Below are 144,179 nucleotides of genomic sequence, written 5' to 3'. Positions count from 1 at the left end.
GCCAATTATCCTTGGGGTTACAGTCTTCCTGGCTCATGCCCAACAGGAAAATGTGAGAATATTAGTTGCAGCATTCTCATTAAAAATCCTGCAATTTACTTTTTCGGACCAGGTTAGGTCATGAGTTTATTTGAACCAATCATTGTGGTCATAAAATATGATGAATTGATTGGCTTAGGCCTGGGACTACCCCCTAGGGCCAGGAGAGAGCCTCACCTCACCCCAACAATGAGAACTGAGCATGGGGGAGAGAAGCATCACTAGTCAGGAATTATCCAGTGAAGAACAAATGTCCACTCTGTGTTTCTGGCCACCTTCATGTGAAGTGGCCAAGAGAATAGTTACTAACACTACAATGTTGGTAGGATTCTTATGACTCTCTTTAACATACCTGAGCTACCTTTTCTGCGTTGGTGGCTATGATTTTTGTCATAAAGATTTTTAAAAGTTATTTCATTTTTCAGAAATTCCATATAGTTTCATGTATAGCACCTTGAGTTCCAGTTATTCCAGAACAAAATTTAAAAATAACAATACATTAGCACACATAAAGTTTTGTAAATCATACAGACCTGCTAAGTCAACTGTTGATAGATCTACAGTGGGAGACTGAATATACAAACAGGCATTAGCCAGGCTGTGTATAAAAATAGAACTCTGGCCCACAGTGTGCAGCAATCAGTCCAGGAAACTAACTCATTATCTGCAATAACCAGCATGGAAGCCAGTCTGCTGTAAGTCAGATTTGTACGAAGTAAGACCACCATCTCTAGCAATTGATTCTGGAAGCCAAATAATAACCTTTGTAACAATTGGCCCCAAATGGCCAGGATTTGATTAGTAACAGAGAGCTTCATAGTTTTTGTTCTTGCTCCCAACTCGGGACCAACCAGAGAAAGCCAAATTTGAACCCTTAACCAATCACGTGGGATGTCCCACTTTTAGTTAGTCTGCCTACAGCTTCCCCATGCCAACAACCTCCAGTCGGGGCATACCTAAAGGTTTTTTTTTTTTTTTTCCCTCAACTATAAAGCTTTCCCATTCTTCTGCCTGCCTGTGAATCTTTGCCAAAATGCAAGTGATGGTGGCTGACTCCTTCGATATATTATAGCAAGTCCTGAATAAAGAGCCTTTGTTTGTTCTCTTATTGATGGTCTTTACTTCCATAAGTTACTTGAGAAGCCACCTAATCAATTAAAGCATATATCCTATAGTCTTTTGTATGCCTTCAAAGAAATCTGTAATTCTGTTCACTAAAATGGTATTTTTCAGTTACATAGTAGCAGATATTTAAAAAATATTAATTCTGGCAGAGTCCTCATATTGGTATCTCTATTTTACAAATAAAGTGACCTAAAACCGCTAAATTGAGTTACTTACAATGAATAAAAGGCAGAGTTAGAATTTGAATTTGACAGTTTTGTTTCACAACTGATCTTTAAACAAACAGATAATAGAAACTATAGGAGAAAAATAGAGCTAAAATTACATTTCTTTTTTATGTCAATTTCTGAAGAGAGAAAAGATTGAAGTTTATAAAATGAAGAAATATATCTATACTATGGATATCCTCTGATATTTGAAAGGCAACATTAAGGCAAATGAAATAAATTGCTATTTTGTTTGGATGACATAAAACATATTTCTTAGTTGCTGTGTTCTTTGCACTGGTAAAGGATAATAGGAAAGTGGAAGAATTGTGTGGTTAAGCAAAAATCAGAGGTCTACCTACTTACTTCCCAGGACTGATTATATCCATCTTAGCAATCATGGACAAGCCACTTTACCTCTCTGGACCTCAATTTCCTCATCTTCTAAAATGAGGTTTGTAACCTCTATCTGCCAGACTATTGCAGGGATTAAATGAGGTAACATGTGAGAATATCCTCAGTAACTGGCATTTAATACATACTGGTTCCTTTTTCCTCTCTGTTTAGGGTGTTGTCACTATCAGAATCATAGCTGTACATAGACGGCATAGTATCATCATTACTGATTTGCCAGTCATTGTCTCTCCAGATTGGATTTCTCCAGGATAGGAATGGAAACTTAGTATCTCTGTAAAATTAGTGCCTGCTTGGACATAAACACTCTGCAAATGATCACTAATGTAGGTAATCTTGGACTTCAGGAAGTACGTACTCCACAAGAAAAGAATAATGTGTGTGATATGATAAAGGAGTGACATAAGACAGCAAAAACTAAAGTGATAAAATGGAAGGCACTGAGTAAATGAACAAAAAAGAGTAGGTGATGTTGGGAAAAACATCATTGGAGATGGATGAGCCTTGAGGTAGACATTAGCAAGGGAGAGGATTTTGCTGCTAAAAAAAGGTACAAAATGTAGTGCAAGAGGAATGTGTAAAGGCATAGAGGTAGAAATAGACATGAATGTCTTGGAGGGATGCTGAAAATATAAGCTTAACTAGAAGAAAATTCATCTGACACTGAAAAGAAAAAGAAGATTGAATAGCTATGGTCACTAATGTAGATAATCTTGGACTTCAGGAAGTATGTACTCCACAAGAAAAGAATAACGCATGTGACGTAATAAAGGAATGACATGAGCCATTAAAAATGAAAGTGATAAAATGTGAGGCACTGTGTTTATGTCCTATCAGGCACTAGTGATACAGAGATAACCAAGTTTCCATTCCTATCCTGGAGAAATTCAATCTGGAGAGAGAATGACCGGCAAATCAATAATGATGATACTATGCCATCAATGTACAGCTATGATTCTATTTAATCTGTTAAATCGGTCTTGAGTTTGTCAACAGGTACATCTGAGTACCTAATAATTGCCTATGCTTGCAACAGCCTACATCCTCTGCTAAACAAACAAAAGAAAGTCATTAACATAAAAACAGACTATTCAAAGAGTAGAGCCAGAGTCCTTACAAGGGCTCCCAAAGCCCTGCTGATCTGATCCTCCATGGTGCTGCCCTACTGCCTCTCCTTCCACTATCCTCCTGGCCTGCTCCACTCCACTCACGCTGGCCTCCTGTTTCTGGAACATTCTAGGCAACGACCCACAGTAGAGTCTTTGCCCTGCTGTTCCCTCTGCCTGGAATGCTCTTTCTTTCTGGCATTTCCTTCACATCCTTCAGGTTTGTGCTCCTTTCTCACCTCCAGGAGGTTGGCTTGATCTCCACCTTTAAAACAGCAGCACCTCCACCCACCCTACTCTCTTTATTCCTTCCTACCTTGCTCTACATTTTCTTCTTCTCAGAGCACCAATCACCTCCTCACCTACCATAGATGTACTTATTTGTCATGCTTGTTTTTTTATATCACCACTCTGGTGTAAGCTTCATGAGTGAAAAGTCTTAGTTTTGTTCACTGAGGTATACCGAGTACCTGGCACAGAGTAGGCCTCAACAAGCAATCATTCACTGAATACATGAAGAAATAGAAAATATTCAGTTTTACCAAATGTAAACAAGAATGAGGTTCCAGATTCAAGTAAACCCTCTATCTAGAAGTCAGTTTTAGGATTATTGATATTTTAGCATTTTAATTTAAGATCCTGACCATTTTACTACTCAGACCTATACAGAATCTGGACTTGTATTTTTTTCACTCATTTACTCCACTGAAAGTCACTTGAACTTTATAGAAGTTGGAGAAAAAAAGAGAAAATAATAGATGGAGGGCCACAGATTTCACACTGACATTAGCTGCAGCCAAGGAGACAAATGCACAACAGAAAGCCCTCAATCAATGAACTTGGTTTCAAATGTGTATTAAGAAAGCCTGAAGTCTTAATTCCTTTTCTCAGAAATGTAGAAAGGTCAGGAACCTTGGTGACAGAATTTTGTTTGATGTTTCAGCTGAGGTTTCCAAGTGTTTTTCAGATATTTAAATGTGGATAAAAAGGTCAAACGTCTTGAACTAAAAGTTATGACTAGGCTTTAAAACTTGGTGCGTTAAACAGTTACACAAACTAAATCATTCATCAGGGAGCAAGAGTAACTTAGAAACAAAAGCTATGACACTTATACATTGTCAGCACAAATGGTGATTTGGCAATCAGCTTAATTCTGGGCAAGAAAACTTCTTTTCCCAATGGGGATAATGGTTCTAAGTATAATGAGAATCTTGTGCCAAATGGAAGAAAATAATTTAATCATACACTAAAAATTCAAAGAGAAGTTTCTTATTAGGATGAATAATATTATTTACCCATGGTACTCCAATCATGTGTCTTTGGTACTTTAGACAGGAATTAAAAATTGAAACACATCTTTAACTTTTGTTTTTTACTTCTTAATACACTGTATTATATTAATCCATCATCAGAGTTTATAAACTTTTCTTTTTTTTTTTTTTTTTTCTGTGAGACGGAGTCTCGCTCTGTCCCCCAGGCTGGAGTGCAGTGGCGCGATCTCAGCTCACTGCAAGCTCTGCCTCCCAGGTTCACGCCATTCTCCTGCCTCAGCCTCCCGAGTAGCTGGGACTACAGGCGTCTGCCACAATGCCCAGCTAATTTTTTTGTATCTTCAGTAGAGACAGGGTTTCACTGTGTTAGCCAGGATGGTCTTGATCTCCTGACCTCGTGATCCGCCCGCCTTGGCTTCCCAAAGTGCTGGCATTACAGGCGTGAGCCACCGTGCCTGGTACTGTCTATAAAGATATTATGAACCAGAAAATGGCCCTTCTCCAGATACCAAATCTACCAGTGCCCTGATCTTGACCTTTCCAGCCTCCTGAACTGTGAGAAATAAATTTCTGTTGTTTATAAGTGCTATGGTTTGTCCCCACCAAAAGTCATGTTGGAAGTTTAATTGCCAGTGTGGCAGTGTTGGGAGGTAAAGCCTAGTGGGAGGTGTTTGGGTTATCTGGGTAGATTCCTCATGAATAGATTAATGCCTATTAATATTTGAAGTAAGTGACTGAGTTCTCACTCTCTCGGGAATGGATCTGTTCTCTCAAGAATGAGTTGTTATGAAGTGACTTGTTTAGTCTCTCTTTGCACATTCCACTTGCCTTTCTGCTTACCCACCATGTCTTGATACAGCACAGCACATGGCCATCACCAAAAGCTGAGCAGAGGCTAGCACCATGCACTTGAACTTTCCAGCCACCACAGTCATGAGATAAAAAAACCTGTTTTTTTCAAATAAATTACTCAGCCTCAGGTATTCTGTTATAACAACACAAAATGGACTAAGACAATAAGCCACTCAGTTTATGGCATCTTGTGATAGCAGCCTGAACAGACTAAGACAATGACTGACCCCCAGTAAAAACCCTGAACCCAAGACTTAGTTGAGTTGCTTGTTTGACAACACTTCATATTTGTTGTCGCCTATTGTTGCTGGGAGAATTAAGTGTGTCTTTGTGCAACTCCACTGGGAGGGGACACCTAGAAGCTTGTGCCTGGTGTTTCTTGAAATTTGCCCTATGTCTTTTTTCCCCTTGTTGATTTTATCTGTATCTTCTAACTGTAATAAACCATAATTATGAGTATATTAGTTTTTTTGACTCTTGATACAGATGCATATGCACGCAAACCAACAAATTATTTTTTAAAAAGTAATCGCATACTTAGATTTCAAATATCTTTTCAGTCAAATTTATGTTTATTACATTATAAACTATTTTCATCATCTACTATTAGCTTAATGCCATAGTTTTCCTCTAATTTATGGGACAGTCAGGAGATCAAAGAGTGAAAACATTAGAAAGTGACATCTGCTTTGGGCATTATCCTCAAAAGTACAACCAGCTGGGACATATCCAAGTCCTCAATAGGCCATGCTCTGTTCCATACAGGCAGCCTCTTTAGGATAATGGGGCAATGCCAATGGCTCATATCAACCCTGTTAATATGAAGTGAGTTTCTTGGTTGGTGAAAATGTTTTGTAGAAGGAAATGAGGGTTATAATGTATTCAATGAGTCAATGAAAAGAGTTTATGGCAAAGGCATCAGGTGTCAAAGGTGGGTAGGGAAAGCAAATCCAAATTCAGAATAATTATCTATTCCCATAAGGACAAACTGCTCTGCCATCTATGATGAAAAAAGGGTAAAATGATCAACTTGTCAGCTGAAATCTGTCATTTCCCACCCAGTCTTATGCCGTAGCTACTTTGGGCTCTTTGTGGTTCCCCACATGTATCACACTATTTCACATCTCTTGGTCTTTGTGCATACTCTCCTCTGTGCCTGGAATACCTTTCCATTGCTTCTCCACATGGGTAACTGCTACTCGGATATTATGTAGTTGTTTTTTTTTTTAACTGTCATGCTTAGCAGAGCGGAAACACAGTGAATGTTTTTGATTTAAAATGGAAGATGATATTACCAAAAGAGAATAGAGTGAGAATAAAACCTGATGAAAAACCTTGGAGAATACTTAAATTTAGGCCATATGATATATAATTCTCTATCCAAGGCCTAAATATATATAATGATATATTATATATCATTACATATAATCAATATATAATTATATATAATATATATCATTATACTATTATATATAACATACATTATCTATAATAAAATAGATTATATCAATTATATATATTATGTTATGTATAATATATAATACATATAGTATACTATTATATATCATTATAAACTCTATATCTCCAATACTGTAACTATATTTGGCTATATATATGATGTGAAGTCAAAGAAGTGAGAGTCTCAGGAAGGAGAGTTGATTGACTATCAGATATTGCAGAGAAGTCAGGGGACCTAACTGGATCTCATTCTCCAGGCTCCTCATTGGACTTTATTCTCAGACTGACTGTCTCCATAGGATGGTTACTTCCAATTCAATGTTTATATCGTCCTGTTTAAGAATTCCAGTGAAAAAAACAGCATCTGTTTCCCAATAACTTCTTCAAGAGACCTAAGTCTAACACTCACTGACTCTGACGAACCAGTCACTGCCCAGAGGGACACGGTGCTCTGCTGGGCCAATCCTGATTCAAGTGGCCAACCCAGAGCTATTGGGATGGGGTAAGCCCCGTCTGAATTTCTTCAGTGAATTTTCCCTAAAGAAAGTGCAGGTGGGCCAAGTCTGGTGGCTCATGCCTGTAATCTCAGTACTTTGGGAGGCTGAGTGGGGAAGATCATTTGAGCCTAGGAATTCAAGACCAGCCTGGGCAAATAGGAAAACCCGATCTCTACAAGAAAATAAATAATAAATAAATTGGTCGGGCATGGTGGTGCAAACCTGTAGTTCCAGCTCTTTGGGAGGCTGAAGTGGGAGGATCACTTGGGCCTGGGAGTTTGAGGCTTCAGTGAGCCATGAGGGTGCCACTGCACTCCAGCCTGGGTGACAGAACAAGAACCTGTCTTGAAAAAATTTTTTAAATGAATTTAAAGAAAAGAAAGTGCAGGTGCTGTCACTAGAGGAAGGTGAATGAGTGTTAGGCAAAAACAGTAGAAATCTACGCTAGCAGTACTTGAAGTGGCATAGTTCTCAGTGTAATTAGTAAAATACTCTACCAACATGTAGATCATAAGAGGAACTACAGAAAGGAAAATTATTTTTAAAAATTCTGTACACATTTGAATCTATCTCCCTCTTTTGGTGTGGAATGGCAAAATGAGTTAAGTCAGCCCTTTCTGAATTGTGGATGGTGGAGAGCAGTCAGTGCCTCTGGAGTGACTGGAGGAGACCTGTGTGAATGCTTACCTAGAGTTCTGTTTTTGAGGCAACAAATTCAGGACCTATGTGTGTGTATGTATGTGTGTGTATATGTTTTCCATACTATCCCTTAAAATTGGCTACAATATATATTTCAAAGTCATAGAAATTAAATTCACCATTTTTTCATTCATTAGTTATATTTTTATTTAAGCTTGAAATACTGGTTAGGAGAAGAGGGTACAACAAAACCATATTTGTATCTATCTTATTATTGCCCATATCTGGCTATATCCATGATACATTACTTCAAATAATAAAATCTGGCCAGAGCACTTCCTATTAGTAAATCCAGCTCCTCATATCAGCATCACAAAGGTATTCTACTATCAATGTAATATGGATTTTAGTGGAGTAAGGGACTACAATTCTGCACTTATCATCTAGCTGAGACTGGTCATTTTACAAATGAATAAACTGAAGGTCAGAGAAGTGAGTAACTTGCTCAAGATCTATCAATGTCAGAGCCAGGTCTACAGCAGGAAGACTGGGACTAGAATTGTGCTTTTGTTATTATATCCCAACGCTCAGTGCGCTCAGATCCTAATGGAAACATCCATAAACATTTAAATACATGTTGCATTTTGATATATCTGGCCCAGTCAAGAATTCTGATCTTTATTTGAGTCTGTCTCAAAATTTGAAGGGTGAGATACTTAGTACACAGGAACTCATCTTAAATCATCCTCCTCCTCTTCTACTGTTTAGCCTGAAATTCCTAGGAGCTTATCAGTCTTTTATTCAAGATCTCTGTCTCTCTCTGTGTGTGTCTCTCTCTCTTGTTTTCTCTCTCTCTCTCTCTCTGATCCTGAACCTTCACCATCCATTATCTTACTCTCTCAGTTATTTGTTTATTCCATGCTACCTTTACATGACACATTCTCGTGCCACTCACAACTATCTAGGGATTATTGTTCTTTCTTCTGCTTTGACTTTTTTATTTTTTAAAGAGAATCCATGTAGATGTTGTACCTGTTTTCCTCTAAGAGCAAGGATGGGTAGAGAAAGTACCAGGAGAAGCTAAAAAGGGCAGTGTGAGGGAAGGCGTACATCTGTGGAGGTGTATAGTAATGATACTGAAGAGCATATCCTTACTATATTTCAAATCTGGGCTTGCTCTCTCAATAAGCAGGACTGCAGCTCACCCTTGCTCAGGACATCTTGGTTCTCATAAGAAACGATTGTGTGGATTTGCCACCAGTCAAGAAGGAATGCTCCAGTTAAACAAGGTTTGGCTCCACCATTAGGTTGCCTTTGGTTCCTATATCAAACTCTTCTCCAATCTGCAGTTGCTAAAGTGGCAGAGTTGCTTTGCTTGAAGCTGGAGGCATATCTCATGCCAGCTTGTGAGCGGGGATAAAACATAGTTTAGTAGACTCTCCTTAAAAAGTGGCTGAACATCCTGCAGGCCCTTAAGTCTTCATGGACTTTTGTAACGTAACAAGCACACTCCTCCTTCCTTACCCTACAGGTTGTACAACAAACTTAACTATCAATAAATATTCAAAACTACAGTGCATACCCAGTATGGTTCCAGGTGTAGCTAAGGTAATGGTTTCTGTCCTGTTCTAGTTGGCTACTCTTCTTGTATTGAACTGGCTTATTGATTTTTTTTTCTGTGTCCCACACTGTTCAGGTTCTCTATAGTCTGTGTGTTACAGATCATCACTTCATACCAGAGCTGTTATTGTCAGTTCCAGAGCATGGGAAGTCTTTCTATCAGTATTTGCTTCTCTATCAGCTGTGTTTCTCCCTGACAACACGTTCAGCAAAATGCCTGCTGTAGCTGCTTGTTTTCCTAGGAGTGGGGTTTTTATATCTGTGCAGTGTTTTCTGCTCCCTACCTTGTCTCCCTGTACTCTATACCCTCTCTGCTCCAGGACAGTGCTATGGGAAGCACTTTGCAACTCATTCTCCATTTCTGAGAGAAAGGAATAAATAGAATTAGACCAAAACAAATTCCTCCACTGTGCAGAATGTTTGGAGTTTAAGATGCTTTGTGGAGTCTCAGGGTTTTATTGTTTAACCACTTCATACCCATCTTAAAAGTAGATGATAGTTATGGCAAACATGGAATATGCATGTGTCTTCCTAGTTCGTCAAAACAAATGACCTTTTTGTATCACAGGATGATGATATGATTTTTCTCTTTTGATCTATTAATAAATTTTCTACTATCAAATTAACCTTGCATTTCTGAAATTAATTTACTAGGTCATTCTCTAACATTTAAAAATATTTAAAGTAATTAAGTGTATCTTTTGTTTAGGAGTTTTGAGTCAGTTCTTTTAAGGGCGATTGTTCTGAAGTTTGTGCTTCCTTTGTTAGATGGATGCTGACTTCATATAAAGAATAGAGACAGTTTCTTTCTTTATCTATGTTCTGGACCAGTTTATATAGCATAGAAACAATTTGTTCCTGGAAAGTTTGAAATAATTCATCTGTAAAACCATCTGGGTCCTGCACATTTTTGAGGAGTAGTTCTGTGACAACTTTATTTTTTCCATGAAAATTGATTTATTTAGGTTTTCTACCTCTTCAAGGGCCAATTTTGGTAATTTATATTTTCTTAAACTACTGTTCATTTCTTTAAGATTTTATTAATATAGAGTTGTGCAAAGTATTTTCTTGGAGTTCTTTTAACAGTCTCTTGGTTCCCTTTTCATTTCTAAGTTTGTGTATAGGGCACTTCTGACAGCATAATTGGTTCTTGTACAATAGTTAGAAGTCAAGTCATGCTTAGGCAAATTCTTTTTTTCCTATTTATACAATCTTACAAATTAGAGTTCTGATTCTGTTCATACTATAAAAATATCAATGTTAATCACAGAAGCAAATGCAAGGAAAATACAAAATATACTTGTTAACTAGAAGAAAATATTTATAAATACATAAAACAAATATTTAGAATAAAATATAGATTTCAAATATTTCAAAGACTCCATTTGAAGGATTTTTCTCTGTGGAATTACACTAGATAAGCTTTTTCAAAATGAATTTAGAAGGTTTGGATTGAGGTTTTTCTTTTTTTAACTTTTTTTCTTTTGCTTGAAAAATACCTTGAGGCACACAGAGGTACTCTTCGTTAATCCAGTGAAGATCTGTCTTGAAAATTTCTATTGCACAAAGTTATTGCATGGTAAATTCCAGAGGATGGGTTTATTTTCATGATAATTCTATATGGCTGACCACAGGATGACTAGGTAGAGGTGAATCTAGAGACAGAGGCAGGGAGCAGAGAACAATGTGTCATGGATATTATGTACCATATATAGAATTCAGGGCCAGATCTTGTAGATCGTGGGAGGCTATTGAAGAGTTTTAACCATTTGTGTATTAGGTTGGTGCAAAAGGAATCATGGTTTTGCAATTACTTTTGCACCAATCCATTTTGCACTTCATAAATACAACTCTGACAGCAATGTGAGGCAAAGATTAGAAGGAAGAAAGCATGAAGGCAGGGAAACCAGTTATAACAGAAGGGAAATAAGTTAGAGGTCAGAAGGGTCAGATCCAAGTAATATTTAAAAGGCAAAAGGGCAAGACTTAGAGATCAGTTGCATGTGAGGAGTAAGGGGAGAAGAAATGTTTAGATTGGTTTACAGATCACCCATGGCCTGAATAATTGAATGAATTATGGTAACAATTCAATTACTTAAGGTAATTCAGAGAGGCCCCTCCATTTTAGGATTATGTTCTCAATTTTTTTTTAATCTAAAACTGCCACTCCCCCTCCCTAGTGGGTTTCAACTGGAGTACAAAGTAATGCCTAGTGCCTGCACTTGCATTCTCAGCTGAGAGACTCTTACCCCAGTGACCTCTTCTGCCTTCCCAGACATCTTCTCTGTATACTGAGTTTGTCAGATGGTTACCAACATGGCATTGCCAGATGACTCGCTTTTCCATTTTTTTGAGTACTCTGTAGACTCCCAGTAAATGTTTATAATGTTAGTGAATGCAATCCGCAGTTGTCCTGGGCAATTTAAAGAATTAAAATTATCGTGTATGTGCTCCTTAGAAAATCATTTTCTGATTTAGAATTTCTTTACATACCAATCTGTACTCAAAAAGTATTTTCACAGTCTTGATGAAAGCAGGTGAAATTCTGGATAGAACGCTTTGAGGAAGGAGATGCTTTACTGTTTTTTCCATAATCCCTCTCTAATCACCAATCCCAAAATACTTCCAGCCTTTTTCTCCCTTTGTCTTAGTCTGTTTTTTGCAAGACTTGGTAATTATAATGAAGAGAAATTTATTGGCTGACAGCTCTGGAGGCTGAGAAGTCCAATATCAAGGTGCTAGCATCTGGTGAGGGCCTTCTTGCTGTGTCATCTTGTGGTGGAAGGAGGAAGGGCCAAGAGAGGACCGAAGTCATCCTGTGATAACCGCACCAGTCTCATACATAAGGGTGGAGTCCTCATGGCCTAATCACCTCTTAAAAGTCCCACCTCTTAATACTGTTACAATGGCAATTAAATTTCAACATGAGTTTTGGAGGGGACAAAATTCAAACCACAGTACACTTGAATGCTTTTGGTCATGCTACTGTCTTTGTTAGGAAATCCTAGAAATCGTACCTATTTTTTTTAAGCTCAGTTCAATATGCCAACTCCTTTAAAAAGCTTGTCCTAGTGGCAATCTTGTTTTATTTTATTCTCCCATAGAATTTTATTCATGATACTTTTAAACCCTCTTCTTGTGGGTTATTTGTACACATGGATTATGTCCTTGGCTTGATAGTGAGGTCTTTGTTAGTCTTTATTTATCCTACAACATTTAGCATAGTGCCTTTCACATAATAAATCATCAAAACAAATTTGTTGAGTTAAATTTGAGTTAAATTTCTAACTGAAAAGGAATGGTAAAATATTATAATTAGGTTATAATATTATAACAAGGTTTATATGTTATATATTATGATAAGCTTTAGGTATTTTAAACTGATGAGAGGCCTTGACTTGAGACTAGGGGTGTGTGTTCATGTATATGTGTGTGTGTGTGCGTGCACATGTGTATTTCATACGATATATATTGATGTGTCATTTCCTTCAGCATTTCTATAAAGTATTGTTCCCAGTATTTGGACTTAACTTTGTGTATAAATTTGAAAAGGGTCTGAAGGGCCTACCTGGGAAAAACCAAGGAATTTGAGTGATGGCAAGTTAAGACACACATCTAGTGTTTTAACAAACACTAGATAGTAACTGGATAGTAACTGGAAGTTTATACTAATTATTCAGGTCTGATTACAAATTAATAAACCCTTACAGCAGCTAAATGTGAAAATTTGAACATCAAGTGATAGCAAATATTATAAGAAAGAGCAAGAAAGAAATTTCAATACTTTACTATAGTTTTTAATTTTAAAAATGTATTAGCATTTTGCTATCTCAAAAGAATTGCTAGATATATGGAATAGTGTCTATTTTGGAAGTGAGATAAACCACATAAAATAATTATTTACAACAAGTACACATTTATGAATCATATCTCACTAACAATATAATATACATCTTCCATTCAATTATATTAATATCAATTATTTGATATTTGAGATTTTTTTTCAGTTTCAGCATTCCAACTAACATAACCATCTCTTTCCATAAACAGAGATCTGTGCTAATTCTGCACTAATTCCTAAGATGATTAATTGATATATTGGATGAAATGCTTTAAAAAATCTGAACCTTGATTGGTGCTTGAAGTAACAAGTCCCAAGCCACAGGTTAATCAAGAAAACTATACATTGGTCTTCATTAACATATCAAGAATCAGCCCACCAATAACAGAATCACTGAACATGTACATTTACTGTGGAAAATTCAATTACACTTAACTCAGCTTGAAAATATCAGTGTCTTAATAATCTCTGTTTGATATAGACTAGAACCTTTCCTGTGGAGAGAGCATAGTTCTTTTGCACATTTTCTTTGATTAACCACATTTAAGAGCAGATACCATTATCCACACTTGACAAAATATCTAGAAGGTGAAGTAATTCAGCCAAGGTCACACTGCCAGAGAGAGACCTAAATCAGCTCTAGACATCTTGGCTGCAATTAACACTCTCCTGAATCCAGAAATAAGTAGGAAAACATATATTTCTATGCTTGGACAGTTCCAAGTTATTGTAAGGTCCCAGATGATGCTGTCACCAGCCTCTGCTTCCCTCCTAATGCTAATGAAGGGTGAAAAGTGATGGAGGAGACATCTGACAGGAGTTTTCCTGGAAAAGGATATAGATGAGAACCTGAGACATGGCTATGTTTCCCAGTATTGTGAGCTGTGGATGGGCAACAAACATTCTATAGTATGGTTTAAGTTTGCTATAATGTGGTCATTCATGAGTGTGGAGTGAGTTACAAAGCACCCAAGGCAATACGTGTCCCTTTGAATATGCTGGAGAACAACAGTTGCCATGGATGTGTTCTGGGGAGCCCCTGGTGCTGGTTAACGATAAAACAAGAGGTAGGAGAAGTTTGAAGGTAAGGTGAAGTTGGTAGAGTTGTCCTAGGCTCTTGGTATAATCCTTCCTCAGATTTAATTTTGGTGCCTGGTTGATACTTTTATCTTACATAGAGGATGCCAGATAATGGGGAAAAGAAAAGGAAAGAAAAGAAAAAAGGAAAGAAGAACATGGAATAGAAGCTATGGTTGGTATTAGAACTGGATTAGAAAATAAAAGGCACATCTACTTACATTTCTCTATCATATGGCACTGGAAGTGAAACCTATTTGTCACCGAGGACTAGATGCTGTTTAGAAATCATTCTTAGTTGTATCATTATTTTATTGCACTTAAGTAAAGAGCTTTTGAAAATTATAGAACAATAAAATTTATTCCCCACATGCCTTATTCTCATTAATTGCCCTCTGTGAATGCACAGAAGTGTGGCTGTTTTTTTCAAACAGGTAACTTAAGGCAAGTAAAGTGTTGACAGCAACAGGTAAAAGAGCAAGATGTCCTCTATTTAGATATAAAAACATCAAAGCTCAAAGAGAACGTGAACTTACTGATTCAACGTGTTTTCAGAAGATGAAGGTCTGTTAGAGTCCTGAAGAAAACAAGGCTGAGAAAACTTTGCCCATAAATCAGCAATTACTGGTAGTTAGTCAGTATTACAGATATGATAAAGTGCCAGAGCCCACTAATGATATGAGAACATTAAGTCTTTGGTCACAAAGTCACAGCAAGTCCTTGCTCAGATTTACTTTGGAGCTGTCTGGACTTGGAGCTGTTGCTATGAATAATAAATCTGATGTTTTTCTTATGCCCTCATTTCTGTGGCATTGTGCTGCACTCACACTTGGTGAAAACAAAGGCAGGCCGAAATGCAACAGCAGCTGGAGACGTGACGTTACTGGTTTAGAATTTTTACATATAGAAAGTTAAACTGATGAAGCTCATGTATTCTTGGTAATGCCAAAATTCTGTCTCCCAAATTCTGCTGATATTGGTTACTGGGTTGCTCAACTACTTGCAAGAAGGGCCAAGTATTTAGTCTTCTGAAATGAAAGGAATGCCCACTTGTGCCATCACCCCCTAGGTTTTTATCTTGCACCTGCCTTTACAGTAAAATGGAAACAGAAGACGGGATACCTCTCCCCATTCCCAAGGAAGTCCAAAAACTGTCCAAATGAGTCAACACGGATGTTTAACAAGATTCTATCCATTTGCTTTGCCCATGTCTCCAGCTAAAGTTAAGGAATTGCTTTGTAATTTTAGTACCTGTTCATGGTCAGTCTTCGTAGTTCAGATAAAATATTCTGCAAGTGGAATGGCCTACAACTTTCTACTCAGGGTGTAGTTCTGGGTTCGGTGACATCTGTATCACCTGGGAGCTTGTTATTAATTCAGAACTCAGGCCCCACCCAGAATCAAAATCCGCATTTTAACATGATCTCCAGAAGATTCATAAGCACATTAAAGTCTGAGAAGCAGTGGCCTATAGGACTTTTGTTACTTTACTGCAAATGGTATTTATCAGGCATTTTATGTAAAAGAATGCCTGCTTAGATACCTATGATGGCAGTTGGAGGCACAGACAAATTGGAATAGAATATCATACCAAACACAATTTATGTGTAAGATCTAACTTTTAGTTTAAGTAAACATAAATTCTTATTAGTGAGTGAATAAAATACTAATACTGTTATTGTCAAAAAATGGCCTCTCCTACCCTCAAAATGCTACCTTCAAAGAAAGTAGCTCAAAACTCTACTCTTCTGAGTTTCAAATACTTGTGTTAGTCCCCTAAAGAGTTTTTTTTTTTAAGTAATTGCATTAGGATTCCCTTCTAGCTGCACTAGTGGCTATGGAAGAATATTCATTTTTAGGGAAATAGAACATACAAATATGAAATTAGCTCAAGACCTCTCATCCTATAAAATGGCCCAACACTATATGAATAGCAATCTACTTAGTAAATAGTAAAGTGCTTGGTTCCATAATGGATCCATCACACTGACCATCGTTAAATCTTGTCTGATCCAGCTCCAATTTGTTTATACTGCCCTGGTAGCCACAGGCATTCTCAAAGGGCAAGATGCCGGGAGCCAGGCGGAAGGAAAAATGCTGCCTGTAGCCCTTCCTGGATTATCACCCTTTTGTAATCCTAGTGGCTTGCTTTGTGAGTCATCTGTTTTGGAGGAAAAGACCCCTACTCTAAAGCAATCAAATTTCTTACCATTAAAGGCTGAAATGATAAGCAAGAAAAAAATAGTATGAGAATGATGTATAATAAGGAGCTTTATCCTTGGTCACATTTTATTTTATTATTATACTTGAAGTTCTGGGATACATGTGCAGAACGTGCAGGTTTGTTACATAGGTATACATATACCATGGTGGTTTGCTGCAACCATCAACCCGTCATTTGCATTAGCTATTTCTCCTAATGCTATCCCCCCCAACCCCCCCACCCCCTGACAGGCCCCATGATGTTCCCCTCCCTGTGTCCAGGTGTTCTTATTGTTCAACTCCCACTTATGGGTGAGAATATGTGGTGTTAGTTTTCTGTTCCTGTGTTAATTTGCTGCGAATGATGGTTTCCAGCTTCACCCATGTCCCTGCAAAGGACATGAACTCATCCTTTTTTATGGCTGCATAGTATTCCATGGTGTACATGTGCCACATTTTCTTTATCCAGTCTATCATTGATGGGCATTTGGGTTGGTTCCAAGTCTTTGCTATTGTGAATAGTGCTGCAATAAACATACATGTGCATGTGGTCTTTTTAGTAGAATGATTTATAATCCTTTGGTTATGTACCCAGTAATGGGATTGCTGGGTCAAATGGTATTTCTGGTTCTAGATCCTTGAGGAATCGCCACACTGTCTTCCACAATGTTTGAACTAATTTACACTCCCACCAACAGTGTAGAAGTGTTCCTATTTCTCCACATCCTCTCCAGCATCTGTTGTTTCCTGACTTTTTAATGATCGTCATTCTAACTGGCATGAGATGGCATCTCATTGTGGTTTTGATTTGCAATTCTCTAATGCTTGGTCACATTTTTGATCAGCACATTAAAGAGGCAAAGGCATTTGCACCTCAAAATTCTAGAGACCTTCTACCAACGTATAACCAGAAGAAGAAAAGGGAAAGCATATTTTAAAAATCATTTTCTTTATTTCTTTTTAAATGACTCTGAAACAGAGGAATTTTTCCCAACAAGGCACTGAAGAATCTGACCAAGAAACCCCTTAACAGTTATAGTATCACAAAGGATGATATTTAAAGATGCGCTTTTAGGGAGCCTCTTATCAGATTACCTTTTTTCTTTCACAAATTATTCAGGAGAGATACAGGGCTGCCAGAAGAAGGAAATGCATTATTGAAGGGTACTGGGTTTGGGGAAAACTTTATAATAAAGTCTCATTAATTATTATAATTATTTAATTTTGAAATACACAAATTATTCTTGAGTCATTTGTATTTACTATGTACATTATATTACTTAAATATTAAGTATAAGGGGAAATATATTTATGGCTCAATAACAAAAACAGGATACACTTTTGTATGTTTCAAAGGAGATGGGTAACCCAGGAAAGCATTATCTTCCATTTTTTTGTTTTAAATTCACAGGTTGTGTTAACATGGGGAAGGAACATTAACAGTTGTGCAAGGGCATGTATAAAATGTATATAAAAAATCCATGTATACAAAAAATCCAGAGTTTATCTGGATAATCCAGCCCCCTCAAGTCTTCCACGGAGGGCAAAATAATTGCAAGACGTTGAAGACCTTGAATTATATGGAACATTCATATTGAAACTCTCAGATAATCACTTGTTGCTTTTGAGTTACCTCTATGGACAGAAAATCCTTGTTTTTCTATAGATTACCATGTCACTGTCTGAAGAGACCACAGGCACCTGCCTAATATAGATACACAGGAGCTCTTCCAAAAGCATCTCCACTTAAAAAAGGAAAAAGTAGGGAGGAAAGGAATTGTGGCCTCAGTTGAGCTTACCCAAGGCCCTGGCCGTAAGCTTCATTTTCCTAGCTGTTGGTAGGTGTAAAGTTACCTCAGGAAGAGGGCTCTTTGGTCCTTTGTCTCTAGGTAGTATTTCTCCCGCATTACTCCTGACCACTGACAATCTTGATTAATGCTAAGTTTTTGAGTATATAGGCCAGGCTACAGAAAAAGGGACAAATCAAATCAAAACAGCATAAACAGAACAAATTAGAGAGGCTTTTGTTTTTTAAATATATTTCAAGATATTGCTTGTAGGCCTATGTAAATTCAGTTTTAAGTTTTATCATATTATTTTAAATAATCTTGTAATTGGTATTCACTTATTAAGGATATTAGAAATTGTTCAGTGGAAGCTGCAAGTTAAGAGACCTACATTCAAGTCTTCGCTTTGCAAGCAACTTGTCACAAATCTTTGGGTAAGTCATCCAGTCTTTCTAGGCTTTTCTTTCCTCTGGTGACAATTAAAAGGGTTAGACTAGAATGAACTTGAAGGTTCTATTCTGACATTTTGTGTTGGAAAGGCTCAATTACTGATCTTCCACGTGTTTTAATAAATATTAATAAAACTCACACATTTGCATACTACCTTGTAGCTCACAAAGTACTTTCATATATATGATCTCTTTTAAATCTCTCCAGTACCTGTGAGTTAGGAACGTTTCATAAAAACGAGAAAACTCAGAGAAGTCGCAACTTATCTAGGATCACAGAACTACTAAAATGGCAGAGCTGGATAGCAGGTCTTCCTACTTCCAAGTTCAATTTTTCCTTCTATTATATTCAGCTAATTCATGGTTATGGTAATATGGGAGCATATTTAGTTAAGTTTATTGAAATGTAAAGAAATATGATATCATTAAAAAAACCCAAATTTCTGGATTTAAAGTCACAGAACTAGATTTCATTGACAGCTCTGTCACTCTGATTTGGGGAATTCGCTTTGTCTCTCGAAGCCTCAGTTTTCTCGTCTATAAAAAAAAAGCATTTGGACTCCATGGATTTGGGCTTCTTATTTGAAATTCTAGTTTTCGGGCCAGGGGTGGTGGCTCACCCCTGTAATCCCAGCACTTTGGGAGGCCCAGGCAGGCAGATTACTTGACGCCAGGAGTTTGAGACCTGCCTGGCCAACATGGTGAAACCCCGTCTCTACTGAAAAAACAAAAATTAGTGAAGTGTGGTAGTGCACGGCTGTAATCCCAGCTACACGGGAGGCTGAGGGATGAGAATGGCTTGAACCCAGGAGGTAGTGGCTGCAGTGAGCCGAGATCACGCCACTGCACTCCAGCCTGGGCAACAGAGCAAGACTCTGTCTCAAAAATAAATAAATAAATAGGTTGAGTGTGGTGGCTCATGCCTGTAATTCCCGCACTTTGAGAGGCAGAGGCGGGTGGATCACTTGAGGTCAGGAGTTTGAGACCAGCCTGGCCAACATGGTGAAACCCTGTCTCTACTAAAAATACAAATAATTAGCTGAGTGTGGTGGTACACGCCTATAACCCCAGCTACTTGGGAGGCTGAGACAGGAGAATCACTGGAACCTGGGAGGCGGAGGTTGCAGTAAGCTGAGATCATGCCATCGCACTCTAGCCTGGGAGACAAAGTAAGCCTTCATCTCAAAAAATAAATACATAAATAAATAAAATAAATAAATAACAAAATAAAATAAGTAAATACAATAAAATTATGGTTTTCTTCTTAAAAACTATGACTATTTCTAGATTAATAAATATTAAGTGAAACCTTTTTATGGACGATAAGAGGTTAAAGAAAAAAGTAGACTCCAAAATTAGTCCTACTGGCTACTATTCATGCTCCTTGGCCACTGGGATATTAAAAATCTTGAACTAATATGATTGACTGAACTCTACTTTCCAGCAAACTAGTTAACCTAAGATTTCACAGAAGGATAAATTATTTTAGCGGAGTTATGTAGAAAACGTATGGAGTTGCATTTTCTGAGAGGCCTTGACTTGAGAGAAGAACTTTCTTAGAAACCAATGATAGAAAACCAAAGGGAACTTATTGTGAAGACATTTTTGGCCCTCTGCAATGTTCTGATTCTCTACCCTCTGACATTGTCATGCATACTTACAGTCGTGAAAGTTAATAATTGGTAGACATTTTATTTTAAGATAAAGAAAAATTACTTGAAAATAGTAAAGGGGATGATGGTGAGTGTTTCAAGAGTTAGGAACAAAGAAGAATTTTGAACCTGCTGCTTTTTTTTGCCCGCCTCCCCATTTGAGTAGAACATTGCAACTTTTGAAGCTCACATAGAATAGATCATAATCAGCTTGCTGAGTTGGTGACTTTATGCACAATTAAGCCTTGTTGGGACTTTCTTTATTTGTGATAGTGCTGTTACAGCGTGGGATGCTATTCATTTCCAAAGAACATTCCATTTAATAACGAGGCATTAGTTCACCCATTAAATCAGGGCCATCACTAACTGATAAGCATCGCCCTTTTTTTTTTTTTTTTTGGTCTCACTTGGCTTGCCTGCCCAGCAAACAAAGCATGGCAGCAACATGGCCCTTGAGATGTGAAGTTGGAGGAAGAGTAGATTGAGCAATGATGACCAAAATTCCATCTAGTCACAGAAATCTAACATTCCCCTAGCCTTTTCCTTTCTTTAAATAAGAACTTTTTATTTCTAAGCAGTACTTAAAACGCCATTACAAACAAAGCTAAACAAAAAAACTAAATAAATAATAGCACCAACTTCCACATCTCTTTTTTTTTTCTTTTTTTTTTTTTTTTTGAGACGGAGTCTCGCTGTCGCCCAGGCTGGAGTGCAGTGGCGCAATCTCGGCTCACTGCAAGCTCCGCCTCCCGGGTTCACGCCATTCTCCTGCCTCAGCCTCTCCGAGTAGCTGGGACTACAGGCGCCCGCCAACACGCCCGGCTAATTTTTTTGTAGTTTTAGTAGAGACGGGGTTTCACCGTGGTCTCGATCTCCTGACCTCGTGATCCGCCCGCCTCGGCCTCCCAAAGTGCTGGGATTACAAGCGTGAGCCACCGCGCCCAGCCAACTTCCACATCTCTTAAACACTGAAGAGATGAAAATGTATGGAGGGAAATGCAACAGATAGGCACCCAAAAGATAAGAACAAGAATGTTAATAGCAGCATTGCTTACAATAATCACAACTAAAAACAGCTCAATGTCTATCAAGAGTAGAATAGATAAATAAATTATGGTATATTTATAATATAATAGAAAGTCAAGAAACTATCACTACACTTGACAACATGAATAACCCTCACAAAGCTAATGTTGTGAGAAAGAAGTCAGACTCAAAAGTGTGTAATGTATGATCCCATCTACCTAAAGGACAAAGCTTAGGAAAATTAATCTCTGGTGTTAGAATTCAGGTTACCTTTGGGCAGGAGTAAGGAGAAGAGATTTAGGAGAGAATCTGGGAGGTTTCTGAGTACTGGTGATTATCTACTTTTTTATCTGAATGGTGAATACAAGGGTGTGTACACTCATCTTTTGTGTTCTTTTCTGAATATACTTTATACTTAAATAAAAACTTATTTAGAAGTTATCTAGGATTAAGAAACCACTGTTAGACTGAATTTGAGCATTGAGTTGATGCTTATCAAATCAATGAAGTCTCACCAGCAACCATAAACAGATCAGTCTTATTTACTTATTATATTAATTTATTTTTTAATCTAGTTTTAATTTTACAATAGATTTAGATTTACAGAAGAGTGGCAGTGAATAGACTGACATTTACAGAAGAATTGCAATGACAATACAGAGAGTTCCATATATCACTCATCTAGTTTCCCCTTATTGTTAAGAGTTCATGTTATAATAGTATGTTTATTACAACTAAGAAACCAGCATTGGTGTGTTATTATTAAATAAATTCTACTCTTCATTCTAATTTCACTAGTTTTTCTACTAACGTCCTTTTTCTGTTCCAGGATCTCATTCAAAATATCATATTAGATTTTTTGAAAAGATAAGTAAAATCAACAAACCGTTAGCCAGACTAAGAAAAAATAAGAAATGACCCAAATAAACGAAATCAGAGATCAAAAAGGAGAGATTACAACTGATACCAGAGGAATATAAAGATCATAAGAAACTATTAGGAACAATGATATGCCAACAAATTTGGTAACCCAGACGAAATGGATAAATTTCTGGACACATACAACCTACCAATACTGAATCATAAAGCTATAGAAAATGTGAACAGATCAGTAACAAGTGGCAGATTGAATTAGTATAAAAGGTCTCCTATTAAAGAAAAGCCCAGGGCATGATGGCTTCAGTTCTACCAAACATTTAAATAACAAATTGTAATTCTTCTCAAACTCTTCCAAAAAATTGAAGAGGAGGAAATACTGCCAAGGTCATTCTATGGGGCAGGCATTACCCTGATAGCAAAATCAGGCAAGGACACAACAAAAAAGAAAGCTTATAGGCCAGTATCCCTGATGAATATAAATGCAAAAATCTTCAACAAAAGAGATCACTAACCATGGTCAAGAAGGATTCATGGCAGACATGCAAGAATGATTCAACATAAAGCAAATTAATAAATGTGATACATCACTTTAACAGAATGAAGGACAAAAACCACATTGATCATTTCAATAGATACAGAAAAATATTTGACACAATTCATTATTTTTCTCTGATAAAAGCTCAATGAATTAGGTATAAAAGGAATGTACTTCAATACAATAAAGGCCATATATGACAAGCCCCCAACAGCTAATCTACTGAATAGACAAAAGTTGAATGCTTTTCCTCTAAGAACCGGAATAAGACAAGGATGCCCACTTTCTCACTTCTATTCAACATAGTACGGCAGTCCTAGCCAGAGCAGTTAGGTAAGAAAAAAAATAAGGCATCCATATTGTATAGAAGTTAAATGGTCCTTGTTTGCAGATGACATGACCTTATATATAGAAAAACCTAAAGACTTTACTAAAAAAACTATTACAACTAATAAATTTAGTAAGTTTGCAGGATATAAAATCAACATACAAAAATCAGTAGCATTTCTGTACACAAAAAGCACACTATTTGAAAAAGACATCAAGAAAACAATTCCACTTACAATGGCTACAAAAACAATCCATAAAATAAAATACTTAGGAATAAATTTAACCAAGGAAGTGGAAGATCTGTACACTCAAATAATAAAATCTTGATGAAAGAAATTAGAGAAGATGCAAAAAATGGAAAGATATTCTGTGTTTATGGATTGGAGGAATAGTTAAAATGCCCATACCTACCCAAAGCAATCTACATATTCAAAGCAATCTCTAACAATATATCAATGATGTTCTTCCCAGAAATAGAAAAAAAAATCCTAAAATTTGTATAGAATCACAGAAAATACTGGATAGAGAAAACAATGTTGAGCAAAAAGAACAAAGCTGAAGTCATCACAATACCTCACTTCAAAATATATTACAAAGCTGTATCAATCAAAACAGCATGGTAGTGGCATAAAAACAGACACATTAACCAATGGAACAGAATATAGAGGCCAGAAATAAAGTCACACATCTATGGTCAATTGCTATGTTTTACAAAAGGTGCCAAGAACACACAATGGAGAAAGGACAGTCTGTTCAATAGTGTTGGCAAAAACTAATGTCCACATGCAGAAAAATGAAATTAGAACCTTATCTCTCACCATATAGAAAAGTCAAAACAAAATGGATTAAAGCCTTAAATTTAAGACCCAAAACTATGAAAGTTCTAGAAGAAAGCATAGGGAAAAGTCTCCATGACGTAAGTCTGGGCAAGATCTTATCTTTTTGGTTAAGATCTGAAACACATAGGCAACAAAAGTGAAAATAGACAAATGGGATAACATTGAGCTAAAAACCTTCTGCATAGCAAAGGAAACAATCAAGTGAAGAGACAACCCACAGAATGGGAGAAAATATTTGCAAACTATTTATTTAACAAGGGATTAATAATCAGAATATTTTATATAAGGAGCTCAAACAACTCAATAGGAAAGCAAAAACAAAAACAAAAATAATCCAATTAAAAAATGGGCAAAAGATCTGAACAGGCATTTCTCAAAAGAATACATACAAATGGCCAACAGGTATATGAAAAAATGCTCCGTATCACTAATCATCAGATAAATGCAAATCAAAACAATGAGATATCTCACCCCAGTGAGAATGGCTTTTATCGAAAAAAAAAAAAAAAAAAAAAAGGAACAAGAGATACTGGTGAGAATGTGGAGAAAGGGGAACCCGTGTGCACTGTTGGCGGGAATGAATATTACTAGAGCCACTGTGAAAAACTGTCTGAAGATTCTTCAAAAAAACTAAAAATAGAACTACTATACGATCCAGCAATTCTACTATTGGGTATAGATCCAACAGAAAGAAAATAAATATATCGAAGAGATATCTGCACTTCTATGTTTATTGCAGCACTATTTACAATAGCCAAGATTTAGAATTGACCTAAGTGTCCACGCAACAGATGAATGGGTAAAGAAAATGGGGTACATATACACAACGGAATATTATTCAGTCATAAAACCCTCCACAAAATCCTTTTATTTGCAACAAACATGGATAGAACTGGAGGTCATTATGATGAGTGAAATAAGCCAAGCACAGAAAGACAAATAATGCATATTCTCACTCATATGTGGGAGTTCAGAAAGTGGATCTCAGAGACTGAGAAGTATTGGGGGGGGTGGGCCGTGGGGGAGCAAGGGGAGGTAAACATACACTTAGAAGAAACATACACTTAGAAGAAATAAGACCCAGTGTTCCATAGATCAGTAGGGTGACTACAGTTAACATTAATCAATAGTACATGTCAAAATAGCTAGAAGAGAACAATTTGAATGTTCCTAGCACAAAGAAAAGATAAATATTTAAGGGGATGAGTAACCCAGTTATGCTGATTTGATTACAGAAATGAATCAAATTATCACGTATACCATGAAAATATGTACAGCTATTATGCATCAAAAAGTTGAAGAAAATAAAAATTTTAATTTTTTGTACACAATATATACTGCATATCATATATTGATTCTGTTCATATATAAGTAAATATCCTTACTGGTTTGCCTCATTGGAGCATTCAGACAGCAAATAATGTGTAGTTCAACATTTTATTAAATATTTTTCATCTTAGTGGATATTTTGTAACAAGATAAATATGATGAAAACTAAAAAAAGTGCCAAGGCTGGGCGCAGTGGCTCACGGCTGTAATCCCAGCACTTTAGGAGGCTGAGGCAGGTGGATCACAAGGTCAGGAGATCAAGACCATCCTAGCCAATATGGTGAAACCCCGTCTCTACTAAAAATACAAAATACTAGCTTGGCGCCCTTGTAGTCCCAGCTACTCGGGAGGCTGAGGCAGGAGAATCGCTTGAACCTGGGAGGTGGAGGTTGCAGTAAGCCGAGATCGCGCCACTGCACTCCAGCCTGGCGACAGAGCGAGACTCCGTCTGAAAAAAAAAAAAAAAAAAGTGCCATACTGAACCTACCAAAAATAAATCAAAATGAGTAAGAGCGACTGCCAGACCATCTTCTTCATCAGAGGTAATGGTCAGAGGCTTCTGAACTTTGGTATGGAAATGAGCCTGCAGGCAGGATTTGTATGCAGGGCAGAGGAGGTTTGTAAACTATGTGAATTATACCTTCAGAGCGCACATAATGTATATTATACTTTTCCTCTGCGTATGCGTACCAGCCGTATTACCTATGTATCACCTGATCCACCAAGTCTGGACTGAAGAAGTCCTGGTAGGACCACACTACACATGGCGAGCCGGTACTAGGAGGGGATTATTCCGAAGAGGATTTGTAGACACTACCCGCTGTGTATGACCTAGGCCCTTTACACGGGCACCACTGGAGCGGGGAAGCCAGCAGGAAGGTCCTCCCCCTGGCCTGGGAGCGGGCTGTCCATAGGACCCAGAGCACCTCCCACGGGAGGAACGCCCGGCTTTGCTTCTGGCCCCGCCCGGCCTCCCTCCAGGCCCCGCCTCGCCTCCCTCCAGGCCCCGCCTCGCCTCCCTCCAGGCCCCGCCCCGCCTCCCCGGCCCCGCCCCGCCTCCCCGGCGTCGCAGCTCCTCGCGGCCTCGGCGTCTTCCTTCCGGGTCGCGCTGGGCCGGCCTTGCGGCGGTTGTGCCATAGCCAGAGAGTCGGGGAGCCGCCCCCGCACCCAGGCCTTCTCGCGGTGCCTGGTCGCTGGTGAAGCCCGCAGCGCGCGCCTCTCCCGGACCCTGCAGGGTACGGCCCTTCCTTTACTTCTCCCTCCCGTGGGTCTGTTTTCTTCCTTTGGCGCCGGGGCGGGGGCGGGGCCGGGGCCGAGCCAGCGCACAGCTCCGCGCTTTGGAGAGTCTGGACGCCTGGCAGAGGGCCCCGCTGCCTGCCCCTCCCCGCCCGCGCCCCCGCGTCTCCGCTTCACGCTTGCGGGGCTTGCTGGGGCCCCTGAGAACTGCTGACGTGCCTCGGGCTGTTTCTACGCTACAGTCTGCCTGCAGGCTGTGAGGCGTCGTCCGGACGTGTGCGTGGCTCAGGGTTGTTTACACCGCGGGGGACTGCGGGTCTCCCCACACGCGCGATCGGTGCTGCCCCGGCAGCCACGCGTCGGCCACATGCCCGCCTGTGCTTGTGATTCCTGTGCCTGCTGCCTTGATTTCCCTGACATTCAATGGTTTTTGCCTAACCAGGCCTGTTTTCTTTCTTCAGGACTGCTACAAGGTGCCCAGCTACAACCTTGTTTCTGTGTTTAGGTTTAGGGGTGCCCCTAGAGTGTGATGATGACCATCTACTTGGCCTCCTTGTCAACATATTTATAATGGGTGGTTTTGGATTTCCTTGATTTCCCAGTAATCATTGCCACAAACCTTCGAGATGCATTCACAGATTGAAATACAGTATACAAATAACTATTATAGAAGGTGAAGATGGTATAAGCCTGTGGTCAGGTAGTTGCGTTGGCAGGATGCCCGTCTGGCTTTGTGCTCCGGAGGGCACATTACCACCAGGTGCAGGGATCTCTGCTTGCTTTGGTCTGTGTGCAGACACAAGCTGCCTTTTCTGCTTCTTGCGTGCACTCCTCAGTTTCTTAAGTTCAGGTATAGGTATATATTTTTTTCTTTCAGGCTCACTTCCTGCCTCCATTATCCTGTACCGCATATTGTATCTGTTGGTTGAGTAGAGAGAGATTCATCCAGAGTCATCAACGCTCCAATAGTCCTTTATCAGATTAAGGACTTGAGGGAAATGTGCATTATGCTCTAGTAGGCACTCTGAAATTTCCTTGAATTGGATTCTTCTTTCCACACTTATGTTCTGAGTACTAACTTTGTTTTAAACTTCTGCGCCAAAAGTTGGCTTTTCTGAACTCTGCATTTTCAAACTCTTCCCTTCTGTTATTTGAAAATCAGATAAATCAGCTCATTGTGAGATGGATAATTTCTTTACTCACGCCATGATGAAATAATGCAATTATAGTACTCTGTACAGTGGTACATATGGTACTTGCACATATGGTCAGTTAACAAAAACTGCCCCTTGTTTCTTTACTGTGTTAGTCTCATCCTCTTAATTTGGCTGTGGTTAACATTCTCGATCTTAACTTCGAGGATCTAACTCAGTGTCCTTTAAAAAAGGCCTTTATCTACGTGAATTGTATATAAATATCCACCTCCGTTTTCTTCTAGTATTGTTAATGATCTTATTCATATTTAATGTGAGATAAGAAGGCTCCAACTTTATAATTTTGTTAGTGACTCCATCATCATTTGTTGAATTCTATTTTTCCCTGCTGATCAGTCCTGTAAATACCATAGGCCCTAAATTCCCGTGTATTCTTGGGACTTTCTGAACGGTCGTCTAGTATTCTTTGGCTCCCTGTGGTGATCCTGGCTTCTGTGATGCTCTTATTGCTCTAGGTTTATAATGTGTTTTAATATCTAGGGATTTGAACGATGCCTGGCGTATTGCAGACATCACTATTTTTGAAATGAACACATTTAGTAGGGGCAAGTTGATTCCCTTTCTTTACCTCTTGCCTCTCTCCCCCCCCTTTAAAATTTTCCTGCCAGTTATTGAGATTCGTTTATTTTAGCTTGCTTTTTCCATGGTCAGTTGAATCGTTAACTGTTAGTAAATAAATCCCTTCTGTTGCTCACTCAGAACTTGCGACTAGAGTTGCTCCTTACAGTTACATAGAGAAGCAGCCTGATTAAATATCTGCATGCCTTTTGACTTTGCACCGTGTCATAGTAACTGTAGTGTGTCTCTCCCCATCACCTGTGATTTAGGATGTTCTGTACCTGGCTTCTAAGAGAAAAATGGTTATCTAAGAGATGAATGGCTGTAGAAGTGTTCCCTAGGACATCCTCATATCCATTTGTATTTTACCATCCCAACTGGATATCTAAAATATAATAAATTTTAAGATGTTGTTACAATGGACACTTAAAACCTTATTAGCTCATGAAATAAATGTATGCATTCTTTAAAAAAGATCAAGCAATACAGAAATCCTTAAAGGAGGAAGTGAAAGTGCTGTGTGCCCATCTACCCAGTAACCTTGTTCCATAAAGATGATCACTGCTTGCAGATTTTAAAAATAAATATATTTAAGTCTACTTTTGTTTCATAAATGGCAGTGTACCATCTATAATTTTCTATAGCTTCCACTTAATAATAATTGATGAACATCCTTCTGTGTCAGTGCATATAATAGTATCTTGTCTTTTTTGTAAGTCTTTTTGGTATTTCATTGTAGGAATAACCCAAAAGTTATTTAGCCAATCCCCTGTTGGCATTATTCCAAATTTATTACAAACAGAACTGCAAGGATCGTTTTTGTGTTTATTCTGTATACTGTGATGTTTGCATGTTAGTTTATTTCCTAAGATATGGAATTGCTAGGTCAGAGGCTACACGTAAGTGGTAAATTATGAGAGGTTCTGCCAAAGTGCTCCTCAAAAGTTGTTGGTAAGCGTAAATTTATACAATTTGTTAAAATGCTGCTTTTGCCATATCACATTGCCAAGAATTGTCAAGGATCTGAGATCATACCCTACTTACAAGCTAACAGTTTCATGGAAACTGGCAGAAAATAGGAGACTCCTGACTCAGAGACAAAGCACAACAGTAACGGTAGCCAGAGGATCATCTTATGCTGATTTGCTGGAGCCCTGATTTCCACAGGGTGATGTGACAGGAGCCCAGTGACACTAGCAGGTGAAGTAGGTTATGTTACAGGAGAGGAGTCCTTAGTTTAGGCTGCAAATAAACCTGTCTGATCTTTGCCAGAGAGGGAGACATTATCTTTATTTTCCTGCATGGTAAACAAACCTGCCCTCTGTACCAGAGGGAGACATCTCTTTATCTGCCCAGGCTATTTGCTGTATAAACACCATTGAAAAAATAAAAAATAAAGGCCATCAGTGCCTCTACTTATATGACATGCAGAAACTTGAGAGACCTGCTAAGATGAAATGATTATTTTTTATATTTAGTAATTTTGTGGATGAAAAATGCTATTTTATTGTTTTAGTATTGCATTTCTTTGCTTATTGATGGGGTTGACTATCTTATGTTTGTTGGTCATTTGTATTTGTTTTTACTTGCATGATCATATCCTTTGCTTAGGTTTCTGTTGAAATGTTCCTCTTTTCTAATTGATTTGTAATAGCTCTTTACATATTGTGGCTATTAATGATTTGGTTCACCATTTGCTAGTATTTTCTCATAGTCTATTCTTTAGTGTTTCTTGGGGCTTTTGTTTTATAAAAATCTTTAATATTTATGTTGCCAGTTCTGCTGCTGTTTTCCTTTATGGCCTGTGGGTTTCCACAAGATTATTAAAATACTCTTTGTACACATTCTGTTGTCATAGATATAGATTTTTAAAAATGGTTGCTATGGCATACTATTACAAATTTATTTTTCCAAATTGCTGGACATTTTCCTAAAACATTTATTTGGATAAACTGTCCTTTCCCTGTTGTTTGATTTGACACATTTGCTGTAAGATACCATATCCTTAATTTGTTGTTTTTCTCAAAGCCGACAAATTAGTAAGCAAAGTATGTTAGATGTTTACTGTGATTATGATTTTGGTTGAATTCAGCCTTAAAGATAATATGTGTAATTGTTCTTAGTGGATTTTATCTTAAAGAATATAAAGTATCTTTTTTGCCCTGTTTAGTGATTTTTTGGCTGGGAGTCTACATTGTCTTATATGACTCTTGCCTCTCTGTCAGTTTTGTGTGTACCTGATAGGTCTTTTTGCCCATATGTTTATTTTCAGTCATTTTACACCATTTTGCTTTACTTGCCTTTCATAAACATCAAACATTCAGGTAACTGAGCTGGACTTTTATTTCTCCCTGAAATCTTCCCCCTTCTCAATTTGGAAGTTTGTCTTTTTTTTTTTTCTTTTTTAGAGTCTTGCTCTGTCACTCCTGCTGGAGTGCAGTGGTGTAATTTTGGCTCACTGCAACCTCCATCTCCTGGACTTATGTGATCCTTCTGCCTCAGCCTCTCAAGTAGCCTGGACTGCAGGGGCACGCCACCATACCTGGCTAATTTTTGTGCTTTTGTAGAGATGGGGCTTCACCATGTTGCCCAGGCTGGTCTCAAACTCCTGGGCTCAAGTGAGCCACCCACCTTGGCCTCCCAAAGTGCTGGGGTTACAGGTGTGAGCCACTGTGCCCGGCCTGGAAGTTTGTCCTTTTTTTTTTTTTGCTTTACATTTTATAAAACTTTTAAAAAGATCATTGTAGATTCATATACAGTTGTAAGAAAGAATACGAAGAGATCTAGATCCTGTGTACATTCACCCAGTTTCCACCTATGGTAACACCTTGCGTAACTACAGTACAATATTATACTCAGGAAATTGACATTGATACAATCTATAGACCTTATTCAGATTTCACCAGTTTTACATGTACCCATCCCTGTGCATGTTTAGTTGTAAGTAATTTTATGTAGATTCCTGTGAACACCACCACAGTCAAAATATACAACAGTTCCATCACAAGGTTACCTTGTACAAAATTGGGTTTATCTCTTAATAGGACAATTTAACCTAGTCATATTAACTATTTTTTCCCCTCTCCTACAAGTTTGGAAATTCTGAAACCATCTATAACTGACTCTTTTTTTGCCCTCATTCTTCCCATTAATAAGTTGAGATCTTGATCTCTTGCCTTCTTTACATTCTTGGTTTTATTGATTTGATTTCTTTTCTGTAGTTGTAATATTCTGTTCCCACATTGCTATAAAGAAATACCTGAGACTGGGTAATTTATAAAGTAAAGAGGTTTAATTGGCTTACAGTTCCACAGGCTGTACAGGAAGCATGGTGCTGTCATCTGCTAGGCTTCTGTGGAGGCCTAAGGAAACTTACAGCCATTGTGGCAGGCAAAGCAGGAGCAAGGGTCTTACATGGCAGGAGCAGAAGGAAGAGAGTGGGGGATGCACTACATACTTTGAAACAAAAAGATCTCTTCAGAACTCTTATGAGAACACCACTAGGGGCATAGTGCTAAACCATTAGAAACCACCCCCATGATCCAATCACCTCCTTCCAGGCCCCACCTCCAGCACTGGGGATTAAATTTCAGCGTTAGATTTGGGTGCTGATGCAGTTGCAAACCATATCAGTAGTTCTTCTGTTTGTTTGTTTGTTTTTTTTTCAACCATTTTTTACAATTTTACTAGTATCATATCACTTAGATTTAACTATGAGGTCACTGGTTACTTGAATAGTATGTCTTCCCTGTTTTTGAAGTATTTAATTCTGTTTTTTTTTTTTTAACTGGCATACATTTTTAAGTAATAGTTTCAGGAAGACTTACTGCAAGTATACTTGCATATCTACAATATTTTTATTTTATTTTGTTTTTTCTATGTGAATAAGAGTTTGAGCTATTTTCTTTTTTCCTTTAGAATTTCCTTGAACTTAAATCAGCTTCAGTCTTTATCTTATATAGATGTTAGGTTTCTTGTATATGTGCTCTAGGTCATTTATTTGTCTCTTAATTTTCAATTTATTTCAGTCACCACCTCTTCTAAGAATTTTTTTTAAGTTTGTGCTTGTTTCATGGATCCTATAACCTATTAATTAACACTAAACAATGATTTCTTAAAAAAACTGTTGTCCTAATTTTGGCATTAACTTTTCCTGAATGCCATTTGCTGTAATTGTTTAACTTGTTTCCCTGTCTTTAAAATGGTTGATTCTATTCAGACATATAAATGCAGATCTATGTTGACCATCTTGGTCCTGGTCTGAAATATTGCATGTCATGAAGGTCGCTGTTCTCTTTTCCAGACAGGTAGTTTCCTAAGGCAAGATGAGTGGTTGGGGCTGTGTGAGCAGGCTTTGCCCTGGGCAGAATAAGTGGGCAGAACATGCCAACTAGCACATATCTTTAAAGAGAACAGACAAGTAAGCCAGCATGTGCATAACCAAATCAATACTAGAGTATCGGATTTACAGCTTGACTGGTTTTGACTAAAAACAAAAGCACACAGAACAGTTACATCATCCTAAAAATTCCTTGTATGGCCCCTTTGTAGTTACTTTAGTCAATTTCTCTTTCTTCCCTTAACCCTGGGCAATCACTGATTTATCTGCCTTTCCTATTTGCCTTTTCCAAAGTATCACATAAATGAAATCATACAATATGTAGTTTTTGCATCAGACCTCTGTCACTTAACAAAATGCATTTTAAGATTCATCTATATTATTGCCAGGATTGGTAGTTATTTCTTTTTTTTTTTTCCTGAGTAGTAACTCATTGTATGGATGTAACACTGTACATGCATCTGTCAAGGACATCTTGGATGTTTCCAAGTTGGAACAATTATGAATAAATCTGCTATAAACATTTGTATATAGGTTTTTGGTTGAATGCAGGTTTTCAGTACACTTGAGTAAATACCTCGGAATGAGATTGCTGGATGGTTTGGTAAGGGTGGATGGACCTTTATAATAAACCGTGAAACTGTTTTTCAAAGTGGCTATATGATTTTGCATTCCCACTAGAAATGTTTGCAGAATCTTAATTTGGTATCTTAAAATTTGATTAATTTGTAATTAACTCTTCCCAGGTCTTCCCTTAAGAGCAAATACTTCCCAGGTCTAAGATGAAATACTTTCTCATGGTTTACTCTTTTGAAACTGTACTTGATCTTGCTCTTCAGTAATATGTTTGCTAGGACATGTACAAGTATCCCATAGGAGAAAAAAAGATATTTTCAAGTAGATGAAAAGGCAAGCACAGACTGGGAGAGAAAACATTTGCAAAAACATCTGTCTAACAAAGAATTTGTATCTAGTGTGTTTAAAGAACTCTTACAACTCCATAATAAGAAAACAAAAAAAACGGATTAGAAAATAGACACTGCACTGAAGAAGATACAAATGGCAAATAAGCACGTGAAAAGATGTTCCATGTCATTAATCAATTAAGAAATTCAAATTAAAACCACAGGGTATCACCACCCACCCACTAAAATGGATGAAGATTGACAATATTAACTATTGATGAGGATGTGGAGCAACTGGAACTCTCATATGTTAATGTCAGAATGTAAAATGCTACAGCCACTTTGGAAATAGCTTGATACTAGAAACAAGCCAAATGTTTAGCAACAACTGAATTGATATACCTATGTAGCTGACCCTTGAACAACATGGTTTGGACTGTGAAGGTATGCTTATATGCAGTTTTTTTTCAATAAATATAGAAAAATTTTGGACATTTGCAACAATTTGAAAAAACTTGCAAATTGCGTAGCCTAGAAATATCAAAAAAAGGTATTTCACAAATAAATGAAATATATGTAGATACTAGTCTATTTTATAATTTACTGCCATGAATAGCACACAAATGTATTATAAAAAATTAAACTTTATCAAAACGTAGTCACACACTTACAGAATGTACATGCTTCCATTTGCAGTTGAGAGAAATGTAAACAAATGTAAATTCAGTATTAAATTATAACTGCATAAAGTTAGCTGTGGTACATACTGTACTACTGTAATAATTTCATAATCACCTCCAGTTGCTATTGCAGTGAGCTCAAATATTGCAGGTATCAGCTTCCAATGCTGTGTGAAGCTAATCATCTACACATGAGCAGTTTGTCTGTCTAGTAAATTGTGTATTACAGTAAGAAGTGATTTCTTGTGATTCTCACGTATTTTTCATCATGCTTAGTGTAATACCATAAACTTTGAATAACACCATGGGACCCTTAGAAAGTGCCACTGGTAATGTCAGAAGTGATTCCAAGAAGCAGAGAGAAGTCATGACATTACAAGCAAAAATGGAATTGCTTGTTATGTACTGTAGATTACAGTCTGCAGCTATGGTTACCTGTCATTTCAAGATAAATGAATCCAGCAAAAGGACCGCTGTGAAAAAAGAAAAGAGAATTTATGTAGCTGTTGCTACAACTATACCAGCAGGTGCAAAACCTTGCACTTTTTATGAAATACCACTTTATCTCATATTGAAAATGCAGCTCTTATGTGGGTGCAGGATTGCTATAAGAAAGGCATACTTGTAGACTCTAATATGATTTGAGAGAAAGTGAAGTTAATGTATGACAGCTTAAAGCAAAAGGAAGGTGAAGGATCTAAAGCTAGAGAATTTAATGCCAGCAAAGGATGGTTTGATAATTGTAGAAAGAAGTTTGGCTTTACAAATGTTAAGATAACAAGAAAGCAGCTGCTGCTGTTCAAGAGGCAGCAGATGATTTCCCAGATACCATTAAAATAATTGAGGAGAAAGGATATCTGAGGAGAAAGGATATTTTAAAATGGGATTCCTTCTCTCTCTCGTTTCGTTTTGTTTCGTTTCGTTTCGTTTCATCTCCCTTCCTCCCTCCCTCCTGTCTTGTCTTTTCCTTTCTCTTCTCTTTTCTTTTCTTTCTTTTTTTTTTTTTTTTTTTTTTTGAGGCAAGGTCTTGCTCTGTCACCCAGGCTGGAGTGCAATGGCGTGATCACAGCTTACTGTAGCCCCAGCCTCCTGAGGTGGAAACAGTCCTCCCAAGTAGCTAGGATTACAGGTGCACACCACCACACTTAGCTAATTTTTTTATTTTTTATTTTTGTAGAGGTAGGGTCTCCCTATGTTTCTTAGGCTGGTCTTGAACTCCTGGTCTCAAGCGATCCTTCTGCCTTGGCCTCCCAAAGTCCTGGGATTACAGGCATGAGCCGCTGCGCCCAGCCTCAATCAGGTTTTGAATGCAGAGAAAGTGCCCTATTCTGGAAAAAAAAAATGCCACAAAAGACATTTATTATTAAAGAAGTAAAGCAAGCACCAGGATTTAAGGCAGGAAGGGAAAGACTAACTCTGGTGTTTTGTGCAAATATATCTGGGTTTATGATCAAGACTTTGCTTATTTGTAAAGCTACTAACCCCCAGCCTTAAAGGGAAAAGGTAAATGCCAGTTATCAGTCTTTTCGTTATGTAACAAGAAGGCCTGGACAATCAGAATTCTTTTTCTTGATTGATTTCATCAATGCTTTGTCCCTGAAGTCAGGAAGTATTAATACCTTGCTATAAGAGACTGCCTTTTAAAATTCTTTTGGTATCAGACAATGTCCCTGGCCACCCAGAACTCCACGAGTTTAACACTGAAGGTGTCGAAGTGTATTCCACTTGTCCCCAAATGCAGTGTCCCTAATTCAGCCTCCAGATCAGGGGGTCGTAAGGAACTTTAAGGCTTATTATACATGGTACTCTGTGGAAAGAACTGTGAACTCTATGAATGAGAACCTCAACAGAGAGAACCTGTAAGTTTGGAAGGATTACAGCATTGAATATGCCATTGTTACAGAAAAAAACTGTGAAGGCCATCAAGACTCAAACAATAAGAAAACTAAAGAAAACTGTACCAATAGTGTACATGACTTCACAGGATATATGACAGAACCAATCAAGGAAATCATGAAAGAGATTGTAGATAGGGCAAAAAAAAAAAGGGGGTGCAGGGGGAGGAGGATGAAGGGTTTCAAGATATGGATCTTCGAGAAATTCAAGAGCTAATAGACTCCACACCAGAGCAGTTAACAGAAAACGACTTGGCGGAGACAAGTGTTTCTGAATTAGTACCAGATGACGAGGAAGAAGACATAAAAGAGGCAGTGCCAAAAAACAAATTGACATTAGACAATTTGGCAGAAAGTTCCAATTATTCTGGACAGTTTTGACTTCTTTTACAACATGGACCCTTCTATGACGTGGACACTGAAACTAAAGCAAATGGTGGAAGAAGGATTGGTACTGTATAGAGATATTTTTAGAGAAGTAAAGTAGCAAAAAGTCAGGCGGAATTTGTAGTATATTTCCACAAAATCTCACTGAGTGCGCCTGCCTCTCCTACCTCTTTTTACACCTCCTCCATCACTTTCACCTGTACCCTGAAATGGCAAGGACCGCCCCTCCTCTTCGTCCTCCCTCCTCAGCGTACTCAACATGAAGATCAGACTGAAGACCTTTGTGGTGATTCACTTTCACTTAATGAGTAGTCAATATATTTTCTCTTCCTTATGATTTTCTTGATAATACTTTTCTCTAGCTTACTTTATTGTAAGAATAAATTATATAACTTACAAAATATGTTAATCAACTGTTTATGTTATTGGTAAGCCTTCTGGTTGACAGTAGGCTATTAGTAAAGTTTTGGGTGGTTCAAAAGTTATATTCAGATTTTTTTTTTTTTTGAGATGAAATCACCCAGGCTGGAGTGCAGTGGCACAATCTCGGCTCACTGCAACCTCTGCCTCCGAGGCTCAAGTGATTCTCCTGCCTCAGCCTCCTGAGTAGTTGGGATTATAGGTGTGTGCCCCCACAACCATTTAATTTTTGTATTTTTAGTAGAGACAGGGTTTTTCCCTATTGGCCAGGCTGGTCTCAAACTCCTCACCTCTGGTGATCCACCTGCCTCAGCTTCCCAAAGTGCTGGGATTACAGGCATGAGCCACTATGCTAGCCTATATTCAGATTTTTTACTGCATAGGGGGTCAGTGCCCCAATCCCATACATTGTTCAAGGGTCAACTGTATAATGGGATTTGATTCAGAATAAAAAGGAACTGAACTACTCTTACACATAGCATCATGGGTAAATCTGGAAGATAGGCTGAACAAAATAAGCTAGGCACAAAATAATACAGTTGATCCTTAAACAACGTGAAGGTTAACGGTGCTGATCCCCCATGCAGTTGATCCAGCTATAATTTTTTACTCCCCATAAGCTTAACTACCACTGAACAGCCTATGGTTGTGATAACATATACAGTTAGTTAATATATGTTTTATATGTTATATGTATTGTATACTGTATTCTTACAATGAAATAGGCTAGAGAAAGAAAATATTAAGAAAATCATGAGAAAGAGAAAATATATTTACCCTTAATTAAGTGGAAATAGGTCATCATAAAGGTCTTCATCCTCATTATCATGTTAAATAGGCAAAGAGGGAGGAAGAGGATGGGTCAGTCTTGCTGTCTGAGAGATCGCAGAGACAGAAGAAAAGGCACATATAAGTGGACCAACACAGTTCAAACCTGTGTTAAGGGTTAGCCATACATACTACATTATTTCACTTTCATATAATTCTGGAATAAAGGACAATCTGGTTTGTAGTGACAGAAAGCAGATCAGTTTTTGCCTGGCAAAGGTTGTGGATAGGTGATTGACCAGGGAACCTTTTAGGCTAGTGGTAATATTCTGTATCTTGATTTTGGTGGTGGTTATGTTGGTTTTTGTCATTGTCAAAACTCATCAAATTATATGCTTAAAGTGGGGTACGTTTTATACTAACGTTAATTTAACAGTATTACACCATTTTAATTAGTTGCTATTTTAGCTATAATGGCAAGCTATGACAGGCTTATTGTCCTTGGATTTTTGTTAGGCAGGGTGTAAATCCACTATATTTTTTTCTAGGTAAAATGTTCTCTATGTTAATGTACAAAAATATATGGCTAGTATTTGGCTAAAGTAAATTCACATAATTAATGTGACTTTAATAAACAATATCATTTTTTCTTTCTTCAGTAAGTTCCTTAAATTTATCCTCAACTAGATATCTCCAATTTTTAATATTTTAGTTAAATATCGTTGCATATCTGCTAAAGATTTAGGGTTATTCCAGAGTCACAGTTCTTCTCATTCAGATGGCTTATTCTTATCCATCGTTAAACACTGAAGAAAAAGGTAATATATAGGTAATATAACAGTGGGATCTATTTCTAAGTTACGTTGTATCATCGTACCTGTGTAATTAGAAACATATCCTTTCTTGTCACTTTGTGAGATAGCATCTTGGGCAGGAAGAGGGTTTCCAGATCCATTATATCAGAAAAAAAAAAACAAAAAAACTATTCCACTCATCCTATAGGTCTACTTTAAAAAAAAAAAGATTCCTTCAATTCCTTTTTCTGCTTTTCTTCCTACTAAAGATCAATTATGAAATATTTCAGAAGTTTAGATATGCTTGTTAAAGAAAGTCTAGGAAAGAAAGAACATATTCTGCAGAACTAACCTTTATTAATTTGTAGTTTAAATTGGTTCTAAATCTTATCTCTTGTTTTCTGATAAATTAATTCCTACTTGACTTCTTGGGTACCTCTTGCTTAGTTCCTGCCCTTTATTCATTAACTCACCAGAGGTTTTTGCAGAGTCTAATGTATTCCAGACTTTTTGCATTATTTCCTTGCATTTTTGAGATCTACCTTGATTCCTCGAAGAGAGTGGTACTGTTTACCTCTGGTTTTCAAGATTTTTGCTCTGCTTTTAAATTTTTCTTCCTGGCCTGATTCCCTTGCCTTCTCCATTTGCTTCATTCGCTTGGATTTTCAAGAAGCTTTGAAGCTGGATAGGAGTCTCCAGTCTTCCTCTTGATCCGTATGTTTCGGGTAAGAACGCCACCTATTTTTTCTACTTTGGGGCCTTATTGATTAAAAAATACAGTCATAATAAAAATGTTTTAACTGGGGAAGAATTTACTTAGAGGAAGAGAGAGGCACATAAAGCCTTAAGATACCATCCTGAGTAGTTTCCGTGCTGACACTGTTACATTTTTTTCAATGTTAGTTTTTTAAGATCTAGTACAATTAGAATATCAATAATTATGATGAAGAAAAAGGGGAACTTTTTCTAATGCTCCTTTATATCACATCTAATATGAGAACAATATTAAGCTGTCTTGTTACCTTTGCTCTTATATTACGGCTTGTCTCTTCTGTCTCTCTCTTTTTTTTTGAGACGGAGTCTCGCTCTGTTGCTCAGGCTGGAGTGCAGTGGTGCGATCTTGGCTCACTGCAACCTCCGCCTCCCGGGTTCAAGCGATTCTCCATCTCTTCTCTCTTAACTTGTAGGTTATCTCTTTAAGAAATTCTTTTTCAGCCATAGTTTTTCCAGTTCTGCATAATCAATGTACCGTTTTAACATAGATTTGGAGTGCAAAAACATCATTGTATTTGAGGAAATAGCTTTCTTTTACCTCTCTAATCATCTCTTTCATGAATCTTTCTTTAATTTCAATCAGAGTTTCTTTGTGACCAGAGTCAAGACTCTTTTATGTATTCAGAAGCTGCTTTTGTACTAACAGAAGTTACTACTTTTTTCATTCTCTTTGAACAGTAAAATTTCAATATATGTACTATTCCTTCTTGGATGGCTTCAAAGAAGTTCATACATTTGATTCTTACCTATTGCGTTTCAGTTTTTGTTACCCATTTCCACTCTCTTTTTGTCTGTATCAAGATATGGAACATTTCTTGTGTCATGTTTTGGTTTACATGTGCCTTAGGAAGAGTTCCTGGTTTCATCTCTGTGTTTATTTTAAACTTATTTATTTTAACTCTCTTATGCCATCTACTCTTCCAGTCTCCATAAAACAACAAATGTTTATTGAGCATATATTGGCATGTGCTAGGCCCTAAGGGTATAGTTATAATTAAGGCATGTTCTCCGAACTTGAGGAATTCATAGTCTAATCAGATAGAGAAATATTTCAGCATGTAAGAAATAGCAAATAATACGAACATATAAGAGCAGAGGAAAGGTGCATGGTAGATAAAGTATGAACCTGACCTTGAAGGATGAGTAAGAGAGTGCTAAGCAGTGGAAGAGAGGGGGCATTCCAGAGCCATCCAACCTCAGTTGATGCTGAGGCATGAAAACAGGAGTGCTGCTGAGGGCATGCTGGAGGTTCTGGTGGGTCTACAGCAAGGGTGGTGGGTGTGGACATGAAAGGGAAGGGGAAGGCGGGCTCAAAGTTAGATTGAATGTTCTGGTATATCATGTTATCAAAAAGACAGCCTTCCTTTAATGGTACCTCTGTGTATATGAGAAGAATTAGGAAGAAGAAAACCTGGGAGGAGACTGAGAAGTTACCAGAGGCAAGAGGGGGCATAAGAGCACAAGTTCATGTAAAAGTTAGAAGGGGCCAGCCAGGAAAGAGAGCTGATAGGAATTTCAGATGCTACATCAAATTCACATTATCATCCCCCTCTTTTCTCCATTGATGCTTTCTTTCATTCCCCTATGTTTTGATTTCTAGATTCAACCAGAAAAGTCCTTCCTCAAAATAGTATGTCTTGATCAGTTTCAGCAGGATTCAGAAATAGTAAGCATTTAAGGGTTGGCCTTTTTTCTTGATTCATTACCACATTGAGCATTCTAATTACATTTTGGTACTATGTAGCAAAGCTGTCTAAACTTACGTTTTTTTTTCCTATGACTTCATTGACATGTCTCTGTGGGCTCTTTTGCAAGTAAATATTGTGTTACAATTTGCCTTCTATGTATGCCTGTGCCTTATTGCCTGTCCTTTTTGTCTTTTTCCATGTTTTTTCACTTTAGTATAAGTTGAGAATCCTGTTTTAAGTTTTAAACTTGTTTTCAGGTTCTTTCATCTCACTGTGAACCTAGCCTTTACACTGTCCTGGCTCTGGTTCATTCAGATTGCTCCCTTTGTTATTTTATTAACAGTCCTTTTCCTTCCTCTTTTTCCCTTCGAAGTACAAGCCGACTTCTCGGCAGCCCCTGCCATCCTGCTTTTCTCCGCCTCATCGATTCCCCATCTCACTTCAAATCTCAGTAGTAAACATATGTTCTCCCTTGTCTGTACCTCTTAATTTCTCTTTTCCACTGTTACTGCTTTCTCTGTAATTGTATTATTTAAGTTTGTTAAGCATTTTGTAATATGGAAGATGTGGTTGAGACCTAAGTTGTATTATAATAAAATCATGTTGTATAAAAGCAAGTTGTTTCCCAAGGAGTACGAAAGTCTCATGATACAAGTTAAAATGGATGTTGTTTTGGTATTCCTTGATTGTGCTAGTATAAATGTTCAGTGTAGAGAATTTCTCACTTCATAGTCGTTGCTTATCAGTGATTGGATTAAGCAACAAATGAAATGAAGATCACCCTAATTCTGACTTATTCTAAATGGAAAATAATATTTTTATATGTTGTGAGTCCTTAAAATTAAAATAGCTTTTTGAATGAACAAGAAAAGAAAATGTCTCCTAGAAAGTCCATTTTATAATCACTCTTTTGGACAAATTAAGTGTTGTTGACTAATATTTATTTATCTGTACCAGGTGGGAAAAGTAATTTTATCTTTGAATCCCATTCTTCTCATAAAATAGAGTTATTGTATCTTTTACACTTGGTTCATTGCCCATTGGGATATTTATTGGTTACCACAAATTGCCTCCATGCCTTGGCAAAAGTCCAGACAGCGCCTGGACAATTTGGACTTCTGCATTGGTGCTTGCTCTCCACATGAGTCCTGAGACAATGGCTCCATTCCCTTTTTCAGCTTCATTTCCCAGGGAAGAGTAGAGAGAGCTATCCTTTCTTCTCCATATGTTCTTCCCCACCCCTAAAACACTTTTATGTGTCATCTTAGTAGATTGGAAAGGAGTTTAGAATCAATGAAGGACGTTAGCAATGGGTTTGTACATTTCTCTTTTTTATTTCTATGCCTTGCTTATTTTCAAAAACAGGTTTTAACTTCTATAACATTTTCCGAATAGCACTGCTGGAAAAAGAATAAATATATTTGCTTTTTCGGTATATCAGACTCTGCATTTCCTTCCTTTAAAAGTTTCTTTTGCCATATTTAACTTTATTTCCTGAAAAAATTAGGATTAAATATTATTTTTATCCATAGTTGAAAAAAACTAAAGCATCCATTTTACATTTCTATATTGAAGAAGTTTGAACGTATAACACATATATTTACAGTTTATAACTCACTTTTACATATGTTGCCTCAATGCAAAATTTTGCTTAACTTTAACACAGCTTAAACATAATATTGCCCATATGACAGTCTTGCTGCTTTTGATATTATAATCTACAATGGTAAAAGCTGAGAAACAGTTTCAAAGTTTGTGGCTTGGTGTGTCAAACAGAATTTGACTTTCACAATTTGTCTAAAATCTTTTTGCCAAAAATGCACAACACAGTTTTATAAAGAAAGGGGGAGGAGCTTAGTTGAAGCAATTTATAGACCGTGGAGTGAGAAGTGATGTCCAGAGATGAAGCAGTCAACTTCTTCATCCACTGTGGCAGATGGTTTTCCGTCCTTCCCTTGATAGTTTCTAGGAATAACACATCCATAGTCTTCTAAATTAGCTGATTTGTCAATTGATTTGAATACGTGTTATAGGTTGTTCTTTATTTCCTAAATTTTATTTTTGCAGTTTAACTTATTTGTTAATTCTTTTTCTTTTTGAAAAGAGGAGACTCAAATAACTTCTTTGGAAAATGGTTCTTAATTTATCTGCAGCCCTATTTTGAAACAGTGTGTATGGTAAAAGATTTGTACCATTTCAATTTTTTTGTTAAGGATTGAGACTTGAGTTGCAAAAAGTTGTCTGTCTGTTTTTGAGACAGGGTCTTGCTCTGTGGTCCAGGCTGGAGTGCAGTGACACGATCATGACTCACCTCAGCCTTCAACTTCTGGGCTCAAGTTATCCTCCACCCTCAGCCTTAAATATATATATATATATATATTTTTTTTATTATTATACTTTAGGTTTTAGGGTACATGTGCACAATGTGCAGATTTGTTACATATGTATCCATGTGCCATGTTGGTTTGTTGCACCCATTAACTCGTCATTTAGCATTAGGTATATCTCCTAATGTTGTCCCTCCTGCCTCCCCCCACCCCACAACAGTCCCCGGAGTGTGATGTTCCCCTTCCGGTGTCCATGAGTTCTCATTGTTCAGTTCCCACCTATGAGTGAGAACATGCGGTGTTTGGTTTTTTGTCCTTGCGATAATTTACTGAGAATGATGTTTTCCAGTTTCATCCATGTCCCTACAAAGGACATGAACTCATCATTTTTTATGGCTGTATAGTATTCCATGGTGTAGATGTGCCACATTTTCTTAATCCAGTCTATCATTGTTGGACATTTGGGTTGGTTCGAAGTCTTTGCTATTGTGAATAGTGCTGCAATAAACATACGTGTGCATGTGTCTTTATAGCAGCATGACTTATAGTCCTTTGGGTGTATACCCAGTAATGGGATGGCTGGGTCAAATGGTATTTCTAGTTCTGGATCCCTGAGGAATCGCCACACTGACTTCCACAATGGTTGAACTAGTTTACAGTCCCACCAACAGTGTAAAAGTGTTCCTATTTCTCCACATCCTCTCCAGCACCTGTTGTTTCCTGACTTTTTAATGATGGCCATTCTAACTGGTGTGAGATGGTATCTCGTTGTGGTTTTGATTTGCATTTCTCTGATGGCCAGTGATGATGAGCATTTTTGCATGTGTTTTTTGGTTGCATAAATGTCTTTTGAGAAGTGTCTGTTCATGTCCTTTGCCCACTTTTTGATGGGGTTGTTTGTTTTTTTCTTGTAAATTTGTTTGAGTTCATTGTAGATTCTGGATATTAGCCCTTTGTCAGATGAGTAGGTTGCAAAAATTTTCTCCCATTCTGTAGGTTGCCTGTTCACTCTGATGGTAGTTTCTTTTGCTGTGCAGAAGCTCTTTAGTTTAATGAGATCCCATTTGTCAATTTTGGCTTTTGTTGCCATTGCTTTTGGTGTTTTAGACATGAAGTCCTTGCCCATGCCTATGTCCTGAATGGTATTGCCTAGGGTTTCTTCTAGGGTTTTTATGGTTTTAGGTCTAACATGTAAGTCTTTAATCCATCTTGAATTAATTTTTGTATAAGGTGTAAGGAAGGGATCCAGTTTCATCTTTCTACATATGGCTAGCCAGTTTTCCCAGCACCATTTATTAAATAGGGAATCCTTTCCCCATTTCTTGTTTTTGTCAGGTTTGTCAAAGATCAGATAGTTGTAGATATGTGGCATTATTTCTGAGGGCTCTGTTCTGTTCCATTGATCTATGTCTCTGTTGTGGTACCAGTACCATGCTGTTTTGGTTACTGTAGCCTTGTAGTATAGTTTGCAGTCAGGTAGCGTGATGCCTCCAGCTTTGTTCTTTTGGCTTAGGATTGACTTGGCGATGCGGGCTCTTTTTTGGTTCCTTATGAACACCTTATTTATTTATTTGTTTGAGACAGGGTCTGGCTCAGGCTGGATTGCAGTGGTGCAATCTCGGCCCACTGCAACTTCCGCCCTGCCGGGCTCAAGTGATTCTCCCACCTCGGCCTCCCAAAGTGCTGGGATTACAGGCGTGAGCCATCACGCCCAGCCTATTTATTTTAATATATGCTTTGTTGCCCTTCTTTGGAAAAAGTCTTATTCTGATTATTCTGTTATTTCTTGTTCTTGTGTTGCAAATCCCTCCATTTGGTGAGTCCACTGACTATCTCTCATCATGGTTCATTTTCTATTCTGGTCTGTAACTTTTTACTGTATTGCATTATTAGTAAATGTTTAGTCTGTTGTGTGTTTTGGAAGCATTCCTGCAAAGAGTTTTCACATTTGCTCTTACCAGTTCCTAAAGTTTTACCAGTTCAGGACTACTTTTCTTTTTTCAGTTTTTGGCATGAGGATAGGGTGGGATTCTAAACCATGAATGTTATGTGAATTTAGGCCCAGACTCTATGCATGGTTCATGCCTAATATGGTCCTGATTTCCTCTGGTGACTTTCCCCCCATTGCCTTAGTTGATGTCATGCCTACTTGGGCTTCCTGGCCAGTGAGCTAAGTTTTTATAGTCCTGGTTTCATGGATAGGGTGATCCTTTCAGAGTTTTGGCTTTATGAAGGTCCTTCCAACTGTGACCTGTGTCTTGAAATAACATCTCTGAATGGGTGTTAGGGAGTCCCCTTGTAACCATTATGGCCTGTAACTGGTTCCATGAGTCGTATTAGCTTCACCTCTGACCTCTGCTCATTGACTTTCTTTTTTCTGCTCGTTGACTTTCTTTGTCTCTTTCTTTCTTTGTCTCTCTCTTTCTTTCTTTCTTTCTTTCTTTCTTTCTTTCTTTCTTTCTTTCTTTCTTTCTTTCTTTCTTTCTTTCTTCTTTCTTTCTTTCTTTCTTTCTTTCTTTCTTTCTTTCTTTCTTTCTCTCTCTCTCTCTCTCTCTCTTTTCTTTTCTTTCTTTCTTTTTTTTTTTTGAGACTGAGTTTTGCTCTTGTTGCCCAGGCTGGAGTGCAATGGCACACCCAGGCTGGAGTGCAGTGGCACGATCTTGGCTCACTGCAACCTCCACCTCTCGGGTTCAAGCGATTCTCCTGTCTCACTCTCCCGAGTAGCTGAGATTACAGTCATGTGCCACCATGCCTGGCTAATTTTATATTTTTAGTAGAGACGGGGTTTCTCCATGTTGGTCAAGCTGTTCTCAAACTCCTGACCTCAGGTGATCCACCTGCGTTAGCCTCCCAAAGTGCTGGGATTACAGGCATGAGCCACCATGCCCAACCAACTCTCTTCTTAGTTTCTTACTACCGTGGATTCTCTGCAGATGTTTCAAGTTCAGTTATTTAAGTAGTGTTTCAGTGCTTATATTTTTAAATATTTCAGTGTGTTTGGATCTGTTTGGGTTTGAGAGGCAAAGGGATGCTGTTATACAATTTAAAATTATTTTAGATTTTTATAATTTTTTAGTTTGCTCATCACCTTTCTATCAACATGTCAAATATTTTGTGCCTATTATATACTGTGTACTTTGAGAAATAAAGATCTTTGGCTAGATTCCCTCCTTCAAGAGACTTATTCCTAATATAAACCCTAGTGGAACTAAGGTATATATCTCATAAAAATGCAGTGCCAGTAGGTATCAGAAAGTAAGGCTACTGATGTGGAAAAAAGTGGTTGGAAAAGAAATTACAGAGGAAGCGAGACTTAACATAAAATACAAAGAGTGGTTAGAACTTGATTGGGTTTGCTGGGTTAGACAAGAAGAGATTGGTCCAGCTTGAAGAGAGCCTTAAAATACCAAACCAAAGAATTTAGATTATATCTTGCAGTTAAGAAAAAGGCATTGGAGGTTTTTGAGTAGAAGGGACATGTAGTGCAATTAATGTTTTATAATCTTAGTGCTAAAGTTTTGGAAGACTAGTGCATAGCTCTATTAAAGAAAAGTTGGGGCCGGGTGTGGTGGCTTACACCTGTAATCCCAGCCCTTTGGGAGGCCGAGGCAGGCGGATCACCTGAGGTCAGGAGTTCGAGATCAGCCTTGCCAACATGGCGAAACCCCATCTTTACTAAAAATGCAAAAAATTAGCTGGGCATGATGGCATATGCCTGTAGTCCCAGCTACTCAGGAGGCTGAGGCACGAGAATCGCTGGAAACCGGGAGGTGGAGGTTACAGTGAGCCGAGATTGCGCCAGGGCACTCCAGCCTGGGCGGCAAGAGCGAGACTCTGTCTCAAAAAAAAAAAAAAAAAGAAAAGTTGGTACATCTCCCTTCTTAGAAGTTAAACTCAAGACTTTACAGGTACAAAAATAAGTTTGTTTTATAGTTCCTTGTTGTCAACAAAAGTTTACCTACTCATTGAGGATGGGCCCCAGCCTATGTTGTAAATGAGTGGAGCTGGCTGGGAACGAGAGTGGCCACTGAGAGAGCTCATGCCTCTTGGGGTCTTGTTGATTGTTAAAGGTTACAAAGTAGATCAAATTTTTAAAAAACACTGTTTGGCCTCAGTAAAATATGTATACAAACATAGTTGGAAACAAAAGCTGTGAGTTTGCAACCTCTTTATAGATAGCGTTCATTATTAAATCTTTATTATATTCTGTCATAACATTTAAAAAATACATTATTTAAAATTGTGTACAAAATAGAAAAATGTGGCCTGTTTGATTTGAAGGGTTGAATAAGTGGCTGTTTATTTATAATTTTGGATTTTTTGACTTGTGACTTGGATATAAAAATATTTTCCGAAACTCTTGTCTTACAGGTAAAAGAATGTCACATGTCAGCATTTGTACCTGAAGTCAGCATGCAAATTTCAGGGTACATGGATGAATGCCAACTTTTGCATTTCCCATGTGTATCCTATGACCATTCTATCTGGGGTGAGTGATTTCTAAGAGTAGCTGGCAACAAACCAGATGCCAGCCAGCCATGGACTGCCCTAACAAATAATGCTAAGAGTTATAAATTAAACACTGTCTGGTGATCTGTGATGTGTAAGGCAGTTAATTTAGTTCATCTGGATTAACTGTCAGCACCAAAGAACTATATTCCCCTAATGTGAAATCTGAATTTTGTATGTTTGGAAGAGAGTAATAATTAACAGTAGGGAATTTTTGTTAACATGTGAAATTACAGCAATGCCTAAGATTCTTTTGAATTTACAGCAGTATTTTAGTGGTTCACCATATCATTTAAATCATTTTAATTTTCAGATTCAAAGGCTTAGTATTTCTTGAGTGATGGTTATAATTTTGTATAAAATACGGCTTTTTGGATTGTATATCTTCCATTGCCTTATAATATAGTTTTGCTTCCCATATTGTATGCATAACAATATTTAGGTTTCTTAAAAATACATTAGAACATTTATTTATACCAGACTTCACATTTGTCTTTTAAAACTTGTTTTTTTAGTTTCATTCTGAGAAATTACATTGAGGGTAGAGCCTGTTCATTACCTTATCCATGCGTTTTTCTGCTTATTTAAGTTATTTTACTTCACCAAGCCATTCATTTTTTTTTAGAACATCCTTCAAAGAGTTCATGCATCTTACCGAGGACACCTGACCTTTTGAAGCTTCATAATTCACATCTAGATGTCACCGGTCTTTCCCATGTTAACAGTTCTGACCATGTTTTATTATATATGCCTTCGGCGCCGAGCCAGGACAGCTACAAGAGGAGAAATGATGAACAGCCATAGAACTATAGAATCAAACAGCCGGACTTCCCCTCTCAATGCAGAGGTAGTCCAGTATGCCAAAGAAGTAGTGGATTTCAGTTCCCATTATGGAAGTGAGAATAGTATGTCCTATACTATGTGGAATTTGGCTGGTGTACCAAATGTATTCCCAAGTTCTGGTGACTTTACTCAGACAGCTGTGTTTCGAACTTATGGGACATGGTGGGATCAGTGTCCTAGTGCTTCCTTGCCATTCAACAGGACGCCACCTAATTTTCAGAGCCAGGACTATGTGGAACTTACTTTTGAACAACAGGTGTATCCTACAGCTGTTCATGTTCTAGAAACCTATCATCCCGGAGCAGTCATTAGAATTCTCGCTTGCTCTGCAAATCCTTATTCCCCAAATCCACCAGCTGAAGTAAGGTAAGACTAATTTTTTAATGACCTAAGTTATATGGTAGAAAGGTTTTGGTTGCTTTAATATTGGAGATCGTTTTTATTGCAAGCATTCTTTTAAGTAACTTAAATGAATTTGATTTTGAAAATTGTCCTTAGTTTTCTGATGGGGAAGAGAGATCACTCATGTAAAGATGTAATATAGGCTTTATACCTGTAATACCTCATACTATAATATTCATGGCTTATGATATTTGCATCTCGTAAAATTTACCAAAACCAAAAAGCACAATTTGAACTCATAGGGACATGGGCCATTCTGAGACGTTAGTATGAAATACGACTTTGAAAATATTTTCAAACAGGCATCATGTTACTACTTTTAAATCTTTTCAACAACTCACAATAGGCCTGTGAGTGATACTTAGAGGAGGTAGGTCCTTAGGGGATTTGGTTTAACGTTAGTTGAATGTTTTTGCAACACCCATATTCATTTAAAAATCAGTGTTGCTTTAAGTAATTCATGCATTCTCCCTACAAGCCTATTTTGCATAACAGCTCCTTGGCTCTCGTTTTTGTCGTTCAACCTCCTAATTTAAAAAAATATTAATATAATGCAGTCTCACATGTACCCTGTTCTCCATGTGCCTAGGACCCATTCCTTCCTCAAAGAAACCACTTTTATCAGCTCATTTTGTGTCTTTCCAGAATTTCTTTGTGCAGACACAAGCAAATATAAATATAATTTTATATTTTTATACACAAAAGCAAGCATATTTATCACATTGTTCTGTACCTTGTTTGTTTCACACAGTAGTATATATTGGATCTTTTCTTGTAAGTACAAAGAGAGGTTCCTCATTCTTTCCTGCATTTGCAAGTAATGCATAGTGTGTATGAACCCCAACTTATTAACTAGTCCCCCATTGATGTGCACTTAGTTGTTTTTAGTCTTTTGCTGTTATAAACATTAATGCAGGGAATGACCTTATCATAAGTCACTTCGCATGTGTGCAAGTATATCTGTGGGATAAATTTCCTAGAAGAAGGCTACCCAACCAAGGATAATTTGATAATTTGGTAATGTTTAACATTTTTTTTTTGCGTTTTAACAATTTATTTTTAATTACATTTAATTTTAATTTTTAACAGTTGTAATTTTGATATGTAATGCCAAATTTCTCTCCAAAGGGTCTTTGCTATTTATATTCCCACTAGCAGGGCATGTACATGGGTGTTTTGCCAAAGCCTCGCCTACAGAGTATGTTAATAAATTTCAACATTTTTGCAATTTGATAGGTGAAAAATGTTATCTCGTTAACTGTTAAAATTCTTTTATTATCTCTGAGGTTGAAATCTTTTCATATGTTTAAAAGCCATTTATATTTCTTTTTCCTTTAACTATCTGATCATATTATTTGCTCATTTTTTCTATTACTCATGGATCTTAGCAGTTTCTAGGACTTTATATCACTTTATTAAATCACTCATTCGTTAAATATTTTAGTGCCTACCATGTGCTAGGTGTTGTTTTAGGTATTAGAGATGTGTCAGCGAGCAGTGAACAAAATAAATAAAAATCCCCGCTCTCATTCTAGCCTGAGAGCAGATCTGGGCACCTGTTCAACTGTAGGATGGCCAGCTGCCAGTGTAGGAGGAGGCGGGCAGGGGTCAGCTACTACCTCTGTAACATGCAGCTCCTCTGATATCTCTGTCCCCTCATCTCTAAGGGAATACTTCCAGGGCCTGCCAGAAAACATACAGAGTACAGCTCAACTTGGAGATTGCTGGTATAATCTTTACTTTTTTTTCCAGAACTACCTAATAATCCACTGCGAATAATGTTATTAGTCATTTTTTAAACTCAGAAAGCCAGCATACTTTAATTAAAATCAGATTTTTGTTTTCTCCCTAAGAGGAAAAAATGGAGTAGGATCTTTTGTTTTGTTTTGAGACAGGGTCTCACTCTGTCGCCCAGGCTGGAGTGTAGTGGCACGATCTTGGCTCACTGCAACCTCTGCTTCCCGGGTTAATGAGATTCTCCTGCCTCAGCCGCCTGAGCGGCTGGGATTACAGGTGCGCGCCACCATGCCTGACTAATTTTTGTATTTTTAGTAGAGACGGGGTTTCACCCTGTTGGGCAGGCTGGTCTCAAACTCTTGACCTCAGGTGATCCGTCCGCCTTGGCCTCCCAAATTGCTGGGATTACAGATGTGAGCCACTGTGCATGGCAGGATCTTTTCTTATATGAGAATTGTTTTATTAGGACTCTGTCATTCTTCTTACAAAGTTATCTACTTTTTTCCAAAAATCTGAAAAGATTTAGGGAGGAGATCAATGGTACATGTAATCTGTTTTCTCCAGTCTAAAACTTAACAGCTGCATGACTAATTTTAAGTACAAATCATACTCTTGGGTTACTGAGAGTTATTGGTATGTGATTGTGATTAAAGTTAAAACTTTATTTATACCTGTATCTCTAATTTTCTTTACTGATTTTCAGCTTTAGTCTACTGAAAATACCATTACATTTTAAGAGAAAAAAAGATGACCAATATATTATTAAGATATAAGAAAAAGCCTTTTTAAATTTTACTGGTTATGAAATCAATAGATGTTTCATTGTTTAAAAATAATCTAGAAAATACAAAAAAAAGTAAAATATATATGAAAAAAATCTGTAATTTTTCTGCCCAGATTCAGTAACTGTTAACATTTGGGTGAATTTTTTATACAATCAGAAACATTTATTGAACACCCTGCCAGTTCACTGCTAGGAACCAAGTAGAGAGTCAGACAGAGATGGCTCTTTTTTGAGCTTACAGGCCAGCCTAGAAGAGGACCATGAAAAACATGTATTGGCAGAGGGGAGAACCTAATCTATGGGCTCAGAGAAGGCTTCCCTGGGGAAGTGACTTACCTGGGACCTGAGGGTTGAGTGAGGCTCCAGTGTGGATAGGAAAGGAGGAGAGACAACAGCACATTTGAAGGTGAGATCATGAGCTAAGATCATGGTGTTTGAAGAATTGAGAAAAGCCCAAGAATGCAGAGAATAAGCTGTTGGCAACTGCAGACATGGGAGTAACATTCTTAAGATCTAAACTAGTGGTTTCTAGACTTTGGGATTTTATAGATATTTTGGATCCAGCTTTCCAGAAGAGTATCTTGAGGTGACTATTCCTGTGCAATTTTTTATGGAAATTTTTATGGAAATTTTTTATGGAAATACTCTGGGAGAAGCTAGTAAAGGAGTAGGGAAAGCACGATGGGAAAAATCAAGCAAGGATGCAATATCATGTGAAGTCCCAGTCTGCTGGGAGGCAAAGTTGCTAGAGAGCTGGGCCCTTATACTCCTGCACCAGCCAGACTTTGACCATGGGCTGGAAGGGTGGGAAGGGGGACTGTCAATCTTCTAGGCACATGTCACTCCCTAGATGAAGCCCAAGGTAGTTCTGTGAAGGTTATAGGTGTAAACCCTTAGGAGCAAAGCAAGCCCATCTGCAGGGTGGCACATAGAACTGATGAGGTGGGGGGTGTGCATGTGAATGGAGTTCAGGTGGGAGGAGTCAGTCACAATAAACTAGTAACATAATAATGATCATAAAAATTAGGGAACTCATGGACTTGGCAGATTATTTACTTTGCTAAATTAACATATAGTAAAAAGACAAACAAAATGCCAATTTTATCTATCATCACTATTTCATAAAAGTTTATACATCTGTTCAAAAAAAATTAACCAGTGAAGAGCTTGGTCAATTCTGAGTTAAATGACAAAATCACATTTCTTGGCCCACAAAGTTGAAAGGACCAGATCATGACAAATTTGTAAAATGATTAGCAACTCAGTTTATACCAAGAAATTAGCATGATCAGAATCTTGAATAAAGATTTCTTTAAATGTTATAAGAACATATATGTGTGATAGGTGCATACTAAATGTGCATTCTCACATTTAGTGATGGAAAACTCTATCATGTACTACTGTTTGGGAACCCACTGGGCTACAGTGCCTATTATTTTAATTTTATATCCCTCCCTTAGGAATTAACAAACAAGAGTGTGTTGGAGTAGCTCAGGAATTTGCAGGAAATTGACTTCTTTTAGTCCCAGAACATTTAAAATTTAAAATTTAAAACCAGTCTTCTCCTAGTTCATGTGATTGCAGTTCTTTGTTCAGTAAATGAAGTGGAAAAGTTACAGGTAGTTCTACCAGATCTTAAAGTCTCTTCATTTCTCGCCTAGTACCTTATTAAGAGGTACGAGGCCGAGGCGGGTGGATCACAAGGTCAAGAGTTCGAGACCAGCCTGGCCAACATGGTGAAACCCTGTCTCTACTAAAAATAAAAAAATTAGCCAGGCGTGGTGGCGGGCACCTGTAATTCCAGCTACTTGGGAGGCTGAGGCAGGAGAATCACTTGAAACCAGAAGGCGGAGGTTGCAGGTTTTATAGAGTGCCCTAGTCCTGTGAATAATATCTTAATGGATGCTTATGTAAGACTCAGAAAATAGGCTAGCTCAGGGTTACCATTTGGAAGAGAGAGACAAGGAAAAGGGGAAGAAGAACATGACAAATAGAGGTCAGATTAAAGAAACCAATTGGAATAAAGTTATTTGGGAATGAAATTTAATGATGTGGAATTTTTTTTTCAGTGTTCAAAGCACTCCAACTATAAAATATTGAAATTAAGAAAGTAGGGAGAAAAAAAGAGGCTTTCATAGAATTTGCTACCAAATCCAGTTGCTTAAGTAACGATTTCACGAATTTGTCATGACCTGGACCTTGGTCATGTGGGCCAAGAAGCATGATTTTGTCATTTAACTCAGAATTGACCAAGCTCTTCACTGGTTAATTTTTTTTTAAGCACATGCTAGTTTATTAGTTTCCAATTAGAGATGGGCTGGGAGGCAGGGAGTGAATAGATAGACCTCTGTGTCAGAATACTTGTTACTTTTATTTCTGTTTTCCTATTATTCCTTCACTTTCAGCTAGTGAAATGGAACAAGGTTGGCAAGATAACGTTCTTTGCTGGCTACTAGATACACTTACTGGCTAGGATAAATTTGGGTTGCAGGGAAGCTTTTTGTACTCATCTGCCTGGCTTCAAGCCTGAATACAGGTTAGAAAACTTGCTTTCTTTGGTTTCCATTAATGAAACATCTCTCTTCCTCTCATGTACCCACTGCTTCCTGGTTGCCCTGGAGAAAGTTTCTTAGTGGTATAACAGCAGGTCAACAGTCATAGAGAGAGTGGTTTATTGTTTCTGAGCACTGGACACATAGTAGTCATCCAGTACAATCAACAGAAAGAACGTTAAATGGGCTTGTGTTGGTTACTATCCCAGAATTGAATGCTCCAGATGCAGACTGTAAGCCCAGTCTCAAAGACATTCCAGGCTGAATTTTGCACATGTGATACTCGAGATTTAAAATACTTAAAGAGTACATTAGAGTTTGTCAGATATGTCCAGTAAATAAATACAGTGTATGAGAATAATACTAAGCATGTAAATGTACATATTACAAAATCCATGACTTAAAGGAATTTAATCATATTAACACTGCCCTGGGGCTACAGAATTAAGAGTTGAGCTTTCTCCAGAATGTGTGTGTGTGTGTGTGTGTGTGTGTGTGTGTGTGTGTGTGTGTACCTGTATGTACATGTGCATATGTTTATGTTTGTTTTCTTGTTTTCACTGACTAGTTTTTATTATTCTGGCTTTAGTTTTCCAGAATAAAAAGAAATTCTCATATTCTCTTGTTGGGTAAGATAGATACCTTTCTCATTTTAACTTAGAAATGATACATTTTAGCTCTATTAGGGAATTTTAAACAAAAACTTTAATGTAGGTAGCAGAAAATCTGTTTGTATTGGTCTCATAGTTAATTCAAGTGGCCACAGACCTATAAGTAATTTTTCTGCCGTTTTTTTTTTTTTTTTGTTACTTTTTAGGTTATCAAGAAAAATAAAAGTAAAATATAAAAACTAATGATTTACTTGGAATTTTTAATATTTAGACATATTTTTAAATCTTTCTAAAAACAGATATCATCCTGATATTCTACTTTAAGTATAATTTTTGCAGCTTCTCATATATGTGTAACTAAATAATCTTTATGCGATATAGAAGTCAGAAGCAAGAATGATGCTAAAATAACATTAATCCTAATATGTTTAAACATGCTAGAAATGTTAAGGAAGTCAGTTGAAAGCATCATCTTAACCCTATCTATTTTGCATGTTCTGTAAGGTAGCTAGAGAGGACTTTTTGTAGATGAATGCATTATTAAAATGGAATATTTATGTTCTAATCAATGTCTTTATGCTTATATTTATAATTTTTTAATTTGATTTACATTATAATGCATTTCAAATTATACATGAAGACCTGTATTGTGTGCATATTTATTTATTGCTAAGAACTTGGCAGAGGTTATTTCTATATTATACTTTCAGTGTTTTTCTTAAGCCTCACAAAACTCCCCATTGAAACTAAACAACAAAGTAGGCTGGTTTAGTTCACATGTGCCATAAACCAGTATAGGTGGTTATTTCACAGGGTCTTGAGGGGTCCTTGTTTCTTGGAGATGTTCCTCCAGCATCGTCTGGTGTCAATTTGCAGTGGCGACAAAAAAGTAAGACTAAAATTTGAATTTCTTCATGTATTCTATAATTTACTCTGTGATTCTTGGAAATAAGGTATACAAAATTAGGCATGCATTTTCTCACCAGCATTGTTTTAGATGTTTCATGCTTCTGTTCCCCAGCACCTATATGGCTAGCTCTGTTTTACTGCATATATTTACATTAGAGTATTCAAATCAATTCCTTTGTTAGGAATCCTTGATTTTAGCAGTTAATCTCTATGGACATGCTTAGGTTCAGGATGGCACTCCAAGTTTGCTTTTCTGCCTTGTCACCAGAAGAAGATACCCAGCCTGCTTCTCTTTCCTCATTAAACCTGCCACAGCCTGCTCTATTCTTTGGAACTCTTTGCCTGCCTTGCAAGATTGGTTATAGGGTGTAACTAATTTATCCATTGCTACTTTAATGTTGCGTCTGAATACAGATACTCACAGGCTGTTTATGTTTGATGGATTTTATTCCCACATTTCAGGAGAGAATCAGCAAAAACAACAAGTATGGGATTATAAAGGTTCTAGAAACTGTAATAAAAGTCCCTACTGCTAAAGTTCCCTATTCTGTGGTTCCTGATTCCCTTCGTGATATGTTTATTAGAATTCCTTTGGAGTTTGCTTTTATTCCTAAAGGTAGAAATTGCCATACTTCCCTCTCCATTCTTCCAAGATTGTGGCCATATGCTTTTCTTGGTCCCTTCTGGGCCTAAAAACAGTTGGAGTAGCTATATGTTGATGGCTTCTACAGTTTTGGCTCTGATTTCTCCCTTGAGTTTCACATTCTTCTTTTTTTTTTTCCTTTCAGTTTCTTATATGCTTTGCCATTATCAGTTTTTACTTAGATCTCAGTAGGTCATTGGGCCAGGGAAATAAACGAACAGTTTATTGGTGGAAAAAATCTCATATGATTAATGAATATATAAAAAAATTAAGTGTCATTAGTAATCAGTGAATTACAAATTACATCGTAAGGAGATATGGCTCACTATGAAATTAGAGATTATTTTTAATGCTTTCAGTGATCATTCTTATGTAGTATTGGCATAAGCTTTTTTGGAAGCAGTTTGTAGTGTGTATTGAGAGACTTAAAAATATTCTTATTCTCTGACGTAAAATCTTTATTAAAAAACTTTACTAGCAAAAGTAAATAATTAGGAATAGAGGAAAGATGATAATTGAAGTATTTTAAAATGTTTCTAATTTTCTCTCTTAGAAACAATATTAGAGAAATAGGTAACTGACATATGAGTATATTAAGTACCTGATGATACTATTATTACGAAGAATCTTCAATTTTGGAAAATAGTTTTATAAGAAGACTTATCTGGAGATGGAATATAAGTTAGGCCTTGAAGAATAGATAGGCAGATAATAGTAGGTTGGGCATTTCATGGGGAGGAAGATAACACGAGCAAAGACATAAAGGTGGAAATAAGTTTATTGCATGGAAAATAATGATTAATCTGGCTGGGAAGCAGGAGTTCATTTGGAGGAATAGGAGAATGTTATTCCCCTTTTATGTGTTTAGATATTTGCTAGATACTAAGGATATAAGGATAACTTAAATACAGCAAAAATGGAAATTCAGGAGAAGGGCATATACAAGAAACAGTTTCTTGAAAAATTTGAGGAAACAATGATTTGATAAAATAAAGAGAAAAAGATAATATGAAAGTTTTGCATTTATATGAGGCTAGTGACAGAAATGGAAAAGCTGAAGCAGGAGACCTTTGTGAAGCAAAATGATCAGTTTAGTTTCCGCAGTTGGTTTAAGCCATGCACACAGGGAGCTTCATCTTTGTGTGTTTTATTCTTTGGGTTTACTTATCTTGTAAAATGTAATGTTGTTCGGATACCTCTAAATACATGTTCCAGTTTTTAAACTGATCAATGTGAAATCTATAAAAAAGGACTGTTTGGGGACTTATAAATTAAGTAATAGGGTCTGTGGCATTTGGTTTTTTAACGTTTTTTATATCTTGGGAACAATACTTATATTGGATTCTATTTATTTTGATGACTTTGTGTCACACTGTGACATATTGGGCGTGGGTCTATAACCTTAAGGGACCAGTAGAGCTCATTCTAAACTGTATTATAGGGAAGTTTCTTTTTTTGGCAGATGGGAGATTCTTTGGTCAGAGAGACCTACGAAGGTGAATGCTTCCCAAGCTCGCCAGTTTAAACCTTGTATTAAGCAGATAAATTTCCCCACAAATCTTATACGACTGGAAGTAAATAGTTCTCTTCTGGATTATTACACTGAATTAGATGCAGTTGTGCTACATGGTGTGAAGGACAAGCCAGTGCTTTCTCTCAAGACTTCACTTGTTGACATGAATGATATAGAAGATGATGCCTATGAAGAAAAGGATGGTTGTGGAATGGACAGTCTTAACAAACAGTTTAGCAGTGCTGTCCTCAGGGAAGGGCCAAATAATGGGTATTTTGATAAACTACCTTATGAGGTAAGCCAAAAATATTTAGTAGCAGTATTGGATATAACACTATAGATTTTTAATCTTTAGATATTAATGTTTACTGAGCACCGGTAATTGAGCATTGGTAAGATATATATAATTTGATGTGTTGTATATTTTGATTTTGGAAAAACTAGACAAAATCATGTTTTAACTAATTTCACTGCTTTTGTTTTGGTTTGGCTTTAGTGTTTCTGGATAAACTATTAAGTATATATTTTCATATTGCTAATTAATAATAACCAGATACAAAAACCAGTAATAAGTAACAATCCACTTTAATTCATATTATAGTTGAAGTATGGGCAATACATGCTTAACTTTATATTAGTTATGTTAAAAGTGATTTGCTATTAAAAATAAGAATATTAATAAGATTGTGAGATGGGTGCTTATTCTATTTAATCTGTAGTTTCTCTAAGTGTCATTTTTTTTTTCTATACTACCTCTATTCTATATTCGCCTAACTGTAATTTTTGGTCTAGGCAGGTAGTGCTATTACCTTGGAATTATTAATACTTTTTTTTTTTTTTGAGATGGAGTCCTGCTCTGTTGCCCAGGCTGGAGTGCAGTGGTGCCATCTCGGCTCACTGCAAGCTCTGCCTCCTGGGTTCACGCCATTCTTCTGCCTCAGCCTCCCTAGTAGCTGGGACTATAGGTGCCTGCCACCACGCTTGGCTAATTTTTTTTATTTTTTTATTTTTAGTAGAGACGGGGTTTCACTGTGTTAGCCAGGATTGTCTCGATCTCCTGACCTCGTGATCCGCTCACCTTGGCCTCCCAGAGTGCTGGGATTACAGGCGCGAGCCACCACGTCCTGCCCGGAATTATTAATACTTTTTTTGTGTGTCTAGTCTGAAGTCTTGTTTTCAGTGCGTCCCTACTGGGGTGTTTCTGAGATATATTTAGCATCACAGGCTCCCAGATGTCAAATGCTAGTAGCATTCTAGGGCCATGTGACACCAAAACCTCTCCCCACCAGTTTTGAAATATTCCTAGGGGTGAGAGTAGGGCCAAGCATTTCTGTCTCCCACTGAAAACTACTGTGTGGTTAAAAATGTGTATCAGTTTTCTTTTTAAGAAAACTTTATAGACTCAAATTTTAACAAACTTAGATATCCCTCTTCCAAATTGATGTGTATTTCAGATTTTATGGAAATAACACAAATAGCTTAACTTTCATGAAACAATAAGATAGCCTCTTGAATGTCTTAGAGTAATAGTAACTGTAATGCCTCTCCAACATATTACAGTTAAAATGCTATGGCACATCCTGTGAAGTAGCTAAAGTTGCCACATAAAGATGAATTTAAGTGTCCAAGGTAATTTGGTCTTTAAGCCATGGGACCAGGATCCCACCCAGACCTCATATGATGGAAAGGGAGCTTCACAGATTGGACAAGACTGGCCTTTACTGGGAGGAGGGAGGAAAGATGAAGGAAAAGCTGGGTTTGGGGAGAGAGAGGAGCATGAGATACTGACAGTGTTGCTCCTCAGGGCTCTGTGGAGGGTCTGTTGTAGCAGCAGTTGGAGCAATTCATCTGGAGGAGAGTGAATCGCTGCTTTGATTCTTACCCACTTGCAAAAACCATAAAATAGAAATTTAATTTCAGCAAATACATTTTAAATAGTTTATTGAATTTTATCCAGACCTGATAAAATGCTTGACCCATAGAATTTGAATGAAGGCCAGAAGACACTTGAGGCAAAGGGAAGAGAAGGTACAAAGATGAGAAGTAAAACTGTGTGACTTATTTGGGAACTCCAGTATTTCAGTGTGACCAAAACATAGGATTTGATAGGGGAAGCTTCAGGAGATGGAATTGGATGGAGGCTCAGGGCTGCCTCAGTGCACAGCTCCATGCACATAGATGACAGTGATTGGGACTCCCTGTCTTTGGCAGTGCAGAGTCTATTCTGCTGCGTCATGAGGGCTGTTTGGGTTTCACCAAGAGATTTGCATTTTATTCCTTCAGCCAGTGATCTTCAGGGTGGTCCAGTATACAGCCAAATTAGTCAAGGGGAGTCACAGTTACTTTAGACTTTGCAGATAATTTACTTTTGCTAAAAAATTAGAATATGCCCCAGAGTAGGAAAATACAACAAAAATATCAGTTTTCCTTAATTAGCATATTCAATGAAGTCCCAATTCTGCAAACAGAGTTTTTTAAAATTGAAAAGTTTGCCTAAAAATATGAAAATACTCAGGAAAATTCTGGAAAAGAAGTGTGATAAAGGAGTATTAGTCCTGATTCTCATTTGCAGCCATACAGTCCACGACATTCCAACACATATACTTTAAAAAACTTAGTTATCTTGATATGGGAGAAATAACATATAGATAAATGGAACAGAATAGAGTCCAGCAACAGGCCAAGAGGATAGAGGGAAATGTATTGACAATTCCCCTGGGAAAGTGTTATATTTCTGTCGTTAAAAAAAAAAAAAGAAACACAAAAACAGTTATATCTTTTCTTCCTTTTTTGCCTTTCAGAATAAAAACGTTTTGATAACAATGTTGTCTAGGATATAAGCAAAAGGGTACTTTCATACAATTTTTATGGATATATAAATTGATGTGAACATTGTGAATGGCAGTTCTCCACTTGCATCAAAACTTGTAAATGCATGTAATTTACTGTAAGGATATATTTTCAAAGTTTGCCAAGACGAACATACATGCATAATACATATGCACAATGATATTGCAGTATTATTTGCAATAGGAAAAAAAGCAGGACATAGATCAATGAGAAACTAGTTGAATTATGTCACTTCTGTGAAATGAAAGGAGGTGGGTCTGTATGTGCAGATATAGAAAGACCTACAACATATATCATTAAATGAGAAAAACAAGTTGCTGAATGGTGTATATAGTATCATTCTTTTAGTGCAAATTCAAGAACAGAATTTCATGTACATTTATTTGGAAGAGATCAGAAAAACAATGCTTATCTTTGGGGAGAGGGATGGTTAGAACTGAGTGTAGGGAGGAAGAAACTTCTCGTTTTAGACCTTTCTTCAATGTTTGGGTTTACTTTTTACTTGAAATTTTTGATTTTTGTTTGTGTAATATTTTACACATCAACAGGTGTATCTGGATGATGAGATTTGTTAAAGAAAAATTATTCAATCGTGCTAGGTAGAGGGAACACTACAATGAGATTTTGCAGTGTCTGAGAGAGATTGGGTTCAACAGCATGGGTAAGTGAGAATTAATAGCCAAGGAGCAGGTTGGAAAGTCAGTAAATTACTAAGAAAATTACTAAGAAACATCAGGAGTAAGGGAGATTCTGGCTACACCCTCTTTAAACTTATTTTAAAGATCATGTTGTTGTTACTCTGCGTTTTGTGATATTTTGGCTTAAAATAGTGAAATTCTGACCTGAAATTAATACTGAGCCTAGATAACAAAATAAATTGAAGAAGAGCATTTAGGTTAATTGCAAAACAAAAAGTTTAGCTAGATAAATACATTAAATTAAAAAAAACCCTCTCTCATCTAAGATTTTTAACATTTAGCAAATATTTAATATCTTTTTCTTTATAATTGTTAGTTCAGAATAGGCTATTTAAGCAGTAGTTCTTTGAAACTAGAAGCTCCCAACTGTTAAGAAAAAATAAATCTTGGACTAGTTCAAGAAGGTAATTTTAATTAGAGATAACAATCTCTTGAATTCTGCCTTCTTAATAATTCTTGTATCTGTTTGCTACTCCATCATCACTGCCAGCTGCCTTGAGCAGACCCCTTATTTCCTATTTCCTAGAAGTCTGTATTAGCCCCATGGCTGGTTTCTCTTCCTGCCTCCTTGCTTCCAGTAGCACCTCCCGCAGTGATATTTCTGAAACACAAATGTGAACATGTCACTCTAGTTTAAAACCCCTAGTTTAAAACCCTTCAGGACTCCTCATTGCTTTCAGGATAAATCCAAGCTCCTCTGTGAGGCTTTCATAACACAGTCTTTACCACTAGACTCTCTTTTCACCTGGTTTGCCCCTGACTGTTTGAAGCTGAATGTTCCAGCAAAAGAAACTATCATCAGAGTGAACAGGCAACCTACAGAATGGGAGAAAATTTTTGCGATCTATCCATCTGACAAAGGGCTAATATCCAGAATCTACAAAGAAGTTAAACAAATTTACAAGAAAGGAACAATCCCATCAAAAAGTGGGCAAAGGATATGAACAGACACTGCTCAAAAGAAGACATTTATGCAGCCAACAAACATAAGAAAAAATGTTCATCATCACTGGTCATTAGAGAAATGCAAATCAAAATCACAGTGAGATACCATCTCATGCCAGTTAGAATGGTGATCATTAAAAAGTCAGGAAACAACAGATGCTGGAGAGAATGTGGAGAAATAGGAATGCCTTTACACTGTTGGTGGGAGTGTCAATTAGTCAACTATTGTGGAAGACAATGTGGTGATTCCTCAAGGATCTAGAACTAGAAATACCATTTGACCCAGCAATCCCATTACTGGGTATATACCCCGAGGATTATAAATCATTCTATTATAAGGACGTATGCACACATATGTTTATTGTGGCACTATTCACAATAGCAAAGACTTGGAACCAACCCAAATATCCATCAATGATAGACTGTATAAAGAAAATGTGGCACATATATATGATGGAATACTATGCAGCCGTAAAAAAGGATGAGTTCATGTCCTTTGCAGGGACATGGATGAAGCTGGAAACCATCATTCTCAGCAAACTAACACAGGAACAGAAAACCAAACACCACATGTTCTCACTTACAAGTGGGAGTTGAACAATGAGAACACCTGGACACAGGCAGGGGAACATCACACACTGGGGCCTGTCGGTGGGTGGGGGGGCTAGGGGAGGGATAGCATTAGGAGAAATACCTAGTGTAGGTGATGGGTTGATGGATGCAGCAAAACACCATGGCACTTGTATACCTACGTAACACACCTGCACGTTCTGCACATGTACCCCAGAACTTAAAAGTATTTCTTTTTTTTAAAAAAAAGCTGAGTATTCCTGGCACAGGTACACTTTCACTTTGGAGCTAGGCCTGCTAGGCTTTAGTAGCATTCTGTGTTTCTTTTTGTCAAAGCTATTAAAACGTATCATTGTCCTTACCAATCCCCACTGGACTGTAAGCACTCTGAGAATGGGCACTCTTTCTTTTCTGTTGCCAGTGTCTGGCACGTAGTAGCTGTTTAGTAATGCTGAGTATGACAAATTGTATTAGTCAATAGATTACCAAAGTGTATCTTTGCACCTAAGAAAATGAGTAGGCATTATGAGCTGAGTATACTTTGAACAATCTTGAAATGCACTACCGTCAAATGCATGTATGATTTCTTCTATTTGGATAATTCTATTGGATGTTTATTTACTATATGACAGTATTGTTATAAAGTGTATGACACTTTTATTCCTTATTAGATCATGTTATATGTTTCATAGAATGATACTGCTTTTCACTCTTGACGATCTTGGTTTCTCTGTCTTATTTAGCTTATTCAACTGATTCTGAATCATCTTACACTCCCAGACCTGTGTAGATTAGCACAGACTTGCAAACTACTGAGCCAGCATTGCTGTGATCCTCTGCAATACATCCACCTCAATCTGCAACCATACTGGGCAAAACTAGATGACACTTCTCTGGAATTTCTGCAGTCTCGATGCACTCTTGTCCAGTGGCTTAATTTATCTTGGACTGGCAACAGAGGCTTCATCTCTGTTGCAGGATTTAGCAGGTTAGTACAAAGCCTGGATGAAGTTTTTTTTGTTTTTTTTTCCCCCCAGCAGCAGGCTATACTTATTTATGTAGTGGTTTTCATAATAAAAGTTTGAAATTATGTAACATGTACTTACAAAAATAAAAAGGAAATATATTTTGAGTGTCATGTTTAGAATGCTGCTGCTTATAAAAAATAAGTGTTTTACTATCCTCTTCAGCTAAATTTTATATGAATATGAAGGGAAACTATACCCTTTACTTCATGTTTTTTAAATCCCAAGTAACTTTCAGCAGAGCTCCTGTTTCTTCTTTCTCATATTTGCAGCACAGATGATTAACACATTTTAAAAACTATTTCCAAATCAAAATCTACCTCTCTAATGTGATTTGTCAGAAATGGAAAACAATTTATTATAGAACATTTTTAATTAAATCTTAATTACATGTGCAATACATCACCCAGATTTAGAAGCTCATTTAAACTAATTATGTTGAAAATGCAATTGCATGCTAAATAGACGACCACACTTGCAGACCTGCCCAGGTGTTTCCGCTCCTTTCTATTTAAGCATTTAGTTTCCTTACTATTAAATGTCACCTGTTAAGCATTTGAAAGCATGCACAAGTGCATATTCATTTAGTAATGCCATAGTAATTTTTCTTAGGATACAAACAGGTGTCTTTCTCCTAACCTTGATCATGGTTTTTCTCATTGTATGTTACATACAATCCCAGCATTTTCATGAAGTTAAATAATGAAGGAGTAGAAACTTTAGAGAAATTTTGTTATTTTTAATTAATGAATACTCTTGTATTCTATTTTTAAAAATGAAAAGTGAACTATAGCAATCCCTACACATATCCCCAGTGAATATATTCTAGAACAGTGGTTTATGAATTAGAAATTAGTATGTGGAGCCTTGTTTCCTTAACTCAGATTATAAAAATAAAGATGCAGTTCCAGAAATAAAGATTTGATATTGTTAGATTTAAATGAAGTAATGACGTTTGAAATAGTAGCAATGTGTTCCAAATACTGAGCTTGATATTTTATGCATCAAATTGAAAAATAAACCAAACAGTAATGGCTAGTAGCACATGTTGAAACCATGGATGCACTGAGTTTCTTTTCTGCCAGAAATTGAACCAGGGGAAGGGATTCATTGCTAGATATTTGGCAGCTGTCCAGTGAAACACTGTTTAGTCCTTTCTACTTCCCTTTGCCCCAAACACACATATTTCAAATTCTTTCCTCTGCTAATAGGACCAAGAAAGAACTGAAGCTAATGAAGTCTGTGAATATTTAGAGTATACATTATCATAAACCAAGACTAACTGAATATGAAAACAGATAGAACAAGTGGTGTCAGTAAGCATTATTTTACATTATGTAGACCATTAGGGTATTTTAATTACCCTCATAGCTCTTTCCCAATGTTTTCCATTATTAAGAATTTATTAAACGTTTGTTTTTACCCTTTGTGTGCAAGGCATTGTAGTGGGTGTTGATCATATACAGAGACATATGAGATATATAATATAGTTCTTGTCTTCAGGCTACAGAGAAGATAAAGATATTAAGATAAACATATAAACATATCCCTTATTTTTTATAAACAGAGTAACAGGGTAGTAACTAATATGTAGACATTAAAGAAAATATTAGTCGTGAATGGCTGAAGTCCAGCTTCACTGGCAGAGTGCTGCATATGACCGTGATAATAACGAGTAAAATATAAAGCTAATATTAATCAATTTTAAAAACTTGCTTTATGCAGCTTCTGGCACTTGAGAAGAAACATCACTTATAAGAAGAAAACTTACCCATGCCATTTAAAAAATTTTTATACTAGTAATGGATAAAGATCTTTTGCAAAGTTAGAGTTTCTATCTACTTTCTAACCCACAATTTATCTTCCATTTTCAATTCACCCAGGGTAGTTGCTGTAGAGCAGTTTGAATAATCAGAAAAAGCTATATGTAAATTTAAGTTCTCATATTTTACTGTAGTATTTCAGCCAGTAAAATCATAAATCTTGATGGCATTCCTTTAAGTGTAGTCACTGTTCCCATTAAGAAAAGAAAAAGTTAAAGTAAGAGGGAGAGAGAACCTTTTCTTGGGCGGGGCATATTGGAGTTTTGCCTACTGACTACTGTTGGCCCCCATGACTTGACTGCTGAATTGATAGTTATTATGGCTTGTAGGCAGCATTCCCAGAATAAACAATAAATATGCATGGCTTGATTATTAATGAATAATCTATGAATAAGTATGGTCTATTTATGCTCATTACTATGAAGAAGACTTATTTGTAATACTTTAAAGAAGAAAAGCACATTTAAAAACTAGAGACCAATGTTGATGAGCTGCTTTTTGAACAAATCTTTGGGAAAAAGTTTGATGCAGTTTATTTTTGTTGCTTAAAAGCCTTATCTCACAAGTTAGAACTGTTTAACTGGATTTTAAATAACTTTTAAGGAATTTTTATTATTCAGAATAGTGGAGAAATAGGTTACATTGGAATAAAGAGAACTTTAAACTTTTAATCAGTTATTAAAATCCTATTCTAGCTACAGATTTGTGATTTATTACTTTGAGTACTGTTCATGCATATCATTACTCATTAAAATCACATCTATTATAATTCCACTTTTCTAATACGGTTCCCCGAAGTCTTAGATGTTCCTTTCCCTGCCTGCCTGTTTGTGCTTTAGAACTTAATTGTATCATTCTGTTCAAAAAGCCTTAGGTTCATTTTTTCCCTACCATTTTTCTTCAAATATTTGCTGAATGGCCTTGATCTCCCCCTCAGTTATGTGTAGGTTTTTGCTCTAAACTCCTCTTACTTGTTCTCAGTAGTTTATATATATTCATTCCTTTAGGAAACATTCTTGGATGCTTTCTAGATTCAAGAACTTTATTAGGTATTTTGACATAGAGCTAAAATTTTATGGTATAAAGAGCTTATTTCCCACTAATATATTTATTCAGTTGCCTGCCTATATTTTATACAGTTGTGTCTTTTTTTTTTTTTTTTTTTGAGATGGAGTCTCGCTCTGTCCCCCAGGCTGGAGTGCAGTGGCGTGATCTCGGCCCACTGCAAGCTCCGCCTCCCGGGTTCACGCCATTCTCCTGCCTCAACCTCTCCGAGTAGCTGGGACTGCAGGTGCCTGCCACCACGCCCGGCTAATTTTTTGTATTTTTAGTAGAGACGGGGTTTCACCGTGGTCTCGATCTCCTGACCTCGTGATCCGCCCGGCTTGGCCTCCCAAAGTGCTGGGATTACAAGCGTGAGCCACCGCGCCCGGCCACAGTTGTGTCTTAGATTGTCAACTCTAGAAAGTAGAGACCATTTTAAGATGTTCTTTTCCTTTCTTTCTATCCTTGTTGGATAGTACCCATATACAGTTAAGCAGGAAGTTTTGTTTTTAATGGCTTTATTTTGGATCAGCTATATTAAATAATGTTCCAAGTTATTTGGGATTAAAATTATCTTGAATATATTGTTTTAGAAAACTCAGTGAGGGTCAGCTAAAAAAACATGAGATTAGGAATTTAGAAGTCATAGATATTTGTATCTAATTCTTCTCTTACCTTTTATACTTCAGGCAATTTCTGAGGACTATTACCTTTTATTTTGTGATAAGTAAACTCAAATCATTCATGTCATCTTAATTATTTTAGGATGCAAGTTACCATTTAGTAAATTACTTCTTATGTACTTGTATTATTTTGAGCAAATTAATCACCTCATAATAATAAGCAATTTATTTTTCTCTCCAGAGATTCCTTTTCTCATAGCAGGAGACCTAGTCTGGGATTGTTTATCTGAACTTAGGTCCTCTCATAAAACCTTCAGTATAAAAAAATACTTTGTGAGTATTCGCAATGTAGAATGAATTGACTGCAGGAAGTAAACAAGCTGAGTTCTCCTTTCAAATGATTAGTGGCACAGTTGAGATGAAAAAATATATATATGTAATTATGCATTAAAATAAAACCTGCATGAGAAGCATTAAGGAAAGAAGTAAGAGCTGTGTTCAGCTAATTGAGTCTGCTACTCTGTCTGCCTTCTTGGGATGTAGATATGAAAAGGTAGGTAGTATACATTTTGACAATTTAAGTAGAGATAATGAGGATATTAATCAAATAATCTGCCCAGAGTAAAAATATGCAATATGGGATTCTTGAGAGAGAGAAAGAAAGTCAGAAAGGTAGTATAGGTATAGACTTTATCTTATTTTGCTTTCAAATTCGATCATTCATTAAATCAAGTTGGGAAGTTTCCTATTGTCTCCTAACAGTTTGCTTTCTGGTATAAAGCCAGAGTCATTATAGTGACACACACTATGTGAACTGTCCCTCATCTCTGATCTACTCATCTCACCATCATTTTGTGCCTCCTGTATCCCCCGTCTCACTGTTCTTCACTCTGCTTGTTATCCTGCCCTGGACTGCCCTTCCCTTTGCCTAGAATGCTCTTCCTCCAGATACCTGCTTTGCTCACCCTCTCGCTTCCTTCAGGGTTTTACTCACCACGTCTCTGAAGCTTCTCTGACTACCCTGTCCATCCTTGACACTTTCTATTGCCCTTCCCTGTTTTATTTTTTCCTGGGCACTTTTCACAAATTTGTGACTTACTTTACTCATTTGGTTATCATCTCCTTCTCTCTTCAAAACATTAGTAAGCTTCATGAGAGCAGAGATTTTGTTTCATCCACTGCTATCTCCCCAGTGCCTAGACTATTGCCTGGATGATAGTAGAAGCTCAGGGCATATTTGTTGAATGAATGAATGAATGAATGAATGTGCTTCATGTGGACTGCAGTTTAGCTAATAACAGCTAGCAAAGGAAGCAGCAGTGAGAGGGGTTGGAGGAGATCCAAGAGAGGGAGTTATGTGAGGAGTGTCAGAGTTTTAAGGAAGGAGTGTGCAGTTGTATGAAATGTCACAAATCAAATAATACAAGTTTGAATTTAGAATAAACGGGTGTTCGGGTGTAAATAAGATGTGCAGGCTACTGGGTTATTTACAATATTTAAATTTGCAGCAACTGAATTTTTTTATTGTTTAAATGTGAATTGGTCAAGATTTAACTTATACTTAATGTTTATGGGGTGCTTTGACCTTTAAAAACTGCATTTGCATAGTATTTCAGCTTCAATCCCACGAGGCAGTGTGGTGAATATTGTTACATACTTCAAGTCTGCATTTACAGCTGAGGAAATGCTAAGACTTGAGTAAATGCCTTTTGCTAGGAACTAGTAAAACAATGCAAAAAAACCCCATCTTTTAACCAGTGTTACTTTCTTTATTTACACAACTAATCTGATTTAGTCAATTTTATTTTGTATGTGTATTTGTAAGCTCATTAAATCATTTAGGAATAAAGATGTGGCATAAATTGACTAACAGTATATTACTGATGTGACACTGGTGGGAAGATTATGTCAAGAGACCTGGGCAGGCATAATTGGTACACTGTTAAGAGTGTTCAGTTTGCTTAGTTGATAAAGTTTCATGGATTCAAATACTCCTAGATTCATGTTTACTTTTAGATTGTTTTCAGGGGATGATCATGGACAGGATTATTTTTCCCCCAACTATAACATAACTGAGATAAATACTGTGATAACTACTCTGATAAAGCATTTTGTGACCTTCATCTTGGTTTATTTCTATATATTTTATGTGAAGCTGCAATTGAATATTTTCAATATCAAGTAGTCTAGCTGCTAAATAGTAACAGCTGCAAGGACCATAACAGTGCTGTAGTTAAACCCACATAGACATTTTCTGAGTTGAGAGGAGCCTAGTCTGATTTGTTTTGAGGTTATTTAATTAAAGTTGTCACTTTCGTGTTCAGTGTTCAAAATACATTATCCAGTACTTGATGGGTACTGTTGAGCGGGAAATATCTCCCAAGAGTTTAGAGTTTTGTTATGTTTTGCTGTTTTTTTTTTTGTTTGTTTTTTGGCTTATCAACTCAGATGTGAATTATAGGTAAGTAGGAAAAATACATCTTCTACTTTCTTAATTTTCCACTTAGCATTAGCTGACTTTTTATATGATGTGAATTCATTTTGTCCTCTCAAGTTGATTTTTTTAGCCTAACCATTCATATTTCAGTATGCAGTGAATAAGAATTTAAGCAAAACAAATTTTACGTTTTCCCTAATAGAAATCTATTCTTTCAAATGTATCTACTTAGAGTTGCTAAAATTCCAAAATTCTTGCAAAAATATCTTTTAGTTTTATAAAATTCACATGGAATGTTGTTTTGGCAGGTTTCTGAAGGTTTGTGGATCTGAATTAGTACGCCTTGAATTGTCTTGCAGCCACTTTCTTAATGAAACTTGCTTAGAAGTTATTTCTGAGATGTGTCCAAATCTACAGGCCTTAAATCTCTCCTCCTGTGATAAGCTACCACCTCAAGCTTTCAACCACATTGCAAAGTTATGCGGCCTTAAACGACTTGTTCTCTATCGAACAAAAGTAGAGGTGAGAATAATTTTCATCATTGCTGTTATAGTAGCCAACTGAATATTTGGTTTTCTGTAATTGCTCATAATAATGTGTTTTTTATTTTTAAATCAAGTTTATGATGCCATCTGACTACTCTGAAATCAGTAGAGCTGATTCAGTCATTGTGAAGTTATTTCAAACCTAATATGCTTTTAAATTATGCGGAAATGTTCTTCTCTGTGCTCTTAAAATTTTTGTGATGCTATTTATGTTCCCAGGAAAAAAAATAAGCAGTTGGTTGAGGTAAGCCAAAATGCTGGCAGGGAATGAATTAGAGAAAGGTAGGAGGATAGTATGTAAGAGGACATTTGCTTGCAGTGGGAGGAAACAAAGTGGTATTTATCCTGGACCAGACTTGGAGGTTAAAATTTGTAATACCATAGTTAATGAGTCTCATTAAAAAATGGAATCATGTCATATATATTAGTCTACTTGCTTTTTCACATAATATCTCTAGGACATGTTTCCAGGGTCAGTGCATATATTATCTAACTCTTTTACTGAAATAGTATGTGTTATACCATAATCTATTTAATATTCTCCAAATGATCAACATTTAGTTTTTCCAGTTGTTTTCCTTTTACAAACTACCTAGCACTAACATTCTTCTGTGCATAGTTTTTTTTTTTTCTTTTTTGAGACGGAGTCTCACTCTGTCACCCAGGCTGGATTGCAATGGTGTGGTCTCGGCTCACTGAAACCTCCACCTGGCCAGTTCAAGCGATTCTCCTGCCTCAGCCTCCTGAGTATCTGGGATTACAGTCACGTGCCACCATGCCCAGCTAATTTTTGTATTTTTAGTAGAGATGGGGTTTCACCATGAGCCCGTGCATGGTTTTACACATACTTACTATTACTGCTGTTGGATAGAGTCCTAGAGGTGGTATTGCTAGGTTAAAGAGTATGTGCCTGGGCCCCTGTAGTACATACTGTTTGTCATATACTTTTTCCCTCTGCTCCATGCATATTGGCCTTCTTTCTATTCCTTGAGTGTTCTGACCTGGTCCCAGCTCAGGGCTTTTGTTTTTTTGCCTGTCTGGAATGTTTGTCTAGCTCATTATGGCTGCCCTTTTTTCAGCTCAGTGTTCAACTTGCATATTTTTTTAGAGATGGCTTCCTGGACACTGATAAAATGTAGCACCCCTTCTAGTTTGTTTCCTTCATATCATCAAGTTTTATTTCCTTTTTAACATCCTTGTCACTCTCTGAAATGATACTTGTTCTCTTGCTTATTTTCTGTCTTCTCACATTAGGATATAATGGTCGAAGCCTTTTTGGTCTTTTTCATTGCCATGTTTCCAGAATCTAGAATAGTACTTGGTAAAGATTGGCCATTCAGTAAATATTTGTTAAGTAAATGAATAAAGATAACCAAATTACTTTTACAAAATGATATACCAGTGACTTGGGAGACTGGATTAGTTCTGGTGGGAATGGTTTGGTTACCAAGAGAGCAGGTGGTTGTAAAGCAAGGATGCCCTTTGTGTTTGGCCTCTTTGCACTGTCTGCTTCCCCTTTGATCTTCTGCCATGTGAAGACACAGCAGGAAAGCCCTTGCCAGAAGCCAAGCAGATGACAGTGCCATGCCCCTTGAAATTCCCAGCCTGCATACCTGTGAGCTAAATAACCTCTTTTTCTTTGTGAGCTACCCACCCTCAGGTATTTTCTTATAGCAACACCGAAGGAATTAAGATGGCATTACTCTCAATTTTGGGCAAAATATTTAGCTAGACTTTAACAGGTGACCTGGCAGGGTGGAAAGAACACTTTGATTCTAGTTCTAGCCCTGCCAGCAATAAGCTTGGTAATCTAGGTGAAGACATTGTCTCAGATTTCCAGATTTTTTATTTGTAAAATGAAATAATTATTGTCCCTGAATGCCAGATGATATTAGCCTGTGTTTTCATTGGTCTGTGGTGAAATGACTCACCATTTGTGTGGGTATAAAATTGCTAGCTATCTTTTCTTGGGTAGGACTGTTCATTCTGAAATTATGCCATGCCTGCTTTTTACTGGCACATTTACTATTTTATGGGCCTGTGTACTATAAACTGAAATCCTCTGAGCAAGGAGGATTTAAATGCCTCATTTAAAATTTTCTGATTGTTTAATAAGAAATATAGCATGCATAATTATTAAATGTAATTATTAAATGAGCCTTTGAGAAGAAAAATAGGGTAAAAACCAAAAAAAATTAACTTGCTAGGCATCTTATATCTATCGTGGCTTGTGAAAATATATCCCATGAGATGTTTTTGAAATGTTATATAGTAATGTGATCTAAGTATTAGTCTACAGTTTTCTTAAATTTATTTCAGACTGATAGATATGACCGAATTTTTTAAGTGTGATTTATGAGGATTAAGAAGATTTCATATCTCAAGAGTGGAAATTTATACATACGTACCTAGGTCTAGATAGCATAAGCTCTGGTTTCCCTCAGTTACTTAAATATAGATGTAAAATCATTGTACGAATATATTAAATAAAATTTAGGTTGTACCCTCCGTTACTTCCTATTACATTTTTTTATTGGCTCATCTGGTAAAATATCATAAACACTATGTAATTTTTCTGACATTGAATATGTAGAAAAAAATTATAAAACTGAGTTTTCATTGATCTATGGTTGACTTAAAATTAAAGATGCTGTTATTTTAGTGATATAAATGGCAAATGTGAAATTTAGAAAATCTTACCCAGGCAGTGTTTACTTTTAATGCCTCCCAACTCGTTGCTTTCTACCTATACTTCACTCTCTTATTATCTCCTCATTCTTGGGATCTATATCAGAGTCCCACATGGGCAGTAAGTAAATTAGAAAAAGGAGAGATGGCAAAATAATCAGCTGATTTCTTTGAAAACAAACAGAAGCTACAGCACTAGTACTCATGTCAATCTGTAAACACCTCCACTGTCACTTAAGCAAAGCGTTAGGTCACCTCCTTCTTCCTTTGATACACACACTCCTTTTGCCTTGCACCTAATGATGTTGGTGGATGAGAGCAAACAGAGAATGAGAAGACGATGTAGGAGACTGGTCTCTCTTTAAATGTTCCACAAAATCACTGGCAGTATATTCTCATATTCTAGACTCTGTTTTGAAGAAGGAGCAGTAATTGATTACAAATGCCTCAGCTTGCTCTAAGGACATATGTGAAAATAAAAAGAAGATAATAATTTTAGTTTTCTTGGAGAGGTTATTTTGTTTTAAAAGGGCTACGAATTATCTGGTACCACTTTAACCCTGTTTTCTTGAACCCTACAAAATTCTAAAATAAGCAAAAATTAGTATTACAAAATATGGATTGTATTATAGCATATTAACCTCACAGAGACCAGTTTATGATACAATACTGTTACATTTTACATGCCTTTACATAATTTGCATTAATAAATATAGTATATTTATGCCATTTTACAAGACTTAGACAAGTCCATAAGCATAGTGAATAAAGCTTTTGAGGATTTTGAAGACCTGGATTTTTAGTCCCAAAGTTTGGGAAAAGCTACTGAATATATTCTGTTGGCTGTCCTAGACATTTTGCATTATTATTTCTTTACACCAGTCTAAATAGGGTTGGTGGTATTCTCATCTTTACACATAATTAAATTAAGGTGTCAAAAGATTAATAAATTGCCTACTGGCACAAGCAATAGAGTCAGGATTTGAACTCAGGTCTTGTGGCCTTGGTGTTATAGTTAAAATCATAACATATATAAAAGCATAGACTAGTAGTTATTCTGATAGCTTGGCTATTTATCTAAAACAAGGATTTTCTTTACTACTTATTATTTCTAATTTGTAGCTGGTAAGGAGATACAACATAGTAACTAACATATGCAACATTATAATCCATGATAAAAATACAAACTATTAAGTTTATGTTTTATAAATATCTTCTGCAGGAAAATGGATTTTTTGTCTTTTTACTATGAACAAGCTTAGTCTGAAGTCTTAGTTGTTCTGAATTTATAAATCACAATTTGTTATTCAAATTAATTTAGAAACATTTAAGTGAAAGTTTGTAGAATCAACAGATAATTAACTGCTTTAAGTAAATAGTTTATATAGGCCTGCTCTCAATTTTATACTATAATGGAGAGCAGCATTGAGACAGATAATCCTCAAAATAATTTTGACATGTAAAATGATGTGTTGTTGATAGCTAGGTGATGTATTCTTAAGTGGTTAGCCATAGCCAGGCGTGCAGCAGGCCTGATGACTCAGTAAGAATGAGACCTCAGGAGAATAGAACTGTGGCAGGGTCAGAATTGTCTTGTACGCTGATGTGGTCCCTCGCTGCATCAGTGGTTGTTCAGAATTTTTAGCCTTATAAGATAGTAAAATATAGTTCAACTTGGTTTCTTATTTCATGAGATCTTTTTCTTTCTTTAGATGTGTTTAGGATTACAATGAAAAATGACTTCATCAGAGAAATAACAAATGTCTTATAAATTTAGCAAAGAAAATTCACTAAGTAAGCTATGTGCAGAGTCAGTGGCATATATTTGTTGAATTTCATTAGATGCAGAGCATTAAATACATGCCTAGTAAAGAAGAAGATACTATTACATTAATAAAAGACAGAGTGGATGGGTATACAGTAAGCCCAAATATATGCTAGCATTGTCACAGGCTTGTCCTTAGTTGGAGGATGATCTGTGTTGGGAAACCTTTTTAGAAGAAATTACTCTTGAGCTGAGATTTATGCCCTGTTTACTGTGTAATCCCAGAATTACTAGTGAAATGGGTTGGTAAATAGGGTAATTTTTTTTCCTCCTGAATTTGGTGGATCTTTTAGAGTTGAATAGACAGCACTTTCTGCAACTGATGGGAATTTAGACAGGAAGGACACTTCAGTTGTGCTTAGTTTCTTCTTCTACCATCCGTGGCATGGAAATAATTAGGCACTATAATGATTTAAAGGACTTAAGTTCAGTCTTTTTGGTTCTTTTCTTCTCTTTTCATAAGATTCTTATTATGTACAATAAAGCATTGATTGCAAGTACTCCTTTATGATGTATTTTCATGAAAGTAGAGCTGTAAAAATCTAGCCCATTCAGCTGGGCTCACGGGCTCATGCCTGTAATCCCAGCACTTTGGGAGGCTGAGGCAGAAGGATCACTTGAGATCAGGAGTTCAAGACCAGCCTAAGCAGCATAGCAAGACCCCATCTCTACAGAAAATTTAAAAAATTAGCTGGACATGCCCCTGTAGTCCCACTCAGGAGACTGAGGTGGGAGGATCGCTTGAGCCCAGGAGGTCAAGGCTGCAGTGAGCTGTGATTGTACCACTGCACTCCAGCCTGAGTGACAGAGCAAGACCCTGTCTCAAAAATAAAATAAATCTAACTCATTAAATTGATTTTTAAATACTTGAAAAAAAACTTTTATTTTGAAATAATTTCAGACTTACAGAGAAATTGAAAAAAAAAAAGATTTCTTATGTACTTTCACCCAGGTTCCCCTACTATATGCATAATCGTTTTATTGAACCATTTGAAAATAAGTTGAAAACATAATAACCCTTTACCCCTGGGGCATTATAAGTGAAAGACATAATTTGCCCCTAAAAGGTCATGTATCTGTAATGTACTTTCAAATACTTGTGTTATGGGCTGAATTGTATCTCCCCAAAATTCGTACATTGAAGTCCTATCCCCCCACCCCGTACCTAAGAATGTGACTGTATTTTGAGACAGGGTTTTTAAAGAGGTAATTAAGGTTAAATGAGGTCATTAGGGTGGAGCCTAATCCAATATGACTGGTGTCCTTAAGGAAGAGGAGATTAGGACACACACACACACACAAGGAAGACCATGTGAAGACAATGGAACAAGATGACCCGCTACAAGCCAGTAAGAGAAGTCTTAGAGGAAACCAACTCTGTTGACACCTGGATCTCAGATTTCTAGCCTCCAGAATTGTAAACAAGTAAATTTCTGATGGTTAAACTACCTAGTCTATGATACTTTGTTATAGCAGCCCTAGAAAACTAATACACCTTGTGTAGGATAGCATAAGAAAAACTTTTAACATAGTGCATGAGAGTGTCTTTAAGATAAGTCCCACACATGTACTAAAACAATCTGGACTATTGTTAGAAGTTTGAACCTGTTTACCTTTTCTCTGTTTGGGGAAAAAAAAAAATCTGGAGTCAGGGGTGAGAGTGGGGCATGACAGGTAGCTCAGTAAGAATGTTATTCTGTTGCTTAGCAGCAGACTAGAAAACCAGGAGTGTTTTTTAAAAGTTAGAGTTATAAATGGAACACCTGCATCCAGTTTTGATTGCCTCACTTCAAGAATGATAGAGCATAAATTGAAAGAATCTGAAGAAGTGAAAAAACTGATTATAGGTATTGTGGGGGACTAGTATATGACAGTAATCCATAAGTATGGTTCAGCATCTGTTTACTTGGCCTACTCAGCTGTGTCGACAGTTTCAAGGACCCCTCTGCTTTTATCTTCATGAACTAGAAGACAACAAAAGAAGTTGATCTTTACTTCTGTAGCATATTAACACTCTCCTATTTTTTTCTTTTTGTGCCAGTTTATTTGGCAGAGCATATATATAAGTAAAATTGCACACCACCCTGTTGATGAAAGCGGCTGGGCTTTCTACAAAAGATATATTAACTGTCTTTTGAAAGAGTGTGATTTAATTTAGTGCTATGAATTTGTTTTCTGACATGCGTATATGGTGGTCTCCTTACTGCATTCTTACTTGATTTAAACAATACATTATTGTATTTTGGTAAGTAGAGCAGGGATGGCCTTTCTTTTAAAAGAGCCATTGCAACTAACAAAGTCAGACTATAAGACCAAACTCATTGGCAAATGAAGAGGGTGGCTTCTCACCTACAGAGCCAGTGCTGGTAACTAAGACCAGGGTGAGAAATTAAAATAGAAAAGAACTGGCTTCGGTCACCTAAATTAACTAATGCAGGATGTTGTTAGTTGTCATCTAAAATGCAGTCTATTTAAAACAAATGTTAATATAGCTAGATAATATATAAAACAGAAAGATATTAGTAATTACTTTGTTCTTAAACACAATCAAGAATCAATAGTTTTAATAGCTGATAAGTTTAATTATCACAGTTAAAACTAACAAACTTTCTTAGAGTCCTTGGTATGTGTCTCTAGGCTATATTTCTGTATCCTGATTGGCCTTGTAGAACTTTCACTGGGAATAGGCGACTTGGTGGGGTGAGTTTGTGTGCCCTGAATGAATGGATTGTAGTCCAGTTACAGTCAAGAAGCCTAACTTGTGAGTGCAGTGGTGGGGGAGATCATCTTTTAATGGGGGCAGACTCCTTATCAAACACAACCATGACAGTGACCAATAAGCCAGGTATAAGAAATCTACCTGGAAAGGACACCATTCATTAGAGATGGCTGATTAGCCCATCCTCTCACTGTTGGCATGTCCTGAGGAAAGCCAAATTATAGGACTGTAATATGTAAACTGCCATGTCTTTAAATTTTTTTTTTTTTTTGTAGAGATAGGGTCTCACTGTGTTTCTCAGGCTGGTCTCAACCTCCTGGGCTCAAGTGATCCTCCTGCCTCAGCCTCCAAGTGCTTGGATTATATGCATGAGCCACCACATCCAGCCCCATGTCTTTTTGACTGCGAATCTCTGCATCCATTGTAGGTTGTTATGCAAATTGATCAGTCGACTGATCAGTTGAGTATCTGTGAGGAAAGATGTATTCGACTATATTATTGTAGGAAAGATCCAATACAGTGATAAAAATAGGCTTCAAAATGAGACTGCAGGGCAAGGCAAAGGTGTGTGAACATTTAGTCTTAGATTTTGTTTCATCACACACAAGGATTTTAATAATTTGACAAATTATCTGAACCTTAAACTGAAACTTGTATGTTAGAGCTAAAATTCTGAGTCTGTGGTCTAGGGTAGCTATTAAACATCTACAGTTAGGTTTAGAGAACTTTCTTCTTTTTCCTCAAAGGCAGTGTAAGGAACTTTATTAATTTTTACAATTTATGATATTTAGCCTTTTCTTTTTAGAGATCTGTCAGAATTCTAACTCCCCACCACAATGTTGATCTTAAAGTTGTGAAAGACAATATTATTTTCAAGTTGTGATTATGTATCAGTATATAATCTATACCATATTGTGTATTTGAACTGTATAAAAGAATAACTTCTAGTAGATGGTTCATAGCAAATCTGGATAAAGTAATTGAATTTAAGTATTCTAAAATGGTGATTATTTCTACATATGTTTAGTTTCAAGTACTTTAAATAGTTCTCATAATACTTCAACTTTTTTGTTGTTTTTTTTGTTTGTTTGTTTTTGAGATGGAGTCTCGCTGTGTCGCCCAGGCTATAGTGCAGTGGAGCGATCTTGGCTCACTGCAACCTCCGCCTCCGTAGTTCAAGCGATTCTCCTGCTCCAGCCTCCCGAGTAGCTGGGACTACAGGCATGTGCCACCATGCCCGGCTGATTTTTATATTTTTAGTAGAGATGGGGTTTCACCATATTTGCCAGGCTGGTCTCGAACTCCTGACCTCAAGTGATCTGCCGGCCTCAGCCTCCCAAAGTGCTGGGATTACAGGCATGAGTCACTGCACCTGGCTTTCAACTTTTATTCTATATTCTTCTTCACCAAGTTTATTGAAATTGGAAGCGTGGAGCAAAAAAAAATTTAATTAGAGAAAGATTTACACTTATACATGTATTTTACACTCCAGTAATTGAGTGGTTGTGTTCTTAGGATTTCTTTGGAGATATTTGTTATGCAAATTTATGAATTTTCATTTAGTGAATATACTTTTATAAAATTTCACCACCTTACTCTGACATAGTGCTCTGATGTGTTTGAAATGTAGTATAATCAATGAAAGTACATTTGTTTCTGATCATGTTATATAACTAGTCTATATTTTAGCTGTCTTTGTCTGTAATATGTACACTTGTTACCTGTCCCTTATTAATATGCTTTCTAGGAGTCATGTTTTAGAATGGAGAATACTAATTTGGAATCCTATATTGAGTGTTATAATTAAGGGTTACATTCTTTATTAAAGATAACCAACAATTCTTAACACTGAGCAAAAAAAGTCATAAACTAGTAACAGCTAAAAACTTACATTAATGTAAAATAGCAAACATATTACTGCATACATTGATTATACAAGGTCTCAGTATATTACAAAATGTACAGGTGTGCATAAATATAATTCTAAGCTATAAATCTGGACTATCTCAAAGTTATATGTGAGTATAATAAACATCGGTTATTTTTATTAAGTAGTTTTGCTTAGCACTTTAGAAGTATGGAGGGTGGGAAGTTATGAAGTTTATGGATAACGTTTCTTAAAAAGCTGTCAAGGAAAATTCGAATTCATGCCTTTTATCTATTAATAAATTTCTTTGTAACAATTAAAGGCATTAATAATAATTCTTTATAACTGAATGGCACTTCATATCTGCATACATCAAACTTCCACATCTGTTATCCATCATTTCACTAACTAAAACTGTTTTTGAAATTGAAATCATTCTTGTTTTTTTTTTTTTTGAGACAGGGTGTCACTTTGTCACGCAGGCTAGAGTGCAGTGGTGTGATCTCAGCTCACTGCAACCTCTGCCTGCCAGGTTCAAGTGATCCTTCCAGCTCAACCTCCCAAGTATCTGGGACTATAGGCATGCACCACCATGCCAGGCTAATTTTTGTATTTTTTGTAGAGATGGGGTTTTGCCATGTTCCTAGGCTGGTCTCAAACTCCTGAGCTCAAGTGATCTGCCCACCTCATCCTTCCAAAGTGAAATCATTTTCTTAGCAATAGTCATTGTAGTCATTGTAGTAGTCTGAGTATTTGGAGGCTTCACTAAAGGACACTAGGGGGAATAAACTTGCTAAACAAACAAGAAGGCAGTTGTGAAAGTAGGGGGAAACAGTCTTCCTCCTGTTATAATCATTGGAGTATGGTGTTTATGGACTAATTCCTTTATAGTCCTTTTCTGAGTTGTAGAGGAAGGTCCGGAACCCTGATGCTATAAGCATACTTTACAGTTGTTTTTGCCTAAGTGCATTAATAAAAATTGTTCACGTTGAACTTGTCTCTTGCTTTTCTCTCCAGTTATAACTTGTTATAATATTTTGCTGTTTACTTCTTTACCTTTGGCATTTCACAATGGCTGAGTGTCATGTGACCCACTTGAATATTTAATTATGTGTTTACTCTTCCAGTTTGGTCCCAGGTTAAGAAGCGTATGCTTCTTATGTGTGGGGAGTTGTTGAATGTGTTACTTGAATTTATTCATTGGGTTTTGAAGCTGCTGAACAGGGTTAATAGGTAGATTTTAGATGGAATGTAAAATAAATCTTTGTTTATGAACATGTATTCTACTGCTAGATGACAGCATGCACCTAGAGTATGTTTCGGTAATTCTGTAGAAGAAATTATCATGGACCCAGTCACTCCTTAGTGAATGCCTTGCCATAGTTGTTTAAGTAAGGTTGCCCTTTGTTTGAAAATTACAAACTCATTTGAAAATGAATCTGCCGCCTTGCACTATTAAAGCTGCTATTTTAATTATATTTTAGTTTTATAGAACTACTCCTGTACTTCTATTGAATGAGTTTTTGAGACCTAACCAGCAGAATGTGTAGACTTGGGGACCTGAAAGATACTTTATGTCTTAAATAAGAGGTTCATAGAAGTTTTCACTTTTCATTTCTGAATAAATAAAATACTATGCCATTTTCACAGTACACCTAATAATATAGCTTTGATCCATCCGTTTGTATGTTCTAGATATGTAGCAGTGCTGCATATACTCATTATAGTAGAATTGTTTTGTTCTCCTAAGTAGAGATTGGTAAACTTTTTCTGTGAAGGGCTAGATAGTAAATACTTTAGGCCTTGCAGGCCCTATGGGCTCTATCACAGCTACTCAATTCTGCTGTTGTAATGTGAAAACAGTCACAGACAATACATTAATGACTGGGTATGTCTGTGTTCCAATAAAACTTTATTTACAAAAACAGGCAGTAGGCTGGATTTGGCCTGTGGACAGTAGTTTGCCAACTCCTGCTCCAAACTATTGAGTTGGTGGTCTACAAAATCAGGTCCTTTTGTATCTGGAAACGAAGAGTTAATTTCTCCGTAGTTTATTCTCTTTGCTTTGACATCAGTAACAACATTTTAATTCTGAAAACTGATAGCATGGAGAAAGAATATTTTAAAGATATTTTAGGAGGAAACAGGTTAACTGGATTTAAAGACATTGTAAACTGATTCCATAGGCATGTTCTCTAAACCTGGGTAGTCCCACAGTCTCTGGCTTTCGCTGATGAGCTTTACTGGAGAAAGCCATGAAACTGTGTTAATTTGTGCGTACTCACCTCAGTGTTACCTGTCAGTCCTTTGATTTATCTCTATTTGACGTCTTGTTAATTCCTCACAGTAGCTCTTCCAAAGTCATCGTTGTTCTTTCCATTACCATCACCTCCATCTCGCAATATCTTGGTCTCAGCATTTGATCTCACATCTCTTATTCAGCAAAGATCAGTTATATCATTCAACATAAATCTCTTTTGTTCTATGTTAGTTCCTTTTCAAGCTGAGGATTTTAAAAATGATAGTTCTAATATTAAATGATTTTTTAATTCCCAGTTTACTGTACAGACTGATACAAGTTACTGTAAAATATTTGCTGTGAATTCCTCTTCTATGACTTGAAATTCTGCCAGAGAAAATAATGTATCTACCATTTCACAAATGTTTTCTACACATATATAATTAGACTTTAGTTCAAAAGTGAGTTAGGAGGATATGCTGTTAGGTCTGTGCCTTAAAGTTACAATCTTTAAGATACACAATAAGCAAAAGTTGTGATTTCTCTGAAGAACTGTCCAGACAGGTTAATATAGTATTCTTGACAATAAATATTTTTTCTTACCATTATCTTACTTTTTTTGTTTGTTTCTTTTGCAGACAGGTTCTTGCTCATTCGCTTAGGCTGGAATACAGTGGCATGATCACAGCTCATTGCAGCCTTGACCTCCTGGTCTCAAGCAGTCTTCCCACCTCAGCCTCCCAAGTAGCTGGGACCACAGGCATGTGCCACTATGCCTGGCTAATTTTTTTTATTTTTATTTATTTGTATTTTTTGTAGAGATGAGGTCGCACCATGTTGCCCAGGCTGGTTTTGAAATCCGGGGCTCAAGCTATCCTCCCTCCTTGGCCTCCCAGAGAGTTAGGATTACAGGTGTAAGCCACCACACCTGGCCTTACTCTTACTTTTAATTCAAAGAACTGATTGTATAGGGAATTTATCTCAAACTGTATCATGAGAATCTTATTGTCCCAGTCTGGGGATAATCAGCTAGGTGACAGTGTTCCAAGCCACCCCACCCAGGAGTTTGGATGGAAGTCTTAGAGAAAGAAGAGATTTTGTTCTGGGCAGATATACCAAAAAGTATTTAGTGACTTGGCATTGGCCATGCCTCCTAGTTAGAACTGAGCTAAGCCTTCTACTGGTCCTGCAGTATCCGCAGTGCCACTGCAGAGCAGGACCTCTATACCTTCAGCAGAAGTTCTGGTTCTAGAAGGGAGCAATGTGCAAGACCCTTAGACAAGGAGGAATAAAAAAAGATGGGGTCAGGAGATGGCAGTTCAAAGAAATAAGTGAAAGTACCTTGTGAAAAAGAACTAGAAATTTTGAAACATGAATAGACTAAAACAAGGACACATAGTTGTGAAAAAAACTGATTAGAAATCTAGCAAATAAAGTATAGTCATTAGGAAATAATCAATAGATGTGATAAATTCTAAATTGGACACAGGATTGCTAAATTAGAAGAGAAGTCTGAGGATTGTACTCAAATTTGTAAAAGGTATGTCAGCCACTGCTGTAAGTTTTATACACACCCACACAATCTCAATCAATCAATCTTTCTCTCTCTCTCTCTCTTTCATTTACTCCTAAGGCAAGGCAGTCCTACTCATTTAATAAATATATATTGTGCCTACTATATACTAGTGACTCTGTTATTTATCTATTGCTATATATCAATTGCTTCAAAATTAGTGGCTTAAAACAACCTACATGTATTATCTCACACGTTTTCTATGGGTCAGGAATCTGGGAGTGGTTTAGCTGGGTAGTTTTGGCTCAGGGTCTATAAGGAGGTTGCAGCCAGGTTGTTATCTGGTGTTCCACTCATCTCAAGGCTTGACTATGGCTGGTGGCTCAGCCTCCAAACTTCGGGGATGTTGCCACAGTTCCCCTTCAGCTTGTGACCAGAGGCCCCTGTTCTATCCACACAGGCCTCTCCATAGGCTGCCTGAGTGTCCTCATGACATGGCAGCTGGCTTCCCCCAAGGGAACAAGTTGGGAGGGAGGAAGCCAAGACAGGAGCCACAGCCTTTTTATAATTGTATTAGGAGGGTTCCAAATCAGAACCAATAGGAGATAAAGATATTTATTATAAGGAATTGGCTGACATGATAATGAGGCTGGCGAGTCTCAAAATCTGCAGGACAAATTGGCAAGCTGGAAACCCAGGAGAGCTGATAGTGTAGTTGTAGTCTGACAGGTAGCAGGCTTAAGAGCCAGGAAGAGCTGATGTTTCAGTTACAACCAAATTCAGGAAGAAACCAGTGTCCCAGTTTGAAGGCCATCAGACATTGGTTTTTTTCCTGAATTTGGAAGAATTCTCTCTTATTTGAGGGAGGGTCAGCCCGTTTTTTCTATTCAGGCCTTCAACTGATCGGATGAGGCCCAGCCACATTAGGTAGGGCAATGTGCTTTATTCAGTCTACTGATTTAAATGTTAATCTCATCCAAAAACAACCGCACAGAAACACCCAGAATTGGCAGAGCGCAGTGACTCACACCTGTAATTTCAGCACTTTAGGAGGCCAAGGCGGGTGGATCATGAGGTCAGGAGATCGAGACCATCCTGGCCAACATGGTGAAACCCCATCTCTGCATAATATAAAAATTAGCTGGGCGTGGTGGCACGTGCCTGTAATCCCAGCCACTCAGGAGGCTGAGGCGGGGGAATTGCTTAAACCAGGGAGTCGGAGGTTGCAGTGAGCTGAGATTGTGCCACTGTGCTCCAGCCTGGGGACAGAGTGAGACTCCATCTCGAAAACAAACAAACACCCAGAATTATGTTTAACTAAATATCTGGGCACCCCATGGCCTAGTAAGGCTGATACATAAAATTAAGCATCATGAATGTAATATTGAAAGTGACCTGTATCACCTCTACGATATACTGTTTGTTAAAAGTGAGTCGCTAAGTTAAGCCCACTCTCTCAAAGGGAGAGGAATTAAGCTCCACCTCTGGAAGGAAAGCATATAGAATAACGTGGACATATTTTTCAAATAACTCTAACTGCTGGTACTAGGAGACTCCAGTGTTATACTCCAGTGTTCATTGAATAGAAGTTACTGAAGAAAAAAATGGAAGGAATGGTAGAAAAAAAGTAATATTTGAAGAGAGAATTGTTAAGAATCATCATCTTTCATGAAGAGAGATATGAGTCTTCAGATCAAAATGGGCACTTGGGGTTTTAAACAAAATAAATGAAAATACATTTTTAGACAGATTGTGATGTAATTGCAGGAGATCAAAAATAAAGGGACAAGAGCTATCAGAGACAAAAGATATATTACTTGCAGAGGAAAACAATTAGATTGACAGTGACTTCTTATCAAGTAAGAGACTGATAAGCAATGGATTAATGTTTTCAGAGTGTTGAAAGAAGGTAACTGTCATCTGAAAATTCAAAGTCTAGCTAAACTTTTGTTCTAGATTGAGGGAAAATCTCAAATATGCACAATAAAATTTATTTTAAAAAAAGATTGAGGGTAAATATTAAACTAAGTTATTTAACTTTCTGTCATTCTGATTCCCCATTTATAATGATAGGATAGGTAAATAACGATATTTACCTTATAGGTTGTTAACTGTTCTGTTCACTGTTACATCCCAAGTGCCTAAACAGTGCCTAACACATATAGGCATGCAATAACTGTTTATTAAATGAATGGATGAGTGAATAGGATTGTTGTGAGGATTTATATATATAAAGGATTTACAGCAATGCTGCTTGACATGTTAATAAGTACTCAGTAAATGTTTGTTGTTAAGATTTTATCACCTGTAGACACTCAGTAAAAGAATGATTAAAAATATTTCTCAACAAAAAGACAAATTCTGTAAGGAAGTATCAGATATAAAAAAATTATGACACAGAAATTGACAAAATGCTAGTAAATTAACTAATGACCATGGAGGGGAGATTAATTTAAGAAAAATTAATCTTTTTGTATTATTTCTAAAAGGTAAAAACTAAAACCTTTAAGGTGATTCTAAAGTTCACATGAAAGAGCAAAGAGCCAACAGCAGCTAAGAGATGTTTGAAGAATGAGGAAAAGCTATTTGCCATACTAGATTTAAAGACTTATGAACTATAATAATTAAGACAGAAATGTTGGTGCAGGGAATGGAAAATAGACCAGTGAAACAAAATGACCCAGAAGTAGACTCATGCATATATGGAAACCTTATATGTGACAGAAAGCATTACAAATCAGTGGATACAATGAAGTCTTCAATAAATCAAACTGGAACAATGTGGGGAAAATGAAATTTGATATCCTACCATATAAGAATCAATTGTAGTTGGGTTAAAAACCTAAGTGCAAAAAAGAAAGACTCTAAAACTCTGATTTTAAAAAAGAAGAATCTTAGATTCTTCCTTAGCTAAAGAAGAACTTTTTGGAAAAAACAACAGAATACAAACATAAGGGGGAAAAGGATTAATGACACATTTAATATAGTCATATTAAAATTTAAAATGTTCACATCTCAGAAAATCCAGTAAACAGTGAAAAGACATGCCTCAGAGAAGGTATTTATAGCTGATATAACTGACAAAGATTGGTATCCAGCATGAATAAAGAATTCCAGAAGGCAAGAAGGAAGAAACAACCCAATGGAAAGAAAAATCAGCAAAGGATGTGATTAAGCAATTTACAGAGCAGGAAATATGAATGGCCAATGAACATATGAAAAGATCTTCACTCTCACTAGTAATCATACTAATGCAAATTATACCATGCTGTACTCATGAGACAGGCAGACATTAAAAAGGATGAAAAGCCTACGTATGTTGGTAAAGATGTGGGGACCTAACAGTCTTACAGTACTGATGGGAGAATAGGTTAATTTAAGCACTCAGAAGAGCTATTTTGCAAAGCCAAATAAAGTCAAAGAATACATAAACACCTGGAAATTCTCCTTCTGGTATGTTCTCTAGAGAAATACTCTAAATGCACAAGGAAGCACATAAAGGAATGTTTATTCTAACACTGTTTGTAATGGTGAAAATTGTAAGCAACTAAATATCAAATGAGAGTGTATGGTATAATATATTTGCATAATGGAATATTATACAATTTCTAATGTTAATATTATATGCTACTTATGGATACATAACGTATAGTAAAATTGTATATTTTCAAGCATGTTTTAAACACCAAGTCATAATAAAGGTTACCTCTGAGGAAGTACGTGAATGGATGGAGGGATACAAAAATGTAGTGAGGTAAACAAAATACTGAGTTGATAAATTGAGTGGTGGCTACATGGTTATTATGGGCATTCTTTTGGACCCTACACTTGTTTGTATATTTGAGATTCTTCATAGTAAGTAATTTAAAAATAAATTACCAAACAAGTTTCATTAAAGATTAGTGGACTAGAGCTATATGTATGAACATGGACAGATCCCTCACACTGATGAAGAAGATGCAGAAGTATATTCACATCGTAATACCATTTATAGAGAAACCATGTAGAACAGTATTATTTGCTACTTATGGATACATAATGTATTGTAAAGTTACATATTTTCAAGCATGTTTTAAACACCAAGTCATGATAAAGTTTACCTCTGAGGAAGTGTGTGAATAGATGGAGCCATACAACTATGTAGCCAGATAAGCAAAGAATGTCAAAATGTTAAGAGTTGATAAAACTGAGTGGTGGCTACATGGGTGTTATATTGGAACCTATAGTTGTTTGTGTATTTGAGATTCTTCATAGTAAGTAATTTAAAAATAAATTACCAAACAAGTTCTGTGAATTATATGTATGTGTGTATTTATCTGTATGTATGTGTATTTTTTTAATTTAAAATTTCTTACCAACAAGAATTTATGAGATTCTTTCTAAAAATTCTAATATTCTCTGGATTTTACTTAAGGGAAAATCTTATAAAACAACCTTTTAATATGGATATGGTCCTGTAATTTAAAAAAAAAACAAACCTAATGTTATGTTCCTGTCTGTTAATTAGTTAACATGGCTAAGTATTGTGAAGAACCTGAAAATTAAATTATCTTAATATACCCTTTCTAATGTTAACATTCTGAGAGCTACATGGGATTGTTTTGTAAATGTTGTTATGTTGAAACTTAAGTGTAAAATCAATATAAACTTTTTTTGTTTAAATTCAAAGAAATGCTCAATAATGAAATAATTAGACTTAAGTATAATAGTCCTCTGTGGCCTGTTGTAACTATTATTATTTTAGCTTTAAGTAACCTTAACATTTTGAGAAATATTTTATTACTTTATTTTCTCAATGAGAATCTTTATCTGGGATTTGACCAAATGTTTTACATTTTCATTGACACATTCTTCACCTTTCCCTCAACTGATATTTTTTAGTTTCTGATCACTTGGAACAGATTTTTACAGCAGTTGTATAATATCTTAATTTTTAAATATATTTAAAAATGTATAAGATATTTTACCATGTAAGTTTGAATAGTTTTCTCAATTGATAAAAGAAAAATTAGAAATTTGAATATCTTGCATTATTTTGTTTTTCACAATTTTTCATAGCAGACTTGTTTAAAAAAATATTTTAGGATGCCATGATTACGTAGCAGTCTTTGGGTTTCTTTAGTGGTGAGACCGTTTTCATTGCACAGGATAGCTGGGCTTAAATGGAAGGAACATGACTAGAAAGTGCATGTTATATATATTTCAGTCAGCATGTTGCTACTGACAGGTGCTCAGTGGTTGTTGGTATCCTTGTCAGCAAAGAGAATCCTTTGACATTAAAGTCACCAGCTCAATCCTGATTTGGGGTGACTCTATTGGCAGTTCCGTCAGGCTGCAGCTGATCAGTGAATGTCAGAGCTGCAGCCGTTCTTCAGGAGTGTCACCAGCCTGCTGTGGGGTTTTTGTCTTTTTGTTTTTGTTTTTGGAGGGAGGAGTGGTTTAGCTTGTCTTGTTGTTCAATCTTAGCCAGACTTTCAAATTGCTTACCTTTGGGAAATAAACCGAGAGGTCATAGGGAATATAGGTATCTTTAGGGCATCCAAAACCGTATACAAAGTGATTACTTACATGGAGACTAGTAATGATTACCTTGACTCCAAGCCAATCAATGGTGGAGCCTCCGGGGACTCATTAAATGGCATTTGTGGACTCTGTAACCTAGCTTTTGAGCTGCATTTCATGAAAAGCAGTGACAGCCTTTAATGTCTAATTGACCTCTTCTCTTTGTTTCACTTTCATTCACTTTCCATATTTGCCTCTGATGTGGTCCCTAATGGCAGCAAACAGCACTGCTCAGCATTTTGAACTTCTGTTCAGAGCTTCAGCACCTCAGTTTGGGCAGTTGTGTCATGGTAAGTGTTTGAGAATTCTTTATACTACTCACTTACTTGTTCTCTTTTTCTTCCTATGGGTGAAATGTATCCTGACTCACCCTACCCCACACACACCCACAGTTTTTCAGATTTATGGTTCTCTTCTTTGTCCCTTGCTTTCAAACATTTTTCTTAAATTGGAAAGTATGTCTTTGAAACACTGACATTATTTATCCAGGAGAGCAAGGAAAGAAGTATAGTGTGGTGGAATAGAGAGAGTATAGTTCTGCCTCAAGCAAGATGTTGTCTCCGACAAGCTAATCACCTCTCTAGGTTTCTTCACAAACTAAGGTGTTAGTCATACCCAAATGCCAATAGTTCAGTAAGTTTTTCACTAAGCTCATTTTAGCTTTTAAATCCTGAGATACTTTTCTTGAAATTTTAATGATAATAGATAGGTTTATTTCATCTGTTTGTTTTTGTGTTTGTTTTACTGTCCTTAGTGGTCAGAACAGAAAGATTAACACCCTGTGTTGGAACTCTTTTTTGTGTGTGGAAATTTTACTGGTCTGTGAAATATAAAAGCCTAGGGACTGTTGGACTAGATAAGCTTCAAAGTCCTTCCAGATTTTTTTTTTTTTTTTTGAGACGGAGTTTTCTCTGTTGCCCGGGATGGAGTGCAGCAGCGCGATCTTGACTCACTGCAATCTCCGTCTCCCGGATTCAGGCAGTTCTCCTGCCTCAACCTCCCGAGTAGCTGGGATTACAGGCATGTGCCACTACGCCTGGCTAATTTTTTTGTATTTTTAGTAGAGATGGGGTTTCACCATATTGGGCAGGCTGGTCTCGGGTTTCACCATATTGGGCAGGCTGGTCTTAAACTCCTGACCTTGTGATCCGCCCGCCTTGGCCTCCCAAAGTGCTGAGATTACAGGTGTGAGCCACCGTGCCCAGCCTAGTCCTTCCAGATTTAAAATATGATTTTATGTACCCTTGAAAGAGCTCATGGGAAGAGTTAAATCCTTTAAACCGCATAATTATATAGCTTTTAAATAATACTGAGATATAAAGGACAATAGAAATCTTGTGTGGAGAAGGTGTGCATGTGTGTGTTTGTGTGCACACATAGTATAAGTGAACCTTCCAGTGTAACTGACTGGAAGAATTCATTCCTCCTCACTTCCTCCCCGGTTCCCTAAAACAGTGTAGGTTTAGGGGATCCCCAGACCAATCCATTTCTGCCTTACATTCACTTAGTAGGAAGACTTGAATAAGCAAAATGATTGCAAGATTCTAGAAAACTTCTGGTATGCTAGGGAGTATTTGCTTTAAGTGACCTTACATTTTGAGAAATACTTTATTAGAGTCAAAAGACAGGGTCCCTGACCTAAAATAAGTACCATTTGAACACCTCTTAGAGCTCAGTGTGGCTTCAGAAATGCCCCAAGATTTGGCAGTGTAGACTAAGTAGGCCTCTTATGCTGACATATTTATCTCTGTGTCCCCATGGTCTTTAAAATCTTGTGGTTAGGTCTTATTAAACCCCAAGTATGGGCTCAGGCCATCTCAGTCTCTAGAAACAGTCTTGGGAGCCCACTAGATTTTCCTCACTTCTGGTCAAATTCTTTCCATAGTAAGCCATTTGATAGGCTTCTGTGGGTCTCTCTAGTGACTCTTCTTGATGGGCCTAGTGACATTTGATGGCAGTTTCTGCCACAACAAACCAGCCAGTTACTGCCACTTGGATCTTCTTTATTGCTAGCCTGCCCTCTTTAGATTGGTAAGGACCGTTTAACTTTGCTTAGACGTACCTTATTCTGCTTGTTATTTACCTCCCCTTAAACTGGAGCAACATTCCTTAGAAAATCAAGCCTCTGGCCATAGACTCTTTAATGTTGGAATTATATATATGCTTATAATTGAAATTATATTATTTTAAATTAGCATTTTCCAGAGTTGACCCATGGAAAATTAGCTCTAAAGGATAATCAATTTTAAAGGCTGTGTATTTGGGGGTGGAGTGGAGATTCCTAATGAAATTAGGAAGCCAGGTATGGTTTGTTCACACCTATAGTCCCAACTACTCTGGAGGCTGATGGAGGAGGATTGCTTGAGCCCAGAAGTTCGAGGCTGCAGTGAGCTATGGTTATACTACTGCACTCCAGCCTGGTCTTAGAGTTTTACGGTGGTGTGTCCTACAACAAAGAAACTGTTTACCTTTGCTAAAACCAGTGTTTTCAAACCTTGCTGACTACTGAACTCATTTTTCTATATTACATTTTCCATATTACATTTTATTGTTGACTGTCAATATAATAGCAATTTTTAGATTTGTGATATTTATGAAGCAACTGTTCACAGTATACATGCATAGAGCACTGTGCTGACTTTCCCATGGTGATTGTGATCTATTATATACCTTCACTGAGTATTCACCTTATGGCATACTTTCTCTGTGGTAAGTTTAATGTAGATACTAAATTAGTTGTGTCACTTTTTTTCTGAAACTAATCTTTGGCCACAAGTGCCAGTTAGACAGATTTGCAGTGACAAGAACTTCTGAAGAGTAGTGTCTCACCTTTAATAAACCTGAATATTCTAGTCAATGCCATAAACATTTTACATATTTTAGGACTACTTGGAAATATTTATTTTTCCTCTTGATTGGGAAAGAGACAAATTTTATCTATTTCTTTTTACTTTTAAAAATGACTTTTAAAAGTTTAAATTCCACTATTATATAATGCTGATTGAAGTAATTTAAAGTTGCCTAAATTAAAGAATCCTGAGACCTACCTGCTACTTTCTTAAGTTTCCTACTAATTATGTGATCCTGGTCAGGTCACTTAAATTCTTGCTGATAGTTCCTCTGTGACATTTGCCTTATTTTTAAAATTAGATAATGAATAAGAAAATAAATACGTCTAATATTTTTGGGGAAAAAAGAGTCCTGCATAATATCTAAAATTTAGAAGGAATTATAGTTAATAAAGGAGGTTGCCTTTGTTCCAGTAAAAAGTATTTAGTTTCATTTTTATTTTCCCAGCCCTGAATTTGGCATGAGTAGTGCTGTGAAAATTTCACAACAACAACAAAAAACTCTTGAAGGAATTTCTCACTGTGTTCTATGCTGGTAGAGAATTTGTTCAAATGCCACTGAGATTGCCCAGGCACAAATTGGGCACAGTCAGAATCATAGGTTTCAGAAAGTTTTTTAATTTTTTTTTTCTAAATAAGCTAATTGTCTGCCCTAATTATCAAACCCACAGTTTTGTATTGTTCGGGTATACTCACTTAAGGAGATATGTTCCCCCAAACCTGTTTCTCATAGACTTCCGCATGATTCCACCATACATACACTGACATCCAGAACCTTAGAAATCTTTACCGCTATATCTAATCTGTCAGCCTTTGGTTCTAACTCAAAAATGCAGCCCCAGATCTGTCGTATTTCTCCATTCCACCATTGCCACCTTAATCCAAGTCCCTGTCATCTGTCCTTTACACTGTTGCAGGCCTCTTCAATGAGCTTCCTCCTCTGTTCCTCCCCACTATAGGCCCATCCTCCAGACAGAAGCCAGAGGTGGTTTTGTCAGTTTTTATGTAAATAATATGTCACTCCTTTGCTTAGAACCCTCCTTTGACTTCCTTAGTACTTGAAAGAAAAATCTAACTCCTTCATGGTCTAAGTGGCATGGCCACTGCGTGACTCTGCCCTCCATAGCCCGCCCTCTCCCTCACCACCCTTGGACTATATGGATCTCATTTTTGTTCCTCGAATGCATCAACCTTATTCCTGGAGATTTCAGCAATTACTACCTCTTCCCTCAACCCCTGACACTCTGATCACTCTCTCATCACTCTGTTTTATTATTTTCCCACTATATGTCACTCTTTGAATGTATTTTTTCCTTAATTAGTCTGTGTGTCTTTCCTAAAAATGTGGACAGTGTTTCCTTTTTTCAGTTTACTGCTGGTCCTAGCATCTGGAGTGGTGCATAGATGTTTGTTGAAAATACAATTAAACAAAAGAACAAAAGGAAATAATCATTGTAATTGTTTACTATTTTGTTTCCTTTTGATTTCTTGTGATAATTTTAATATCTGATTTTAGCAAAATCAAATGAACCTCTTAAAATAACCTATTTAAAGAAACATTATTAAAGCATGTAAAGCCCAATAACTGAAATGTTTAATCCTTGATTAGTAGAGTCTTATCCTGTAATCATGAGGTAAGCACTGGACACCTCCAATAACTGACAGTTGATTAACATATTGTAATCTAAATTATTTTCATGTTGTATATGCAGTCCCCAAATGCCTCATTTAACCCAAAAGTAGTATCCTTATTAGTATTATCAGCATTTCCACATAGTGTTTTAGAGCCTACCAGATGCACATCAAGGAGATCTTAAATACCTGCCAAAGTACATTAGCCATATATAAAATGGAGGAAAGTAGATGCTGTCAATGAGTAGCAGCAGCAAGGTTGAAATGGTGGGCATAAAAGAAGAACACATAATCCTTTAATTCTTCATGAGAGACTGAAGACATCAGACTGCTTTGGGATTTAATTCATTAACATCTTCTGTCTGGAGTTCTCTTAAATGGATTTTTAAATAAATGAGTACTCCTGGCTGTTTTATGAAACAGTGGCAGATCCGTGAGGTGAGTGGGCAGATCTGTATTAACAAGGATGTGGATTTGTTTACATGGAAGCAAAGCAATAGGTTATAATTAAGAATCTGACTTACTCTAAACAATTTGCATGTCTGAGCATAACACATAAAAGATTGGAATTATTTGATTTCCAGATTGAAGACTATGATGTGATAGCTAGCATGATAGGAGCCAAGTGTAAAAAACTCCGGACCCTGGATCTGTGGAGATGTAAGAATATTACTGAGAATGGAATAGCAGAACTGGCTTCTGGGTGTCCACTTCTGGAGGAACTTGACCTTGGCTGGTGCCCAACTCTGCAGAGCAGCACCGGGTGCTTCACCAGACTGGCACGCCAGCTCCCAAACTTGCAAAAACTCTTTCTTACAGCTAACAGATCTGTATGTGACACAGACATTGAAGAATTGGCATGTAATTGTACCAGGTTACAGCAGCTGGACATACTAGGTAAGGATACAATATATAAATTTGTTTTAAATGTCTGTTTCCTTGACATAAAAGCCAATCTCAGACTTTTTGTAAGGAAAAAAAAAATTTTGGATACAATAAGAATTTTGTCCTGATAAGACTGCTTGGGTTGATAGGAAATGTAAGATAGATCAGTTAATATAGGGAATAATTATATATGTACTTTAATAAAATAGTGAGGACAGTAACAGAATTTTATAGTTGAAACTGTAAAAAACTATAACCATTAATTCTTGGTCTGATTGTAAGAGTGAGAATTTACATGAGCTGCGCTCTCTATTTTTATTAAGGAGAGAAAAGAAATTAATTCATTTGTATAATGAATTCAAGCTAGTTTTTTTAAGTTTCTTAATTAAAATTCTTGATTAAGGAATATCGTGAAATCTTTATCCCTGATAATTCTAGCGTTTAGGAATAGTTCTACCCCAGGCAGATCTATTGAAAATCTTTTCCAGCTCTGGGATTTCTTGAATCCTTACTGCATTCATCAGAAAGGAACCCTGTGTAATTTTGTTACTTCTTACTTTAGCCAGGGGTGCTAGCAGTGTCACAGTAGTTATCATTGTCCACACAATTGATACTTTGTGAAGTCACATCGCACTTGCACATTTTACATCAAATGCATGGTGAAAACCATTTTGAACTGGAGTGACAGAAATAGGAAAGTCTGGAGGAGCTGATTTGAAGGGGTAGGAGGTAGGAATGAAGATAGTGGGTAGGATATTGGCAAGATTCAGGTCCTAGATGCTAAATTGGCTGGAAAATTCAACTTTTACTTTTTTAACAACCATTTCAATATGAAGTCACGTTTGAAAAAATGATTTTAATTTGTAAAGGGTTATTTTAAGTTCATTACAAACAATAAATCATGGATGGATTCATTGTTAGCACATTATATAAATGTTATACTTAAGGTGTTTTGTTTTGTTTTGTTTTTCCCCTTAAATAGGAACAAGAATGGTAAGTCCGGCATCCTTAAGAAAACTCCTGGAATCTTGTAAAGATCTTTCTTTACTTGATGTGTCCTTCTGTTCGCAGATTGATAACAGAGCTGTGCTAGAACTGAATGCAACCTTTCCAAAAGTGTTCATAAAAAAGAGCTTTACTCAGTGACTTAATATATGTTCTGTATTAAAATTAATGTGCTTTGTTGGGGTTTAATTTTGGGATTGGTTTTGGGTTTTGTTTTTAGTTGTTTTAATGGTAAGAATTAAGACATTTGCAGATTGTAAAGAAAAATATGAAATTGTCCATTAAATCAAGTAAAAATGTGCACAAATGTTTTCATAAAATACTGCAAGCACTTCTCTTCAAGAATATGAGTGGATGATATTATTTTTACCTTATGTTAATCAGTGATATGCTTTAGTCAATAATATGATTGATAAAAGAATAACATGGAAACATGCTAACTTATTTTCAAAGGAACACTGAGCAATAAAATATCGTGGCATTTATGCAAAAAAAAGTTAATTTTTTACACCTCCGTGTAAGGATGTCTTATTAAGCCTGTGACCTGGCAAGTGTTTTGTTCAGTATGTACAAAATGGTCAGAGCTAGTTAGAGAAAGAGACATGCTTTTCCAGCTATTTGGTTATTTCTCTGGATTAACTGTTCAACTGGAAAATTTGTAGTTTTTCTAGCCAGGTGTGGTGGCGCACACTTGTAGTCCTAGCGACACAGGAGGTGGAGGCAGGAGGATTACTTGAGATGGGATTTTGAGACTCCAGTGTACTTATGATTGCATCTGTGAACAGCCACTGCACTCCAACCTGGGCAATATAGCAAGTCCCTTTCTCTTAAAAAAAATTGTAGTGTTTCCACTTTTCTTCTGATATTTTTGTCTATTTCACTACTGGATAATGCCAATATAAAAATTTGGGTATAATCAAGAATAAGAGGTAAACTACTAAATAAAAAAAGCTTTCCAACTGTTAGAAGCAGATGCTTTAACATTTTGTGAAAGGTAAAGTTTTGAGGTTTCTGAATTATATGTGGACTTTCTTTATATACTAAAAAAACATAAATGTGGAGATATATATTATATATAATTATATATGTATATATTATATACACACATATATGTATATACTATATATACACATATATGTATATATTTATACATATATAATATAGATCCACATTTATGATTTTTAATATATATTATATACATGTATTATATACATGTATGTATTATATACATATATACATGTATACATTATATATATTATATACATGTATATATTATATACATATATAATTATATATATTATATAATTATATTATATATAATATATACATGTATATATAATAAAATAATTATATATACATAATATATATAATATATATACATAATATATATAATATATAATAAAATAAATGTATATATAAAATAATTATATATATTATATATAGAGAGATATATATCATGCTAGGGTGTGTGGATGCTGGAATTTAACCATTTTGCACTGAACAGGACAATGAATTTTGTTATACTACAGTTAATATTAGTTTTCTGTTAGAAACAGCTGTGCCTTTTCATGCCACAAAATATTTTCTGTCTACTTTCTGAGTAGCAGAATTAATTCATTTTTTAACAAAACAATGCATGTCAAGTGTTCAGTAGTCACATGAGGAGAATGCTTCCTTTGTGCCTGGCACTGTTTCTTGTGTTTTGCATTTACTAATTCAATTCTTACAACAACCCCATAAGATAAATGCCATTACTTACCCCCATTTACAGATGAGGAAACTGAGGCAAAGAAAGATTGAAGAATTTACTCATGATCACACAGCTGCTAGTGGCAGAGCCAACATATAAAGCCAGGCCATCTGGCTTCTGAGGCATTGCATTAAACCTGTGCTTTTAAGTGTTCAGGGTAGCTTCTGACTCTAGGGCAGAGGTCAGGAAACTTTTTCTATAAAGGGCCAGATAGTAAATATTTTAGGCTTTGTGGGCTAAGAGGTAAAACTGAGATTGTTATGTAGGTACTTAAATAACTAGAGAGAAATAAAATTTGCATGAAAATTTTATTGACAAAATTCAAAACAATAATTGAGAACAATTTTTTTTGTAATATGGGTTTACTAATGAAAAGAATTAAATATTTACGGGGAGGATCAAAGTTAATGTTTCGTGTCATGAAAGTTGATTAGAAGTACTCATTTGTTAATGCTGATCTGTAATAAGATTTTATGTATTTTACTTCGGAAATTCGTTGCAGATAGGTATTGTCAAATACTTATATTAATCCATGAGAATATGATTTTTGTTGAGCATATTCATCACCTGGAAGGTTACTTCTTCTCTGGATATTTTCCTTTTAGCATGTTATTACATTGCAGCTTAATCACTTCCAATTGAAGATTAGGTAGAAGCTCCTCAGTTGCACTGTTAAATTGATTTTGAAAAATGGAAATTTCCTTTACATTTGCAAACTCCAAAAAATACTGTGGGCACTATAGTGTGAGCTACATATTTGTGTGAGAATGGAGATCCCGCTTCTTTGTCTTACCTTTTGATAGCACGGGGAATGTGTAAAGCAGCTTGTTGTTACTTGTAATTCAAACAATGTTGTCATCAAAATGACTTATGTTTCGCATGTAAACACTTGTTTTGCCTTGTAATTTTGGCTTGAATTCATTTCAAAATTTTATTAAGTCTTGAGCAAAAGCTAAATTCCAAAGCCATTCAGTGTTCCATAATAGTGGTTGAGGACTTGTCTTCTTTTTCAGAAAAATGTCAATATCAGCCCTGAATGCAAAAGCTCACAATAGAACTAACACGATTATGCCAATGTGGTTGGGCAAATCAGCATATTCATCTTCTGTATCTGACAAAAGATAACTGAACCATTGATGTTTAATCTATCAGAAACTATGAGGGCAAATGAAGTTCACCATTGATACTAGTAGTTCAGTAATACAAAATTGAGTCAAATATATCCCACAAAGAACCTGCTGATGAATAATACAGTAAATAACCATAGATTTAAATACCTTCTTACCTTTTCACAGGCTTTATAAATTTGACAAATGTAATCATTTTGCTTCACACATTTTTAACACCACCAGTTGTAACACATCTTAGCAGATTCTACTTCAGGTTGCATGAAATTTGTGTTTTCTTCTTAGAAAATATTCATGCTTGTAATTGTTCCACACAGATAATTTATAGAGACTAATTTCAGTCACTTCAACATTGGCATTGACTTATCAAATAAGCAATAACTAGGCAGTATCAGTAACATCCGTTGACTCATCAAGAGCCAAGGAAAACCACTCAGGGTCATTTGCCTTGTTTTTTATTGACTGTTGATGTTGTTCCCAGTGTTCTCAATTTTTTAAGCAATCATTCTTGCCAAAAGGCTAATTTAATCCTCTTTTTTTATTTTTATTTTATTATTATACTTTAGGTTTTAGGGTACATGTGCACAATGTGCAGGTTTGTTACATATGTATCCATGTGCCGTGTTGGTTTGCTGCACCCATTAACTCATCATTTAGCATTAGGTATATCTCCTAATGCTATCCCTCTCCCCTCCACCCAACCCACAACAGTCCTCGGAGTGTGATGTTCCCCTTCCTGTGTCCATGAGTTCTCATTGTTCAATTCCTACCAATGAGTGACAACATGCGGTGTTTGGTTTGTTGTCCTTGTGATAGTTTACTGAGAATGAGGTTTTCCAGTTTCATCCATGTCCCCACAAAGGACATGAACTCATCATTTTTTATGGCTGCATAGTATTCCATGGTGTGTATGTGCCACATTTTCTTAATCCAGTCTATCATTGTTGGACATTTGGGTTGGTTCCAGGTCTTTGCTATTGTGAATAGTGCCACAGTAAACATACGTGTGCATGTGTCTTTATAGCAGCATGATTTATAGTCCTTTGGGTATATACCCAGTAATGGGATGGCTGCGTCAAATGGTATTTCTAGTTCTAGATCCCTGAGAAATCGCCACACTGACTTCCACAATGTTTGAACTAGTTTACAGTCCCACCAACAGTGTAAAAGTGTTCCTATTTCTCCACATCCTCTCTAGCACCTGTTGTTTCCTGACATTTTAATGATTGCCATTCTAACTGGTGTGAGATGGTATCTCATTGTGGTTTTGATTTGCATTTCTCTGATGGCCAGTGATGATGAGCATTTTTTCATGTGTTTTTTGGCTGCATAAATGTCTTCTTTTGAGAAGTGTCTGTTCATGTCCTTTGCCCACTTTTTGATGGGGTTGTTTGTTTTTTTCTTGTAAATTTGTTTGAGGTCATTGTAGACTCTGGATATTAGCCCTTTGTCAGATGAGTAGGTTGCAAAAATTTTCTCCCATTCTGTAGGTTGCCTGTTCACTCTGATGGTAGTTTCTGTTGCTGTGTTGAACATTTCTTGTTTTTGTCAGGTTTGTCAAAGATCAGATAGTTGTAGATATGCGGCATTATTTCTGAGGGCTCTGTTCTGTTCCATTGATCTGTGTCTCTGTTGTGGTACCAGTACCATGCTGTTTTGGTTACTGTAGCCTTGTAGTATAGTTTGCAGTCAGGTAGCGTGATGCCTCCAGCTTTGTTCTTTTGGCTTAGGATTGACTTGGTGATGCGGGCTCTTTTTTGGTTCCATATGAACTTTAAAGTAGTTTTTTCCAATTCTGTGAAGAAAGTCATTGGTAGCTTGATGGGGATGGCATTGAATGTATAAATTACCTTGGGCAGTATGGCCATTTTCACGATATTGATTCTTCCAACCCATGAGCATGGAATGTTCTTCCATTTGTTCGTATCCTCTTTTATTTCATCGAGCAGTGGTTTGTAGTGCTCCTTGAAAAGGTCCTTCACATCCCTTTTAAGTTGGATTCCTAGGTATTTTATTCTCTTTGAAGCAATTGTGAATGGGAGTTCACTCATGATTTGGCTCTTTGTCTGTGATTGGTGTACAAGAATGCTTGTGATTTTTGTACATTGATTTTGTATCCTGAGACTTTGCTGAAGTTGCTAATCAGCTTAAGGAGATTTTGGGCTGAGACGATGGAGTTTTCTAGATATACAATCATGTCATCTGCAAACAGGGACAATTTGACTTCCTCTTTTCCTAATTGAATACCCTTTATTTCCTTCTCCTGCCTGATTGCCCTGGACAGAGCTTCCAGCACTATGTTGAACAGGAGTGGTGAGAGAGGGCATCCCTGTCTTATGCCAGTTTTCAAAGGGAATGCTTCCAGTTTTTGCCCATTCAGTATGATATTGGCTGTGGGTTTGTCATAGATAGCTCTTATTATTTCGAGATATGTCCCATCAATACCTAATTTATTGAGAGTTTTTAGCATGAAGGGTTGTTGAATTTTGTCAACGGCCTTTTCTGCATCTATTGAGATAACTATGTGGTTTTTGTCTTTAGTTCTGTGTATATGCTGGATTACATTTATTGATTTGCATATGTTGAACAAGCCTTGCATCCCAGGGATGAAGCCCACTTGATCATGGTGGATAAGTTTTTTGATGTGCTGCTGGATTCGGTTTGCCAGTATTTTATTGAGGATTTTTGCATCAATGTTCATCAAGGATATTGGTCTGAAATTCTCTTTCTTGGTTATGTCTCTGCCAGGCTTTGGTATCAGGACGATGCTGGCCTTATAAAATGTGTTAGGGAGTATTCTCTCTTTTTCTATCAATTGGAATAGTTTCAGAAGGAATGGTACCAGTTCCTCCTTGTACCTCTGGTAGAATTCGGCTGTGAATCCATCAGGTCCTGGACTCTTTTTGGTTGGTAAGCTATTGATTATTGCCACAATTTCAGAGCCTGTTATTGGTCTATTCAGAGATTCAACTTCTTCCTGGTTTAGTCTTGGGAGGGTGTATTTGTTGAGGAATTTATCCATTTCTTCTAGATTTTCTAGTTTATTTGCGTAGAGGTGTTTGTAGTATTCTCTGATGGTAGATTGTATTTCTGTGGGATCGGTGGTGATATCCCCTTTTTCATTTTTTATTGCATCTATTTGATTCTTCTCTCTTTTCTTCTTTATTAGTCTTGCTAGCAGTCTATCAATTTTGTTGATCTTTTCAAAAAACCAGCTCCTGGATTCATTAATTTTTTGAAGGGTTTTTTGTGTCTCTATTTCCTTCAGTTCTGCTCTGATTTTAGTTATTTCTAGCCTTCTGCTAGCTTTTGAATATGTTTGCTCTTGCTTTTCTAGTTCTTTTAATTGTGATGTTAGGGTGTCCATTTTGGATCTTTCCTGCTTTGTCTTGTGGGCATTTAGTGCTATAAATTTCCCTCTACACACTGCTTTGAATGTGTCCCAGAGATTCTGGTATATTGTGTCTTTGTTCTCATTGGTTTCAAAGAACATCTTTATTTCTGCCTTCATTTCATTATGTACCCAGTAGTCATTCAGGAGCAGGTTGTTCAGTTTCCATGTAGTTGAGCAGTTTTGAGTGAGTTTCTTAATCCTGAGTTCTAGTTTGATTGCACTGTGGTCTGAGAGACAGTTTGTTATAATTTCTGTTCTTTTACATTTGCTGAGGAGAGCTTTACTTCCAACTATGTGGTCAATTTTGGAATAGGTGTGGTGTGGTGCTGAAAAAAATGTATATTCTGTTAATTTGGGGTGGAGAGTTCTGTAGATGTCTATTAGGTCCACTTTGTGCAGAGCTGAGTTCAATTCCTGGATATCCTTGTTAACTTTCTGTCTCATTGATCTGTCTAATGTTGACAGTGGGGTGTTAAAATCTCCCATTATTATTGTGTGGGAGTTTAAGTCCCTTTGTAGGTCACTCAGGACTTGCTTTATGAATCTGGGTGCTCCTGTGTTGGGTGCATATATATTTAGGATAGTTAGCTCTTTTTGTTGAATTGATCCCTTTACCATTATGTAATGGCCTTCTTTGTCTCTTTTGATCTTTGTTGGTTTAAAGTCTATTTTATCAGAGACTAGGATTGCAACCCCTGCTTTTTTTTGTTTTCCATTTGCTTGGTAGATCTTCCTCCATCCCTTTATTTTGAGTCTATGTGTGTCTCTGCACGTGAGATGGGTTTCCTGAATACAGCACACTGATGGGTCTTGACTCTTTATCCAGTTTGCCAGTCTGTGTCTTTTAATTAGAGCATTTAGCCCATTTACATTTAATGTTAATATTGTTATGTGTGAATTTGATCCTGTCAGTATGATGTCAGTTGGTTATTTTGCTCGTTAGTTGATGCAGTTTCTTCCTAGCCTCGATGGTCTTTACAATTTGGCATGTTTTTGCAGTGGCTGGTACCGGTTGTTCCTTTCCATGTTTAGTGCTTCCTTCAGGAGCTCTTTTAGGGCAGGCCTGGTGGTGACAAAATCACTCAACATTTGCTTGTCTAAAATATTTTATTTCTCCTTCACTTGTGAAGCTTAGTTTGGCTGGATATGAAATTCTGGGTTGAAAATTCTTTTCTTTAAGAATGTTGAATATCGGCCCCCACTCTCTTCTGGCTTGTAGAGTTTCTGCTGAGAGATCAGCTGTTAGTCTGATGGGCTTCCCTTTGTGGGTAACCCGACCTTTCTCTCTGGCCGCCCTTTATATTTTTTCCTTCATTTCAACTTTGGTGAATCTGACAATTATGTGTCTTGGAGTTGCTCTTCTCTAGGGCTATCTTTGTGGCGTTCTCTGTATTTCCTGAATCTGAATGTTGGCCTGCCTTGCTAGATTGGGGAAGTTCTCCTGGATAATATCTTGCAGAGTGTTTTCCAACTTGGTTCCATTCTCCCCCTCATTTTCAGGTACACCAATCAGATGTAGGTTGGGTCTTTTCACATAGTCCCAAATTTCTTGGAGGCTTTGTTCATTTCTTTTTATTCTTTTGTCTCTAAACTTCCCTTCTCGCTTCATTTCATTCATTTCATTCTTCCATCCCTGATACTCTTTCTTCCAGTTGATCGCATCTGCTACTGAGGCTTCTGCAATCTTCACGTAGTTCTCGAAACTTGGCTTTCAGCTCCATCAGCTCCTTTAAGCCCTTCTCTCCATTGGTTATTCTAGTTATCCATTCGTCTAATTTTTTTTCTAAGTTTTTAACTTCTTTGCTATTGTTTTGAATTTCCTCCCGTGGCTCAGAGTAGTTTGATTGTCTGAAGCCTTCTTCTCTCAACTCGTCAAAGTCGTTCTCCATCCAGCTTTGTTTCGTTGCTGGTGAGGAACTGCGTTTCCTTTGGAGGATGAGAGGTGCTCTGCTTTTTAGAGTTTCCAGTTTTTCTGCTCTGTTTTTTTCCCCATCTTTGTGGTTTTATCTACTTTTGGTCTTTGATGATGGTGATGTACAGATGGGTTTTTGGTGTGGATGTCCTTTCTGTTTGTTAATTTTCCTTCTACCACACAGGACCCTCAGCTGCAGGTCTGTTGGAGTTTGCTAGAGGTCCACTCCACACCCTGTTTGGCTGAGTGTCAGCAGTGGTGGCTGCAGAACAGTGGATTTTCATGAGACCACAAATTCAGCTGTGTGATAGTTCCTCTGGAAGTTTTGTCTCATAGGAGTACCTGGCCAAGTGAGGTGTCAGTCTGTCCCTACTGTGGGGGTGCCTCCCAGTTAGGCTGCTCGGGGGTCAGGGACCCACTTTAGGAGGCAGTCTGTCCGTTCTAAGATCTCCAGCTGTGTGCTGGGAGAACCACTACTCTCTTCAAAGCTGTCACACAGGGACATTTAAGTCTGCAGAGGTTCCTGCTGAATTTTTGTTTGTCTGTGCCCTGCCCCCAGAGGTGGAGCCTACAGAGGCAGGCAGGCCTCCTTGAGCTGTGGTGGGCTCCACCCAGTTGGAGCTTCCTGGCTGCTTTGTTTACCTAAGCAAGCCTGGGCAATGGCAGGTGCCCCTCCCCCAGCCTCACTGCTGCCTTGCAGTTTGATCTCAGACTGCTGTGCTAGCAATCAGCGAGATTCCGTGGGCATAGGACCCTCTGAGCCAGGTGCGGGACACAATTTCCTGGTGTGCCATTTTCCAAGCCCGTTGGAAAAGCACAGTATTAGGGTGGAACTGACCCGATTTTCCAGGTGCCGTCTGTCACCCCTTTCTTTGACTAGGAAAGGGGACTCCCTGACCCCTTGCGCTTCCTGAGTGAGGCAATGCCTCGCCCTGCTTCAGCTTGCGCACAGTGCACTGCACCGACTGTCCTGCACCCACTGTTTGGCACTCCCTAGTGAGATGAACCCAGTACCTCAAACGGAAATGCAGAAATCACCCGTCTTCTGTGCCGCTCAGGCTGGGAGCTGGAGACCGGAGCTGTTCCTGTTCAGCCATCTTGACTCCACCTTAATTTAATAGTCTTAAGTTTACTTTGGACACGGTCCTTCAGCCGATGGAGTCAAACACAATTTAGTCATGGTTAGTAAAATGTTTTCCTTGCTTGGTTAACATCTGAGTCACTTTGGCTGCAACTTTATTTTCATTTTTGAGACTGAGTCTCGTTCTGTTGCCCAGGCTGGAGTGCAATGGCACAATCTCGGATCACTGCAACCTCCACCCTGCAGGTTCAAGCAATTCTCCTGCCTCAGCCTCCTGAGTAGCTGAGATTATAGGCACATGCCACCCCGCCTAGCTAATTTTTATGTTTTTAGTAGAGATGGGGTTTTACCATGTTGTCCAGGCTGGTCTTGAACTGCTGACCTCAAGTGATCCACCCACTTCAGCCTCCCAAAATGCTTGGATTACAGGCATGAACCACTGCACCTGACCTCCCTATAATATTCTTTAAGAACAGCTATAATGACGTTGCATATTAAACATCATACTCTGACATCTAATCTGATTTTTAAAAATTCATATACTAATGTGCCTTAAAAATGTCACTTCAAGTCTACTTTTCTTTTTTTCTCTTGTTTTGATGTTATGGGTAAGCACTAGTAATAAAAAATTTAAAAATATTGTGGTATGACTATATGTGGCACTCAAAATGCTGGTAACTGCATTACTGCAATTTTTAGTGTGCCAAGTAGCAGTGCAAAATGATGACAGCAACACCTACGTCTCCTTTGCATTTGTTCAACTCTGCCATTCTAATGTGAAAGCAATCGTAGACAATACCTAAACGAAGGAGTGTGGCCATGTTCCAATAAAATTTCATGAGCACTGAAAGTTGAATTTTACATAATTTTCATGTGTTACAAAATACTACTCTGTTAGCCATTAGATTTTTTCAGCCATTAGAAAATGTAAAGCTGTTCTTATGAGCTGGCTGGATTTGGCTCGTGGACCAAATTTGTGACCCCTATTCCAGAGTATTTTCGAGTCAGTTAATCCATGTTTGCCCATTCCTAATTTTATAAACCACATTCAAACCTGTTAATCCGCTGTTATTTTTCTCATTTTGCCATTTAGATTTTAAAATGAAGAGCAGTGTTTTGTTAGAAAAAACAAAGTGTTTACCATAACAAGAAAGATGTGTAGACAAGAAAGATATTTATGTAAACTCTTTGTTTGTTAAATTTTGAAGCCAGATGATGCATTGTTAGCTTTGACAACTGACTTAAATTTTTGTATAATTATTTATCTTTGCATTTTGCTCAGGTAAATTATCTTCCCAGAGTCTAGAAATAAAGAGATCCTGTTTAAGAGCATGAATAATACTCTCAATGTAAATTGTTTTGAAATAAGATCTTAAAAATACAAAATGTAGACAGTTAATATTCAGGTGCTTAATTTTGAGCCAATATGTAGCAGAGAAAAACTAATTTCTCTGTGGCAGTATTTTTATTTTTTGGCATTTCCCGGGAATTAACTGAAGACTAAAAACTCATATGTGCAAGTGTAATGACACTAACCAAAGAGTCAGTAAAAATTCCATTTGGCTACCATGTATGTGTGTATATATGTATGTATGTATGTATGTGTGTGTATTACATATTTGAGACAGGGTCTCACTCTGTTGCCCCTGGCTGGAGTGCAGTGGCATGATCTCAGCTTACTGCAGCCTCAATCTCCCAGGCTCAAGCGATCCTCCCACCTCGGCCTCCCGAGTACCTGGGACTACAGACACCACCACGCCTGGCTAATTTTTTAATTTTTTATAGAGACACAGTCTTGCCATGTTGCCTATGTTGGTCTTCAACTCCTAGGCTCAAGTAATTCTCCCACTTTGGCCTCCTGTTGTGCTGGGATTACGGGCATAAGCCACTGTGTCAGGCCCCATGTATCTTAATAGTGAATGTTTGGCTTTTCATTTGTTACTTTCAGCTATTAAAGGATACCTATTACAGACACAGGAATTTTCATTTTCAAAGTCATTTTTGACACATCAGTGCTGCATCTACTTTTCTCCCTTTAGCACATTTGATATTGATACTTCAGAGAAACTTTTTTAAGTACCCTTAAAATCTTGTCAATGACCATTAACTGCCAATCGTCACCTCATTTGCTGTTTTTGACAACATACTACTAGAAACCTAGGCTGTGAGTATAAAACCATAGCTGTTAGAATCATTTTTTTGGCAATAGCTCACATTCTGTTAAGAGTTATTGCTTTAATCAAAGATCATGATTTATTATATATTTTTTATAAGTAGGGATGGGGCCAAGATTATTCCTTTGGCACAGCAGTAAGTGTGCTCAAGATCTTTGCCTGTAAGCTTGAATATTTGGCTTAAATTTTGTACATATGAATACTGTTAAAAGTATATTTGACTACATTTTGAAAGGAAAAAGGTCCTGCTAAAATAGACATTTAGGGATATTTTAATCTATGTATTTGGTAAAGTAATTAGTGAAGTATTAGTTATAAAAATTTTAAGGAAAACATTTAAGAGCAAAATAGTCATATCAGATAAATAGAGTAGAATACACCAAAGATAAAACAAGTCTCTGTTACAAATGAAGTTGTCTGTACAGACAACTGAGATATTTTAATTTTATTTACACAAAAATGCTGTTCAATATCTAATGATTTCTGTTGTTTGTATTCGGTACTTTAGAGTAATAAAATAAGTTTGAGTATCTCATTAGTTCACTTTCAAAATTGATCATTTCAGGACACCGCTGAATATAATGGAAGGTTTGGGTAAATAGGTTTGCGTCACAGCCCCTATGAAATTACCAGCCTAGATCAGGAGCCATTGCCTGTGTACAGAACTCTTAACAATCCATCCACATGCTGTGAAATGACATCAACTTGCGTGTATTTTAAACCCTGAGATTACAGGAGTCTGCAACTACACTCTAAACTGAGTTCACTCTGTTATTTATTTCTGCCTTCTCAATAATTCCTCCAAATTAAGATTTACTTAAAAGTTTGATTTGCTACTTAAACCAAAATTTGATAAAATGTTTTCCTCCTTTTACTCATAAAGTATCATGTATTTGCCTTTTGTAGAAACCAATCCCTTCATTACTATAGTTCTTCAGTTGTTCCACAGTTCTTAGGCCCAGACTACTTTTGGTGAGCTAGGATGGAATGAATGACACAAGGTAAAACACCCATCCTTCTGTTTAGTCGATATATATTGACAACAAAAATACATTGATAGCTTTGAGTCAGGCACAGATTGAGGTAAGGGTGCTGGGTATAGAAAAGGCATATAAACAACCGCAGAGCAATTTCCCAAAATGGTTATGTATCAAGACATTTAGGTTTCTTTACTGCTGAACTTCGGGGACTTTAAAAGGCTAATGGACACTGTGAAGGTGAGTTAAGATTTGTATTGTTTCCCAGACTTCTGTGAATACCTATCAACTTCCCTTAGAAATTAGTTTTTTAGAGCACAGTTTGGAAAATGCCACTAACAACATTATAGGATGTATTATGAAAAGTATTCACTAAGGTCACTTTTAACCTTCTTGTTAAAGATTATGCATTGTAATTTTGTTTCTTTTAAAAGTATTTTTTATTAAGAAGAATCCTTGGAAGTTACTAATACTTTGGTGATGTGATTTTAAAAATATTTTTGAGCATGATTACTTTTTATTTTGACCCTTAATTTCTAAGTCCAATTTGTATTAATGTATTAGATTTTTAGAATATTCATTTACTTTTAGTATCATAAAATTCTGTGAAATACAACTCATAGTCTAGTAATTGGGAATACCTTAAGGGCCTGCTGTTCCAGCTGATGATTTTAATATGAATATTTGTATGTAGGATTTAACGGTCAAGTTGCTTTAATTAATATTTATATGTTGTGCTGGTCCATAAACTATTTTAACCATCCATTGTATAGTAATAGAAAAAAGTAGAAATTTTAGATTAACTTCTGATAACTGACTATTTTTAAAATGTTTAATATGTAACTTTTTAAAAAAAGTATAGTAAAAATTCACTGCTAGCATCTGTTTTGCTGAAATCTGAGAATGAAGGAAAATGGGTAGTTTATCATGAGAATCATTTCTTTACAAATAAATACTTTAAATGTGAACCCTATTATATGTATAGTCATACATATATATACACATGTATATATACACACCTACAATTACTTATTTCTTCTCCAGTAAATATATGCTAGTTTTGTTAAACTTTTTTTTAGCGGGAAGTTATATTTCTATAGCATATTTATAAATTGCTGCTAAGATTACAACAACCAAGGCAAGAGAACTGTTAATACTAACATAAATTCTGACACACCATTCTTCTTACTTGATATGTTTTTTGCTGACAGATACCCCACATAGAGTCAATATTGTTGAAGCCCTAGTAACTTCATTTGAAAGTCGTAAAATAACTCCATCCAGTAAAACCTAAAATAAATGTTCTTAAGTCCTAATAATCAGAAATATTTGTCAAATTGAAAGAATTTACAATGTGTGTCCCTATCATATGTTATCCTCACTGCCAGCAGGGTATGTCTGGACATGTGCACAGAAAAGAGAAACACTTAGATTGAGGACAGTTCTGCCTTTGTCTTTCAAAGTGCCTTCCGCTTTACAATCTATATACACTCCTTGCAAAATCAAGAGTCTTATTCATTTCCTGCTCTAGGTGCACCCATTTTACCAGGGCCTAGAGTATGAATGGAAAGTGCTCCTGGAGCATCATCAGGCCACATTCCTCGGTGCCTTCAGCCCTTCTAAACTTGTGTAGCAAGCCACTAGCCTCAGTTCTCCGTAGCCTTAAATCTCCCCTCATGAACCATCTGGGCGATTAAAAAAATATTTTAAACATTAAAATACCAAGTGTCAAAGAAGGTGAATTTCTTAAGCCTGGTGGTACACTGATAAGTGGTTAGCTACCAACTCTTGGGAGAAAAAAAGCTCCAGTTTGTAGTGCTTCCCAATTTTTGTCATGTAATACTCCCATCTGTCTGATTTCAAGCTATCAATGTGAAGTCACTTAGTGCTGAGTTGGAATGAGACGCATATACTTTGCTCTTTTGAGATGATATGAACTGGCTCCAGGTCCCCTCTGCCAGATAAAGTTATTAAACATTGATCCCATAATTTCTGAAAAAGAGGCATAATAAGCTATAGCTAGCTTTCCCTCAGAGGTGGTATTATGTGTAGTTAAATGGTCCTTCAAAATCTATGAAATTCCTATTTGCCATCGAATACATTATAAGAATACAATTAAAAGAAATTTTCTAAACATTCAATAATCATGTAAGAAAAGCATATTAAGAAAAGCTTTGAAAAATTTTATAAGAAGCAAATCATTTTGCTGATGTAAATCTGACATAAATCATATACATTGACAAGAGCATTGTATGTTTATGGGATTGTAAGTTTTTAAAGAGTTTCCCTTTATTTCCATGGCTTTGAAAATTATATCCCCAGATAAATTGTGGCATTTCCTTTGTGCATGTTGGTGCAATTTTACATTATGAAATTGTCATGTAGATTCATTACACCTATTTTCCAAACAAAAATGACCATAATTCAAATATGTACCTATCATATACCAAGCTCTAAACTGTATAAAAACATTCTATCACTAATGTATTTGCAGGCACATTAATAAGATATTTACCCATTTTTATAACGATTCTTGGTCAGAAAAACCTCAGAATTTTTACTTTTGATAATCTTTCTGTTTCAGGTACCAGACTTTTGATCCAGATTTGGGAGCATATATGTATTAGCTTTTATTAGAGTACAATGGGTAACAAACTACCTCAACTGTTTCAGTAGCTTTCAAAAACTTAATATTTTTCATTGTGTGGCTTTTTGGTTACTGTGGGTTAATTGCTGTGGCTGCACTTCAGGATGTGATTCAGGTTCAGGTTTACTCTATTCAGGCCCCAGGCTGAAAGAAAAGGCCCTACCTGGGCTATGCCCTTCTAGTGGCAGAGGGCACTAAAGCAAGAGAACTGGCAGCATTGTGAAATGCATTGAAAAGCTCATCAAGTCTGTTTGCTTTGTGTTGACCAAGCAAGTCATGTGGCTAAACCCAGTCATTGGTCAGCAAAGCTACTCTTCCTATCGGGAACCATTGTAAGTCACATCCAAAGGTTTTGGGAACAAATAATTCTGAATAATAATACCCGAGGTACTACAATGTACTACAAATATCTCAGCTTTCTGTAAGTTGCCAAAATATCTCAATATAAAACAAAACATCTTAATTTTTTAAAAAGAAGTATAATATTGAATACACTGGTTTAGGTTCAGAATTTTTAGAAAGATCCTCACTGTTTGTAAGATTTTCCCAAATAATCACCTAATTCCATGGGAAATAAAAAATAGGATAAACTAATGGAAATATTTCTGAAACAAGAGTCATGAGGAATCCATAATCAACTGTGCTACATTTTGACTTTTAACTTTGCATCTCAACTTTCTCATCTGTAAACTAAGAAAGTTGTTCCACACTTTTAAACTGTTGGTGGGACTATAAACTAGTTCAACCATTGTGGAAGTCAGTGTGGCGATTCCTCAGGGATCTAGAACTAGAAATACCATTTGACCCAGCCATCCCATTACTGGGTATATACCCAAAGGATTATAAATCATGCTGCTAGAAAGACGCACATGTATGTTTATTGTGGCACTATTCACAATAGCAAAGACTTGGAACCAACCCAAATGTCCAACAATGATAGACTGGATTAAGAAAATGTGGCACATATACACTATGGAATACTGTGCAGCCATGAAAAGGGATGAGTTCATGTCCTTTGTAGGGACATGGATGAAGCTGGAAACCATCATTCTCAGCAAACTATCACAAGGACAAAAAACCAAACACCGCATGTTCTCACTCATGGGTGGGAATTGAACAATGAGACCACATGGACACAGGAAGGGGAACATCACACACTGGGGCCCGTTGTGGGATGGGGGGAGAGGGGAGGGATAGCATTAGGAGATATACCTAATGTTAAATGACAAGTTAATGGGTGCAGCACACCAACATGGCACATGTATACATATGTAACAAACCTGCACGTTGTGCACATGTACCTTAAAACTTATAATAAAAAAAAATTGTTCCAAGAAGCTTTCTGAGGTCATTCTCAGTGTAAAGGCCTCATTCTAATGCTTTTTTATTGTCACCTAATTAACAAAGCATATCCTTTTGCAATTTTTATTATAGTTTAACTCAGTTTTTCTTAGAATTATGGCAGAGCAATAAAACTTTAATTTTCTTTTATTCATATGCCTCTTTATTCAAAAATGGATTTGAGATAAAGTAATAAGATATGATCTTCCTTGTTTTTACTTAGTATTCAAATAGTGGAACGTAGCTTTAAAATAGTCAAGTCACTAAAGTACTCTTCCTTTACCGTGAGGGTCACTGATTTAAACATGTATGTGTAAGAATCACGTGGAAGCTTGTTTAAAATGTAAATTTCCAGTCCACAAACCCCTGGAGATTCTGATACTACAAAGAACCCAGAAAACTACATTTTTAACAAGTACCCCAGGTTTCCAAAGTAACCTAAGCAGTACAAACCACATAAATTATTTTGGTAACAGTGGGGAAAAAAAACTTTCACATGCTGGGATACTACATACTTAGTATAATTAAAATTAGTTGTTAATACCATGTGTCTCATTATTTGGTGTTTGTATTTTATCTTTATGAATTTTTGTCACTACTTTTAGTGTATTGCACTATACACTAGTCCAGTGCTATAAATTATCACTCTAAGTGATGGTATTATGTTTGTACATAAATTTTAGAAATGTAGAAACCAAAATACCTTAATGTTCCTTTGAAATGAAAGTACTTCGATTAGTATTAGCATTCCCCAGAAACATACAGGGTAGGTCAATCTCAGAATGAAATACTATGAAATGAGAACTACTGTTAAATATTACGTCCAATCTCTTTGCTTCTTCCTTGTTTCCCTACAATCTAGTGCTCCTTTTAAAACATAGATTATGTCATTTCTGTGCCTAAAACCCTTCGGAATAAAAACGAAAGCCCTTTATCTTTGCTAACTGTAAGACCTTATGTCCACAGCTCCTTCCCCTACCCCCATCCCCACCCCCAGCCCTTTGTACCATGCTCCTTGCTGAAATGCTCCGCTTAAAGTGCTCTTCCCCATATATCTTCACCACTCCAGGTCTCACTTTTTTCAGGTGTCTGCTCAAATATTGCCTATGCACAGAGGCCTTTATTGACCACCCAAAATAAAACAGCATATTCCCCTCTCCTCATCAATCACTAGCCCTTGTAACTTGCTGTATTTTTATTTATAGCACTTATGACTGTTCGACATGTATTCATTTGTGTCCACTCCTCTATAATTTTAAGCTCTTCAAGCACAAGGACTTTGTCTTGGCACTGCTATATTGCCAGGACTTAGAATAGTATCTGGCACATAGTAGGTACTCAATAAATAATTGTTTGACAAATACTGGTGATTATCCACAGCTTGGCCTGTCTCCAGTATAAGGCAAGGCTATTAAAATCCAAATTTTATAAAGTAGGCAATGTTTTTAAAGGCAGTTTTATTTTCTGTTAATTTCCCATCTATTTTGAAAGTCATTTTAATTTATTACTTTCAGAGTTATCATCCCTTTTGCAAACTATTCTTTCCATCTTTTTCTTGTCTGTTTTTCAGATATATGAGATAATTTATTTTGAATTATGGCAATTGAAAGTTGATATTTAATTTCAACAGGTTTTAATTACTTATTTGAAATATGAAACTCCAACTATGAATTCAATGTTGGTGAAAGGCACCAGATTTACATTCCCATAAAACTGAGCACTTGACTTTCATGGCATACATATATGGGAAAGGTGTATGGATGGCTAATAACATTCAGGATTTCCTCTGAAAACTACAAATCTTCTTGATTAAAAAATTGACTAAAAGAATAATTTGGCCAGGTGCAGTGGCCCATGCCTGTAATCCCAGCACTTTGGGAGGCTGAGGGGGGCAGATCGTTTGAGCCCAGGAGTTTGAGAACTGGCTGGGCAACATGGTGAAACCCTGTCTCTACAAAAAAATACAAAAATTAACTGGGCCTGATGGCACACGTGATCCCAGCTATTTGGGAGGCTGAGGTGGGAGGACAGCTTGAGCCAGGAGGCAGAGGTTGCAGTGAGATCACGCCACTGCACTCCAGACTGGGTGACAGAGCGAGACCCTGTCTCAAAAAAAAAAAAAAAAAAAAAAGAATTTGTTCCTCAGCATCCTCTGATACATGCACTCTAACACCAGCATATGTACTGGTAGAGGTTATTATGCCATAAAGATATTCCTGTCTGTAATAAAACCAAGATTATTTAGATAAAAGGTTCAAAGGACTGAAAATTGAAGGGAAAAAAAAGTAGCTGTTGTATTAAATATTTTTAGTAAAATAAGATTGAACCACATTAAAACTGTCCACTTTTTTTTTTTTTTTTTTTGAGACGGAGTCTCACTTTTTAGGACATTTCTCCCTCTGTGGCCCAGACTTTCCTGCTTATTACTTTACACCTGCTCTAGTGCTTGGAAATGCCCGTGTGTCTATACACTGTCAAATGACCTACAGATCTGCTTGGGCTAATGCTCAAGTAACACCTGTCTTAAGAAGTTAAGCTCAGCACCAAACAGTTGAGTAGTGGACCCAGCAGTTTCTCCAAATGATGTACAGCTTTAGAGTCCAATGAGACCCAGCTATGGAATCTCCTATGTTTAGCACACAGAAAAGTCAATTCCCTCAAAATATTATTGGTTCTTGTGTCATTTTATTACCAGTAGACATACCCTAAATTATCACGTAAGATTCCAGCTTTTATGTAATCATACCTAGTGGCAGGTTCCTTACATTGGACCACTTCCGTCAGAAGGGGCAGCATTTTGTTCTTTCTGGAATAAACACTTTGGATATGGATTTGCCTTCCCCGCACACAGTGCTTCTGCCAAAACTACCAACTGTGGACTTATGAAATGCCTTATCTGCCATCGTAGTATTCCGTAAAGCATTACTTCTGATCAAACATGGCTCATGAGATTCACTGGCCTTACCATGTTCCACACTATCCTGAAGCAGCTGGCTTGATAGAGTGGTGGAATGGCCTTTTGAAGGTCAGTTAGAGTGCCAGCTAGGTGGCAATACTTTGCAGGACTGGAGCAGTGTTCTCCAGGAGGCTGGGTATGCTCTGAATCAGTGTCAATATATGGTCCGGTTTCTCCCATAGCCAGGATACACAGGTCCAGGAATCAATGGGGGGAAATGGAAGTAGCACTGCTCACTTTTACCCCCAGTGACCCATTAGCAAAATTTTTGCTTTCTATGACCTTATACTCTGCTGGCCTGGAGGTCTTATTTTTAAAAGGAGGATGGCTTCCACCAGGAAGAACAACAATTATTCCATTGAACTGGAAATCAAAACTGCCACCAGGCCCTTTGAGGTTCCTTATGCCTTTGAGTCAACAGACAAAAAAGGGCGTTGTGATGTTGGCTGGGGTGATTGATCCTGATTACCAAGGGGTAACTGGACTACTAATGGCAGTAAGGAAGGTTATGTCTGGAAGACCCCTTAGGGCTGGCTCTTAGTATTACCATGCTCTGTGATTATGGTCAATGGAAACACAAAACAACCCAATATAGCAGTACTACTAATATCCCAGACTTCAGGAATAAAGATTTGGGCCACCCAAGCAGGTTAAGAACTATAACCAGCTGAGATGCTTGCTGAAAGCAATGGGAATATAGAATGGGTAGTGGAATAAAGTAGTTACGAATACTAGCTATGACCACATGACCAGTTACAGAAATGAGGACAACTGTCATGTCTATTTCCTCATATTGTTTTGAATACGTGTATGTGTAGCAAACATCTGTGTTTTTTTCCCGTTATCTCCCTATCATGTAATATAAGATGTATTGACTTTATATCATAGTATTTAAGTAGTGTTAACTTTGTAGCATTTAGGTTATGGGATACAGAGGAGAAGAGAAAACATCATCCAAGGACTTTGCATCCTTTTCTGAGGAAAGGCTGTATTTTTGGTTGTACATAGGGTAGTTGTATCATTTTAGGTGGAAGTATGATGATATAGTTTGGATGTCTGTCTCCACCTAAATCTCATGTTGAATTGTAATCCTCAGTGCTGGAGGTGGGGCCTGGTGGGAGGTGTTTGGGTCATGGAAGCAGATCCCTCATGGCTTGGTACTGTTTTCGCGATAGTGAGTGAGTTCTCTTGAGATCTGGTCATTTAAAAGTATGTGGCACCTCTCCTACCCCACCTCTCTCTCGCTCTCTCTCACTCCTGCTTTTGCCCTGTGAAATGCTTGCTCCTGCTTTGCCTTCCATCATGAGTAAAAGCTGCCTGAGGCCTCACCAGAAGCCAAGTGATCTAAGTGCCATGCTTGTACAGCCTGCAGAACTGTGAGCCAGTTAAACCTCTTTTCTTTTATTCAGTCTCTGGTATTTCTTTATAGCAACACAAGAACAGCCTAATACATATGACTTTGTTATTGTCTTTATATGATGATTAAGTGTGGTTCAAGGAGATGCATATGGGTGCCAACTTGGCAAGGAGTGGGCTTGTGATGGTTAATTTCATCTGTCAACTTGGCTGGACCATAGGATGCCCAGATAATTAGTCAAACATCATTCTGGGTGTTTCTCTGAGGGTATTTTGGATGAGAGTAACATTTAAATTGGTGGACTTTGTGTAAAGCAGATTGCCCTCCATAATGTGGGTGGGCCTCATTTAATCATCTGAAGGCCTGCAGAGAACAAAAAGACTGCCCTCCCTAATGCAAGACAGAATTTCTCTATCAGCCTGCCTTTGGACTTCACTGCGTCTTTGACTCTTCCTGGTTCTACCACAGACTGCCTTCACATGCAAATTGGAACACTGGCTCTCCAAACTGCTGGCCTTCAGACTGGAACTTCAGAGCATCAGCTCTCCTGGGTCTCCAGCCCACCAGCCTTCCCTGAAGATTTTGTACTTGCCAGCCTTCATAATCGCAGGAGACAATTACTATAATAAATCTCTTTCTCTGTATATACACATTCTATTGGTTCTGAATAACTAATATTCTTCCCAATAAAGCCAAAAATGCTAGTGACCTACAAATTATATACAGGAAAAGAAAGATATTTTATTAACTGGATTCAAAACACTTTACAGGTACTAAAGTCCATGACTCAGAGCTCACAGAAGTTTGCATTATATACACTTTATCTGAGAGATCTAGTCATTCACTGGATGTTAAGTGTGTAGACTTTTCTATTGCCATGCTCTTGCCTACCTTATAAATGTCTACTTAATCTTTTTAATAAACACCACTTTTGTAGGACTTTTGCTTAAGAATATTTAAGTTAAATATTTTATCACTGCATTTTAAAAAACTCTGTAAGCTAACATAACACTGATACACAAATCTACTTTCAACTTTCATTTATTACCAATAATGGTAATTTAGTTTCTTTTTTTATAAAATGTTTTTGATGCATTCAGCACTACCTAATATATGTAAGCTGAATACAATCTAGGAAGCAAAATAAAAATTACATTAAATATCTTGCTACAATATTCATTAAATCAATTATATATGATCTTCGGCTACAGAAAAAATTATGAAATTATGGAATATGTTTTGAAAATAATCTCAGAAACTTTTGTGAGATATTGAGGCTCTGTAGAACAGTTTACAAAACAAAATGCAAGAAATTATGTATAGCAATCGTAGGCTTCTTATAAGAAATAAAAGCAATTTTTGAAGTTCCTTCAAGGACAAAAGATAATGGATGTTTTTATAGTTTGCATCTGGACTAACTCTATTAGCATCATTAGTGGTAATGTATTCCAGAAGCCATTTAATGTAATTATGCAGATAATATTTTTTTCATTAAGAATGTTGTGGAATTTCAAATAACATTTTTAAGATGAAATATTTTAATATTTTAAGAGTAGTTTTCTCAAAAGATCTATTACCTATATAGAAAGAAACAGGAAAACTGTAGGTTAAGAGACTACTAAAAATCTTCACTTTTGTAACTCACCTACGTATTGGTACAACCAATAAGTTGCTAAGTCAAGATAGAAAGGAAAAAGTTCCTTTACTTTTATGTCTTAGCCTAGAGATGTTTAAAATATAAGCATTATCATATATTAAAAGTACGTTAATTATCATGGACATGATTCTTAATTCCTTTTTTTTTTTTTTTTTCCTATTCAGCCACCTTTTAACCTTTCTTGAACCTCCATCCTTTCTTTGGAAAAACACCCCTCTCACTCTCAGGACATGTGGTTTGGGTGGGGCTATTTCCTTAGTTTTAAAGATTGATATATGATGTGGAAACTGGGCAATCAAAGTACCTCCCCACTTCCACACTCCACGCCCACGTGCTTGCATGCGTGCGTGCACACACACACACTCAAAAAGTTTTCTGGGCCTTGGGTGGCTGGGACTTCTGGTAGTACCAAATAGATGCCTAACATACCACCAAGCTTTCTAGACATCAGAATGAGTTCACATGCCAGGAAAGGAAGAGAGCCAGACTCAGTCCTGATAATCTAATTTGTCCTCATGGATAGAGCCACTGCAGAAGTTGCATGATCTAATAAATCTTCTTTGTTTGAGTTTTTCATTTGTTAAGCCTATGCCTATTTAGTTTCTGTTGTTTGCAAATGAAAGAGTCCTGATAGTCATACACTACTATTTTTAAAAAATATATTCTTATAAGCAACTCTTTCTCCTACCCGTTTCTTAAAAAGGACAATATCCCTTTGTCATTTCCAGTTGTTCTCCACATCCTACTTCTTCCTACTTCTTCCTGCTATCATCCTACTTCTTCCTGCTAAATATCACTTTCTCACATTAATAAACACTGCAGAATCATTTTCTTATATCACCCCTCCTAGGTTTGAGTTCTTTTCCAACTAAGAATTAAAATTGAGTCAGCTTGCACCTAATATTCACCTGCCTCTGTTCTTTCTAGAGGTTGGTATGAATTTATGGACTTGGATTATAAATTCCTCATGGCAATTACAAGTAAGATTGATATTTGAGTAGTTCAGGGTTCCCCCACACACTTAGAAATAAATGTCAAGCAGTATCATTTGGACTGGTTAGTTGAAAATTGTATCTAGTGTAAAGTCCTTCACTCACATTTGACATACCTCAGAGGATTGTAAGTTGGGCAGGAATGGCACCTCAAGAACCTTTAAATGTTGAGTTTTACTATGTTGCAGAACAGGTAACATTTTTTTTCTTTGTGAAAATTTTCCTATAACTTGACCTCACAGTGAAAGTATGCTAAACTTACAACGAACCCATTCTGATATCACTCTTTCAGTTATTTATTGCTGCATTGTAACCCTTCAAAATGTGTGTCTTGAAGCAATAATGATTATTTCTCATGATTCTGTGGATTGTTTGGGCAATTCTTCTGTTCTCTGAAAGTGTGTATGTGTTTGTGTTGTGTTGGCACGTATTATGTAACTGAGCTCACTTGGGGCTTCATTCAGCTGGCTGATTGGCTGGGCTTAGGGTCAGCTGGGTTGTTTGCTGGGTACCTCATTTCTCTCTTCTCTCAGCACTTCCAAGACTGCAAAAATAGAAGTTACAAGATCTCTTAAAACTTAGCTTTGCAAGCCACTAGGGTCATTTCTAAAACTGCGTTTTATTGATCAAAACAAGAATCAGCCCGGCTTAGGTAGGGTTGGTGATGGTGGGAATAACTTTACCACTTGATGAGAGAGGTGGCAAAATCCCACTGTAGAAAGTGTGCAGGATGGAGGCTACTGTGACCATCTTTGGAAACAATGTACCACACTTATTTTTATTTATAATTGGAGAAAAACTATTATACCTTTTTTATTTCTGAATCCTTTTGATGCATACAGCAGAATTCTTCCTGAATCATTTGATACTCATAAAAGTATTCAAAATGAAAAATAATGTTTTTCATTCAGAAGTAAATATTTCTGAAGTGAAAACTATTAGAACATGCGGTTATTTATAAGTCACACATATGCTGGGATATTTTCTTTTTCTTATATACACAATTGAGCTGATAATCTGTAAAACATATAGACCTTGCTCTTATTTAAAAAGGCAAAACATAAATATTGTTATCACTATCCATTCTGTCTTTTACTTTTCTCTGTAGTGTTTCAATTTTTTGAAAACATAAATGGTTTGGAAGGGCCATACAGGCCTTTAAACCAAAATATTGCATTATGTAAGTCTGAAAAGTGCAGCAGTATATGCAAGATGCTTGTCTTTTGCATTTCAGATATTTTTAAATGTTCTATAAAGTGTGATTTATTCAAAAGTTTTACATAATTTATATAGTTTTAAAACAAAACTCTCAAGAATACAAATATGTGTGTAAAAATATAAAGACATTCATAGAAATGGTAAATACCAAATTCAGCATGGTGGATAACTCGGGTGAAGAAGAGAGGAAAAGGTGATCAAGCAGCTGTAACTCAGGGGAAGTAACATGTTGGCAATACTTTATTTCTTAAACTGTGCGATAGGTGTGCAGGTAATTGTTACATTTTTCTTTATATCTTTCTATGGAAAATACTGCAAAATTATAAAGAGAATTTTATATTTATCATCTAATTAAGATGCCATTCAGATCTATGCTACATGAAGCTCTTTCAGAAATAAACTTTTTTATTGTTTCTAAAATGTTGCCTCACTATAGAGATAATTCTGAAAATTCAGCCTCCCATGCAGTACCATTTCATAATAGCTTTTTTCCTTTTCTTTCCAATTTGAGAGACCATGCTAATAACAGCAGAGAAGCAGGGCATCCTGCAATTTTTCCCACTCCATACATACACCTTCTAACTCAGAGCCAATAGCACCTCTAGTCCACTTAGTTGCATCTGAGAGGTTATGATACATTTTGTGAAATATACGGGGGGTATATGTGGGAGTAGTATGTTTACATCTGAAAAAATGCTAGCAAAATGACTCTGGAAACTTTAATTCCCTTAACAAATTAGAGCAAAATTTTATTCTGACAAATGTTACATAAAATAATTTCTTGTTTTTTCCCAGTAGCCTAAAAATTTTAATTTTTTTTTTTTTTTTGAGATGGAATCTCGCTCTGTCGCCCAGGCTGGAGTGCAGTGACGCAGTCTCTGCTCACTGCAAGCTCCGCCTCTCAGGTTCACGCCATCCTCCTGCCTCAACCTCCCATGTATCTGGGACTACAGGCGCCCACCACCACACCCGGCTAATTTTTTGTATTTTAAGTAGAGATGGGGTTTCACCGTGTTAGCCAGGATGGTCTTGATCTCCTGACCTCGTGATCTGCCCACCTCGGCCTCCCAAAGTGCTGGGATTACAGGCGTGAGCCACCACGCCTGGCCAAAAATTTTAATTTCTAACTAACATTTTCAGTGAAAAGTCTTTTTTAAAAAAATCTGAATGCTATGTAGGAAGCTTCCAAGAAAAAGAAATTAATGACCTCTGGTTAGCTTTATTTTAAATAAGAAGTGGAAAATGGAACTAACTTAAGTTGACTATCTATGGCATAGAGAAGAAGAGAAATTATGTGGAAGTCAGTTCATGCTCTGTTTTTATTTTTCCCCTAGCTTTATTAAGGTATAATTAACAAATAAAAACTGTGTATATTTATGATATATAACATTTTGATATATGTATATTTTATGACATGATTACATCAAGCTAATTAATATATCATCCATCAGGAGGCCAAGGTGGGCGGATCACAAGGTCAGGAGATGGAGACCATCTTGGCTAACATGGTGAAACCCCTATCTACTAAAAATACACAAAAAAATTAGCCGGGTGTGGTGGCGGGCACCTGTAGTCCCAGCTACTCGGGAGGCTGAGGCAGGAGAATGGCGTGAACCTGGGAGGCCGAGCTTGTAGTGAACCGAGATTGCACCACTGCACTCCAGCCTGGGCGACAGAGTGAGACTCCATCTCAAAAATAAATAAAAATAAAATAAAATAAAATAAAATAAATATAAATACGTATATTCCATCACTTCATATAGTTGTTTATTGAGGTGAGTATATTTAAGATCTAATGTATTAGAAATTTTCAAGAATACAATACATTGTTATTAACTATATTCATCATGATAAACAATAGATCTCCGTAACTTAGTCACCCTGTCTAACTGAAACTCTACCCTTTAACCAAGATTTCCCCACCCCCACCTCCAGCCCCTGGCAACTACCATTTTACTCTCTGTTCCATGTGTTCAACTTTTTTAGATTCCCCATGTATGTGAGATCATGTAGTATTGTCTTTTGGTGCTTTGCTTATGTCACTTAACATAATGTTCTCTACATTCGCCCATGTTGTCACAAATGACAGGATTTTCTTCTTTTTTAAGGCTTCGTAGTATTCATGTGTGTGTGTGTAGGTGTGTGTGTGTGTTAGTTATTCCTTTATCCATTCATCCATTGATGGACACTTAGATTGATTCCATATCTTGGCTATTGTAAATAACGCCGCGATGAACATGGGAGTGCAATTATCTCTTTGACATACTGATTTTATTTCCTTTGAATAGATATCTAGAAGTGGAATTGCTGGATCATAGGGTAGTTCTATTTCTTTAGTGTTTTGAAGAGACTCCATACTGTTTCCCATAATAGCTGTACTAATTTAATTTCCCACCAATAAAGGACAAGGGTTCTCGTTTCTTCACATCCTCTCCAAAACTTATTTTTTCTCTTTTTTATAGTAACCATTCTAAAAAGTGTGAGGTGATATCTCATTGTGGCTTTAATTTGCATTTTCTCCGATGATTAATGATGTTGAGCTTTTTTGCATACACATGTTGACCATTTATATGTCTTCTTTTGAGAAATGTCTATTCAGGTCCTCTGACCGTTAAAAAAAACAGGCTATTTGTTTTCTTGCTATTGAATTGAGTTTCTTATGTAATTTGGATATTAACCCTTTATCAGAGGTATGGTTTGCCAATATTGTCTGTTCACTCTGTTGATTGTTTCCTTTGCTGTGGAAAGCTTTTTAAGTTTGATGCAATCCCATTTGTCTGTTTTTGCTTTCCTGCCTGAGTTTTATGGTCAAATCCAAAAAAATCTTTCTCCAGACCAACATCAAGGAGCTTTCACACTATTTGTTCTTCTAGTAGTTTTACAGTTTCAGGTCTTACATTTAATTCTTTAATCCATTTTGAGTTGATTTTTGTATATAGCATGAGATACAGGTCCAATTTCATTTTTCTATGGGTGGATATACAGTTGTCCGAACATAATTTATTGAAGAGACTATCCTTTCCCCACTGTGTGTTCTTGGCACCTTTGTGAAAGATGAATTGACTGTAAATGCATGGATTTACATCTGGGCTCTCCATTCTGTTCTATTGGTCTATGTGTCTGTTTTTATGCCAGTACTATACTGTTTTGATTACTTAAGCTTAGCAACATACTTTGAAATCAGGTAGTGTGATGCCTCTAGCTTTTTGCTCAAGATTACTTTAGCTATTCAGGCTCTTTTGTGGTTCCATACAAATTTTATAATTGTTTTTTTCTATTTCTTTGAAAAATATCATTGGAGTTTTGAGAGGGATTGCATTGAATCTGTCGATCATTTGGGGTCATATGGACATTTTAACAAATATCAATTCTTCCAGTCCATGAACACAGGATATATTTCAATTTATTTGTGTCTTCAATTTCTTTCATCAATGTTTTATAGTTTTCACTGTACATCTTTCACCTCCTTGATTAAGTTTATTCCTAAATATTTTATTTTTTTGGTTGCTATTATAAATGGGATTGATTTCTTCATTTCTTTCTCAGATTTTTTTGTTAGTGTATAGAAATGCTACTGATTTTTTTGTATGTTGGTTTATATTCTATAACTTTACTGAATTCATGTATTAGTTCTAAAAGTTTTTTGATGTAGTCTTTGGGGTTTTCTATATGTAAGATCATGTCACATGCAAACAGAGACAATTTTATTTCTTCCTTTCCAATTTGAATCCTTTTACTTCTTTTTCTTCCTTAAATGCTCTGGCTAAAACTTACAATACTATATTGAATGAAAGTGGTAAGAGTGGGCACTTTAGTCTTGTTCTTGATCTAAGAGGAAAAGTTTTCCGTTTTTCATATGCTCTGTATTTAAAACCAGGCATTCTCAGTTACTTTACAGTATATTCAAGAGAATATTGACATATTTGTATTCCACTGGCCCCTATTCAAATTGCCTTCCGTTTTCCTAACTCAAATCAATACAGTATACCACTCCTATCTTTTAAAGTCTAGGAAACCTTAGAAAGGGGTTTTTGTGTTTTAGGAAGTTATATTAAATATAAACAAATGTCTTCTCCCCAAACATGACCTCTCATAGTTTTAGTTGACTGAACGTGTTAAACAGGGAAAGTTTAATGTATGTCTAAATGTCTTTAAAATAGACTCCTTTCTTTAGCTGTCTTGGAAACAAATAAACATTTGGATGAAAATGTGTGGCAGAAGATACATGAAAAAGAAGTGATATGTCTCAAGCAGGTCTCATTCTCCAGCCTGGCTGCCGTTCTTCTATAAAAATTTCTCCACACCATGGATAGCACCTACTACAAATGAAAAATGTGAGGCCTCTGATTCATGTACATTTTTTCTTCCTTCACATTCTTGCAGTTACGGAGGTACCACTTATTAGCATGTATTAGGTTCTTAATGAAATTTCCTGAATTGAAATTAAGTTGTTTTTACTAGGGTCAGCATTAGAAGTAGTTTCAGTAAATAGTTAAATGTTGCTGAAAAACCTGCTATCCTGGTGACTTCGTGATATTCCTGGGAGGGGGTGGGGGAGATGGAGGAAGGAAAAAAGAAATACACTAGTAAAACTAGCACATCTAAAACTGAACACAATTTCTATAATTCTCTTTTGTTCTCATCTCTCTATGCTTGTCCATTTGCTTCCCCCAAAATGTAATCATGGTCTCATCATTCTTTGTCTTTTTTTTCTCCCTACAGCCATTCAGGCACCAGTCATTTGCCTATCCTTTTCAAATTTCCCTGACTGACCACTTTGAGTCAGATCTACACCAGCAACCTCCTACCTAGTTAAGCTCCCTGCTTTCATCCTTACCACTTTCCAACCTATCCGATGCACTGTGCCAACTGTCTTCCTTCCAGGAGCATTATTTCCATTGGATGTCCCCCTCTACGATGGCTCTTAATTGCCTTTTGAGTCTAATTAAAACTTCTTCCAGACCCTCTACCAATTAACTCCATACACTGTTTCCCTTAGCAGCCCTCTCATGCCAGGTGCCAGCTCCTGCTCCCCGGCCCAGCCCAGCAAACCTGCTCGCCCTCTGCCTTTTCCTGCTTCCTGCCTCACATTGTGCCAGTTGCCTCCTACCCAGAGTGCCTACTCCACTTCTCTCTTCTTTCTGCCAAAGCATTCTTCCTTTTTTGTTTTTGAAATTGCTAAATCACCTCCTAACTTTGATTACTCTAAGGATCCTAAAGTTCTGCATTTAGGTCTGTTCTTTTGGAAATGCGTGTGTCTTCACGTACCTGCATTATCGACACTTTGCAGGGAGCAGTGCCCACATATCCTGGTTCAGGGAGTCCGGCGCTTAGCGAGAAGTCCTGCTCTTTGGGGCTAGTAGCTTGGTCTTTTGCACAACCTGGTGAAAGTTCCTCTACTGCCAAGGCCTTGGCTCATGTCAGACCTGCATTCTCCCTGGATGTCCTGGTTCCTGCCTTGACTTCCCTTTCCCGCCCGTAATGTGCGCTGCCCTGGAGGTCTCAGGCAGCCACAGCCGCCCCTTTCCCCCCCGACCCCATTACGGTGGAACACCGGAAGGGTCAGGGCCCTCCAGGCGTTCGGAAGGCAACCATCTAGGAGAGAGCTGCCGGGCGCGGGCTGGGGCCGCCTGGGGAGGGGACCATAGGCTGCAGGTGGCTTCCTGGCAGAGGCCGCTTCCTGGTCTTCGTGAAGCGGCTTGGCCCGGGTCATGAAAGGTGGCGGGGTGGCGGAGGGAGCCGCCAAGCCGAGGCCCCGCTGCTCTCCGAGGCCCCGCTGCTCCCCGAGGCCCCACTGCTCCCCTCTGTGTCGCGGCTTCAGACCCAGACCGCTTCTCGTCACCCCCGTGAGCTCCTGAAGACACGAAGTGTTCGTAACTCTTGACCCCAGAACAGCCCAGGAGGCCCTGCGCTGCTCTTGGGGCAAGAGGGAGGCCGGGCGGGCCCAGGCGCAGCCCTCTAGCCTCCCGCAGCGAAGCCGTTCCTTCGTCCCTGCTTCGGCCATCGGAGCCTGACCGACACACACACGAGCCCCGGGTCCCCAGACGCCAGGCCTGGCTGGGCGTCCCAGGGGCCCTCCGCGCTCACCCAAGGGGTGCCTGGCCTAGGCCGCTGCTCTGCTCGAGTGGCGGAGGGACCCCCACATTGCGCTGGTAGAAGGGCCGTTGGAGAGGTGAGAGGACTTTCCGAGTGGAATGGGACCCGTAAGCCCACTCTAGGCACGGGCTTTCACCGCAGCGCCACTCCCGGCGATTCCAGGATGTCGCGGGCCGCCTGTGGGATCCACAGCGTCCTGATTTCCAAATCCAGGGACTGGATGTGGCCCTGGGCCACTGGGGCTCTCTAGACGTGGATTCATGATAAGCTGCGGGTGATTAGTGCTGCTGCTGTTTCGTGTGTGTGCTTGGTTTTAAGTGCATGAGCCTAGTATTCTCTTCCTAATCCAGGCTGCTATAAATGACACCACAGATGGACACTATAAACATCAGGAGTTTGAAAGATGTTGAAGAAATGGAGTGCTTTGCAAGAGTACGGGGCTAGCCATCGCATCACAGGAGCTACAGTCGCTGCAGTCACTGGTGTGTGGCGCCAGGGGCCCGACTGATCGTTTCAGCTACAAGTCAGGACCTGAGTATGCTAAACACAAAAGGTCTCCTGAGTGGCAGCTCCAATTTAAAGCTAAGCAGAATCGGTGGTGCCTTCCGTGGATAATGCAACTGAGATGACTGTTCCTGCATTTCTCTTCCCCCACAGAAATAGACATAAGGCTATACGGTTATTATTTTTTTTTTTATTATTTTTGTTTTTGGAGACGGAGTCTCACTCTGTTGCCCAGGCTGGAGTGCAGTGGCGCAATCTCGGCTCACTGCAAGCTCCGCCTCCCAGGTTCACGCCATTCTCCTGCCTCAGCCTCTCCGAGTAGCTGGGACTACAGGCGCCCGCCACCACGCCCAGCTAATTTTTTGTATTTTTAGTAGAGACAGAGTTTCACCGTGGTCTCGATCTCCTGACCTCGTGATCCGCCCGCCTCGGCCTCCCAAAGTGCTGGGATTACAGGTGTGAGCCACCGCGCCCGGCCTGGTTATTTTTAAGTTAGAAAACATTTCTTAAGCCGGGCACAGTGGCTCACACCTATAATCCCAGCACTTTGGGAGGCCGAGGTGGGGGAATTGCTTGAGTTTAAGTGTTCCAGACCAGACTCTGCAACAAAGTGAGACATGGTGGCACATGCCTATAGTCCTAGTTACTGTGGAGGCTGAAATGGGAAGATCCCTTGAGCTCAGGAGTTCGAGGCTGTAGTGAGCTATGATTGCACCACCGCAATTCAGTCTGGCAATGGAGAGAGACCCTGTCTCAAAAAACAAAACAAAACAACAAACATTTCTTATTAGTCACAGCAGAGGCCTCCACTGGAGTTGGCAACAGTAGTGCTTCAGGTTGGATTTGCGCTAATTTATACAATGCTTTTATATACATTATTTCATCTGAGCCTTACTTCAATGCTGTTGCAAAGTTTATAAAGGAATATTATCCACATTCTGCACATGAGAAAACTGAGATCTGAAGATGTCAGCTGACTTTCCCCTGTTGCTCGTTAGTAAGCATAGAAGGATAGACAAACACATGTGTTCTGACTGCAAATCCATTGCCCAGTTCCATTAATACTGCTGGGATCTGCCTGAAGTCCACGTCCTTTCTCTTCTTCTCCTTGTCGTGTTACTTGGGATAAAGGCAGAGGGAGAAAACATTTATGGAGCAAATGGCCCATAGTATGGGAGGACAAATGCACTGGGCTCTGAGGGAAGCAAAGTTCAGCTCCACAGGCTGAATTGATACCTTTGGTGGGAGTTTCTAGGGGAATGTTTTCCCTAGTCTGGAAAATTCTTCCATGGATGAGTTTCTGTTCAAGTGATCCACTTTTTAAAAAACTCACTTTTGAATGGTAAAACTGAACAAACCTACTGTAGAGCAAGAAGTGTCTGATGAAACCTGGACAGGGTTAAAATAACATTTGCTGGACTCCATTTTTGCTGATTGAAGCATCGTACCTGTTATTAACCGTGGCTTCTAACCTGGTATTCTGGTCTTAATGCCTGCCAAAAGCTGAGGCTTCTTAGAGAGACTGAAGACTTATCTGCTACAGCCCCAACAGGTAGGAACTAAGCAACTGGGGAAGTGATTCTTTCTTCCTACCTTTGGGAACTTTTCTGGTATAGAACGTAGTGTCTTTTCTGGCTAAACTTTTCAAATATCTACTCAGGAATTACCTAGAACTAAATGTTTAGAAACCCTTGTAGGGGTCATACGCGTAGTCACCTTCATAAGTGTTTGCCTAGGAGGGGTTGAAGGAAAGAATGTAGAGTGAGGAAGGAGAGGAGTAAGGGGAAAGAGAATTGGATCTGAAACAAAAACAGTTGTGCTGACTGGGAGGCTGTAAAATCAAGGGTAGTTCCGAGCCGATGCCACTGTGGGGCGCCAAAGTTCTACTCGGCTAAGGCCCGCCGCCTTCTTGGGTGCGAGGACAGAAGTCCTGGAGAACAGATGCACTGAGGGAAGAGAGCGGGGAGGAAGGAGGGAAGGGAAAGGAAAGGAGGGGTGGGGCTACGGTGTCCTTTATTCTCCAGTTAAACTCGCCTGGGAGACTTTGTTACATAACAAGTCTGTGCGTGGGGGAAAGAAGACTTTGTTAGACGGAAAGGAGGAGGGTGTGGGGAGGGGGTGAAGCTCTTAGAAAAGAAGAAAATCTCGGAATACTGAGTTGACTTGGGAGCACAAACAGTCCTCGTGGCTTCAGAGACGCTGGAGCTTATTCTCAAACTGGGGCCAACACCTTTTTAAAAGAGGGCTAGCGAGGAGCGGAGATGGGTTTGGAAAGGGTCCATTCCCGGACCCGCCACCCAACAGATACAAACCATAGACCCCGCCCAACCTCCCAGCCCCTGGCCCCACTCGCTACCCCCTCCCATGCCTGGGGGCTGCTGCCTCCAGGAAGCCGGGCTCTTTCTCCTCCGGGTAGCCGCGGCTCCATCTGCAGCCCCCGAGGACTCCTCAGCCGGGATAAAGGGCGGCCTCCCCCGCCTGCCAGCGCCCAGGATGCTCAGCCATCAGCTGCGGGGAGGCGCTGATTTCATTCCGGCGCGGCTTTCGCTGCGGGCGGCGAGGGGCGGAGGGGCCGGGGCCCGCGGGGCGGGGCGGGACGGGGGAGGGAGGCGGCGGCCGCGACCTGGGGAGGCTGAGCACCCCGGCCCCGCCAGGATTTATTACATCCCAGCCACTGGCAAAGGTTAGGAACGCGCATTTGGAGACGGGATAATCCGAGTTTAAATATTAAAAGTAAAAGCAGAATCGGTCGAATATTTACCTAGAGACTGAGCAGATCTCCCTTCGCGAGGGGAGAGGACTGCGGAGGAGCCCGGCTCCCAGGCCCGCGGCTCTAGCGCTGCGCTTCCCCAGTGGCATCGCCTGGGACGGCCAGGACCCACTTCTGAAGCTTCCTCAGACTGTGGTTAAGGGGAGCGGACCGCGGATCCCCTCGCTTTCCCAAGTCTATCGGAGTCTGTGGGGCTCGGTCCAGATCTTCTGCTTTGTATATTCTCCTTTTTAAGGGCCTCCCGGACCAACACAAAAGGTGGCGGAAAGTACGTTGGATCAATAGCAAAGATTGTTATTTAGATAACGAATTAATCTCCCTGTTATAATACTTTTTATAGTGAACTTTGCACCCCTTTCATAAGAAAAAGGAATTTAAAGGGAGAAGAAAGTCTCAAACAGGATTAAGGTTTTAATTACAATTCCCTATCGAAATAGTATGTTTGATGAGCTGATCTTATCAATTAATAGTAACATTAAAGCACAAGAAACAGATTCACGGAAATATGCTTAAAGGAGCCTTTAAAAAGTAATCGCACTCAGGGAACTAGAGGGGCAGGCGGCCAGCGATGCTGCGTCCGAGCAGATTTCGGATCCCCCTCTGCTCGGACTGGTCCAGAGCGGGGCGCGCATCTGGGGCGCAGGATGGGGCGGGGGCGGCGGGCACGGCGCTGGGAGACCAGGCTATGCTTGTGGGAGGGAAATAATAAATAACAGACGCCTCTTCCAAGCCGAGGCCCACATCAAAGTTGGGGCCCCACAAGGGCCGTGCAGTTCACTGCGTTTGGGTCAGCGTTATATTCCAGGGGCAAATAAAGTAATTTGAACATGCACCAACAGTTTTCCATAAAATACGAGTTAAAAGAAGTAATAGAACTAATCACTGTCTCCTCAAATCAAGTAGAAAACATTTCAATGCACTAATTAGAGTAATTAGAATAATAAGCCTCTGCCTATATGTGGTAAGACAATGTGTACAAACAACTTTATTTAATGTATACTGGTAATCAGCGATGCGTGCCTGCTTGAATGCTTAGCGCAATAAAACTACCCTCCGTCCGCCCAAACAATCAAATACAAATTAGTTTAATGATTGTGCCTGCTGAATGTCTTAGAAATCTACAGGCAGAGGCGAGTAAATAGAAGCATCCTTGTTTGCGTGCGACCCCGCCCGGGCTGGCCGCGGGGCCGGGTGAGTGGCCGCGGGCGGGTGCGGCGGGAGCAACCCGGAGGCTCCGCTGTGCTGGCAGAGGCCAGGCCCGGCGCCAGCACAGACCTGCGCCCCGCAGGAGCCCCTGCTGATGCCTTTGGTCGCCTTCCCACTCCTCTCCGGCCAGCTTCCCGCCACTGCGGCCCTGCGGTGCAGTTCTTGGCCCCAAACCCGCACATCCCCAGCTCGGCCTCACCTCCTCCGAGAGGCGAAAGGCCGCTTTAGAACTCTCCCACCGCCCGTTTGCGACGCTTTTCAGAGCTGAGTGATTTCCTCTCCCGGGGTGACTCCTTCCAGGGGCCTCGGAGGGCTAAGGGGGATTTCTGCGGGCCCTGAGAGCCCCCAGTTCGCGGAGATGGACTCCAGGCCTCCAGTACTGAGGCGCGGCCCCTCACTTTCCGGGCCCTCAGCTCTGGCTTGAGAGGCCGGGGTGCCCAGAGCGTCTCCCGGGCTCCCTTCTCTAGGGGACTGACTTTCCTCTGCTGGGAACTGACTTTAGGCCCAGCAGGGGAGTGGTTCCAGGGGGTCTAAGAATTCGTTTTCCCCCGTGCTTCAGCGCTTAAAGAGTAGGTTCCTCTTCATTGGAGGCAGGGAGCTGAGGTCAGAAACACTCAGAAGTTTGATGGGTGGGAGCTGAAGGAAACCTGCCTCAGAACTTTGCTCCCCAGCTCTCAGCTGTCCCCCTTCATTCTCACAAATACCGCCCCCCCTTCAAAAAAGCAGGAAAAGCCCAGATTACTGACTGTACTTCCCTGGGCAGCTGTCCCCCTTTCCTCTCCAGTCTTCCTGCACTTGTCTCATCTCCCTCTTTCTCTTGGGGCACCATCTTCCACAGTTGCGTCTCCTATGCAGGTGCAATGTCCTGGGCCCGACTCTGCAGAGTCAAGTGGAAAAGCCGGGCAGGCAAAAAGCTAGGAGACTCTCCTCCGGGCCTCGAACCCTTGTTACTCCTAGGCCCACAGCACCTCTGCCCCAGCCACGCGTGCCCCCAGAGAGGCCTTGCCAACTCCTGCGTCTAGATCCCACTTTCCCGGGGCGACGACTATACCCAAGACATCTGGACTCCTCCTAACCGCCACCTCCAGCCTCTGCTGGGGGCAAACCCACCAACCGTCCCCGTTACCCCCATCCCGCTTCCTTGGGAAGCGAGAGAGTGGAACAGCTCGACGTCCGAGCTGTTGACCCTTCCCCTGGGGGTCCGGGGGTCGGAGCCTGGGGAGCCGCAAAGAATCTCTGATTTCCAGGCAGGCACTCAGGGGCTGTTGGCAGCGTCCCGAGCGAAGGCCGGGGCTGGGAGTGCGGGGAGTGCCCCGCTCCTTTCCCTCTCTCTCCTTCCCGCGCGCCGCCGAGCTGGGCTGTCTAGGCCTTCGCGACAGCGGCCGGGGTCCCCGAGGTGGGGGGTGCGTGGCAAGGCCAAGGCACCTCTGTTGCGACTGGGCAAGGAGCAGATGCTAGCCGTCAGCACACTCGCCCGCCTTGTCCAGGCGCTGCACCAATTTTGAAGCAATGTTTTTTAGGGGAACAACACCAACAAAAAGTTATTAATGCCAAATAATTGTCTCCAGAATCATGTGCTGTAGAGCATAAAAATTCCTCTGACGAAATGAGATTTCTTAACAGGAGGAGGGAAAGAACTCCTAACATTTTCCACATAGATTTGCCTGAACCTTGAAGCCCAGTGATTTACAATGGCTAATTTGTGTTACAAACCCACAAGAAACTTTCTTTTTCCCATCCTCCTGCCAAACTCTCTGTGGCCATATTTTTTGTTGTGTGGACTTTTTTTTTCTTCTTTACTTTTTAAACAACAAACCCAGAGGAAACACTCGTGGGAGGAAAAATATATTACCCAAATAAAAAAGGACGGAAATTCAAATTCACTCCACAGTGAGATTCCCTATTGCTGTCGCTCGACACACAGAGAGTTAATCGTATACAATTTATAACAATCAAAATCCCCTCCATATCCCTCAGATGGGTTCCTAGTGCTCCCCTGTCTTCCTAAAATTGGTGACAACTACGTCTTTGTGGGGGATTTATTTCCTTCTTTTTTTCTAGATGACAGCTCCCCATTCTGAGAGCAGAAAGCTGTTTGCCGCCAACTAGAGACCACTCCAGAGCCTAGGCTCTTCATGCACAAACCGCATATGGAAGTCCCCCCCTTACCAAATCCCAGACAAAGAGCTATAAAAACTCAGAAAGACGTGGAAGGAATAAACTTTAGGCTATAGATGCACTTTTACTGGTGTATTAAATAACATTTCAGACCTTTTTTTTTTTTTTTTAAAAAAGAAATGCAACTTAATGTTACCAACAATCAGAATTCTAGGAACAATAAAAGAGGCCAGGATCGTTTTGATGGGATATTAAATTATTTCTAAAACCCCTAACAGCTAAGTCAAGCAGAGGTGTCTTTAAGATAAAGGAAGGTACTATATGATGAAGTTTATTAACTTTTCTTCTTTTAAAGGAGGGAACAAATTTCCCAGTTTCCCACCAAACACCAGAAAAATGTTAAAATATTCATTGTTTCCTTATCTCCTCATCAGCCAAGCAAGGCCTTAGGAAAACGAAAAAAGCCATTTTCTGGTACTCATGCATGCCTGATAAGGAGGCATTAAAATAACACAGGCCTAGTTCTGAAAACCTGGGTCAGTTAATTCCATGATTTGTTAGCTGGGTGGTAGGCCCCTGCCACTTTTGCCTTGTTTCCCATCCTGAATCAAATGGTGGGAATAGGTATCAGAAGCCCTGATTCTTTCCTATGGCCATCTGCCCCCTGTTAAAAGAATATGCATCATTGAAAAGTAAACTTTCCTAAACAGGGAAAATGTTTATATAAAACTTAGTTGTACATTCCATTTAGTTATAATATCAAGATTCATAGTACTCCAAGATGCATCTTTTTCTTTCATTTTAAATAAACACTGTCCTTTGCCCTACTCACTGAAATATACAAGCAGACCCAAAGAATCACTTTTACCTTTGACCTTCACTTCACCAGCCTTCTTTCTTTTTCTGTACAAGTTCCATTCTTTGCCTCATTTTTAAACTTGTGTTGAAATTCAATAGAATCTAGAACAGAGTTCTATAAACTGTTTGAAAATTCAACCAAGACAAATCACAGAGACTAGTGATAGACAATTTAACCTGGCTCGCCAGCACTACTCAAGCTGCCTCCAAAGTAAGGCAAGTGAAAAGCAAATGAATGCAGCATATAGACATAAGTGCAGGTACCGATGCACCCAAATGCCACCCCCTCCCCCATTGCTGCTGTTGCATCTCTTTATTAGTTGCTTTTGAAAAAAGAAGAAGGTAGATGAGTGTCTTTACCAAAGCCATTTCACCAGAAATTTTGCCAACCAGTGTGTGGCCTCCACTGGTAGGAGCAGGAAGGGAAGGGGAAGAGAACAGTGCTTTTGTAGCTACCATCTGAAATATAATAGGCGGTTACTTCGTGGGAACCGAGAATGTTTAGGACTGCCAAACATAATATTATTTGTGGGTATTCCCTCCATCTGACCTTCACATAACTCTTTTTCACATGATCATTTCTCCCCCATATTATTACATAAATTTTTAAAGTAACATATTTTGAAGAAACACAGGAGATCTTCGGGATAGCTGTATTCTGCATTGTCTTAGGAGAAAGAAAGGGTTTGTTGTGATGGCTAGCCAACATCTTAGGGGCAACTGCCCCACAAATTTCTCCCAGTGACAGTGATGGGGTTTTCCACCTTAATGTTTAATACATTCCCCAAACCAGTGTGGCAACTACTCGAGCAGCCTTAGGATCTGAACAGAAAGCATGGGTCAAAACCATGGTGTGCACGTTTAACATGTGATGGTTTCCACTCAGCAGCCCCTGTGGCTAAGAATAAAAATGCCTTCTCAAGGTCCACTAAAATGCCCTGCAGAGGGCAGATGCTGCTTGTTTTCTGCCTGCAGTGGAGGAGAATATTGACCCAGAATTCAAATCTATACCCAGCTTAAACATTTTACCCATCAGCATGTCTGTGGTCACAAAACACTTCTTCTTTCTGTCACTTCTCGTTCAGACTATTGATAAGATCATTTGGTGCAATCTGTTTGAGGCCCATGTAATATTGACTACGAGTTAGGAAAGATGATCAGATGTAATAAGCCCAGAAACTACCTTTCAAAATGGACATTTATACTTAAACCAATGTTCCAAGGAGGGCTTTAAATACATCAGCAAACTTGTAAACTGATCCAACACTGCTTGAAATTCTCACTAACCTTAAAACGGATTTTGGTACTGTTTCATCTAAGATTGTCTGAAACAATCTGTTATTAGCATCACGGCTTGAATCTATCCCATATGTTCTTTTTTTTTCTTTACTTGCTTTAAAGCCCGTTTGTATGCCTAATGAAAAATAGACACAATTGTATAAACCATTGTAAAATTCATCTTTTTATGCAAACCAAACAGGAATAATGTATAGGATCTACCTCTAATCATTTAGTAAACACACAATAGTATACTATCAGGGTTATTCTTTGTTAAGAGATATTTGTAAATTATTAAAAATAATAATCTCCTAAATCCTGCTTTTCTGTAGATCCCAAATTATTTGAGGACCTGTGGGTAGAGATTAAAGTCCACCTAGTTCCACTGATGTTCTCCACAAGAGCACAATTGGATAAGGTACAGTTAACCTGGAAAGAAGATGCAGGCATATCTGCATATGTTTAAAGGGGACAAATATCTCTTTGTAGGACCATGAAATGGCAAACAAATTGAAGCTCAAACCCAATGACCATTTCAATTTAATGCTACAGGCATAGTGACTGAAAGATTTGGGACTGATAGTTTTTGCAAAGAAAAGTGAATTAGACCAGTAGTCTCCATTAAAAAAAAAAAAAGCCTCTGAAAGTTATGAACATGAAATCTGGCGGTATATGCATAAAATTTATTCCAAAACTTTATGAAGTATAAAGGAAGGGAAGTGTTTTACACACAACTCAACTCAGTCAATTTAAGGTCTAGGGTTTTCCCCCCTTAAAACTTGGCACTATCTTTAAAAATAAAATAAAGATATTTCAATAATTAGAACAAACTATGAAGGTATTGTGCATTTCTGTTTTATGTAGATAATAAAATATTACTTTAACATAAATATATAAGGATCTCTGCGTTTTTATTTTCCCCACAAGCACAACCAAATGTACCAAAACAAAGTATTTTTTAAGAGACTGAACAAAAAAATTACATCCCATATAGATTTTGCTCACCTATTCATTTAAAGCTACAGAAAAACAGTTTCCAGAACCTTTTTGTTTCAAAAGAAATAAATATACATTGAGGCAGGCCACTTAAAAATGATATGAAAATATTTCCCTGGGTAGCATTAAAAAAAAAGAAAAATAGACAAAGAAACATTTAAACTATTTCTGCATTTCAAAAGACAGATATTAAACATATATACATAGTGGTAAGGTTCAGTGGTAACTTTCATCTTAGTAAACCTATAAGAGTCAGAGAAGCTGTAGACACATTCTCTGAACTCCAGCTTCTGACCTTACCTACTTGGTAATAAGTATCTGAAAATTCATTTCCTCCCTTTACCAGTGGCTATTTGCCCTGCTCTGGATAGCTTCACTAAAGGCCAGTCCCCATACCTCAGGAACGAGCAGCGTGATGCACCCGAAGCAGCTCCGTGCCCATCTCCTTGTGACATTCATTGGGGGAGAAATGAAATACAGGCAAATAAATATGCCCATTATAAGTCACCATTTATCTTGCAAAAACATGGAAAATGAAACAATCACAGGTGTTTGAAAAGACAATATAAAGCATATTTCCTAAAATCTTAAAGACTACTGAGTGCAATGCTAATCTGATGCTGAACCATAATTTTATGGTAGTGAGACTTTCATTTTTTAAAATAAAAATTTATCTAATACCTAACTGGAAAAAAACCCCCAAACTTTTAAGCTTAATAAAAAGTGTTTTCCCTTTTAGCGCCCTTTTGTGCTGATTTTTCTTTTAAATTTTAACTGATCACAGTTTAATGGTATTTATTTTCAATACAGTTACAAGTTTTTTCACCTACACTTTCCAGTAGAGTCTTTTGTGTTTGGAGTTAACCGTTTTCCATCAAGACAAGGTCAAAAATGCACTTAAAACTATTAACAAAGGGGAGAAAGGAAGGATTGAAAATGGCATTTTTTTTTTCACTTCATTTGCCTTCCTTAGTGAAAGAGGGGGCAGAAAGCTGTCCAAGTCAAAGTGGTATATTCTGCAATAAATTACAGGAAAAGAGGGTATGGGACCCTAACTATGACTTGATAAACAAATGAGCTAGTGAAGACAAAACCTGTCTACTCCGTGGAGATCGTCAGTGTATGCTGTGGGTATCTGTGTGCTAAAAAACACAATCTTATGCATACACTATTAAGTTCCTGGGTCATTTTTTTATGTAAAAAAAAGCTATTAGAGAAAGAAAGTTTAACTGCTGCTGTCAGCACAAATAATTCTTCATAATTGTTACTAAAACTGAAGGTAGAGAACTATATAGGGATATCTGAAGATATATACTTCCCTAGTTCTCTTCAAAGTGCCACTTTCTTTCTGCTGGACAACTCTGGAAATATATTTAACCTCCACATTTCCTCTGAGCTCTTTCACAATGGGCCCGCCTGATAAAATGAAGCAATCAGTCACTCACTATCGATTTTTCTTTTTTCTTCCCTCCATAACCTCCCCCAGAAACACTGCCTGAAAATGAAGTTTACTTTGTGGCTGGTAACAACAACCAATGCTTATTTTCATATTCCAAACCGGATTCTTGCCTTCGATAAAGCGGGTAGACCATGCACATTTCCTGAAAGCAGAGAATTGTCTATTTTGTATGAAGCCAATCGTTTTGCTTTGGTGAGAGGAACAAATAGATGTTACACCCTCGTAAGGGGAATGTGAAGGTAACCAAAGTTCACAAACAGTACGAACAAGGGGCAACACAAGAACATTAGAAATGGAGAGTGGCCAAGAGCTGGCTTCAACTCTCTCCGATGAATAAAGCAAAGCAAAACAAAATCCCCCAAAACGGCAATTCCCAAATTAACGGTAGGGAGAAAGAGAAAATATGTTCATGAATTTGTTCATGTAAACTTCAATTTTCTTGCAGTGCAAATTTATGGGGTTAAATTTTGCCTGTATCAAAGAACGTGTGTATTTTTTCCTGTTTCCTGATGGGAATCCACAATAAATAAACACAGCAGCATGAGCCAACTCCAAGCATCAGGAAGCTGCGTTTTGTGTTTATCATGGTTTGGTGGATATTTTTTTCCTTTTTGGTAATTTATTTAGTTTTGCCAGGTATTTATCTCAGTGCTTGCCATCTCTCTATCTCTCTCTCTTTCTATCTATCACACACTCTCCTCACTCTCTCCAGGAGACACTCCACTCCATTGCCTGGTTACTCGCCTGCAAAGGTCAAAACACATCATTACACCTGCTACCTTTAAAGGATAGTCCAGTGTCTTAGTTGCTTTCCTTTTTCCTTATTTTTTTTTTCTTTTTAAGGGACGGGGAAATAATAATTAAAAATAAAAGAACAATCAGAAGTTAGAGAGGGAACAAGAGGGCCGGGAAAGGGCCAAGGACCGAAGGGAGGGGGAGCCCCGCGCTCTGCCCCTCCCCCCGCTCGAGTTCACTGGACGGGCGTCTGCACCCCGTGGTGTGGTGGAGTGTCCCTACTCCCCCCGTACACATCCTCGGCGCCCGGCAGAGTCCCTCCGGGAGGGGTCATCCTTTTCTCTTTCTGTCTCCTGTTACAAAACCAAACTCTCACCACCTCCTTCTCCAGCTGTAAGCTGTCCGCGAGGGAGGTGATCTCCTGGGCCGAGGGCTTGGGGCATTTGAGGAAATGGCTCTCCAGAGCCCCCTTGACGCTCACCTCGATGGAGGTCCGCTTTTTCCGCTTGCGCCCTTGCGCTGCGATCTTGTCTATGCTCGTGGGGCTGCCCGAGGACGAGTCCGCCTCCTCCAACCACTTGTTCAACAAAGGCTTCAGCTTGCACATGTTCTTGAAGCTCAGCTGCAGGGCCTCAAACCTGCAGATGGTGGTCTGCGAGAACACGTTGCCATACAGGGTGCCCAGAGCCAGCCCCACGTCCGCTTGGGTAAATCCCAGTTTGATCCGCCGCTGCTTGAACTGCTTGGCGAACTGCTCCAGGTCGTCCGAGGTCGGCGTGTCCTCGTCCGAGTGCGGGTCGTGGTGCGCGCCTGGGTGGCCAGGCGGACCCTGCGGGGGCGGCGGGGGCGGCGGCTGCTGGTGCGGGTGCGAGTGCGGGTGCGGGTGGTGGTCGGCATGGTGTGGCTCGTCGTGCGCGTCCCGCAGGCCGTGGTGGTGCAGCCCGGCCGGCTGCCCGCCGGCGCCCAGCATGCCGTTCACCGTGAAGCTGGGCTGCGAGTAGAGCAAGCCGCCGTTGGACGCTCCCATGGAGGGTGGGAGGTGCGCTGCAGCCGCCGCGCTCCGCCATGCCCCGGGCCCCGGGTGGTGGTTAGCGGCGTGGTGCACCAGATGCGGCGGCCGCTGTTGCTGCTGCTGCTGCTGCTGTTGCTGCTGTTGCTGCTGCTGTTGCTGTTGCTGCTGCTGGTGCTGCTGCTGCAGGGCGCCTGGCCCGTGCAGCTCGTCGCCGCGGCCGCCCTGCTGCACTACCACCGAGGGCTTGATGTCCGGCTGGCCCAGGGGGCTGGTGGACCACGGGGAGCCGTCGCCGCCGCCCCCGCCGCCGCCCCCGCCCCCCCCGCCGCCGCCGCCGCCCCCGCCGCCGCCGCCGTGGGACAGCGCGGTGATCCACTGGTGAGCGTGGCTGAGCGGGTGTCCGTTGCTCTGCAGCGCGCCGTAGTCGCCCTGCACCAGGCTCTGCGCTTCGCGGTAGCCCCCCGCGCCCTGCTGCATGCCGCCGGGCGGCTCGGCGTGCACGATGGAGGCGCTGGAGGTGAGCAGGCTGTAGTGGTTAGACGCTGCGGTCGCCATGACTCTCGGAGCCGGACTGAGCGCTCCGGTTAAAGGAGCCGCGCATTTGACAGTTACTTTTTCGCCTCGGGCTCCCTCTCCTCGCTCGCTCTTTCTGTCTCCTCTCTCTCCCACAGCGGGCAGCTCCGACGCCCGCTCCGACGCCTTCTGTTGCTGCTCCTGCTATTACTGCTGCTGCTGCCGCCGCCGCCGCCTCCCGCCCGCCCTCGCTCTCTTTCTCCTCCTCTCCCTCCTTCTCGCTCTCGCTCACTCTCTGACTAGCTCGGCGCTCCCCCCTCTCCCTGCTCTCTCCAGCTCTCTCCCGCTCTCTTGGCAGCGCCGGCTCGCAGCGGCACGCGCCTGGGCCCCGCCCCCTCCGCCCCCTCCCATTGGCTCCGCGCCCTTTGATTTACGTGGATACCGCTAGCAACCTCCCAGGCCGGCGCCACTGATTGGCGCAGAGCTACTCCCTCCCCCTCCCCCGGGCTCGGAGTCCTCCTAGCCCTCCTCCCCGTCCCCTTCGCCTCCTGATTCAGATTCTCTCAGTTCTCACCCCCCCTCTTCTTCCTCACCCGGGGCCTCCTCCGCCCTCTCTCGGATGGGCCCCACCCCCCATCTGTCTCCCAGGCAGAGAAGCCGGGCAGGGGGGCGGTCCCGGTGCTCTTATCGACCACAGACACTTGGAAGACTTGGATTGGGGTGGGGGGCGGGAGGCAGTGGTGTCCACTTTCGTTTCCCAATAGGGCTTTAAGATGGGGAAACGTAGCGGGTAAGGGAAAAGCTGGGTCGCACCGAGCCAGCGGGAGTCGGATTTTTATTCACCTAGGGACACACACACAGTGTGTATCTCTTAAACCTAGAGCTAAGAGCCAGACTTGTTCCCCTGTTCAACTCTCCTTGCATCCCACGGTTAGAATTTCAGTGCACAAGTGTCTCTTGCTCCAGGGTGTGCGGATGCTTCTGCCCAAAGCTCTTCTCCTTCCCCTCTACCCCGCGGCTAGCACAGGCTCTCTTCCTTTTAGGTTCCAGGCCCAATTGTCTCCCACTCCCTTGCGGAAAGAACCCCCAGAGAGGCAGGCTCAGCCCGCGCCGCGGCTTGTAAGTCACTCCCATCAAGGCTCAGAGTTGCTTGCTCTGACAGCGTAGCGGTCTGAACTGAAAACAAAACAAAACTCTAAAAGGCTCTCCGTCAGATTCGCACGCCGGCGCGTGCAGTTTTTGGTTTAGAAAACTAGAAGCCTGCGTGGGCTCCGTCTTGTGCGAGGCTGCCGGACTGCTGGCCAGGGGTGTGCGGCCTCGTGGGGGCGGCGCAGTCGCCAAAGGCCGCTCCGGGAAGCCGCGCGGAGGGGCTGCGTGCGCGATTCCCAGTGCTCCTGCCGCTGGCAGGTGCAACTTTTCCGTTAGCCCCTTCGGAAGGAGGAAGAGTGTGTGAAGCAAATGGGCTGATGTCAGGGGAACCTTCCTAATCAGTAACTTCTGTGGGCGCTAGCGGGTGGGGTTAGTCTATGTCTTTGGCGCTCCCTGGCCAAGCTCCCAGCTCAGCTTTCAGCAGTGAACTCCAGAGCAAGACTACGGGACCATGCACCCGCAGCGCCGCTCTACGGAGCGCGGGCGCGTCGCGCCATCAGTTCCTTAGTCGCCCAGAGCAGGTGCTGCCTGCGAGTTTCCGAGCCTGCAAGCCTGGTAGCTAGAACTTGGGCGCGGACCCAGGCTGGAGCGGCGTGACCGCCACGCGGGGCCGGGTGTGTACATGACGCTGTAAAGCGAATGAACAGTTACTGCTGGGAAGGGAATGACAGACCCCAGGGAACCTGGATCGCGTCCCCACCTCTCACCCCTGGCTCTATCGCTGGTTTTGCCGGCGGTCGTAGGCTTGAGAGGGCAGCCGAATCAACGCTCAGAGGGAGCATTTTGGGGCCTCTGAGCATCTGAATCCAGACAGCAGACTGGAGCGGGCCAGAAAATTCATCATGACTAACAAGGAGTCATGCTCTTTGCAGAGCGGCTGAGCTGTTTATAAATCACCACGTTGAGCACCCGCCCGGGCAAGACGCTTTGGCTGAGAATTTCCACGTGTCCTGTGTTTATGAGAGTGTGTGGGGGAGAGAAATGGATAGGGGAGGGGCGAGCCCACAGGCCGCCAGCAGGACGGACCTGCACCCCCACCACGCGCGCACCCGCGCGGCGAGGCGAGGCGAGGACACACACAGCGTGTCGCTCCGTCCCAGCGCAAGCGCGGGGCCACTCTGGCCGCGCGCCTAGGGGCTGCTAGGAATCCCATAACTTTGTCTAGCTAGGAAAAAATGGAAAAGTCCGAGCCTCAGCGCGCAGACTCAGCGACTGGTGCCCGCGGCTCCTCAACCGCGAGCCAAGGGGCTGGGTGGCGGGCAGAACCGCCTTCTCCCGACTTCGGCCCTGCGTCCCCTGTGCTAGGCGCGTGACTTTCCCTGGGCCTTGGGGAGCGCACAGACAGCCCGCCAGCCGCATCTTCTCCTGACATGTCGTGCCTTTCTTTTCCCGGACCTGGGAGCTCAGAGCTCCCACGGACAGAAGAATCCAGCCCTGGGGAAGGACCGCGTCCGAGTGCTAGGCAGCTCATACTTCTCCCCCACCTTTCTGGGGCAGGTGTCTGCTTTTCTCTGGATTTAATTTCACATTTCTCGAGGCACAATGCCTTCTGCAGCCCATAGGATGATACACTCCAGAGAAGAATGAAGTTTTCAAACACTTCTCGGAGGGAACTGAGGCGGCCTGGCTCTGAATCAATTTAAAAGTTTCTCCTCCTCTTATCTTTCTCACCACACCCCACCCCACACCCCCGCCCTCCTCCCGGCATAGGGCACTAGTGTGAGGCGACAAGAATAGGCTGCACGTGTACATCAAAACTTCCTGTTTGCGATAGGATATCACCGGCGATTAATGCTGAGATCCTTCCCATGTTGACTTCCCAGGTCTCAACTCCACCCTCCACCCCCGTCTCATTTCGCTGGCGGCGGGCCGAGGAGCCGAAACGTTCCCAACAGGGTTTAATATACCCAATAAATCCCCGGGAGTACACAAAGCAATAGCCTACCCGGGGCCTCAGTCTCTGCACCCCACCCCCACCCCCAAGCGCGGCCAATCACCGGGCGGGCCAGGCTGGGCGCGCACCGCGGCTCTGAGCACCACCTCCCCACGAGCTACCGCCGCCTCCCCTCCAGGCGCCCGGGGCCCGGTTGGCGCGAACGCCGGGTTCCGAGCACCCTTGCTTCCTTGTCTGCCTCTCAACGCGGCACCTCTTCGGGGCTCCCGAAACCTGAGCTCTCGCAGGTTTTAGATACAGACGGGGGCTTCTCCACCGGTTCCTCCCCCGCCCCGGGCTCTCGGGGCCAATTCTTTGGGCTGACCCTGTCAGGGCAGAGTCCGCGCGTCTGCCTGCCATTCTCCGCCCGCATAAAAGCACGTTGAAGGTGTCTCGGGCAGACACCTCCAGGTTTTGATTCAGTTTATTCCCTTTCACTGTTCAAAGCAGCTGTTCAAATACACAGGCTGCTTACGTTGACGTGGAGAGGATTTCAAACAACGCTAAAATGCTTTGAACTGACAAGGTGTCTTGATATCTCCCTCACTCCATCCAGCACAGCTCCTCGAGATCACTAGCTAGGACAATGGCTGAGCAGGCGGTTCGAGCGGGCCTTGCCGCCTCGGGGCGCGGACGGCCGAGTGTCCTGAGCCCCTTCTGCAAGGACAGGATGGAGGCACCCGTGAGGAGATGCTGGCGCCACCCCAGCTTCTTCTCCCAGGTCCGGAGGAACCTCTACTCAGTCAGTACCCTGAGCTGGACTTGTCTGAAGAAACGGAGCCGACTCCCTCTTGCCGGGGTGCGCTGAGTGGAGGGGAAACATCTTAGAATAACAGAACTACACCAAAAAGGGACCCATGTTATCTCTCACACTTTCACACTCCTCGAGATAGTGAGCCGGACCTGGATCTTAGTAGCACCCAGTACCTTGACACAAACCTCCGAAATTTCCACCTGAGTAACAGTTATGGGGTCAATCCATGCACTGTAACTTGAACTCTAATTTATTAACTCTTTCATCTAGTAAAGACACTCACACCATATATAAAATAGCATTTATTTATTTCTATATACCAGGAGTTGGCAGAAAACCCACCATGACCACTCCCATACATTGAGCTGGAGGCACACAACTGCTAAAACAGAGGTGAAATGGTATTCATTTGATCTTAATTTTTTCTTATTTATGTAGTCCCAGGATAATAGAAATCAGAAAACAAAAGAAAACAGAAAGAATTTTCTGAGGAGATGGCCATTGGGGGAGTGGAGGTAGCAGTTGGTTTAAACCTAGGTAAAACTAGAAAAAGAAACTGCTTCTTTTTTCATATATCCACCTTGGAGGATCATGTTTGAATGTCCCTACTCCTCCTCCTCTTTTTAAAAAGCCTTGTCTCAGTCATTCATTCCTGCGCTTCCTGCTCTTCTGCTAGACCCCAGCAGCTGTTTGATTTGGTGAGACCCCCCTCCAACCTCTGAGTGGAACTTCTTTGCTAAGGGCCTGCAGAATGTTAAAACTGAGGCTCTGGCTTCAGAGCTAGAGCTTTGAACAGCCAATCCACACAAAAAGGCAGCTGGCTGCTTTAATGAAAACTGCCATAAAGCTTCAAGAACTTTAGCCTTGGGGGATGCATTTATAAGGAACGTGGAAAATGCATTTCCAAGTTGCTGGTTCTTGGGAGAGACATAATAAACATTTACCAAAAAAAAAAAAAAAAAAAAAAGGACAGAACTTATTATCTTTAATTATGCAGCAGCACATTTTTTCCTGAAGAAATAAAGCTTCCATATAAATTTGTATGTAACTATCTATACCTACATTTTGCAAATTCCTAAATGTGCATCTGTCCTTATGTAATAAAAGGTCTTGAAAAATGAAAAGTTTTCTGAAAGTTGAAACTCTCCTACGTCATATGCTTGGCAACTCTGTCCATACCTCACATACAAACAATTCTATTTTACCTTCA

At 38.7% G+C, this 144,179-nt stretch overlaps 2 protein-coding genes across 4 annotated transcripts; one reads left to right on the top strand and one right to left on the bottom strand.

Moving 5' to 3' along the window:
- Positions 1 to 26,286: 26,286 nt before the first annotated feature.
- Positions 26,287 to 96,034, top strand: FBXL4 (F-box and leucine rich repeat protein 4). 3 transcript variants are annotated; one of them, XM_058435420.1, is made up of 9 exons: positions 26,287 to 26,408; positions 47,530 to 47,647; positions 48,293 to 48,876; positions 57,611 to 57,956; positions 63,468 to 63,712; positions 70,036 to 70,198; positions 88,853 to 88,924; positions 93,700 to 94,012; positions 94,983 to 96,034. In XM_058435420.1, the coding sequence occupies exons 3-9, from the start codon at positions 48,365 to 48,367 to the stop codon at positions 95,144 to 95,146; spliced, it is 1,815 nt and encodes a 604-aa protein (XP_058291403.1). In that variant the 5' UTR covers positions 26,287 to 26,408; positions 47,530 to 47,647; positions 48,293 to 48,364; the 3' UTR covers positions 95,147 to 96,034. The 3 variants fall into 3 exon arrangements, with proteins under 3 accessions (XP_058291403.1, XP_032011547.1, XP_058291402.1); XM_032155656.2 differs by having other exon boundaries at positions 69,985 to 70,198; XM_058435419.1 differs by lacking the exon at positions 26,287 to 26,408 and having other exon boundaries at positions 47,052 to 47,647; positions 69,985 to 70,198.
- Positions 96,035 to 134,398: 38,364 nt separating this feature from the next.
- Positions 134,399 to 139,475, bottom strand: POU3F2 (POU class 3 homeobox 2). Its single transcript, XM_032155655.2, has one exon. The coding sequence runs from the start codon at positions 139,173 to 139,175 to the stop codon at positions 137,844 to 137,846; it is 1,332 nt and encodes a 443-aa protein (XP_032011546.1). The 5' UTR covers positions 139,176 to 139,475; the 3' UTR covers positions 134,399 to 137,843.
- Between the last annotated feature and the right edge of the window lie 4,704 nt (positions 139,476 to 144,179).

Source organism: Hylobates moloch, unplaced genomic scaffold (genome assembly GCF_009828535.3).
Source record: "Hylobates moloch isolate HMO894 unplaced genomic scaffold, HMol_V3 SCAFFOLD_2, whole genome shotgun sequence".
Lineage (NCBI taxonomy): Eukaryota > Metazoa > Chordata > Mammalia > Primates > Hylobatidae > Hylobates > Hylobates moloch.
The sequence above is the reverse complement of the archived record's forward strand: the minus strand, read 5'-3'. Positions and strand labels throughout refer to the sequence as shown.

Excerpts from the sequence above, each read along its gene's own strand:
- FBXL4 (XM_032155656.2), top strand. The coding sequence starts at position 48,365 with ATGTCACCGGTCTTTCCCATGTTAACAGTTCTGACCATGTTTTATTAT. Across the intron at positions 57,957-63,467 it reads TTGATAAACTACCTTATGAG|CTTATTCAACTGATTCTGAA; the intron begins GTAAGCCAAAAA and ends TGTCTTATTTAG. Across the intron at positions 94,013-94,982 it reads ACAGCAGCTGGACATACTAG|GAACAAGAATGGTAAGTCCG; the intron begins GTAAGGATACAA and ends CCCCTTAAATAG.
- POU3F2 (XM_032155655.2), bottom strand. The coding sequence starts at position 139,175 with ATGGCGACCGCAGCGTCTAACCACTACAGCCTGCTCACCTCCAGCGCC.